The following is a 144,179-nucleotide window of genomic DNA, read 5'->3' as shown; positions in this document are numbered from 1 at the left end:
GCCCTTCAAATTTTTAAGGGTCTTGAGCTACCTCTAAAATAACCTTTTGCTCAAAAAAACTAGTGTTTTAGTATTATATAGAATAAAGTAGGGGGGTAGAGCAGAGTTTTAGACTAGTGTACAACCTGCTTTCAAAATTTATGCACTTGAATAAAATTTCCCATTAAGTTTCAAACGGTTTTTTTTATAAAACAAATATAACAAATAAAACATGATGGATTCAAGAAATTATTATAAGTATAAGTTATTTTATTTTACAAAAAAAAAAAAAACTCAAATCATAATTTTTCATAAGGCTCTGGTAAAACTATTTTCAAAAAACCTTTGTCCTCTCTCTTCCTTTAAAATCGCAAACAAACACTGCTGCTTCTGTAATTTGTTTAACTGCTCTTTTACAAGATACAAAGTATTTTTTAAAACTCTATGTAGGTATTAGCCATGTAAATAAAAAAAATTTCAATGTTGTTTAGAACATTTTTTTCTTGATTTAACAACTTTGTCTTCGAAACTGAGTGCTTTTCTTTTTATCTTTATCTTAAATGCATATTGTTTTTATTCTTCATCAGAGTATGACATGAGATTAGAGAGATTATGAATATATGACATGAGAGAGATTTATGAGTAAGTAAAATGTGTCATACAGAAATGCATACTAAGTTAAAAAATATTGGTACTTTTTGGTTTCAAAGTTAGGTCATATGAAGAAAAGGTCAAAAGAAAAAAAAACTTTTGAATAGTAACTAAATCATTAGTTTCACTCAGCAAGAAAAAAAAAAGTCACCCAGCAAGAACATGGAATATATCAAAAGTATCTCTACAAAATTCTGGTCTCAAAAGTGCAAGAATCTTATAGAGATTTTAAAATTCAAATTTTTTTATTTGAGTCATCAAGAGAACCTAAGATACAACTACATAATACAATGCTATCTTGGTTACCTTCTTCATTACTGCAAGATACAATGCTATCTTCATTTTGAGTTAAATTAGAGAAGAGCATCTTTATAATGAACAAAAATTTAAAAACACAAAAAGTTGCATGTTAAGGCATTTTTTATAGTAATTTTCAAATGCTTTTTTTTTTTTAAACATAAAACAAAAAAATAAACGTATACCTAGAAAAACTAACTGTTTTTTTAAGTCAAAGATTGCCTTCTCCGTTTTGTTGTAGGCCAAAAAGTCAGCAAAATATATGCCACAATCTGCAGACTTGATAATTTATTCAAGCGCGTTTTATTCCTAAGAGTTTCAGTACATGACGTCATTAATTTTTTTATTTGTGTAAAAGATCAATTATTTAAACAAACAAAAAAATCAATGACATCATGTACTAAAACTCTAAGAAATAAAATGCGCTTGAATAACAACAAAATGGAGAAGACAATCTTTGACTAAAATAAAAAAGTTAGTTTTTCTTGGTATGCATTTATTCTTTTGTTTTAATGAAAAAAATTTAACCTAAAAAATTTTTTTATCATTTAATATAAACACAACATGTAATATAAACACAACACTCAGAAGTTTGGGATCCCTTTAAGATATCTTATACATTATGACATTAAAAAAAAAAAAATAGTTTTATGAATAATTAAAAAAAAGCTAACTTTTTTAATGAAAATCTATTATAAAAATGATGTCATTTAAATCCATGTAGTCTTCCTGATAATAAACACAGATAATCAACCTGTACATTTTTTACATACTCTCTCTCTCTCTCTCTCTTTTAGTTACAGACACATTTTGAGGTTTTGCAATATTGTGTAATGAAGCAAAAAATTTAAACAAATGTTTAAGATACTGACTAATCTGTTGAAATAAATATCATCTATAATTGGTTAAAAAATAAGTTATTTGATAAATTGTAATAATTAGAATAATTAAGTTATTTGATATTACTTGAAAAAGAAAATCTTTCAAATTGGCTGAAAAAAAATTAGCAAAAAATGAAACTATCATAAAAGCAACAAAAATTAAAAACTCTATAATTGGTTGAACATTTTTTCTACTTATTGGTGTTTTTTTTTTTGTAGATCAAGTTAGTAGGTTCAAGTTTAAAAATGCTAAGAAAGTACAAACACCTATTTATTTTTTGACATTACAACTGTCAAAGCATAGATTTAACTTGTTTAACTAGAAAAGCTTAAGCAAAAGATCTTTATTGATTATCCAAAGCAACATAAAATTTTTCCTGTAACAATGTGCACATGTAACATTGTGCACATTCCTGTAATCACATGTAACATTGTGCACATTCCTGTGATTATCCAAAGCAACATAAAATTTTTCCTGTAACAATGTGCACATTCCTGTAACAAATGCACATGCCACAAAATCAACTTAGCTAAAATAATTGCAATTTGGTTGGGAGATAATTGCCCACTCACCATGATCACCAGAGCTACTTTCAAACCCACTCAGCTAGAATAATTAAAAAATGGCTAGGAGATAATAGCTCACCCACAATACTCACCAGAGTTACAAATCATGTAGGAGATAATAGTTCACCCACAATATTCACCAGTTACAAATCATATTAGTTAATATAATAATATTATTGAAATTTGGGAGATAATAGCTCACCTAAAATATTCACCAGAGTAAAACATAAACCAACTTAGCTAAAATAATTGAAATTCGGATAGAAGATAATAGCTCGCCCACCATACTCACCAGATTTATATTTTTATATTTTTTGTTAATAGAATATTAAAACCTCAAAATTATTTTTATACATAAAACTTACTTTCTTTTCTTTGAAGAATTTTCTTTGAAAAATACTCATATATTTCAAGATCAAAGTTTTCTTTTATAATATTAGTATCAATTTGATTACTAGCACTAATAAAACCAACTGCAGTGCCATTAACCTTAAATAATAAAAATAAAATTAAAAATCCAACAAATGTTAAGTTTAGTACAGTATGCAAAGTAAAAGAACGGTAAAAACTTTTTTTTCTAACATCTAAGGAAAAGGTGTATTAGGTGTAAGTTATGGTATCTAAACTTGTGATGTAAGTTATTGCGATGTACAAACTTGTGGTGTAAGTTATTGTGGTGTACAAATTTGTGGTGTAAGTCTTATTGTAAATTATTGTACTTTATGATACCAAAATTGGCAGTTTTAGAATTTCTAAAAATATATAAAATGTTTTTTGTCAAATATTTTACATGTGCTTTATTTTGATTGCAATAAATACTAAATGAAAATAGAATTTTTAAACAAACATTATTTGATAACTGACTCACAGAAAAATCAAGAGTTTATAATGTTATCAATTTAATAACCAAAGAATTTTCCCATAATTTTTTAAGTTTTATAATGTTGTTTTAAAAGTAGATAAAAATAAGAAATAGTGGTAGTATTAGTGAATTTGCTTATACTTCTTTTATTTTTAGTTTTTATCCATTTTTAAAACAACATTATAAAGCTTAAAAAATCTTCTCTCTTAAAAAAAATTATCATGAAGATGTTTAACCAAAAAAAAGAGGGTTTATCTTTTCTAAACAAATTTAGACACTTAAAAAACTTTTCTTGCTTTTAAAAAGTGAGTCATCATTTTTAAAATATTGGGAGGGTTCTTTTGTTTGCAAATACCATGGGATGCCATTTATGAAGTAGGGACCCTATAAAGTAATGGGATTAGGACTCCATAAGTAGCATCCCATTTTAACAAACACAACACTACTATTTTAATACACAATACAATTCAAGTTGTCTATTAATACAAAAAACTAAGTAAAATTTCTTTCTTCAATTTAAACACAGGTGACAAGACTCTATGTTGAAAAAGTATTAAAAGATTTATATATTATATGTGTTATTTACATTATATATATCAAAAGTATATATTATTTGTATCTAAAGGTGTTAACCTTAGTAACCTTAGTAATAAGGTGTCAACCTTAGTAACCTTAGTAACAAGGTGTCAACCTTAGTAACCTTAGTAATAAGGAGTAACCTTAGTAATAGCAACTTATCTTTATTGCGAAAAGTTTGCTTGTTAAAAATTAGTCTAATTATATAGATGTTTTTAATAAATAGCATATTCAAAAATCCAGATGAAATTTATGTGTTTCTTATATTTACAATATTTTGGTGAACATCAAGACAGATGATTCAAACATAGAAGTTTTGCATAAGAAGATGTGGTAATATCTATTTAGTCATCTAACTTCAGCTCTTCCTAATTTTTCAATTTATTTCTTAATTTTTTAATTCAATTTTTTTTTAATCTTTTAATTTAACTCTTCAGTTCTTTCTTTTTGATTTAGTTCTTTTTATGCATCATTTTTTTTCTTTTTCTAAAATGTTTTGATTTTATAATAAAGATCAATAATTACTAATTGTTGAAACTTTAATTTAACTTTTCTCTATTAAACTAAAACTCATGTAACCAAATATTAGCAAGGAGTCTAATAAAATATTTATTTGGTGTAGATAGTATGTTATGTTTTTTTGTTCTTTTCACAAAATTTCTTTTTGGATAAGTCGAGCTGTAGAGAGTCCAGGTCCAACAAAACCAGGTCCAAAAAACTCAGAAGCATTCAAGTTGGTTAACTGATAGTTATAGTTGCTGACTCATTTTGTGAATCAAAGATTATTAAAACAATAACTCCTTATTATATGCTTACTTTAATATCTCTTACTTAAATATATTTATTACAGTCAAGAACTTTATTTATTTTGGTATTGCAGTCAGAATGAATCTCAAAAAAAAGTAATTTTATTTCATTTAAATAAAATTTAAATATGGTAATTCAGGTATCAAAATATTTTTTAATCAAAAAATAGTCTATTGTAAATGTGGTTTTATTTTAAATAAGAATACACCCTTTTTAAAACAGATTTTTCAAAGGCAACGCCACTGCACTCTAAAGTAAAACATTTATTCTTCTAAAAAAATCTTCCATAAACATAGCCTCTTGACACCTCCATTCCATTTAAAAAAATAAAAAACAAAAAAAAACAAAAAAAACAAGACTTACATCAGCAACTAGGCATATGTTATCTTCATCCTGTGCTTCAATTAATTCCGACAAAAAAAAGTGACCTATTAAAAATATAAAATAATTTTATTGCAACCAAAACTTGACTGATAAATATACAGTTTAAAATTATAAAATGCTTAAAACAAATATAACATGAAGATAATAATCTCAATTAAACAGATTCTTGCCCACACTCCCCTAAAGTGGTTTATGGAAGCAATTTACGGCTCTTGCAAAAGTATAATTTTTCATAAATATAAACCGCATAGACAAACTATACAAACAAACTTCCAATTTCAGATTGTTTTTTTATTTTATTACAAAATGCGATTGTTTATTTTTAGTAAAGTATAATTGTATGGTAAATAAATAACTAGTGTGACTAGTATAACTAATGTGAGAACCTAAAGAAAGCACTAAAACACTAAAACACTTGTCTAAAACATTTGTCTAAGGAGATTTTTTGTGGTGCGATAAACAACACTGTTTATGTTTATATTCTGTTAACATTAAAATTACAAGCAAAGGCTTGAAACAAGAGTAAAATTAAATTTTACATTTAATAAGCAATTTATTTAATAAATCTCCTAAAAAGCTGTTTAGAGAGGCAGCTCGCATGATTCGCCATGTTTGTTTTATGAGAGCTTCACTCTTGCACTCATTTACTCCTGCCAAGGCCTGTTTAAATAATATTAAATCTTTATTAATTAGATGAATAAAACACTATTAAACATAATTTTTCATTATTTATCAATTAGTAATGCTTAAAAAACTTATTTATAAAAAAAAAATTAAATATAAGATAGTACTACTATTGGATTTAAACACCCTGAAAAAACAAAAAAAAAAAAAGAAAGATGAAAAACCTGTAGAAACTAAAACAGTGAGTTAAGTACTATTTAACAATCTTATCCTTACTTTATAGTATCAATAGAAATGCCCATGGAAAATTAAATTTATATAACATAGAGGTGTCCTTCTACTGTATATTGATATATTATAGAAGTGTCCTAACATATTATAGTGGTGTCCTCACAAACATTATAATAAAAAAAAGCCAAAATCCTTATAAAAAACATTTATAAATGACAAGACCCTTAGTTTCAATATAAGATTTACAATATAAGTGATTTATCTGCAATCTTCTACAGAAGATAGCTGATAAGTCACTTAAATTTTAAATCTTCTATTGTACCTGATATAAACTCAATACATATAACTTTTGTCATACAACAAGCATATCCATTTAGCATCTAATTTTTTTATACATTACCCGTAGTTTAGAGCCGTTTTTTTTTATTTTTTATTTTAACAAAAGACTAAAATTTTAAAAATTTATAAACTCATAATACTTATAAATATAGAAATACTTTATATATTAACAAATTCGGAGGAAAAATGTTTTTTTTAAATCTTATGTCCAACTCCATTTTAGAGTTCACTACATCAAAGACACCTGTACTTTTGTTAACTTACATCTAAAAAAAAAGGGTCATTTCTGATTTTGCTTTAAAACTATCAACAATTTTATAACAATATATTTTTTGATGACACTTCATAAAAAACATGTTCATACCATACTATTAATAAAAATCAATATAACATATCATAAATGTGTTATATTATCATATCATAAATGTTACATATAATATGTAATACCAACATACCATAAATGTTAACAAGATCATTATTATACTGGTCGTATATTATTTTTAAATCATCGTGATCTTCAATTCTATAAATATTACAGATAAAAAATTATTTAAACAAATTATATATACTACGTATATAGTACGTATAATAGTTAGTATAATAATTTTTAAAACTGTACTGTATGTAATCTTGTAATCATAATGAAATTGTAAATGTAAATTCTTTGTGTTGTAAATGAATTGTGTGGTAAATGCTTCGTGTTATAAATGTTTTTTGTTGTAAATGCTTTGTGGTATAAATGTTTTTTGCTTTAAATTCTTTGCGCTGTAAATGCTTTGTGTTGTAAATGCTTTGTGTTGTAAATGCTTTGTGTTGTAAATGTGTGAGAATAATACTTGAACCGCATCGTATCATGCACTACTAACACATATACCTACATGTCATAATAACTTGAAACAAACCCATATTTATATTTTTAAAGAAACTTTATTTAATCAAAACTTTTGCTTTTGTATGAGACTAATTTATTCTTTCTTATTTTTTCTGAAAATTTGAAATTGAAAGTATTATATTTTTTATATATATATTAGCATTTAATAAGTTAATTTACCTTAAACTTCATTAGGCTTTTTATTAATTTTATTAGGTAACCTTGAACAGGGAGAAAAAACATATATACAAAAGTAAATAAATAAATATATATATATATATATATCTTCTATAGTGTATTTAGATAAGCATTTGGTCACTAGTTATGCTTATCTTTATAGCATACGGCGTTTTCAGAAAAAGAAGAAAAAAACAAAGCATAATGAAAGAAAAAATTGCTGCCCCATCCCAAACCCTCAGTCAGTGTAGCAACAACCACTGCGAGTCAGACTATTTGTCAATTGATGTATGTACTGAAGCCCCCAGCAGCAGGCTATTTCAGGGAGACGCCAGAGTCCTCATCTAAACTAGCAATTTAAGTTATATATATATATATATATATATATATATATATATATATATATATATATATATACATATATATATATTTGTATGTATATATATATATGTTTGTGTGTATATATAGCAATTTAAATTATATATATATATATATATATATATATATATATTTGCATGTATATATATATATATATATTTGTATGTATATATATATATGTTTGTGTGTATATATATATATATATATATATATATATATATATATATATATATATATGTATATATATATATATATGTTTGTGTGTATATATATATATGTTTGTGTGTGTATATATATATATGTTTGTGTGTGTATATATATATATATATATATATATATATATATATATATATATATATATATATATATATATATATATATATATATATATATATATCTATATATATATATATATATATATATATCTATATATATGCACATATATCGAACATTTTTTAGCATCAACTTTTAGAGTTCTACAACTGTCCCAGTAAATTGTAGTGGTGCACAATGTCTCTTGTGTGTCATTAATGCAGTTTGTTCTGTTTTATTTTCTATTGTACTGTTTTTGTGTTGTTGCATGTGTGTTTTTATTTGCATTTTTGTTTTTGTTTTACTTGCAGTTTTGTTTGCATTCTATATACTTTTTGCTACAATGACATTTAATAAGGTAGATACCTTGGGTACCAATATTGTCTCCCAAATTATGTAAGGTGTTTAGGAAGGCAGGATATAAAACGGTCTTCAAATCAAACTTGAACCTAGACGTACTATTAACAGCAAGAAATAAATCCAAACTACAAATGAAACAAACCCATATTTATATTTTTAAAGAAACTTTATTTAATCAAAGCCACCCAGGAGTCAACAATTTAACAACAAATTAACTGAGACAGTTGTAGAACTCTAAAAGTTGATGCTAAAAAGTTTGATAGGAAAGTTCGTGAGGCACTTGAAATATAGTACCACCAATGTGCCCTTCAACAAAATGGTATAAATGTAGATTAGGGACAATATGTGTCAACAAAATTTTGGACACCATTTTTGGTGCACCTATGTCAGAAAAAGACGAAACCATCCCATTGACGTAAAATAGAATTGCCATTTTAAAAATAAAATTTAAACAAAAAACTTTTAAGCTGAAGACGTTGGTCACAACAACTCAAAAATTTCTTTTAAAAAATAAATTTAGTATCTTAGGAGAGAAATTCACGTTTATTGATGTTTTTAAAATATCATGTGTGTGTATATATATATATATATATATATATATATATATATATATATATATATATATATATATATATATATATATATATATATATATATATATATATATATATATAAATATATAAATATATACATATATGTATAAATATTTTATTTCAACATTTTCACTTTCAACAAGGCTGCAAGCAACCACTATTAAAGTTGAAAGTTACTGAAAGAGAAAAGATGAAGTTTATAGAGCAAGATAACGATTGACAGATTACTTAAAAGATTGCAAATTATATGAATCAGGAAAGCAAGATGAAGGAAAAAAAACTAGACAAATAAGAATTTTTGGAGCACTTGGGAACAGTCACAGTAAAAAGTTGAAACTTTATTGAATGACAAGTAACACAAGAATGATTTTAGTAGATGGCAAAAGAGACACTAGCTCTTCAGAGCCCATTAGTACTTGTAGAAAAGAGAAACAGAAGCAACATTACAACAATGTGATAATGGTTGGAAGTTGGCTGCAAGAGCAGGTCCAACTATGTTTACAATGGGTTTTTGCGCCTTGTCTAAAAGAGAAAGGGCTTCATTGGAAGATCTGCCCCAGATATGGCAACAGTTTTCCATACAAGAATGGATTTGAGAGTTATTGAGATAAAGAATAGAATTGGAAGTAAGAAAGTGGTGCGCACAATAAAGAGATGCAACCTTTGCAGATGCTAATCTTGCAATCGATCTAATATATGGGTTCCAAAAAGATCGGAAGTAAGAGTTAATCCTAGAAGATAAAGGGTAGATGACTCATCAAGTACATTACCGTTCATAATTATAGGAAGATCTAGATTATTGCGATAACAATAAGCAGAAAAAAATTGAGTTTTATCTGAGTTAAAGTTCACCAGGCACTAAGACCCACATGCTGTAGCAAAGTGAGATCCTTTTAAAGCTAACATTAACTTGAATTTTACTGTCAGGTCAAAATGATGCTATTTTACAACAGCATAATTGCAGGATAAAAGCATTAAGATTTGGAATTTTTGATGATTCATGTTAATAATATTATATTAATAGTAAACAGAACTTTGCAAAAGTTTAGAGCACCCTACGAAATATAAGACAAAAATCTGTTAGTGTTGTTTTTTAAATTCTGATTAACATGATCCTGCACTTCATTATAAGATATATACTTGTATATTTTACATTTAAGTTACGTTGTTTTTTTTTCGTTTTAGTTTAATTAGTTAAAATTGAATATAAAAATGACTACTGTTAAAACACAAAGTGAAACTGAACATGGTATGCTTGGACAACTTAGACCATTCCAAACAAATCAAATGCCAACTTCTGCTGATGTTTTCAAAGCATATGACTATTTATTAAAAAATAACAATTGTGCAAGTGTTACTGAAAGAGCAACAGTCATAGCTAATGAAATTAAAGCACTATACAATAAAGCAAGTATTCCTACCATTGCAGTCAGCAGCTTAATTATTCGCATAAAAAGACTAATTAACAAAGTACATGAGCTTGGTAAATACTCTGATGGGAAGAAGTCCTCTGTAACATTTAAATCAAGTTTACAGATGTTAGACCAACTATTCGATATTTGTCTGTGTAAGTGTTCTGATAATGGTGTTCAAGAAAGGTCAGCTTGTTCATGTCCACTGCCAAAAAAATTCCAACACTTGAATGGGAGTTCTGGATAGATCAAAAAATGGTAGGGATGATGGTAATAGAAAAAGTAGACAAATTTGAAACAATTAGGCTGCAGAAGAGAGAAAAAAGAGGAAGTAAAACATGCAATTTACCAATTACAGATAAGAAATTGAAGTTTGATAAAGAAATTGATCCAAATGAAACATATTGCAGTGATAAGGAATAGTCAAAGTCAGATGAAGAATTTTTCCCAATCGAGATGTCAGAGGATAAAGTAATGTCAAGTTATGAAGAGATCAAGGTTTACAACACTAAACAATATCCTGAGTTGTGTAAGGCCATGGATGGGTGTAAAATCAGTAACAGGAATGGTTGCCTAATAGCAAATGCCGTACTAAAAGATTTAGATCTTATAACACCAAAGAATGCTATTGATGCAGCAAAACTTCGTCGTCAGAGAAATATGTGGAGGAAAAAGGAAGTTAAAAAGCATGATGCTGAAGTCCAAAAAGTACTTTGCATTGGATTTGATGGGAAGCAGGATATTACTTCTGTTAAAACAAGTAGAGTCCAACAAAATTTAAAAGAAGAACATTATGTGATAGTGTCATTTCCGCAAACAAATATGTCAATCATGTCATGCCACAAAGTAGTAAAGCTGTTAATATTGCTTAAGAGATATTATTGAGCATCGACAACATCAAATCATCAGACACTTTAGCAGCAGTTGTTTGCAATGGTCCTGTGAATAACACAGGTCAACACAATGGAGTAATCAGAAAATTAGAAGAAGGTCTTGGGAGAACATTGCAATGGTTGGTCTGCTTGTTACATGTAAATGAACTACCTTTTAGAAAATATTTCTCCATTCTGGATGGTGGACATTCAACAGGTTCAGCTACTTCAACAGGTAAAATAGACATTGCACTAGATTTTTCTCCAAAAGATTTAGTTATTGTGAGCTTTAAACATATACCTGGTAAAGTTGAAGATGTAAGTGCTACAACACTTCCTTCTTCAATGGATTTGGAACCTATAAACTTTAATTTAATTTTTACTTTTAAAATTTCTAATATGTTTTCACCAAAGGATCCTCTTCTTGTAGAGTTCAAATCATTCGTTATCTATAAATTTGTATGCGAAGGATGTAATTCCTGTTATATAGGCGAAACTTCTTGCCACCTTAAAACACAAATGACTGAACACTACAGGAGCGACAAAAACTCACACATATACAAACATCTCCATGCTAACAATTATTGTTTTAATAATTATAACAATGACTGTTTCTTGTATGTATATATGTATGTATGTATGTATGTATGTATGTATGTATGTATGTATGTATGTATGTATGTATGTATGTATGTATGTATGTATGTATGTATGTATATATGTTACTATCTTAAAATAATTGTTTTTATACTAATTTGTTTTAAAATTGTAAATCAAATGCAAATATGTTTCTTTTTGAGGTTACATGTGCGCTTTGAATCATGTAAAGCAATTTTTCAAAAATGGAGTTTCTGCATTTTGTTATGATGTTTATTGATAAAACATTTTTTGTAAAAATGTATAACTTTGTATACCTTGCTGGTCTTATATGAAGTACAGGAAAATGATTATGACGATAACACATTGTAACTTTGTAGTTGGAAACGTAACCATCAATTGAATTGATCTGTGTAAATATCCTACTCAATGAATTACCTAAATTAATTTTAAGTAATTTAAAAAAACCAGACAATCTATTGAACAAAAGACATTTTAAAACTGAATTAAAGATGTACCTGTAAGACAATTTTTAGGCATTTAAAATAATTTTTATTTTATAGTATTTAATAAAGTTTTCACAAGTAATAGTTTTAGTTCCTAAAGAATTAAGTAAGATTTAAATTTAAATTAATAAAGAATTTTTATTTTTATTATCAAACTTTTTATTGTTATAGTAAACTTTTTTTTTTTTACTCTATCTTTAAAATATAAAAATTATATATGTATATATATATATATATATATATATATATATATATATATATATATATATATATATATATATATACTCATGTGATAAATGTTTCTTAGGACAACTTGCTTGCATCACTTTACATTTATCTATGTTAAAGTGCATGAGCCAAGTATTTGACCATGTAACCGCCTTATTAATGTCTGCCTGAAGCATTGTGATGTCCAAGGCTGACTTTATGATCCCAATAATTTTTCTGTTATCAGTGTATAGTAATATCTTGTGAACAATACTATCAAAAAGATTGTTTATAAACAAAATGGAAAGTAGTGGTCCTAAGACAGAGTCTTGAGGATCTCCAATAGTGACGTTCTTTCACTCAGAAACGTGTTCTCCTAGGACAACACATTGCTTACGATCTTTTAGCCACATTTTGATCCAAAGTAGCAGCTTGTTGTGAATGTTGTATGCTTTCAGTTTATGTAGGAGACATTTGTGCAGGACTTTATCAAATGCTTTAACAAAATCGGTGTAGATAATATCAGCACTGTAACCTTGGTGCATAGCCTCAGTAAGTATATCATAAGCTTCAAGGAGGTTATTGTTTTCCACGCAATGCACCATAATATGTTTGTGAATTATTCTTTCCATTACTTTGCAAGATATTGAGGTGAGGGAGACTTATCGACAATTGTGAGCCTTAAGCTTGCTCCCTTTCTTAAAGATGGGAGTAATGTTATATTGTTTCCAAAAGTCAGGTACAGAGCCAGAAAATAAAGATTGTCTAAAGATAGAGTTGAGTGGTATTGCAAATGCTGCTGCGCAGTTACGTAAAAAACATGGATGGATTCCATCTACACCAACTGATTTAGTTTCTTCAAGATTTCTTAGATGATTTTGAATGTCTGCAATTGTGAACCAATTTTCATTAATTTTACATGTTGCTTGAGTACGACCAAGAAATGTTGGCATACTGCCATCAGGTTCAGTTTCAAAGACAGATTGAAAATAGTTATTGAGGGTGGAGCAAATTATGTTTATATCTGTTGTAATAGTGCCATTGTCCGCTTCGATTGAACAAAGAGAATCTTTGACTTCTTGCTTACTTCTGACATAAACATGCACAATTTTTGGGTAAGATTTTGAATCTTTGATGAGCTTCTCCTCGTGATCAGTTACTGCCTTATTTATGTGTTTTGCGACCAACTGCAATATATTTACCCCAGAGCTCTTTTTTTCTGATAGTTTTAAGTACTTCAGACGTAATCCACAGTGTTGGATTTTTATAGAACGGTGTTGTTGTTGTTAGAATGAATTTACTGACTACTTTATTGTAGTTTTTAACTAGAATCTGGCAATTTTCATGCACAGAGCTTCCATTGAATGTTTTTATCCAATCTATAGATAATATCCAGGTTAATAAGGAACTGTAATCAGCTTTGCTCCAGATGAATCGTTTTTTTATCCGAGTAGTTGTTGTGTTGTGCCCCGTCAAAGCAAAGAGTCTGTGTATTATGCAATGTACTTCACCTCTTGGTGTATTGTCTAGATGATCTGCTCTAGTGATATCTATGGAGCGGTCTGGTTTGTCTGAGATTATTAGGTCTTCTAAAAGGGACGTCCCCATGCTGGCGATATGTTGGAAATGTAACCAGCTGCATAAGATGGCACTCATTGAGACATTCTTGAAATTTTAGATCGGTTGAGTGCTTGTGGGTTACATAGGCAATTGTTGCTACAGCACTTCCTTCTTCAATGGATTTGGAAAACACGTTTTTTTTTAAATTGAAATCTCCAGAAAGAAGAATTGACAAGCAGTCTAGTTTTTGAAGAACAGTTTTTGCTGCTATTATGGTAGCTAAAACACAAACAAAGTAGTCATCATTGAAGTTGTGAGGACATTAAATAGAACCGATGAGAATGACATCTTTCCCAATTTTGATCACACGCCATATTTGTTCAATTTCGGGCGAGTTAAGTTGGGCAACATTAGTTTTTTCAGCTACAGTACTATTCTTGATGTAGATGACAACATCGCCTCCTCTGCCGATTCTGTCCATATGTATAGTTGATAACCGGCGATTGATGTATCAGAATTGCTCGTTAACCAGGTTTCCGTAAACCATATGATATGTGGTACCAGTGATTGATCTCAGATGTCAGCTAACCTGGCAACAAGTTTATCATGTTTATCTTTATTTAGTGAGCATGGATTGTTAGCCCAGTAATAAAGCATATCAGAAAAATTGGTAGTTGGTGGATCTCTAAGCAAAGCTTTATTGTGACTGTATTGTGGTCGCAAAGTTTGTTCAAGTTTGGCTTGTTTAGGTTTTAAAATTTTGGTTTTTGATAATTATCTGTCTGACAAACTCAACTTCCCAGCACCATTTGCAGAAACATTTGAACAATGTAATAATGCTTATGTAGGTGTCAAGATAATGACATGTTGCTGACATGTTAGTTTGCATCAGAGATGATGCGCTTGACGTATTTTTTGCTAATATCATTTTTTCATCTGAATTTAGTTCTTTAGAGAATATTTTTTGTGAGTTTTAGTTGAACTGGTATTGAAGATGATATGATTTGGGACAAAGTAATATCACCTGGTAATTCTTCTGTGGAGCAACATGATAAATGTGTTGTTAAGTTGTTTTTTATTGTGTTAGCATCAATTGTAGGATTTATTCGCGTGTACAGAAACCGGGTGGGGATGAATTGCTATTGGACAATATAAATTTTTTTAACCTCAGTACCTCTGATACAAAAGTAGTGAGTACCAGTAAATTTGTTGTTCTCTCACAGTATTTCTTTATTTAGAATGTTTTTTTTGTGAGTAACTCTTAAACTGTGCTCTGCACTAGTTAAATTAGGTTGAATATATACATTGTTAAAGTCTTCGCTTTTAGCTAAGTTCTTGGCACGTTTTAAGATTTCATTTCATATTAAATTTTCGTTTACAATTTCGACAATTAAAAGTACAGGTTTTTGGGTACTGGCAGATGTGTCGCCCACACTTTTATCTTCTTCATCCATGTTTGTTAAGTTTTCCTTTTTTTGCGCATGATGCTGGTGTTGCTTTGCTCTTATTCGATAATTTCTTGATATGGATACATTATTATTTGGTGGTAGCTGTAGTTCACTTAAAAGATTGCAAACAAGATCGTAATCATCATGTTTTCTGTGTTCTTCTTCTGGTTTAATTGATTCTTTTAATCCGTATAAGACTATGTTATTTGCTTTTTGATCTTTTTCTGATTGAAATTTCGAAACCATTTAACAGTTATTATCTTGTGCATTAAGTTTCCTTGATTTAACTATGTTGCTGAAAAGCAGAATTACAACATCTGGCTTCTTTAATTCTATTACTCTAATTCTATTGCTTAGATCAATTATTTGTTTTTCTTGTTTATCAAAAACTGCCAGGTCAGAATACCCTGCTAATAGCAACATAATCTAATGCAAGCATTCATTTTGCATCCTTCTGATAATATATTGGTATTATGATAGATTAACCGGACTTATTTCATGAACTCATTTCTATTAATATTCTCATTATCAAAGTCTTTGGTTTAATATGAGCATTTTATATGAGTATCTGGTCCTTTATTTCTACCTTTTAATATGAACAAAAATAAATATAAATCTTGGTGAATAATTTTAAACAAAATTAATGAGAACAAACATTTTTCTACCTTTTTTTTAAAATAATTTTTATTTTGAAAGCATTTTCCTAAAAGTTTTTTATTATTATTATTGCATCAAAAAAATAAACAGATTTTAAAATGATTAATTTAAATAAAAACATTTTAAAAACATATTAAACTTAACTTTAAATGTTATAATAAAATTATACTTACTAAGATTAACTTTTATTGGTAGAACAAAATTATATTTACAAAGATTAACTTTTATTGGTAGAACAAAATTATACTCACTAAGATTAACTTTTATTGGTAGAATAGAATTAAATTTACTAAGATAAACTTTTATTGGTAGAATAAAATTAAATTTACTAAGATTAACTTTTATTGGTAGAACAAAATCATACTTACTAAGATTAACTTTTATTGGTAGAACAAAAATAACAAAGTGTAATAGCGGTATTGCTTGAAAAATTGTCCTAAAAGTAACATAATTATTGTCAAAATAAAAAAAATCAATAACCACCATAATTAAAAGAATGAAACACACTTTAATTGAATGTCTATGTAAAATACTTTGTGTGGTGGTAAAGATAGATAAATGAAAACTGATCTAATGAAATGCAAAATAATAAGTACTACAAAAAATGAAATGATGTAATGAGGTAAGTAATTGAGATGATCTAATGAGGTAAGTAATTGAGATGATCTAATGAGGTAATTAATTGAGATGATGTGATAAGGTAAATAATATAGAAAAATAAGATACACAGTTATATGTAAGTATTAAAAATCTATTATATTTTTATTATACCTAACAGTTATATTATATATTATTATATATTAGTATTAAAGATCTATATTTTTTAATATTAGTATTAAAGATCTATATTTTTTAATATTTAACAACTCTCTAATAAAAGCTGTAGATTAGATTGTAACAAAATTTAAGTCTTGCACACAAAATAGTGAGACAATTGCTAAAAACATTAATACTGATAATTTAGCAATACATATTTAGAAAATAGCAATATTTTGTTTTTTTACCTCACAATTTCTTTCTCCACTTGTTCAGTAATTGATTCCATTGAAACAATATAATGCAAGAACAGAGAATTCATTGGCTATAATTATTTTACAAATATATATAAATATATATATATATTTATATATACAGGGCTTAAAATAACGATATATATTTATATATACAGGGCTTAAAATAACGTGTGTATATATATATATATATATATATATATATATATATATATATATATATATATATATATATATATATATATATATATATATATATATATATATAAATATATATATATACAGGGCTTAAAATAACGAACTTTTTTGTTCCAAACAATTTGTCCGGTAAATGCTTAAGTTTGGCAGACATGTCCGATAAAACTTAAAGAAATGTGATTGAATGCCATTCCTGACCACGCTTAAAATATTTTGTTTTACAACTTGACCACGGCAGTTTATTTTAACAATTTAAGGCATTTCAAAAGTGCGCTGAAAACAAAAAGAAAATTTAAAAGATAACTTATCTTAAAAAATAAAATCTTAAAGAAAAAGAAAAAATGGAAGCTCAAAAAACTAAAATTTGAAAAGAAAAATAAATTTATATTACGTTTTTAAAAAATTACCATACTATGCAAAATGCTCTGTAAATTATTGTAAATTATAAATATATTAAATACATAAACTATTTAGTTTACTTATTACTTCATTAAATAAAGTAACAAATTATTTCTAATGATTGTTTACACTTAACCTATTTTATTTAAATTATCAAAGAATATTAGACGTAATTACATTCATATAAATGTTTTTTTTAATAAACATTTTTCAACTTTTTCTATGGTTGCTTTTCATAGCAAAACACTTTTCATAGCGAAAAAATTTAGTGCAAAAACAAACGTTATGTAACAAAACTCAAATTTAATATAATATATAATATAATAAAAAAGTACTGGTTACTATAAGTATTAAAAAAACTACTATGTTAAAATTTTTATAAAACAAATTTAATAGGGGTTTTAAAAGCTAAAACATTCATTTAAAATTTATAAAAACCATCGGACAAAAAATAAAATAAATACTGAGATATAAATTTAAATTAATAATTAGTTGCAACATTTTAATATAGATGATAAAAATCAAACTGTCAAAAAAATTTAAATTCATTTTGACTTAAGTCAAAAATGCTTAGGCGTCTTTTAAAAAATGAATAAGCTCAAAAAAATGACGTTTTGTATTAACATATTAACATAATAATCATTTTCTGTTGTTTATAAAAAATCAAAAGTTCAAAAAATGAAGTTAATATACAATACTGAATTTATTAATAATTTTGGAACTAAAGTGATTATAAAATAAATGCACACAAAATATGGGTCAGGCAAAATGACTGATAGACATTGTTTTTTACCAAACAAGTGCTGGACAATGTCTGATGTCCTGGAGAAATTTAGCAGAAATATTTCCGAATATCAGCGTTTTTTTACAAAAAAAAAATTTGCCGTAAAAAATATATATTAAAAAAATCCTCAATTTTTTATTTGGGTGGCGCCCAAATATGGCTGACGCTGTTGAAAATAGTCTAGAATAGCTTGTGTGTGCGTATATATATATATATATATATATATATATATATATATATATATATATATATAAAATATGTAAGCTGATTTCAATAAAAAAGCAGCGTATAACTATTTTTAAATATATTTTGATATAATAATATATTAATGATATTTCGCTGACCTATTGTGGTCAGCTTCATCTGATAATAATAAAACGTTACAAAATAACATAAAACAAACCATTTAAAAAAGATACATTAAAAAGCATCAAATATAAAAACCAATTAAATAATATAATAATAATGTCAGTTAAATTTTGTCAAAATGGGTCCCCAAGTTCTTGTTTTAACCTTATCCCTGTCGTCTCGATTTAGAACACCTTGCCCAATACCTATCTCATATCAAACTCTTGCAATATCGAAACAATGATCTATTTGAGAGGCGAGTTCGGTGAACAGTTTTTATCTCACGTTTGGGGTCCATCAATTGGCCGCCCAGATATTTACATGAAATAAGGGAGCAATTAACGGCTCTCACAAAAGTATAATTTCTTATCTCAAAAAGTATAACTATCACTGAAACTTAAATGAAAAACGCCAAGTCATTTTTATTAAAAATTAATTGCATAATAAACTGCAATGCTTTTTAAAAGACATGGTTGTTTCAAAAAAATATTAAAAAAGAGCGCCGATTTAAATGCAAATGTTTTTGATTAGATTGAACTAACTGAAAAATATAAAACTATTTCACTCTAAATTATATTGATAAAATATAAAATTATTAAACTGATAAAAAATAAAATTATTACACTCTAAATTATTGCATAATAATTTTTCATGTAAGTAATGTTGTTAATAAATGGATAGCTAATATGAAAACTCAAAAACAATGCTCGTATAAATATGGTGCAACAAATGATACTTGTTATGTATATATTCTTGTAACATAACGCTACAAACATTGCTTGTAACAAGTATAAAACCAAATTTTGTATTTAATAAGCAATTTTTTAAATGAATAAATAGATAGCTCTTGCACTAAACCATTAAAGTATTTTAAATACCATAACCACACATCATTTACATCTATGCCATCCTAAAAATATAAGTGTGGGTATCAAAAGTAGCATGCATCAAATTTGCTAGTTGGATCTTCATAAATTTAATTATTATTTGAACTGTCATTTTTATACATTTTTTTTTGCAGGTTTTTGTAGTTTTTATTAAAAAGAAGCAATAAAATGATCTAAAGTTATTTGACATTGCAATCTCGAATTACAATTACACAGTTTAATATTTTTTGTATTATTTTTACCAAATTGAAACTGTTACTTTAGTGCAAATCTGGGCTCCACACTTGAGTGATTTGGAAGATTTTCAATAATTTCTTATTTAGAAATGAATTGTTAAAAAGTTAAATTTTTTACAATTGGATAGCCATCTTGGATTTATACTGTTTAATAGATAAAGATCAAGTATTTTTATTCTAATATTAACACTTAGAGAATTACCATCCAAGGTTTTAATCCATCTAAGGTTTAAAAGCTTTTTCTATACTTATCCACAATTATATAGGAAGTTTATTATATTTAAAGAGGTTCACCTGCCCCATAAATTGATATATAAAAAAAGTGAATAAATAAATGATCATTATTATAAAAATTATAAGAAATTTGGAAAAGAATTCTTTGAGGAGAATCCCAACTAGCAAGTATATATTTATTTTGAGAATATATTATATTTATATTTAAGTTGACATACTGAACATTCTTTGGCATCTTCATAATTTGTATTTAACCAATAATACCAGTCAGGATTTTCAATGTTTGGATAATCATAAAAAGAAGCATGACCAACAATTGATTGTTTTTCATCTATAATTGTCAAACTAAAATTTGCTTTTTCACTAAAAAATATAAATTTTGAGTAATGCATTGTAAAAATAAATTTAGATATTTTGAAATTTTATTTATGATAAAGTAGTTCTTAACTGAATATATAACTCAAATATATAGCTTTACAATTTTAATTTTAACAAATATTTTTCATTGTAATATAATGCTTACACAATGTGTGCAAGATTGACTCTTCCAAACATTTGTCTTGATTTGTCGTTTACAAGTTTTAAAATTTCATCAAGATCGTGAGATTCGGTTCTTCTAGCAGAAATTAGAATGTCAGTCATTTTTATTTTCTAAAATTAACTCCTGTATACATAAATTGTAAGCATAGATGGACAAAATTCTGAAATTTATTTTATAATATTAAACATGCATTATAAACTAATAAAGCATGACTTTTTCTGTAGTAGTAATATAAAACTTAACTATTTAAAAAATGTCATTAGCTTCTTAAATTTGTTTTATATAAGAAAATGAATCTGGATTTTGAAAATTTGCTCATAAATTATTTTTAGGGATTACAAACATCAAAAAAATCTTGAAAAAGTATTTCAAAATTGGGTCTCAAAACAAAAAAAACATTTTTTACTATATTGCTTAAAAACATTTTTTAATTAGAAATTTAGGATTTTTTTTAATAAATATTTAATAAATAAAAATGAAAAGATTCATTTAACCAAGAATCTTCTAAACTAATTCCATCCAAAACCTTGTTCCCTGTTTTGAATATTAAAAACATTAGGAACATTTTAGAATATATATTTAGAGAATTTAACACATACATACATATTAGTATTTAATAATATTATGGATGTTAAAATTACATAAAACAAATAGAATTTAATTAGGATGAAAATGTCCTTGGATTTGTGATATCACATGAACTCATTAAATATAATTAGAGAATCAGAACTTATGTGAATTTTCGAGTAAATATTTTAGTTGTAAACTATAAGATTGCCTCTAAGTACTCTGAAATTATAATAAAACTATATTTATTCATTTGCTTTTCCAGACATACTATGGGTGGACAAACTAATAAATAAACAGTTTTATCATAGTTTTAGATATTTTTTCATAGCTTCATTCTATAAAAAAATGCTACACATCTTATTGGTAGTCTTACTATTCTAAAGCTAAGGAACTGATTAAAACGCAACTCAAATTCAGTAAAAAGATAAAGAAAGTAAAACTCTAGTCTATAGTTGCTTGAATAATGTAGAAACAGATCAGATTTAATAAAATTTTACAAGATACTAGATTGCTAAACTCATTTGATAATAATGAAGTAATAACAATTATATTGTTATAGTCACTTCACTGATGTCTTTCAAAACAATATATTAACATTTTCAACAAAAATCAACATATTTCATTTGTTTACAATTGGATTGCAAAAAGTACTGAATTGAACTCTTTTTACATCAAAGATATGTGTTTGTGATTATTTATTTTATTTGCATTTTTTGTTTTGCTTTGTTTTATTCATGGTTGCTCTCCTCGATTTAGCCTAGCTATATGAGAGTGAACCATCCAGAATGTAGACTGTACATATATTTTTTGTAACTTATAACATTCTATATTTTTGGTAAATATATTGATTTTTGTTGTTTGTTGTTGTTGTTGTTGTTGATCAAACTGGAACAAAACTAATAATTTTTATTTTTATTCTTTTTATTTTTTTTTTATTTTTGAAAAAAAAGTTTTTCTGGTTTTCTATTATTAAAACGATCAAAATTTCGTATTTTTTAAATAATTTTTTATATGGAAAATTTGAAATAAAATCATCTGGATTTTAATTTTGTACAATTTAGCAGCAACATACTATAATGAGAATTAATATAGAATGTTGACATACTTGACATGGCAACACAACCGAAAACCGTCGCAGCGGATCAAGGCAAAGTTGCCAAGGTTTTTTTCGGCAATTGGCCAAAATTAGAAATAAGAAAATCAGGAATAAACCAGACAAAAAAAATGATAAAGTAGAAGTTTTTTTAAACAAAAATTTATTTTCTCAACTATACTTCTTCATTTAAATATAAAGATAAGGGAATCAATATAAATTTTTAAGACAAATTTAATAAAGAACCTTCAAAGAGTAAAGCTCGTCTTTATTATTGTATGCATCTGCTTCATAGATTTCATTTCAGACCGTTGCACAGTGGGACAGAGTGTGCCAAAATACATAAAATTCAATGTCGGCATTGCACAGTAAAAATTTGTCATAATGGTGAAGACATGTTGATTAGAGGGAATATCTAGTTAAAAAAACATTAGTATTAATTTAAGCGTTATTTTATGCGGTTATTTACACGTTAATTTGACATGTGTTCCAAAAACGCTGTTTTGCATTTTTTGTTTATCAACTTTCTTACGCTACTATTGTTTTAAATTAACTTTATTGATTTTCATTTTAAGATATATTATTTTAATTAACAATGTTTTTCTCGCTCAGACTTTTAAAAACAATTTAACGTAAGTGTAATCATAAGTTTTTATGCATCGAAAACAGACAGTTTTTGCTACTAACCTTTGCTATTAGGTATCAGATAAACTATCCTCCAATATCCTCCAAATATTTGCTTATGTAAATCTCATGCTAAATGTATGTAAATAGCCTTGCATCATAAATATTTTGCAACTTTTTGCAATAAAAAAAGTTATAACAAAACATTGGTCTTCGGTTAATGGTCAGTTGATGAGAAATACTGAACATGTAAAAAAGATGTTTTGTACACAAAGAATACCTACAAAATCTTTCATTACTGTTATAATATATAAGTTCTGTAAATATAAATCTAAAAAAGTTATTTTATAACAAATGCAAGCATTGAAAAGTAATATTTTTAATGTTTACACTGATAAAAGTTGTCTTGTTCATTAAAAATATTTCGTATTTTTCACCAAAATTTAACTTTTTTAATATATTTTTTTTATATTATATAGTTACATGTTTATTACTTTATTTATGTATTTTATATATAAATAAAGCTATTTAAAAAAAAAAAAACTACGAAAATAATTTTGGCACAAAAAACTTGATTTTGTCTCACTGTGCGTTGCGGTCATTGACTCAGGAACGCCAATGTCTTTGCAACAAACTATTTGACTCATAAAATACAATTTGATCTGAATTACTTTTTCCAGCTCTTGTTTGGTATTCTGTTACTTTTGCTTGCTTTTTGCATAACTAAGTTGGCCAGGTCACTTATACATTATGAATTTCCCAGCTGGGAAAAGACTCTCTCTAGCAAGAAAGTAATCGAAATTGTCGCGAAAAGCAGTTTCTTGACTTTTCTTCTTTACTTCTAGACTTTTTTGTAAAATTTTCTATTAACCATTTGACTTACTTTATTGACAAATAAGATTTAGCAATCTCATTTAGAATTTATTTATTATTATTTATTTAGAAAACTATACGCAATATTTTTAAGAGTCAAGTTCTCAAAAAACCCAACCGTTTGATAACTACCAACACTGAGACCAAGATGAAATTCTGCTTATTTTTATTGATAAGATTTTTTCACGTGTTTATTGTTTGAGTTTATAAGCTCAAACTGTTTCTCATATTTGTTTCGTCGAGTAGTGCTTTATTTCGTCAAGTAGTGCTAAAAATTGTGGAACATCACTAAGAAAAAAACCGATTCGAATAGGTTTTTATAGTTAGTTGGAATAGCATTGAATGTACCGCATCATAATACAGTTTACTAGACTACTAATGTATAATATTTGAAGCACTATCTAAATTATCTAATCTAAACCTTCTAAATAACTATCTAATCTGTATCCAATTCAGTTTTTTAAAGACTATTCAAGGGGAGAAGTATTTAATTAAAGATATTGAAAAGATCTTCATCAGTTGTTGAGACCATTTAAATTATACCAAAAAAATCATCAGTTTCTTCTTTTCTGAAAAAGGTCTCATACAAATTGCAAAAAGCTAGGTTGCACTCACATCAATTAATTTATCAAAAAGGATGGATAAAAGCTTTGATTTAACATCTTCAAAGATTTTTTTAAACAATTAATGAAATAACCATCTAAATTACTTTAGAGTTCTTAGCGGTTTTAAAAGTTCTTAGGTGGACTTCAAGGAGTTCAATCAGATTGCTCAACTCATTTTTGGTAATAGTTTAACACAAATCGTTGAAATTTCTGTGCAACAACATATACACAAAGCAAGTTAATTAATTGCTTTTTTTTTGTATACATCTGTAATTTTTACATAAAGTTTTTTCCTCTTTTAATGAAGATATTGTTCTAAGCTAAGTACGTGTTCTAAACTACGTTCGTCTTTTGATGTTGTTCTAAGCAACGTTTGTGTGGCAAAAATTCAGTTAGGCGACAAAAAAAGCTTTTTCAGATTCATCAGAACGTCTTTTTGTAAGAAATATTTAATTATTAATTAACCGTAACCGAGTTTTTAATATGAGGAGACTGAATAAGTGCGAATTTCATAACTGCGAATCTGCATAAGTGCGAAGCAGTTGCAAAGACTGGCATAAGTGCGAACTGGCACAAGCGCGAACTGGCATAAGTGCGCCGAAAGAATTTGCAAACATTGGCATAAGTGCGAACTGGCATAAGTGCGAACTGGCATATGTGCGAATCAATTGCAAAAACTGGCATAAGTGCGAACTGGCACAAGCGCGAACTGGCATAAGTGCGCCAAAAGAATTTGCAAACATTGGCATAAGTGCGAACTGGCATAAGTGCGAACTGGCATATGTGCGAATCAATTGCAAAAACTGGCATAAGTGCGAACTGGCACAAGCGCGAACTGGCATAAGTGCGCCGAAAGAATTTGCAAACATTGGCATAAGTGCGAACTGGCATAAGTGCGAATAGGCATAAGTGCGAACTTGCCATATCGCCACTTATGCCAATTTGCACTTATGCCAATGTTTGCAAATTCTTTCGGCGCACTTATGCTAATTCGCGCCTGTGCCAGTTCGTACTTATGCCAGTTTTTGCAATTGTTTCGCACTTATGCCAGTTCGCACTTATGCCAGTTCGCACTTATGCCAATGTTTGCAAATTCTTTCGGCGCACTTATGCCAGTTCGCGCTTGTGCTAGTTCGCACTTATGCCAGTTTTTGCAAGTGATTCGCACTTATGCCAGTTCGCACTTATGCCAATGTTTGCAAATTCTTTTGGCGCACTTATGCCAGTTCGCGCTTGTGCTAGTTCGCACTTATGCCAGTTTTTGCAAGTGATTCGCACTTATGCCAGTTCGCGCTTGTGCCAGTTCGCACTTATGCCAGTTCGCACTTATGCCAGTCGCAATTATGCAGATTCGCAGTTATGAAATTCGCACTTATTCAGTCGCCCCTTTGATATCTGTTGAAGTATTTTATAAACTTTTTTTATTTGTTTGTTAAGTGTTTACTTAAACGTCTTTTAAAATGTAAGAATTTTCTAATATTTTCTGTAATTGAAGGTAAAATTTATGTTAAACATAATCAGGAAAAAACATTGTTGTATATTCTGATAAATAATTTTAAATCTAATTTTTTTGTTTTTTTTGTTTTGTTTGTATTTCGATAAACATTTTCCACTAATTGAAAAATTTTTTGTTTGTTTACAATTACAATTTTCTGTTGTTTTTTCATTTCAGGATTTCTTTTTTGCACAAAAAGCATTATTTTGACGTTTTATATTTCTTTCCATATTTTTCGTTCAACTGTAGCTAACTTTAATTAAATTTCAATTAAAAATTTTACGTAATTTAGTAGAGGGTGGTGTCCTCCGCCAGTTTTAAAAACACTTTTCCTATGTGTAAACATTTTTTATGTTTGAACTTGAAATTATATTTCTTGTACTATTTTGCTTTTTCGCATTATTTTTTTCATGATCAAATTTTGGTTCAACATTTTGAAATCCACTTTTTTAAGGGCATCTTTGTAAATACGTTTTAGGGAATTGAATACATTATTACCAGAAGTGTTTTGGCTAAGCCTGTTATTAATTCAAATCGGAATTTGTTAGAATTTAGGGTGGATGATTTGAGCTAATATTGATATACTATGATTCTTTATTTGGTTTTTTGAAAGGCTAAAAAATATGACAAGTTTTGTCCAATTTTATTTTGTTTACATCTCACTTTTTGAATAAACCAATAAAAACATTCTATAAGGAAGTTTCAAAACCTTGGGTTGGGTAAGTTGATTCATTCTTGTTTTCTAGGTTTATTTTTAAAGCGGTACTTAGCGCTTCTAAATTAGTTGCATTTTTCAAACGTTTAGGGGCTTTCTCATAAAAATTAGTAATACTGTCGCGTAAGAATTTTTCATAGTTTTCAGTTGTTAGAAACTCGTTATTTATACGCTAAACTTAACTGTTTTAATAAAGTGCAATACGTCATTTTCAAAGATTTCCAAATCAGTATAAAAGGTGGGGTATATTTTTGTTGTAAATTCATAATTATCAACACACAATAATAAAAAGTATAAATGTTATAAATACCAAAAATTTAATTAGAAACATAAAACAAAAGCAAAAAATCCTTTTGCACTTTTTCTAAAATCTAGTTAAATGCTTTTCCTCGGAAAAGCATTTAACTAGAAAGTTTACGCCTCTTTCCTTACCAATGTCGCTAATTTGGCTAGAGTAAGCGTTGAACCTCAGACCAATTGGTTCTGAGCCATTCTTAGCACTGCGCCACGGCTTTAGTCAGTGCCGTCTTTACCCACGGTCATCAAGGACAACTTTTAAAACTTATGACATTTTTTTAGAGGATTTTATGAGATCATAAAATTGGTCCTCTAAATTAAATATCATTTAATTGCAAAAAACAGTATGACTTGTTTAAAAATCATTTTTTCTTTGTTTTTTCATCTTTAATAGAAACTTATACCTTTATTCAATTATATTTTAATTTATGTCGTTATATTATATTCTACGTTATAATACTTTGAAAGTGAGTTAAAGAAAAATGCAGCAATTCTTGACCTAGAGGTTAGTGACAGGACGAAGAGATTTTGGCGCTTGAGACTATTTTAAAGCAGGGACCCTAAACTGACATATTATTATACAAAGAAAATAAGAAAAAAAGTTATACTTAAAAAAAGAAGGCCCCTTAAAACTGTAGTACCAAGGAATATAGATCTCCCACTCCCTAAATCAGTCAGCACTGCTAGAAGTCAATTTTTTAGAAACTCCAGGGGTTTAGCTAGAGACAGCTATAGACGCCTCTAGCTGCAGAAAATATCAAAATTGTAGCAATTATTGTTGTACCATATATATAATTTTATATCATAGTTTTGCATTTTTTTTTATTTCTAATTTGATTTAGGTGCTCCAAGAAGTCCTTACGGTTTTAGCATAGAGCACCGCAGATGAGCATTTAATCGGAAGTTCACGCTTCCTTCCAAACCGATGTCGCAAAACTCGTCTAGAGGTGGGGTTTGAACCACGGTCCTTTGTTTCCGAGGCAAGTGCGCTACCACTGCGCCACGGTTGCTTATAGTATGATTAGACAAATTATAGTATGGGAAAACAAAAGTATGTATATACAGCAAATTTTGATTAAATCTTTAACATGCAAATAAAAACAAGAGTGATGATAGAAGAGTTATATTTTAACGCAGAAAAAAACTTAAATATTACGATAAGCAAAAAGAAATAAACTAATACATAATAATCCGCTATCAAAAAGAAAAATTGTTGAGTTACAACGCTCAAGAATTTTGCAACTGAATTTTAAAAATGGAGGCCTTAGTAAACTAAATAGATTAGATGAAAATTTATTAGAACAGTGATATATCATCTAAAGGATACGCAGGTCCTTAAAATATGAAGGACTCTGACAACGTGCCCTTCAATCACAAAATACATATGCGAGATAATTTACAATATATATATATATATATATATATATATATATATATATATATATATATATATATATATATATATATATATATATATATATATTACAATTATATATAAGACCACTGTTATAAAACAAAAACTAATTAGCCGGAACAGCATTTTTCAAAGTCGATAGAATTAAATTTTAATTTTGAAGCCCTTGGCGTTCACGACGTCAGACGGCAAGTTATTCCAAACATTAACAACCCTGAGTGAGTATTAACGGAAATCGAGTTTACATTTTAGTTTGCGTAATTTGAAATTATGTCCACGAGTGTATATATAGTTGTTAATTAAAAAGAAACTTGATTTAATTAGGCAAACTAAATTGTTCAGAACTTTGTAACATGTAGTCATGCTTAAGGCAACGAATTTCTATAATTGTTGGCACCTGAAGTAGATCCTTTTTTAAAAATAACATCGCATATTTTAATATACTGTGACGTTTTCTAATTTTTTTTTCAATTTTATTTCCATCAAGTTGGCTATCCCAATAATAATTTTAATTTAATTGGAAAAATTTTAATAGAAACTAAAAAATAGAAAATTATCAATCGTAAAAAATAAAAGGACCTGTTGTAGTGGCGCTATTCCAATAATAGTTTTAATCAAATGTAAGAGATGCAGATATTCGTTAATACCTAAATTAAAAATATGATTGATATCATACTTTCGTAGCTTAAAACCGAAGCCATCTTTAAAATATTAATTTTGTTAAATGAGATTGCGTTTGCGTATAATAACTTGCCGCTTTTAAACGACTGTGCAACGATGTGATATAGTACATTTACGACATCACATTGATTTTATTAAGTAATATACTTTAAAATATTGAGAAAATCATGACATTTTGAAAGTTTAAAATTACACGAAATATTTTTTCATCATATATATCATATATACATATTCACATTAAATAGTAAGAATTACATTATTGATAATAAAAAAAATATCATTGTTTTTAAGTATTCCAGGATGATAACTCAAATCTCTCTTTATCTAATTGGAAAATTATTACAAAATCAATTGATTTCCTTTGGATCCTTCACCTGCATATATATTAACCGCGCCTCCATATTGCTCCGATTTACAATGTTATATACATTTCCTAAAAAAAGGGACAAAATTTATGCATTACTAAAAATAGCCCTGTTCATTTTTATGGGTAACAAAAATTATTTTTTTTATATTTTTTGTTCGAAAATTAAAAAATATTTGTTACCGAAATTAAAAAAGAAGCCATCATAAATAAAAGAAAAATTAAAATTACTTTTAAAATAAAAATATAAATTTGAAAAAGGTTGATATTGCTTTTTATTTTAACAATGGCTACAATTAAATATAACCTAAGAGTTACAAGACAGCAAAGGGAATTACAAGGGAATTAAAGAGCAAGAATATAGAATTCCAAGCATTTATATTTAAGGAAAAAACTTGATGAACAAATATTTTTTGAGCATAAGAGAACAGTTATAGTAAAGAGATGCAATCTTTATATATCTCACTCACTAGAAACCTCATTCTAGAAGAATAAGGTTTCTAACGAGATTGGTACTTTTGTACCAATCTCGTTAGAAACGAGAACGGTACTTTTGTAGGTGCAACGAGAGATAGTAGCTCACTTGAGCAACAACCATGGTAGAACTTGTAGAAAAACTTGCAATTTAACAAAAGGACAAATGCTAAAACTAGACAGTTAAAAAGTCAAACTACATTAAAAATGTGTATTTAGATGTTGTCATAATTATAAAGGGCATCATCAAGAAAAAACTTTAAAATTGAGTAATAAGATTAAAAATTTGTTGTTTTTAATGTTTGATATAAAATAATTTTTTTTATATGAAATATGTTTTATCAAAATCCTTTTTCTCCTGATTATTAAATATAAAAATCTCTACTTTTATCATTTTTTTTTAGCAAGTTAGAAATACATTAATTTGTTAAACTAGTTTGATAAAAGAAACAAAAAAACAAAACAAAAGAAGTGAACAAAATCAACCTCCAGCTTTCTAATCACGTTCAAGTAAAAAGATGAATTAGAAGCAAAGTTGTTTGCAAATACTTTTGGCTTGTATGAACCCAATGTATGAGAGAAGGAATGTTAGACTTGCCTTTATTAATGATATTCTTAAAGATTAATGACTTTGTTAATTTTTTTGTTGTTAATTGTTAATTGATTAATGAAAATTTTAGTGAGATCATGATTTTAGTGAGATTATGATTTTAGTGAGATCATAATTTTAGTAAGATCATGATTTTAGTGAGATCATGATAGCATGATCTGAAACTAAAGACAAGGAGAAACTAAGTACAAATTAGAAACATATTCAAATTCATATTCACATATTCAAGAGTGAAAGTAAGTGATTTAGGTTGTTTTGAAAACAAGTCACAATGTTAACATTGTGACTTGTTTTCAAAGATTAGAAATAACATCAAAAAGAGTGCAATCTTCGGAAAAGGAGAATGATAAAAAACAAAGAAAAAAAATGACAAAATAAGTAAATGAAGGCACATTAAAGAATAATCAAAGATTAAAAACTGATTTCCCAACAAATAGATTTATTGATATGTAATTTCATAAACAGGCTAAGTATGTGACTATTGATATATGACATTATGACCAGGCTAAGTATGCGACTATTGATATGTGATTTTATAACCAGGCTAAGTATGTGACTATTGAAACAATAAAAAAATCAGTAATATCGAATGAAATAGCAAAATTAATATAAAGTGAAAGATAATAATTTCGACAAGAAAGTAAGAGAGGTGTTGCAAATAGAGCATCAAAATGTAAAGATAAATATGGAGGTTGGAATCAGCATAACAAAGTAAGCTGACTTATAGTGATTAGGGTGGCCCTAAAAACAACTTTTTTGAAAAAAATCTGCTCCCACCCCTTAAATGTGTTCTATATAATACGAAAACACTAGGTTTAAATTTTTTTTGAAAAAAACATATTTATAGAGGTCCCCCAAGACCCTTTAATATTTAACGGGTCCCTAATATTTTCAAAAAAAAAGTTTCTCAAAAATAGGTCAACCTGGTACTCAAATGAAGCGCAATTATATAAAAAAAAAAGTTTAAACTTATTTATCACAATTATCATGAAAAATTCACTTATTTCATTTTTTGCTAAAAAACAAGATTTTTACGTAGTAAAACCTAAAATAACTATATTATTTCAAAATGAATGTTATTTTTGAAATTTTTATATAATTTCGCTTCATTTGAGTACCAGGTTGACCTATTTTCGAGAAACTTTTTTTTTTTAAATATTAGGGACCCGTTAAATATTAAAGGGTTTTGGGGGACCTCTAAAAATATTTTTTATTCAACAAAATTTTAAACCTAGTGTTTTTGTATTATATAGAACTTATTTAAAGGGTGGGAGCAGATTTTTTTCAAAAAAGTTGTTTTTAGAACCACCCTAATAGTGATAGTTTTGAAACCAATATTTTGATTTTATATCAACACAGATTTTTTTATTGCTTTTTTTAATGGTTTTTTATATACTACAATTGAATAACAGAAATATTAATAAAACCTTGACATTAAAAAGGGAATTTTTTTATGTTTGAGATTTCAGATATGGTGCAAACTCCAAACTCTTGTATTTTTGTACTGGTGTCAATTGAAAACATTTTACTAAATGTGCAGTTATCAGAGCTTAGGAATAAAAATGCTCCAAAATTTAGGCCCTTTTCCCTGATGCCAAATGAGAGGAATAATCCAAACCTCATAGCAAATACTTTTTGACATGTAAAACTAGTGAACCTCATATTAAGGACGTTGCTACTTTTACATGATCATTAATAAATTCTAATAGATTATTGATGAAATCTATCTAAATTCTATGAATTAGTTTTAATTTAATTTAAGGTTACAAAAAAAAATTAATTAATTAATTATATAACCCACACATAGGATAGGGTGCTATATTTTTGTATATTTTTGTTTCTACACTTCAGTTACTATAACTTTTTGAAAAACATCTGTAATTGACACCAGTATCTAAACCTAAAAGATAAGAGTTTGCACCATACACAATTGTACTATACTTGGAAAATCTCTAATATTTCATTTTGGTACTTTTCATTAACATACCTTGCGGAACAAGAAAATTAACTCCAGGACCCACAGAAAATGTAGTTTCGTGAATAGTGACTTCCAAATTTCCAAAAAGTACAAAAAACATCTAAAAATAATATAAATAAATTATTTAACTATTGGAGTCATGACTTAACTGCTCAGTCGTATATATTTTTTTCAGATATGCAAGTGACATATTTATCTCAAATTTGACACCAGTATTAATAAGATGCCAAATTTCAATTTCAAAAATCAAATTAATAGGCCAAAACTCTATCTTGTCATAGTTTAAAAAAAAAATTTACATTTATAATTTCAAAAACTATTTAGAAAATAAACGTTTTCTTTAACTTGTGCACAAGTTGACAACCAATCAATTATATGCAGATATTAACTGACAATAAAATCTGACAATCAACCATACCATTAACTAAAAATCAAACAAGTAACCTTTTATTTTTGTTGTAAAAGAAAAATTGCCCTCTCCACCTTTAAAGAAAATATTTTAATTAGGGACACATCAACACTGTCCTCCAATAAAACTACTGGATATGATACTGGATATCTTTACACTTCAGTGGTATCTCTACCATTTAAAAAATCTTTAAAAAAAGTAACTGAAAATAAGTTTTCATAATTTTGGTAATGAATTTACTTTTGAAAATTTCTAACTTATCTTTTTACATCTCAACTTTTTTATTCTGTTAATAAAAACTAAATATTTCTTAAGTTAAAAAATTCAATAATGTAACAATTTCTTAATTTTTTAAAATATTTAATTTACTGTAATATAATATCAATACTCCCATATAATATATTATATAAATTCGCGCTGGCTAACTTTAAAATGACCATCCTGCCAGCGCATAAAAAAGCGCTGGCAGGATGGTCATTTTAAAGATAGCCAGCGCGATTTAGAAAAATCATTTTTTTCCTGCTATTTAAATAAAAATAAAAATAGTGCTTTGAATAAATACAAGATTAAACAATTTAAAAAAAAATCTGGTAAAATAAGTCGTTTTTCATAAAAAATGAACAAATTATCAAAAAAGTTTTGTTGCAACTTAAAAACAAAATGCTTTTATCTTTTTGGCAAGCGGTTTTTTATGTGCTCGCCAAAGCTTTAGCAGGCGTGTGGGCCAGCACAAAAAGACTTGAGCGCAAAAGTGCTGGCTAAACGGAGAAGACTGAATATGGGATTCAATAAGGAATTAAATTTTCAGTATGAAAATTTATTGTGTTATTACTTTATTGTGTAAAAAAAAAATTATAAAAAACTTACTATTGCAGAACATTTAGATTTTTGAAGTCCCTTTTCACCAAATGCTTTAATTTTTAATTGCCCATAACAAAAGTGCAAAAAACTGAAGTGTTTAATTGTTTCAACATGTGTACTGTTATGTGATGGCTTATCCCATTTTTCAGATACTGGCAAGACTAACTCTATGATAACAAACCACATGTTACACATATATATTTTTCCATCAATAGAAAAATTTTTTTTACCTGGGTGCAATAAGTAACTATGAAAAACAAAACAAACACAACATTAAAATATTTAAGAATGCAAGAAGAAATCTTTTAAGATTTTTGGTTAAACTAAATATAAGCCATTTTTCAAAGATTATTAAATATGGTTTTCAATAATATTTTCAGGAATTCATAGCAAATTAAGTTAATTAATGAATAGATTCTAATACCATGTGACCAAAAATTGTTTGTAGATATCTTGGTAGAGGTGGTTTTCGTAAACATTTTAATGTTTGTAAAAACAATGTTTTCCTAAACATTTTAATGTTTGTAAAAACAATGTTTTCCTAAACATTTTAGTGTTTGTAAAAACAATGTTTTCATTTAAATGTTTTAGGAAAATTTTGTAATCTTTCTAAAGTTTTGTTCAAAAAAACAAAGTTACAAAGACAATGTTAAATCTTTTTCTTGCCAAAAAAACATTAATATAAGCATGCAAAGATTCCACATGGGGATTACAGGGAATCGCTAGCACCAGTAGTTTTCAAAAAAGAGATAAAAACAAAAAACACTTAAAGTACAATTTATTATGGGTGTACTTTATCAGTCATTGCAGTAAAACTTTCTGGAAAAAAAAAGAGCAAAAAAACATCTAGATTTTAAACCCTGTTACATTATTTTTCTTGATGCTTGTTCAAGAATTTTAGAAAGGTAGATTGGGAAGTAACATTAATGATTTTAGAAGAATAACTAATATCTAACTAAAAATTAATAAAAACGGCTGAAAAAAAAATTCAAAGAGAAAGCATTTTATACAATAAAAACTTTATATTAATAACTATTTAAATTATGCAGAAAATTAACTGTATAAAAAAATAAAATTTCAATAAAACAATTTAGTTGAACATATATGTTGTTATAAATCAGTTAATATAATTTATTGATACAATGGATAACAAAAGTAATAATGATCTTAAGAAAAACAACACTAAAAAAAACACAGATAAATCAATATTTCAATAAATATAGTTTGTTTTCAATAAATATAGTATATTTTTAGAAATGTTTTTAAAATAAAATAAATTATGATAAATATAACAAATACATAAATTCCAAAGGGTTGGAAAAAACTAAGCAAAAAACTAAGCAAATAAAAGTTTTTAGAGCATGCAGGGACAGATACAGTAAAAAATAAGACTTTGCTGAATGACGAGTTAGGCGAGTAAATGATAGCTCCTTTGAGCAGCAACCATGATGGTATTTTTAGAAAAGAGAAAAAAAAATGCAACTTTACGACGATGGGAAAAAGGCTCAAGCTTAGCAGACAGAGTGGGTCCAACTACGTTTACAATGCATTTTTGGACCTTGTCTGGAAGAGAAAGAGCATCATTAGAATAACAAGGCCAAATATGATACTAGCATTCCATACAGGTACAAATAAAAAATTTTTAGAAGTAGAAAAATGGAATCAGGAGAGAGAAAATGGTGAGCAAAAATTTAAAACTTAAGTGAATTTATAAATTAATAAAAAACTTAAAACATACATAATAATAAAGTTACTAATATGTTCTAGAATAGAATAGAAAAAAGCTGTACACACAGGTGCGTTGAGTCTTAACTACATAGAAATAAGACTACAACAGCCAATAAACATAATCAATGTAGAAATCAAAATGTTTATCAATACTTATGTTTTACTTAAATATTACAATATGTTATCTTTATCTATTATCCATCGAGGAAGAGAATTCCAATCATTTGTAACACTGTTTGTGAAGAAATAGTGACAAATTCTTAAATGGGTAAACTGTCTGCATATTCTATAATTGCTACTTCTACTAGATCGTTTCAGCTCAAAATGTAATGGAAAATGGTGAAAATTAACGATATCTTTTCCTTTTAAGATCTTATACATTTGAATCAGATCACCCCTTCTTCTATCATGCAAAGTTGGCAACTCAAATATTTAAATAAAATTCATCCAAATACTCAAGAGTTATTGATCATGCCTAATTTTCTGTTTGCTCTGCCTATAGCTGAATTAATATGATATTTCCAATTTAGATTATTTGAATTGAAAATCCCAAGATCTTTTTCTATTGTTGTTTTTGTTAAAATAGAGTTGTTCAATTTATATTCATATCCCGGATCTTTTTACCAATATACATGACTTTACACTTTAATTTATTAAATTTTATTAAACAATCTTCAGATCATTTTAATAACATGGTAATGTCCTCTAGTAATAATTTATTATCATCATAACAATGATTGATTGAAATAACTTTGGTATCGTCTGCATGTAATTTAGTGACTTTAACAATCCCTCTACACAATTCATTAATATGAATTACAAATAAAAGAGGTCCAAGTACTGAAATTTGTGGTACAAAATCTTAGTAACCATCTTCCAACTTGAAATATATTATCCTATCACCTCCCTCTGATTTCGGTATGAAAAAAAATCTTTACACCAATTTAACAAAGATGACACAAACCCCAGTCTAAATAATTTTTCCAGTAATTTTCTGTGAGAGACTGAACCAAATGCTTTTTTGAAATCCAAGAATAAAACATCAACTGAAATGTCCTTTTCATACACTTGCGTGATTAAATCAAATGTTTACCATGAGTTTGTTACACAACTTTTATTATTAACGAAACCATTTTTCTTTTTTAGAAATTAAATTGTTTCAATGAGATACACCATCATTCTAAAAAGCAGATAAAAGCAATAATGATAAAGACAAAAGTGAATTATCAAAAACAAACCTTAAAATTGGAACAATACAGAGAAAAATTAAATTTGTTTTAAAATAAACTTTGTTTCAGTGATAACAAAAAGAGAATAGAACCTTATAAGAATAAAATAAACAAATAAAGATTTTTCCATCCAAAGTATTTATGATAAATCTATTGTATAAGATGTTAGAAAAAAAGTATTACTATACTAAATTCAAATATATCTTGCCATTAAAATCAAAAAATATATAAAAACTCCATGATAACCATAAACAGATATTTCTCAATGATGTTGCTCTAAAAGCCACTTTAATTTAGGCAAATGGGCATAATAGCAGACAGATAAAATAGTGGAGCAATCATAGGGTTACAACCATATACAGATACATTCAAACATAGAGTTAAAACCATATACAGATACATCCATACATCAGCAATCATGAGGTTCATTAGACATAAATAACATTAATAAAGTAACTTTATAGTTCTATAAAACTTTTAGTTCTAGAGACTATGCCCCCGAAGTAGGAGTAGCAGAGACCATGTTTTTGAAATATGAGCAGTTGAGGCTATAAAAGTTTAAATAGAGGTTGTATTTGCATAAGAAGTAGAAGCTAAGAGTGCACTTTATTAAGCTCATTTAACTACATTATGTAAATTTAGATCATAATTTTATAAAAATAATTATAAGTAAAATAATAATTATTAATTTTATAAAAATACAACAAATAATTGACTTACTTAAATTAGCCATAATGTTCTGTCCATGCATTTTCACTCGCACTGTTTCCGGTAATTTGCTTGAACTCTGTTCATCCTATGCATATTTAAAAAAAAAACTGTTTTAATAATATTGAACATTGATAATTAAACTTAGACAAGAAAGTTCATTATAAATGCAACTAAAAGAACAAAACTTCAAACAAAGTATAAGATGAGTTTATTGAAATCAATGTCTATTTCAACTATTATTAAAACTAGTTAAAATTTATTATTTTTAAAACTAGTTGATTTTCATTATTTTAAACTTACTATTTTTAAAAATAGTTGAAATAGATATTGTCTAGTCAGATTTACAAAGTTCTCATGCAACCTTTGTCTTTGGAACACTAAAGATAGTGATTCAAATCACTACCACAAGCAGTAAGCGTCAGATACATCTAAGCCTGATAATGTGAGGAAAATTAAAATGGGACACCATGAAATATTATGGAGGCACTTTAAAAGTTATAACTACATTTAGATCTATGTAATGCTTAGCTTCTATATTATGAAGCAATTACTGCTAAAGCTTTTCTATAATAAAAATAACAAAAAAAATTTAACTTTGTAACGCAATTAAAATATATCTTTTATTTGGTCAATTCAAATTTCTAGGAACAAACAATGGTTCTTCATTCAGCATTTTTGGAAGTTCAATTGAGTTACGCAGTTTAAGTTTGCAGGTTTGTGAGCAAACTGAATATTTTCATGATGCAATATTTGATATAAAGAAACATTGAAATGAAATATGGTTTACAGCATTTAAAAATATAGAACTGAATTACAATAAATAAAGTCTAAAAAGTGTTTTAATCTTACTACAAAAATGAGTAACAAAAAAGTGAAGTCTAAATGTTTTAATCTTGTTATAAAATTTAATTCAGAAAGCTGCACAAAACTACTCGAGAGAAAGAAAAAAAAAAAAAGATTGTTTAGAGTTAATTTGTTAGTCTTGAGATTTGTTTACACAAAAATATTAAACATATTATAAGTTGTCCTTTTATTTTACTTTACAGCTTTTTTTATAGCTATGATAAACTCCTTTTACATTCATTTTAGGACTTTTAGTCTAAAAATGAATTTAAAAGTTTGAATTGCAAAATTCAGACTTTGAAAAATGATTTACAATCATTTTTAAGACTGTAAAAAAATGACTTACATTCATTTTAAAGACTATAAAAAATGATTTACTTTCATTTTAAAGAATGTAAAAAATCAATTTTTAAAGTCTCTAAAATGAATGTAAAAGGAACTTTAATTTTTTTATAAAAAGAATTAAATATTATAAAGTATTCAAAATGACATAATAAGTTGAACTTTTAAATAACTTATATCACTTGATAAAAAAGTAAGAACAATTATAAAATTGTTATCCAAATCATTGAAAAATGAAACAATAATCAGTTACAAACTAAAGAACAATTTGACAAAGAAATTCAGCTATTGATTAATGTTAAGTCATAATGGAACAGTTTTTTATAATAAAATGATTTAATAAAGTTGAGAATAGTATTTTAAAAGCCAGCCTAAAAAATTATGAAAATGATTTTAAAAGCCAGCCTAGAAAATTATGCAAATGACTTTAAAAGCCAGCCTAGAAAATTATGAAAATGATTTATAACACTTAATCAAAACAATAAAATTTTCAAACTTAAATGATTTCCAAAAAGAACTTTACACATTGAAAAAACAAAATCAAACACTAATACTTTAGTTATTTAACTGAAAAACAAGCAACATTTATATTTATATATTTACTAAATTACCCCAGATAACTATCAAAATATCCTTTGCAATAATATTTCTAAAAAACTTAGAAAATACAATTAAATTGAAAGATCAAAATATTTCCAAAATAATTAAGTTAGATGTTAGAATTTAGTTGCACAAGTGCAAGCGTTTCATTAAAAGATCATAAACAAAACTTTCAAAATAAACTCGGGCAAAATTACCAATATTTTTTGAAAAAAATTAAATTTGCATAAGTGGAAAATACTACTGATGTTATAAATTAGTTTTTCTAAAATAAGCAATAAAAAGGAATGCGCACTCATACAATTTGATATTAATGACTTTTACCCCGCAATTACATCAAATTTTAGATAAAGCAATAGAATTTGCAAAAAACCACACAGAAATTACAATGTTACAATGGTGCAGAAACTTGTAAGTTTGTAGGTTTATACATATTAAATTCCCTAAAATAATACATATTAATCAATTAGATCTATATCACAATGACAGTTTAATAGTAACACACAATAAATCAGGTCCCTTGACAAAATCAAAAAAAAATATTACAAAATATTTTTTAAAAATTAGCCTCAGAATTGAAATAAACAAAAACTTTAAAATTGTGAATTCTCTTGATGTCAATTTCAACCTCCTAAAATATTCTTATAAGCTCTACTAATGAACTCTACTAATAAAAAACTAATGACCAATTTTCATATATTAATGTAAATTTGAACTATCCCCCTCAAATTCTAAAAAAAAATTTATTTCAATTAACAAAAGGCTAAATCAGAATCTTCTATTCTATATCTTGTAATTAAAATATTTTTAACTCATCTATACGTGTTTATGAAGATGAAGATTAAAAAAAAACGGATTTTAAAATTTAGAGTTAAAATTAAAATAGGAAATTGCAAAAAAGGAAAATAGAAACATTATTTAGTTCAATCCCTTGTACAACAAAAATGTTTTAACAAATATAGGAAAAACTTTTTTTTAATTAGTAGACAAACATTTCCCTTCCTCTAATAAACTGCACAAAATTTTCAATAAAAATATTGTTAAAGTTATATATGTACAAAAAAAATAGAAAAAATTATTAAAACTTAAGTCAAAAGAACCTTTCGTGATAACAAGTTAAGAAAATTCAGAGATCATCCAGGTCATATTTTAAAAATCCAGTAAATATTTTGCAAAAAAAAAAAAAAAAATTAATTCCCTCATACTCATAACTGATGTTTTCTCAATTTTTTTTTTTTTTTTTGCTTATTTTTTTGGATTGGAGTTGACTGAAAAAGCTAAAAAAAACATACAAATCGCAAAAAAAAAAAAAAAAAAAAAAAAATTTTTATTTAAAGAAAACTTTTTATAAATCCAGAAAAAGTAAAAGTTTATAGAAATATCCAGAAAAAAATAATCCCTTTAAAATGAATTACTGCAAAAATAAAATTTTAATTTCATTTGTGAAATGAATTTGCTTAAACAAAAGCGCTTTTTTTACTTAAATAAAAAAAAAAGGTTTTGGTTACTATCACAAACTTTAATCTAAGTTTATAATAATTTTTACATAATGAATTAGTTTTTAAATAACAAGAATAAATTATTTCTTTAAGTCAAAAATTTCCATCAAAATTTAAATTTTTAATCTTAAAATCATATTAATTAAAAGTTTTTTAACAAAAAACTTTTAACTAATTACAATCAAAAGCTTAAACTTTCTTTATTAATTTAAAACTTTCTTTATAAATTTATTAAATAAAGACTTGGATGAGGATTACTTGGAGATCAATAAAATTAACAAATGTGATGATGAAATGGGAAATTAAAAGCAACGATGTTATTTAACAGGAAGACACAGATTGATCAATTCACCGTTGATCACTTGAATCATAACAAAAGCAGTGATTCACAAAATTTTAACTAAATTCAAAACTTTAAATAAATTGGACAAAACAGCAACATTAGACTTTTTTGCACTAAAAGTACTTCTAAAAGCATGCAAGCCAAGTATACTAATTTTTTTTTACTAAACATGCATACTTGGTTCACATTATTAAATAATATCAAAATTATTGTAGTTATTTTTTATAAATTTGATAAAAATATTTTAATAAAAAAAAATTCATTTTAATAACAACTTTAATTAAGTTAGTTTAGTAATGTACTTTTTATTATGTGTGTAACAGCAATTAATTAAATTTGTATAATGTTAGTTTTTGAGCAAATGTTTTCCCTTTAATGACACCGTTAAAATGTAATTATCAATTTACTAATTTATTTAGTAAATTGTAAAGTTTTTATTAAATTAGTAATTTAATTTAATAATTTAATAAAAGTAATTTGATGGAGTTGCTCTTCAGACAACTCAACCGCTTTAAAACTTTTAGACGCCATTCAAGAAAATTGGTCATCTTGTGCCATTGGGCAACCAGACAACCAATTTTCTTGAATTTTCTGTATATAATGCTGTATCAAAATGTACATGTCTGATTATGTATGTACAAAATTGTGAGTTGTAAATTGTGTAATTAGTAAAATGATGTATTAAATTTAAATGAACTCTGAAAATTAAATTAAATCTGAACTAATTCACCTTACCTCATTCTGGATAAAAGGTCCAAATAAATTTTGTGGTAAACCTAAAAAATTGTAGACATTAGTTGATTATGTAGCTAAAAATGCTTTAAATAAAATAATAATAGTAAAAATCTAATAAAAATCTAATTTTAAAACAATTTAAAAAACAACATCATCAGCATCATCATAAGCATCATCATCAGCATCTTCCTCCTCATTATCATTGTCATCAGCATCTTTATCATCATCATCATCATCATCATCATCATCATCATCATCATCATCATCATCATCATCATCATCATCATCATCATCTTCATCATTTTCATCATCATCATCATCATCATCATCATCATCATCATCATCATCATCATCATCATCATCATCATCATCATCATCATCATCATCATTATCATCATCATCATCATCATCATCATCATCATCATCATCATTATCATCATCACCATCACCTTCATCATTTTCATCATTATTATCATCAAAGTAGATGATAGTAATGATGATATTTTGTGACTGAATGTTACTTTTTTTGGGAAGAATATTCTTGCTCTTTTTTTTTTTTAACTTGGATGAACAGTTGGATGCACAGTTGACATTTTCACTTTCATCACTATCAGTCGCCATATTTTCTATGATTTGCTTGTCAATTGCATAATCTCTTTCAGTTCCTAAACAAAAAAAAAATAATCAAAAAATTTCTCCTGAAAATAAAAATAAAATAGGGAAGCAATAATAAGAGAATCTTTCTATATAAACTATGTTAAAACTGACAGCAAAAATGATTGCCACAACAACAATAAAAAGGATGTGGGTTTATTAAATCTGTTGGAGTTAAAAATCAATCTACAATATAATTTGTACAGTAAATACTGAATACACTTAGTTACTATAGTTTGTTACTGTTTATAATTCTGTATTTCTGTAAAATAAACTAAAGTGTGGGTAGTTTCCAATTTATTTATGAACTGAACCATATTTTTGACTTCAATCAAAATACGAATTGTGTTGTTTTAAACTCTGAAATGTTTACATTTTTGTTTTACATTTAATACATTTTTGTTTGAATTATAAGTTTAATTTTGTTTATATTTAATTATGTATTTATTTATATAAAACTTTATTTTATTAAAAGATGAATTTTTTTATTTAGACTTTTGATAACTAACTTTTTTCTTTTAGGTGTAGTACCCTCAGTAGCAGTACCCTCAGTAGCAGTACCCTCAGTACCCTCAGGAGCAGCAGTTAATTTTTCTTGTTCCACACCAAGTCCATTTTTTAATAATGTTGAAATAATAATTATTAATAATAACATTGAGGGCAATTTAGAGTTAAAATTCAGGGTAAACCAAGTTTCATTTGGGGTGAAATATAAGTTTTAGTTTGTTTGCTTGTGGCTATTTGCAACTCAAAGCAAAGGGTTTATTGTTCATGACTTCGCATTTTTGTTTTAAACCTTTAATTTAAGATTTTTTTCAACTATAATATATATCTTATTATATTATAATAGTATAATAAAATAAACATGATCTGCAAGATCTGTTATTTATTAAAATAATGTTGTTAACCAATAGTTTTTTAATTTCTAAATGTTCTTAATTTATAGTTTTTAATAAGCATGTGAATATGTGTTATATAAATTATTTATAGTTTATGTTACATTGTTTCCATGTTTTAAAAGTGGCTTGCCAACATGTAGAGCAATATTATTATCATTGCTTAAGTGTGGTGTTACTTGGCAGGGTTTAACTTAAACGACACTTTAGAACTAAAACTAAGTATAAATCTTACTATAATTAGTATCTACAAAAGTAACACACAAACAACTAATAGCTAATAACACTTAATAAATAATTTAACAAATAATTGGTTTAGATACATCTTTTTTTTTGCTTCTAAAGTTTCAAATTATGTTATGCTATTTTTTAGGTAGCATCATCAATCTAGGAAGATAATTGTTATTTATGTTTTAAGTGAAATGCAACTTTACATGTGAATACTTTTTATTATATTATAATCTTTTGCTCTCAAATTTTCAGATATTTTATGATATTCTATGACTGATGACTTTAAAATTATTTAAGAACTTTAAAAATTCCTTTGGAGTTTTTACGTCTAATATACTTAAAATTATTATCACAACTTATTTGTTAAAGAATAATAATGATGGCTTTGATATTAGTCACTACATTATTTTTTAGTTGCTTTTGTTGTTGCTTTATTAGTTTGAAACATTTAAATTTAGTAAATTTATATAATGTAAAATTTACTGTATTGATCAAGTCAATACAGTAAATTTTAGTTTTATTTTATTTTTTTGAATTTTATACTTATAGAATTTTAATTCTGTTTTTAAAGTTTTCTAAAACTTAAAAAAAAAATTCCTATATGGTAATGAGTTTATAGTCAATTCTCTACAAATTTTTTATTATGTTTCACATGGGTATATGCCTAATGTTAATTTTTTTTAAAATTTTAAATGTTATATTTATTGAGTTTCTCATTAGTAAATAGCAAATAATAAATAAAAATAATAAATAAAAATAATGAATGATAATAATAAATAGTAAATAACCCTGATGTTCTATAATTTATCTATAATTTTTCTTAATCTTTTTGTATGTGTCACATATTTAATAAACTTATTATTAGTTATTGCTCGTTGTTTTTTAAAGTTGGCAAAACATAACAAACGTGTGACAAAACAAAGGGGTGTCATAGCAAAGGTTTGCCATTTAATGAGTATTACACAAATAATGTTGGATTTACAAATTATCTTAATTTTTAGCTTTTTTTTATTGCTTTTGTGTCACGTAATGTGTTGATATAATGTATTTATATGTATTATGTTAAACTTTTGTGTGTTTTTAGTTTTTATATGTTTATACTATGTTGTTTGCATATTTTAAAACTAGTGTTACCTTGCTATTTTTTTTGCATGATTATTATCATTGCCAGTCAAGAAGTGCTTGTAAGTTAATTATACAAAATGATAAAATATTTTTTATTTCTTTAATTTTAAGCATTGGCATGCTGCAGGTAAAGTTTGTGCGGTTAGAGCTGGAATTTTTTTATTCCCCCAATTTAAGACCCCAGACTTTTTGTTGTTTTTGTTGTTAATTCACCTCCTCAAGGCCGATAAGGCCACTACAAATGAGGAGGCTACTTGTGGTTATAACCCTCTCTCAACTCTATAACACCAAAACACAAACCTTGACGAACAAGGCCACTTAAAATCCTCATTAAAAAGGTCATCTATTAACAAGCCTGTATTGTGAGAAAATATTATTGAACATTGCATTTAGTACTTAAGTAACAAACAATATAATATACAAGAACCTATAGGAAAGCATTTTTTCTAGGATTGTAAATCAATTAAGATACCAACAGCAAAACTACTGCGGTAGTAAACTCCAAGTTTGATCCTTACCACATCACCTGGTAGTACCGAAATCAACTTGTTTCTTTGTGCAGCAGCCTTGTTCGCCAAGGTTCATGTTTGGAGTTAAAAAGTTGAGAGAGCGTTCAAACCACAACTAAAGTAGCCTCCTCAACTGTAGTAGCTTTCTCTGCCTTGGGAAGGTAAATAAAACAAAATAACAAATTTACTTTAGACCATTAAAACATATTTTGAATATAACTTGCACTGGCATCTTTGAGAATCAAAATAGGTATAAAAAGAAAAATTTTTCTAATTAATCACCTGACTTTTCAATTAAAGTTGGGTAGCCCTAGGTACAAGCAGGCCTTAGGTACACAAACTGTACCAACTTGGCTTAACTTCTTGTGGTGCCTGCTATAAAAACTGATTTAAAAAAAAAAAATTTATAACTAAAGTTATGCAGTCTTTTTATGTCGTTATATAAAGCCAAGACAATAAATTAACAGTACTAAAAAGATTATATATAGATAAATTTGTATCTAATATATTGCAGATAATATATCAGAGGTCTTTGTCACCATGCATGGTAGTGACAAAGGTGGAACAAAATCATAAATTTTCATAAATGCTATGCAATGCTGTATACGATTATTTTAATCATTTTTTATATACTTTTTATATACGGGCATTTGTTTTTAAAAGTTACATTCTAAATGACTTCTAAACATCTTTTAAACGTTCTTTTTTTAAATATTTAAAATACATTTAAAATGTAATTTTTAAAAACAAATGCCCGCTGGGTACTATGCTTCTATTTAATTTACAGAAATATCAAAAAATTAATCAAAAAAATTATTATAATTAGCATAAAACAACTTACTGGTAAGGTTCTTAAGTTCCAATCCAGCTAATAAGAAAAATTTTTTTTTATCTTAATGAAGCAAAAAACCATAAAAAAGATAACTTATAAAAGATTACCTAAATAAACACCAATTCCATGTTACACATTAATTTTTTTTTAAATTTTAAAAACAAAAATTCATGGTAGTTACCTTATAAAAATGAAAAAAAATTAATTATAGTATTGCAATAACTTCAGTGTATTATTTATATAAATTTATTATTTTTATTTATATTTTCAAAAATCAAAATAAGCAGTGTTACAACATGTCATCGATTTGACACGATATGCTTCTTTTAGCAATAACTTAAAAAATATATATAAAAAAAAAATACATAAGTAAAAAATAATTTAAATTTTATACTAAAGAACACATACTTTATCAAAATATAATACATTTAAAATATATTAAGTACTTACTTGAAATAAACTAGGTGTTATGACAAATAAAATACTGGGAGTTTATTTCACTTACTTCACACATAAAATACGGGAGTTTATTTCACACCTACATTTATTTTAATACTTATTCAGCTATTTATCATTTCTTTTTTTTAATGTTTTTTGAACAAATGGTAAAAAAACAATTCATTTGAACATTTCTCTTTGAGTTTTTCTCAGGCTTATTAAAAAAATGAAAATAAATGCTATAGATTAAAATTAAGGAGATGTTGCCGCAATGCAATTTTCAAGTGATAGTATAACTGTAAAACTTGATATATGTTTTAACATTATGTAGTTTGAAGTTTACATAAGTTAGATATTTGCATACACTTACATTCACATTTTCTTATAAAAAAAGTAGTGTGACTCTTTCTTGCCATTACCTTGGTTGCAATGGCATCCAAGAGTTCTGTGTCAAACATGCTCAAACTACTACTACTACTAAGTTCAGCATTATTACATAAATTAAAGACTTACATAAATGGTTAGACTTTGTGTTTTCTGATTGAATATTACTTCTTTCTGACAGAATATGTATTTTTTTACTTTTTGTCTTCGATGCATTTTTGACAACTTCACTTTCATTATTCAATGCATAATCACTTTCAGTTTCTAATGAAGAAAAATCATCAAATAATTTCTTCTGAATAAAAAACTAAAATTTTCTGATAGGGGAGCAGGGTGCCTGGTAAATAAAATTAAAAAAAAAAGGCTGGGCGAATAAAAAAAGACATTGCTTTTTTTTAGCTTTAGGTGGATGAAAATTTTAGCAACCTCACTCAAATTTTTATTCACGTAAAGCTAAATAATTTACTCAAAAAACGCTGAGCAAATGTTCAGCTTTACATGAATAGAAGTTAAAGCAAAATTATTTAAATTTTTAAATTTTTATTCATGTAAAGCTGACCAATTACTGAGTAAAAGCAATTGCTTTTTTTTATTCCCCCAGCCATATGAGTGATACTTTTCTATTAAAACTGATAGCAGAGATGATTGAAAACAAGCTAACAATATAAAAATGCTTGTTGAAGTAAAAAATTATTATTTTAAAAAAAAAAATAACGCTAAAATAATGTGTTATTCAATGCATTTAAAAGCCATTTTGTTTTTAATGTTTTTCTTACTTATCCACAATCTCATTTTGTTACAAAAAATTGTTCGCTATATATAGCATTTAAAAATACAACTTGTGACTCTTGTCAACAATTAATGATCATTATACAAAACATTATGATAAAAAATGCAATTTGTGACTTTTGTCAATAATTAGCAAAGCTAATTAATGATGAACATTAAAATCACAACATCTCCCCTTGTTCAACAAGAGCTCATAAATAATTGTGATAGGTTAGGTAGTACTCTTTTTCCATACCGAGTGAATCGAACAGGCTGTAACTCTGCCTCACAATCTGTTGGATATTTTTGATTAGCGCTATACTGTTGTTAGGTTTGCCATCATCCAGAGAATTTACCAGGTGAACAGTAAAATTTGAGACTTTTTTTGAAACGCTCTAACTTTGCAGTGGGTCAATATTTTTTGATAAAATAAAAAACAGCTCCTAGATTTATAATCGAATAATTTATTTTTGAAGTTGCAATAGACTAGTTTCACCATTTTGTCTTACAAAATCAAGCTTTCAATACACCCCTCCACATATATTCTGTACAGCATTTACATCTACTTTCTTCAAATAATACTTAATCAGTTGTTTTAATTCATCAACTTAAGTAGCCTGTTAATTGTTTTTATAAACTATTCCCTTCAAAATTGACCAATAGTTTTTAACTGGACGATGTTCAGAAGGAACAAAATAGGGTGTTGAGATGCCTCGAGGTGAAATTGCTAACCATACAAGCATTTTCTTTTCAAACTTTGCCTTGGACTTGTATTTCACACCACAAGAAACCGCTTTTGCTTGACCAATATTCAACGTTTGAGTTCTTATCAGAGTGAGAATATGTGAAGTATGATTCATCATCAATTATGAAATCACACCCATAAAATTTTCTACACAATCTGCCACAACATGTTTGTAACATGGACACTTGCTCAGGAGTACGGGCTGGAATGGCCTGTTTTGTTCGGTAAACAATATTTGTGTGTTGCTGAATTGTATACACAACATGAGATTGGCTGCACTTGAGCTTTCGAACAATTTGTTGGGTGGATATTACTTTAGCTTTTCAACCAAAACCACACAAAGTTTTTGATGCTGCAGATAAGAAAAATGTTGTGGTAGCATATGTATGTTGACATCAACTTCAGATGTTAACCATTATGCAGTGCCACTATACTTGCTTTCAACCATCGTTGTGCACACAGCATCATATGCTTGGGTTTCAACCACACTTTATCCCCAACTTCCATCCTCAAAACCTAGTCAAAGACTTTTGTGTTGACTCGATTTTATCAACTTACAATCAATATTTTACCATCAAAATAAGCTTTGCTTGTTCCAATTTCAATCGTTGCAACAGGAGGTATCGACAACAACTTAATCAAAGAATTATAGAATTTTAATTTTCCAGTGCCATTATTTAGTCCATCACATGGCTTTATCAAATCCATACCCAAAATGTTGTATTTGTTTATTAATTCAACTGCACTTAAAACTAACGTATCCACCAAGCAATTGTTTGTCAGGTGGTATATTTTAGCACCAACTTCTTCATGTGGAATTATTCCGCCATTGTGGCAAAATCTACTACACGAATCACAAATCAAGTCGATAGTAGGTAGAATTATTTTAGGACATTTTCTTGTAAAAATACCTAATGCAAACTCATCCCATTTAAGTTTTTCTGGTTTCGTTGATATTTGTAGCAGTCTTTCACAGCATGTTTATGCGAGCATTTCTTGTATTAAGAGGTAGATTCATGAGCAAAGTTTATTAATGATTTGCAGTTGAAACAACATTTTTCTCTCTTCCTTTGTATATAACTTGTCATTTCAGTTCCAGTTGTCCAATAACTTGCATTTACTTCTTCATTTACAGATATACATGCCACATATATATCTGTAATCTAGTTTATGCGACTTTGGATGCAGTCTTCACACAATTGTCAAAGCTCAATGCATCTTCTCCCCAAAGAATGGCACGCATAATAGCACCATCATTAATTTCAATAATAAATTGGTCATGAAGTCGGTCGTCTCTCTCTGAAGGCAAGAACTTGCAATCTTGAGCTGCTTGAATCACTTGATGACTCATCGTTTGTATAAATTCAATTATAGATTCATCGTCTGTATAGATACCGAATTCATACCGTAACATTAAGAATGATTTTCTTATTTCCAGCATTTTTAATTTTGTCACCAATTCTTCATAGGAAACGTCCTCTGTAACTTCAGGTGCTGTTAATTCTTCCATGGTCTTGTAAGTCTTCAAAGGCAGAGCAGCAAGCAAGAATGCTATGTGTTGGTCTGAGGTGACATTGTTTATATGAAGAAAGAGGTCATCTGTCAAATAAATTGCTTTGGCTATCCATCTTTATATTGCGGATATAATAAACATGCCCAGTTAGCTTGTTGTTTAACGCATTTTCAAGCCATTTTATTTTTAATGATGTTTTTTTACTTATCAACAATCTCGTCTTGTTACAAAATTTTGTCACAAGTTGTATTTAAAAATACAACTTGTGACAAAACATTATAATAAAAAAATGCAACATGTGACTTTTAATATGCGTCAATAATTCTCAAAGCTAATTAATGACGCACATTAAAATCACAACATAATGTATTACCAATAAACAGTGGAAATATGTTAAAATTAACAAAAAACATTCTATTTTTTTAAATAAAGACATAAAATAAAAATTTGACCAATTTAACTGATTTTTGATCAATTTAAATTTAATTTCAATTGATCAAAAACCAGTTAAACTGATCAATTTAAATTTAATTTAAAAACTTGATCAATTTAGTTTAAACACTCTGAGCAGTTGGGCCATTTAGAAATTTTTGTCCTAGTACATTTCAGAGATTTTGTGACAGTGATTCATGATGGTGTGACTTGGAACAAATTCTAGGTTTTCATAAATGCTATACTTCGCCATATACTATTATTTTTGATTTTTTTTGTATATGCTATAATATGCTTCTATATAACTTACAAAAATATCAAAAAAGTTAATGAAAATTCAAAAAAAATATTATAAAAAAACATAAAACAACTTACTAGTTTGATTTTTATTAGTTTCCAATTCATCTTATGAAAAAAAAAAAACATAATTTAATTTTACTGAAGAAAATAACCATAAAAAATACCACAAAAAAAAGTAAAACAGAAAAATCTTTATAAATTTATTTCAATTAATTTATGAAATAAACTTATAATAGATCTATAAGTTTACAACTTTAAATATTTATATACTTTATAAGCTTATGCAATTAACAGCAATTCCATGCTACACATTGATGCCTTTTAAACTGTAAAAAAAAAAAAAATTACAATGTATTTTCATTTTAAAAATAAAATAAACTTTATTATAATATTGCAACAAAAATTCATTTCAAAAAAGTAAACTTCATTATAATATTGCAATAACTTTTTATTATTTTTATATTAAAAGATATAGCTCATGTATTAAAAATGTGCGTCACAGCATGACATTTATTTATTATGACATCAATGACTTGTAAAATATTAGGTACATAATTAAATTTTATTCCTAAGAATATATCTGTTTGCAAAAGGAAAAGGGAGATGAGTCATGTAATGTCACTTAACAGCAAAAGCAATATAAACTAGTGCAGTTGCAACTTTTTTGAAAAATACAATTTCAAGTCTTGTATAATGAATCGAGTGTTCATTTTTTGAGAAGATAATTAAAATTTAAACTTTTTTCCTTGATACTTAATATAATTATTATTTGAATGCCATGTGTAAATCATTTTTGACTCATCTCCCTTTTCCTTTTCCACACAGATATATTTCTTAAACAAAAAACTATTATTTAACATTATACAGATAAATACTATAAAACTCCATTTCCTCAATAAAAGCAAAACACTGAGGTTTATGGAATTGCTCAAAATCCTATTTTGTAATATTTTGCAATAATTTTGTAATATTTCATAATAATTTTGTAATATTTTGTAATAATAGTACCTATTAATTGTAATAGTACCCATCAATTGTAAAAGTGCATAATACAATTGTAATATGCCAAGTGGTTTAGGGGTAGAGCACTCACCTCATGAGAAAGAAGCTCCAAGTATGACCCCCACCATGCTCCTGGAAGTACCGCACTCAACTTGTTTCTCTAATCAGTTAATAATTTTAACTGGTGTAAATTTATTTTAAACAGTAAATATAACAGTTAATGAGTTTTAACAGTATTTGCTGTATAAAAAAAAAAGTTAGTCAACAAGAACACTTTACTTTAAAGTGTTTAGGTTGCTAGGTTGTATGACTTTTAAAAAAGTGTTTAGGTTGCTAGGTTGTATAACTTTTAAAAAAGCCTACATTAAGATATTCTGATTTAAATTCAATAAAATTCACATGCACAATTACTTTGAATATTTCATGAAATATTTTATATTTTCATTAAATTTTTTATATTTAATAAAAATATAAACTTACATTTATATTTTTGAAACTTATTTTTTTTGAGAAATGTTTTATTACTAGGGGCAGTTTTCTAGAAGTTTAATTTTTTTTAAAGTCAAAAAATTCCCTGTTTAAATTTTCAAATCATTAAAAAACTGAAGTTCTTTTTTAAAGAAATTTTTTTTATACTTAACAAACGCTTTAATCAGATTTCTTTTGAAAGAAAAAACCAACAAACTGTACCTTTACTTTGCAAAAAAAAACATGGCATTAAAAATAAAAAGTTATTTGCTAATATCGCAATAAAATATAGCAATACCACAATAATTTGTTTTAGTAAGTTTTATTAACTCTAAACTTATTTTCTTTGTTTTTTTTTCCTCTTATTTCTTCTGTTTATTAAAGATATGATTAATAGAAGTTAATAATTCAAATTAAAAAATATTTTTGTTAAATAAAAATAATGATAATACTCTTCTAGCAGAGAGCTCCAATTATTTGCAACTCAATTATTAAAAAAGTTATATCAAACCAGGCAGTTACTATTAATTTCTCAACAATAGTGCTTACAATGACCATAGATAGAAGGAGTGAATAATGGTTCAATATACCACTTGATTGAACCATATTTGTTTTCAAATTTTTAGATAAGAATAGCATGTCATGGCCAAGTTTGTCTGATAGTCAAAGTGTTTAGAATCTAAGGTTTCACGCAACTTTGCAGGTGTCCTGAAAGCACACCAAACACTTTTCACAATCAGCAATATGCTTTGTTTACCCTCTTCATTATCGTATCAGTGAACAAATTGCTGCATCATTCTAATAACACTTTCTGAATGGTCATTTACTACAAATAAAGACTTGGCATACTTCTAAAAGCTTCTATTTTTTTTTTAAACCTCTTCACTTCCAACAAGGTTGCAAGCAAAAAATATTAGAGATGGAAGTTACTGGAAGAGAAAAAATGAAGTTTATAAAGCAAGTAAGATTAACAGATGACTTAAAACAGATTACTTAAGATTGCAAATTATATGAATCAGGAAAACAAGATAAAGGGAGCAAATTCCAAAGAACTGATGTTTGAGGAAAAAAACTAGGCAAATTAGAATTGTTGGAGCACATTGGAACAGTCACAGTAAAAGGATGAGATTTAATTGAATGACGAGTAACACAACAATGAATTTTAGTAGATGACACATAAGATGCTAGCTCTTTAGAGCAGCACTTGTTATAGTATTTATAGCTGCATGAGCAGGTTCAACTGCTCTTGCAGGCAACTTGTTTTTAAAAACAAGTCAATTTATTTTTAAGTTATTTTAATAAAAACTTGATTTGTTTTTAAAAACAAGTTAAGTAAACCAATACTCAGGTCTGAAAGCTTTTAAAAACAGCTTGAGTATACCAATACTCTGGGGATTTAATTTATCTTTTACATAGATCTACTCTTGCAATAACTGTTTCTTTCCATAATTGGCAAATCAACATCTAATAGAGCAAGAGGAATCATAGTCAAAATAAAAAACTAAGTATGTTTGTATAGAAAGTTCAAAACTACATCAACAAAAACTGCTTTGGGATAAAAGTTTTTGGTAATGATGCATCTGGTGTATACTTTTATATCAAGAGGCTTAAATAATTTCATTAGTCACTTAAAACAAGCAAGTTCCCATCTATCTGAAAATGTTTTTTTTTCCTTTTGTATTGCAATCTTAACAAAAGTTCAAAGACAGTATAACTAGTATAACTACTACAGTGGAGTTTTGTATAACTAATGCATATCTTTTGCTGCATATATTATGATTGGCATTATTCATTTTTCAAGCTATTGACTTGCTACATTTAGAATCAGATCATCATTTAAAATATTAATAAAGTAATGACAACTTCATTTTTTATTATAGATTTAGGTTATTGCAATATTATAATAAAATTTATTTATTAATTTTGAAATGTAAATATAGTAAATCTTTTGTTTTCTTGATTTAAAACTTATGTAGCATGGAATCTCTCTCTTTTTCTTTCTCTATTTATATACATACATACATACATATATTTATATATATAGAAAATATTTATATATACATATTGAAAATATTTATATATATGTAGAGAGAGAGTAAATATTGATATATATATATATATATTACTTGTATTCTTTGTTTTATTTAATTTAGAAGTTTGGCAAGCTTTTTCACTTCGTCCTAAAACGTGAATAACAAAGCAGTATAATTATTAGATATTTACATATTATAATGATACTTATATATGCTAATATAAACAATATTAGATAAAATTAATATTGACTGGAATTTTGCTTTCAATTTTCAAGATTATCTTTAAGTATCAGTCAAAACTTTGCAACTCTTTAGATAAAAAAAAAACCTTAAATCTTTTATTTAGTAAACATAAATTATTAAAATTGTATAAATAACTCGTAATCGATTTATATTATATATATATATATATATATATATATATATATATATATATATATATATATATATATATATATATATATATATATATATATATATATATAGCCCTCGAAATTATGAAAACCAGGTTTTTTTGACACTAAGTTCTTACCATAAAACATAAAATTAAGGTTTGCGATTATTTGCTGACCTCAATTACTTTAGCTTGGGATTTACGTCGGCATTGCCAAATGTCAACATTAATTCAGAGGGGTGTATATTTACAAGCCTCGACAGGAAGTGAGAGCTTTAGCTCTCGTCCTTGCCCACACTCTTCTAAAGTGATTTAGGGGAGCCATTTACAGCTCTTGCAAAAGTATTTTTTTTTCATAAGCATAAACTTTTTTTTTTTCTCTATTAATAAAATTAAAAATTCTTGTGCAAACTACACTGTAGACTGCTTTTTTTTATTTTGCTCAAACTCATATATGTAAAATGAAATTATTATGCACTAAGTTTTTGTGTAATAATTTTTATATTATGTAAAGAATTATATATTTTATAATTTTTATATTATATAATTTTTAGATAAATTTTATAAATTTATATCTATTTCTCTCAATTAGAGGAAAATAGAAAGCATAATGCATAACTAAATGCTCTGATAAAAAAAATTGTAATTATATAAACACATTTAATGTGGAATCTTTTTTCTTGTAATAATTCTTTAACTTTCTATCACAGTAAGAAATTTAAAATATATTTTATAAACAGTAAAAACTTATTTAGCTTTTTGTTTATTAGTTTTTCAATTGAATGAATAAAGTTGTTAATGACTAAATGGATAGCTAGAGTGAAAATCCAAAGAAAACACTTGTCTAAAAAAATTTTATATAAAAATATTCCTTTATGGTGTTATTTTTATTTAAATAACACCATAAACGAGGCTTGTTATATATATACTCTTGTAGCATTAACATTATAAACATATGCTTGTAATGATTAAAAAAAAGCAGTTTATTAAATAAATAAACAGATAGCTCTTTACAGATGTATATATATATATATATATATATATACACATATATATATATACATCTGTTTATTAAATAAATAAACAGATGTATATATATATATATATATATATATGTGTATATATGTATATATATATATATATATATATATATATGTATATATATATATATATATATATATATATATATATATATATATATATACATACACACACACACACATACATATATATATACATATATATATATATATATATATATATATATATATATATATATATATATATATATATATATATATATATATATATATATATATATATATATATATATATATTTAAACAATTTTAAAATGTATTCTACAAAATAGAGTGCTCAATGTTCTTAAAAGAGCAGAGCAATTATAAATTAGTAGAAAATCACTTAACAACAATCTCAATTAACACTGTTTTAAAAAGTATATGGGAATTAAAAGATATTGAATTATTGACGATTTTATACTGAATTGGTCCATCCTTAAAATAGCGCCTGCATATAACAATATTTCCAAAAAATGTATACTATGCCTGCAAGAAAAATTTGAAATAATTACACATGCAAACCAAGAATGTTTATTAAATAAAAAATTGGAACTAACTTCTAAATGCAGGCATGAAAATAAGTTTCTCCTAAAAAACTATAAAAATAAATGAGCTCAAATATTAGTTACATTAGGTCCCCCTTTTAAAAAATATTTTTCTAAAAAAGCAATCATTTGCAAAGAATTCTTTTTATAATTGTGTCAGCAAATTCCACAAATGTGCGAAGATTTACAGTAGTTTTAAAAACATTTGCGACTTCCTGTAATTTAATTCTCGGTATAAATTAAAGTTTTATTAATTTGATCATTCATTTCTGAAGAGTCTTTATTGATGAAACACAATGTTAAATGAGAAAAAAATTTTTTAAGTGATTTTCTACTAATTTATATATATATACACACACACATATAAAATAAATTAAAAATCTTACTTCTATTAGGCATACATAGTTTCCTTTTTCTCCTGTAGGCTAAAAAAAAATCTTGTAATACTAAAAGTGGTTCAGCAATTTATTTTTTTATAATAATTAAGGTGACACAAAATTTGAAAAAACAAAAAAACCCGCAGTTCATTTTCCGGTTATACCAAATATAGGGAGTCACCAAAAAAAAAAAACTCCAGATCCCCAGGTGTTCAGGAAGTAAATACATGTAAATTTATAAACTTTCTCTACATTTTTTATTTCTTCCTGTAAAGCAAGTTTTAAAAATAAATCTAAAAAACTTAATATGTTTCTTAAATATCTGTAGTCATTCATAATAAGTTTTTAAACAGTTTAGCACCAATATTGTGGTTTGCATTTAAATTACATTGCAATCTTTGATTTATCATTTGTGCTTGTTTAAACTAGCAAACAATTTTTATTATTTACATATACACATGTATGTCAAAAATTATGGAGAAGAAAAAGAAAAAAAGTCAGTTCATTGCATGAGAATTATAGGGTCTTTCTTTATGTTAAAAGTATTTAACAAATAAAGTTTTAATTATTAATTAATGATAAAAGCAAACAACTTAAAAAATGATATGGATAATAATATATGTTAAATAATAAAACATAAATAACATAAACAACTTATAATTTATAGTTATGAAGAATAACAGCATTAAAAATTTTTAATAATTAGTTATCAAAAGTTAATTTCTCACAACATAAAAAAGGTCTAAAGAACCCTATAACTCTTATGTGGCGAGTTATAATCTCATAAGTCTGTACACCTGCTTAACTGGCCTTTAAGCTACCTGCAAAACAACCAATATCTAATCATGTTCTTTTTGAATATTTTAAAGTTTTAACTTTTTTAATTGTAAATTCTTTACAATTTCAAAACACACTGAAAGTTTTAAATTATAAAATTTTTGATTAAATATTTGACTTTTTACTTCACATTTTAGGATTAAATTGTTGGGCTTAAAATTTTAGCAAATTTTACAACTTACGTTTTGATGTTCTTTTGTTGTCACCAGACTTTGATATACTTGAGTTTAACTTTGATTTATTGTTCTTTGCAGATTTTTTAGGAGTTAAAACTTCCTTTTCATTAGCTTTTAGAACTAAAGGAAATGTTACAAAACAAATAAAACAAAAATTATTATCTAAACAATTACTTTTCATAATATAAGACACTATCACAATTACTTACAATTTTTATTAAAATTAAATCTATCAATTAAAAAATTAATAAAAATTTGATTTTAATAAACTTTTACTTGAGTTCATTATTGATTTATTGTTCTTTGCATATTCCATATGAGTTGAAACTTCCTTTTGATTTGCTTTTGGATTTGATAGAAAACAAATAAAATTTAAAAAATTATTTTCAATAATATAACACACTACTCCAATAGAATGTGATATAACACTATATACCATACAATCTAAGTGATAAAGTGATAAAACGATAAAAAAGACTGATTGTGGCTACAAATAGGGTTTAATGTATGTATATAAAGGTAAAATTAAAAATAAATGTGATTGTACTAGTGATGTACAAATGAAAAAGGCTGATTGTGACTAATAATAAGGCTCAATGTATGTATATAAAGGTATATATATCAATATTAGGTATGTAATTTGCATATATAAGTTGCATCTATGCACTAGTAATGGTTTGGCCTATAAGCTAATTTTGATGCTTTGACTAATGCCAATTAATCAACTTAACTATCAGCCTATTATTCTGTCAATTACCGTTTGATAGTTAAGCTGATTAATTGGCATTGGCCAAAGCATCGACATTATCTAATAGGCTAAACCACTACTGTTGCATAGATGCAACTTATATATGCAAATTACCTAATATTAATATATTACCTTTATATACGTACATTAAAACTTATTATTAGCCACAATTGGCCTTTTTCATCAGTACATTACTAATACAATCACTTTTTTTCTTTTTCTTACTACCTTAAAACGCATTTGACATTATTTTTGTAAAACATAAATGACAAATTTAAGGTAAAATTAACAACTTAGTATCTAATTTGCGTACTAAGTAAAAATTTGAATAATTTGATAGATATCTTTAGTAACTCTTGGGGTATTTAGGAACAAAATTTTTTTTTATTACTAATATACTTGTTTTACAAAGTTTTAGAAATACATTAGACAAAAAAATATTTTTTGACTAATAATTTTCTAAAAATATTATAAGAATAAAAAAAAAACTAAAAATACAAAGTATTTTTTGTCTAACCAATTTCTAAAAATATTTTAAAAATATTAGTTAAACAAAATATTTCGTAGATAAAAAAATACAAAGTATTTTTTGTCTAACGAATATTTTTATATAAAAATATTTATTTAAAGCAAACCTTTTAATTGCAAACTCTCATCAGATTTTATTGTGATTTAATCAAATTTAGACCTATTGGTCTAAATTTACAGTAATAATACAGTTGTTTTACAAAGTTTTAGAAATTCATTAGACAAAAAAAAAAAAAAAAAAAAAAAGTGCTTTTTGGCTAATAAATTTCTAAAAATATTCTGAAAATAAAAAAAATATTTGTTATGCAAAAAATACAAAATCTCTGAATGGCAAATATAAAAGTGTGTGCAACAGTAAGAACTTTCTGATCAAAAAATAAATTTATGAAATATATTTATAAATTTATTTATGCCAAAAAAAACAACTTTAACAATATGATAGAGCAATTGTTTGACATCAGTGGTTTGGCATTCTTACATAATCAAAAGTATTATTTGCTTAATATATATCTTTAAAGATTGAAATAATGTGTTCTTAAAAAAACTTTTGTTTTTTATTCATATTTATGTTACACTGAATGTTTTGAACAACTTTTTATCCAGAACTAACAGAAATATGATCATATCTGCAAATATAAAGCTTAAAGCAGAGTTTCGGAAAATATTAATAGATGCAAGAGAAAAGAATATTTGGTAATCATGAAACACAGAAAGCTAATAAGAAAAATCGCTACCTGAACTGGTAAAAATGAAACCTAGAGTGGGATAATTAATGTAAGATAATTAATGTAAGATAATTAAGATAAGAGTTAAATGTAATCAATTTGATTAACTGTGTTTTTTTTTTCCTAAAATTAAACAAGATTTTATTTATCAACATATGTTTATATTTAAAATCTTGAGTCTTATTCTACTTATATACATTATTTATAATTTATTTATGTCTAGTTATTTGAACAACTATACTTATACATATATCCAAATATTTGAATAACTATACTTACGTATACTTTTACATATCCCTTTTGAATTTTTTGAAACTTATTCTGTGTTAATTAGATCCCTAATTTATCAATTTTAATAAGATCCTTTTTTTAGATTTTTTTTTTAAAAATAGATTTAGATATTTTTTATTTATATTTATACTTTTTTATTATTATTATTATTAGATTTTATTAGATTTAGAATATATATTATATTATTATTATTTATACTATTTTTTTAAATTAGATCCCTAATTCACTGATTTTAATTAGATCCTTTTTAATTAGATCCTAAATTTTAATTAGATCCCTAATTCGTCAATTAAATCCCTAACTCACATTAACATTTTTGATGAAACAGGGATTTTTTTGTTAGATTAAACATCTAACAAAAAATACATTAAAAAAAAAAGATGTCAAAAGATTGACAAAAAGAAGACAACTGTCTGATTATACCATATATCAGAAAAACAAACTATGAAAAATAATAATACTTTAAACTTACTGAACTTCAATGTAACAATTTTTATGACTGAACAAGCAGCATTTGTAAAAACCATTTTAATAGTATGGTAAAACTTTAAAATATTTATAAATACGTCCCTGGTAGTACCGCACTTAACTTGTTTCTCCGCGCAGCGGTCTTGTTTGTTAAGGTTGGTGTTTTGGAGTTATAGAGTTGAGAGAGGGTTATAACCACAAGCAGCCTCCTCATCTGTAGTGGCCTTCTTGGCCTTGGGGAGGTTAATTTTATAAAAATTAAAAAAATTAAAAAAAATTTTAAGATATTAGATTAAAAAATTCTTTAATTGTTCATAAATATAAAAAAGGTGATAAATAAAATGTACAATTACTTTCAGGTTTATTGATTAAAATCATTTTTGAAATAAGAATGCAATGTATGCTGTGCATATTTAAAATGTTATTCAGTGACGCTGATTATTGTAAACTCTTTACAATTTATATATTTATCTTTTCAATTTCAAAACCCACTGAAAGTTTTTAATTATAGAATTTCTGACTAAATATTTGACTTTTTACTTCACATTTTAAGATTAAATAGCAGACCTTTATAAAAATTTTAGCAAATTTTGCAACTTACAATTTGATGTTCTTTTGGTGTCATCAGACTTTGAGTTCAATTTTGATTTATTGTTCTTTGCAGATTCTTTAGGAGCTAAAACTTCCTCTTGATTTGATAAACTTTTATTTGAGTTCAATTTTGATTTATTGTTATTTGCAGATTCTTTAGGAGCTAAAACTTCCTCTTGATTTGATAAACTTTTATTTGAGTTCAATTTTGATTTATTGTTCTTTGCAGATTCTTTAGGAGCTAAAACTTCCTCTTGATTTGATAAACTTTTATTTGAGTTCAATTTTGATTTATTGTTCTTTGCAGATTCTTTAGGAGCTAAAACTTCCTCTTGATTTGATAAACTTTTATTTGAGTTCAATTTTGATTTATTATTCTTTGCAGATTCTTTAGGAGCTAAAACTTCCTCTTGATTTGATAAACTTTTATCTGAGTTCAATTTTGATTTATTGTTCTTTGCAGATTCTTTAGGAGCTAAAACTTCTTGATTTGATAAACTTTTATTTGAGTTCAATTTTGATTTATTGTTCTTTGCAGATTCTTTAGGAGTTGAAACTTCTTCTTGATTTGATAAACTTTTATTTGAGTTCAATTTTGATTTATTGTTCTTTGCAGATTCTTTAGGAGCTAAAACTTCCTCTTGATTTGATAAACTTTTATTTGAGTTCAATTTTGATTTATTATTCTTTGCAGATTCTTTAGGAGTTGAAACTTCTTCTTGATTTGATAAACTCTTACTTGAGTTCAATTTTGATTTATTGTTCCTTGCAGATTCTTTAGGAGTTGAAACTTCATTTCGATTTGCTTTTAGATTTAAAATAAATATTATAAAACAAATAATTATTTAAACTAAAAAAAATAAAAAAATAATTATTTAAACAATTATTTTTCATAATATAACACACTATCACAATTACTTAAAGTTTTTATAGGAATTATTTTTATTAATTAAACTAAAAAATTAATTAAAATTTGATTCGATAAACTTTTACTTAAGTTCATTATTGGCTTATTGTTCTTTGCAAATTCTTTATGAGTTGAAACTTCCTTTTAATTTGCTTTTGGATTTGATAGAAAACAAATAAAGTTAAAAAACTTATTTTCAATAATATAACACGCTACTCCAATAGAATGTGATGTAATACCACATGCCATACAATCACATTTTTTTTCCTCCTTACTACCTTGAAATGCATTTGACATTATTTTTGTAAAACATAAATGACTAAAAATCTCAATTTACAATTATTTTCCTCAATAAAAACTCATCTCCATAAATATAACTAATGTAATAATTTCCACAAATATTTTATTGAACAAAAAAAAAAAAAAAAAAAAAAAAAAAAAAGTTCGTTTAAAGGTAGCTATATAGTCTATTGGAGGTAAAATTATCAATTTAGTATCTAATTTGAGTACTAAGTAAAAACTTGAATAACTTGATAGATATCTTTAGTAACTCTTAAGGTGTTTAGAAATTTCTTTTTCACTAATTTCACTTGTTTTACAAAGTTTTAGAAACTCGTTGGACAAAAAAATAAAAAGTATTTTTTGACTAATGAACTTAAAAAAATATTTTAAAAATAAAATAAAAACACAAAGTATTTTTTGTCTAACCAATCTCTAAAAATATTCTAAAAATATTAGTTAAACAAAATATTTCTTAGACAAAAAAATACTAACTATTTTTTGTCTAAAAATATTTTTATATAAAAATATTTATTTAAAGCAAACCTTTTAATTGCAAACTTTCATCAGATTTTTTTGCGGTTTTATCAAATTTAGACCTATTGGTGCAGAGATCAACCATAGTACTTAGATTCATATTAATAAACTGCGAAGATTTCCTTTGAGAGCGTCTTAACTGAATAACTGAATTTCCAGCTGTAGAAAGCAGCAATAGAAAGAAAATACAAAACAGTATAAAGAAACAAATAGAAAGTAAATACAAATAATATGAGGAAAAAAACTTCATACACTCAGACTATATATGTTGGTACCACCTGGTTTTGATGTTTTCTTAATTCCAGTGCACTAAGCATTTTTCAAATATACTTCTCAACATATATAGCATTATTCACAATAATCAAAATATTCCTATATTCACAAGTATAAAGTGTTAACCACAATAATCCAAGTATGGCCAAAGGAAATTATTTTCATTCAGTTTTGTTGCAAGCTCATTTACGGTTTCTTCATACAAAGAACTCACAAATTGAAGTTGCTTTTTTTTATTATATAGAAATAGTTATTTGAATATATAGAAATAGTTATTCGTACAATACAGTTTTTGTTGCATCAATATTGATGAAATATCATCTAATTAAATGATTTTATCTTTTTTAAATTTTTTAATGATTTCACTCCCAAAATAGCTGCAAACAACCACAATTTAGGTTGAGAGATAATTTTCTAAAGAGTGACAAAAGACATCAGCTCAACAACAATTATAAAGGTATTAGCAACTAAAACAATGCTAAAATTATACCAAAAAACAAAAAGCATGCGATAGTGTAGTGGTATAGCGCTCGCCTCATAAGCAAGAAGTTCTGAGTTCAATCCCCACCAAGCCCTTGGTAGTACAGCACTTAACTTGTTTTTCTGCGCAGCAGACCTTGGTCATTTGAGAGGGATGTAAATACAACTAAAGTAACCATCTCAACTGAAGTGGCCTAAATGGCCTTGGGGAGGTGAATTGAAATAAAACAAAAAATAATAATAAAAGGTATTAACAGGTAATATAAGGTATTACTAGGGATTTGAAAAAAAAAAGAGGTAAATTTTAATTGACAGAAAGTAAATTGATGAAAATCCAGAACAAAACCTCAAAAAAAGGTATAACAATTTAAACACAATTCAGCCTACTTAAAAAGATTTATTTGAATGTAGCAAAACAACTACAAAAAAATGTTTACCATTGCATGGCCGATCTTGAATATACTAAGATTTTATGATCTTATTTTAAAGTACAATACAATTTATATTATATACTATTATAACACATATTATAAATAATATTATAATTTGACTTGACATTTGATTTTAACTTCTAGAAACTTACTTATCATAGAACTGGCCACCAAAACACACAACACCAAAACCCTGAAATTTTATATACTTTTATCCTAAATTAACTTTACTTTCCAGAATGCAAAGAACTTATGAAAAAATTATAATCATAATTAATTACTGGAGCTTGGGCACAAAATTGGGCGCTCCAACCTGTATATGTCACTGTGTGTATATATATCAGGCCTTGTTATGAGATTTAGCTGCGTAACAAAAACGCGTAATGCAATTCAAAGTAACTCAACTGTATTGTTAGAAGTTATATTGCGTCACTAGCGTATTTTCAAGTACACATTGTAATTAAAGTTATTTTATTAACGCCTTAAAAATCATACAGACAGTTTTTTTTTTTCTCACTATAACAAAAGTTACAAATAAAATCTTAGTTCTTATTTGTAAAATCATTTTTATCATTTTTTCAAATATGAACTAAATTTTATTTTGAAAAAAATATTTTTTTCATAAAACGTAACGTGTTTATTTTCTTATAATTTTACAGTTGGTTTTTGGTTATTTTATTAACTGTTATTAAATTTTTTCTTACTTTTTATGTGAACTCTTTTTAATAGTGTTTTTAAACAATAAAGGGTTTTACCAGTTACCGATAACATATTCGTGATCATAGTTTATTTTCATAAATTAAACGAACATCATTAAAACTTTACATCATTGAATTGACAATAAACTTATAATAAAATATCTTATTAATAAAATATTTTAATCAAAATAAATCGTGCATTTTTTAAACTATTATGACAAAAAATAATTTGTACATTTAAAAAGAATTTATATATTTAATTCCTTAAGATAAAACTTAAAACACTTGATTTTCTTTAACTAATTTTTAACAACAACAAAAAAATTGTTAAACAAACTGTTTCTTTAACAAAAAATCTATTAGCTTACAATTGTGGTTAAATGCTTTTACTTACGACTTTATTCTTCTGAATAAACATCACATAAACGATATCAAAAAATAATTTAAATATTCTTAAGGATAAAAGTTTTTGTGTATCACAAAACTGCTGAACGCGTAGGCAAATCACCTTTTCACAAGCAAAATGTGAGCTGCGTAACGCTTCTTAACAAGGCCTGATATATATATATATATATAAAATAAATTTTTTATTTTGTTTATTCACCATGTGAACTTTACATACAAAATGGCAATTTCACCTACTTGTTAAGTCATTTATGTTATGTTAATCTTTTAATTAGATTATTTAAACAGTCTTTTAAAATAGCTTATGCGGAAAACATTAGGCAGTAATTAATTGCTGTAAAAAACACTTTCACTACAAATGTGAAATTATTATTTTTTGACATAAAAAAAAACAGGTTAGTTAAACAAATTTTTTGTTACTTTCCTTTTTTAAAAAATGTTTAATTTAAACTTGTTTTAAATTTATTTTAAAATACTAATAATTTAAATTTATTTTATTAGATTTAACTAAAAAATTTTTTTTTCAATTTAAAATGCTTTGTTTTACAATTTTTTTTTTATCTTTTAAAATTTCCTAACATGTTAAAGAAAAATCTTTTTATAAAATTTAATTTTAGTTACTTTTTTATGGTCATTTTACATTCAACTTTTTGTTTATTTATAGATTTTTTATTAATTAGTTGTTTTTTTTAATATATATATATATATATATATATATATATATATATATATATATATATATATATATATATATATATATATATATATGTATATGTATATGTATATGTATATATATATATGTATACGTATATATATGTATATATATGTATATATATGTATATATATATTTATATATACGTATATATATATATATATATATATATATATATATATACGTATATATATATATATATACATATATATATATATGTATATATATATATATATATATATATATATATATATATATATATATATATATATATATATATATATATATGTATATATATTTATGTATGTATGTATGTATGTATGTATGTATGTATGTATGTATGTATGTATGTATGTATGTATGTATGTATGTATGTATGTATGTATGTATTTATGTATGTATGTATGTATGTATGTATGTATTTATGTATGTATGTATGTATGTATGTATGTATGTATGTATGTATGTATGTATGTATGGGTGATTCTAAAAACAACTTTTTTTGAAATTGTCTGCTGTCACCCCCTAAACGTGTTCTTTGTAATAATTTAATACTAAATTTAAAAAATTTTTGAATAAAAAAAAATTTTAGGGGTCGCTCAAGACCCTTAAACATCAGATGGGTCCCTAATATTTAAAAAAAAAGTTCTTCAAAAGCATATCATGTTGGGTCTCAAAAGAAGTGAAATTTTTTAAAAATTTCAAAAATAGTAAAAAAATTTATGGAAACACAAATTAAAAAAGTTTGTTTAAAAAACTATAAAAATATGTACTTCCTTATTTTTAGTTAAAAAATGGTAGTTTTAAGCCACAAAATTTAAAATAGTAATCTTTATATAAAATGATTATTATTTTTAGAATTTTTATAAAATTTCACTTCCTTTGAGACCTAACATGATATGAAGAACTTTTTTTTTAAAAATATTAGGAACCTGTCTAATGTTTAAGGGTCTTGAGCGACCCCTAAAGTTTTTTTTAATTTAAAAGTTTTTTAAATTTAGTATTGATTTATTACATAGAACACATTTAGGGGGTGGCAGCAGACAATTTCAAAAAAAGTTGTTTTTAGAATCACCCTAATGTATGTATTTATGTATGTATGTATGTATCTATGTATGCATGTATGTATGTATGTATGTATGTATGTATGTATGTATGTATGTATGTATGTATGTATGTATGTATGTATGTATGTATGTATGTATATATATATGTATATATGTATGTATATACATAAATATATATATATATATATATATATATATATATATATATATATATATATATATATATATATATATATATATATATATATATATATATATATATATATATATAAAACCCTATATTGTAGTTGAAAGAGTTGTTGAAGTTGCTTGAATGTTGTTGATGGAGACTTTTATGGTAAATAGTCTCCATCAACAAGATTTAAGCGACTTCAACAATTAAGTGTAATTAAAATTTTAATGTCATCTAAAAATTAAAACAATTAAAATAAGAATTTTTTCATGCTGCAATAAATGACACTTGTTATGTATATATATTCTTGTAATACTAACATAACAAACATATGCTTGCAGGGCACAAAAAATTGAAAAACGTACAAACATTTGTTAAAAAGAACAACGAGCGTCTTATTTCTTTTTTTTTGCATATGCAACATTGGCGTTTGCTTACAATTTTTAAAAAAGAACACATTACTTCAGCAATTTTTCCTTCAATAGTGTTACTTCTACGTAAAATAACTAAGTACGCTATAAAAGAAAGTAAATTATGTTTTAGCATGGTTTTTGCATGCATTAACAAAAGCATACAAAATTTTACTTAAAATGCATTTGCAATTGCTTTAAAAGAAACCATGCTTAAACATTCTGATTGCTTTTTTCTATAGCTTGCCTATTTTTTTAATTTTTCTTATTTTTTTTTAAAAGTGAAGTAATGTTTATTTGCATATTAAAAACACTTTTAAAAGTTTTGAAAAGAACTTTTAAGTTTTGCTGAAATATAATCTAATAGAATGTATAGAAATACTATGTTTATTATAGTTTTTTTTTTTTTGTGTTTAACAATGCCAATATGATATTTTTATTAACTTATTATTAAATACTTAATATGATATTATTTTTAAAAGTTTTAAAAAAGAAATTGTATTTTTCATTTAATAATAAAAATAAAAATAATTTTTATTTTTATTCATTTTTTTATTTGTAAATAAATTGAAAAAAATGAGAAAAAATTATTATTTAGTATCAATGGATAACAATTTACAATCTTTATGTCATACTAATTATCATTATAATTTTTTACGTATTTGCAAAGTGAGCTTTGCAAATAGGAAAAAATTATTTTAAAAAAATAATAATTGATTAAATTCAATAAGAATCTTTGATATATCTAATAACTTATTAACTAGAATATAAATTATTTGAAAATAAAACTTTCTTATATGACATATATCTCTTAGACATTCGTCATTAAATAAAGATAGGAACGCCAACGCTCATTAAAAATAAAAAACGATTTGTTGTGCCTTGGCTTGTAACAAGTATAAAACCAAATTTTGCATTTACTAAGCTATTTTTTTAATGAATAAACAAATAGTTCGTGCAAAAACCAAAAGCTCTTGTAAGAAGTTGCTAAGCAGAGCAGCTTGCATGGCTCGCCATATTCATTTTAGTATAAGCCTTTCTCCGCTCTTCTTTTTTTTTTTTTTTTTTTACATATGTGGAGTGTTGCTACATCAACTATCTTATAGCCTGCTGCTACAAGGGAGTGCTGTTATATCAACTATCTTATAGCCTACTGCTATAAGATAGTTGATATAACAAGGAAAAGTCGCTACATCGACTGAGGGTTTGGTATAATACAATTTTTTTATAAAAAAAAATTTGTCTTTAATACAATTATTTTATAAAAAAAAAACCTCAAACTGACCAGACATATATCATACCATTTTTTTAATAATTGAGTTGCTAAACATTGGAATGCACTCAGTGATGCAATAGTAAACTGTTTGAAAATAGATAAATTTAGGCGATTGGTTAACAGTTCAATAGATAGTTGTATATAGTCAATTTATGACTTTAATAGGACCTGTATCCTATTTGCAACTCAAATACTATTACTATTGCAAATCGAATCAGCAACATGACGAAACCCAAATTTTAGCATCTTTTTTCAAAAAAAAACTCTAATTAAAATTTTTTTTTTGCCTAAATTAATTTTTTAGCAGTTGTTTGGAGGCAGTATTACAATTACTTTCAATTACAATTACTCTACTCTAGATGAGATAAATAAAAACATCTTGATAGCATATTAGCATTGGATATCTGAAAAAACAACAACACTAACAAAAGAAATAGTGATTCGAAAACTTGAATCATTTTTTTCAAATCAAATCTCGAATCGAAGCAACACTTGATTCGCGAATCAAATCGATTTGCAGGGCCCTAATATATATATATGTATATATATATATATATATATATATATATATATATATATATATATATATATATATATATATATATTATTACTAGTACAGATAGCTCAAAACCATTCTAAAAACATTGTTTTTACAAACTTACCAACTCTTTTGAAATCAATATCTGTATCATTGTTATGATGATCAAATGTTGATGAGGTTGGTGATGAAGGTTTTTTTTTAGGTTGATTAGGTGTTGAACTGTCGAATGGACGTAAATAATTTCTCATAGTATTATCAAATCTAAAGCTACTTTCTAAATCAACAGCTTCATTTTCCACACGCAATCTAAAGACATGAAAACATAAAATATAAAAACATAAAATCAAAAATGAAAAAAAATTAGGATTATAAAACAAACAAAAAAAGCATGTCAAAAAAAAAGCATGTCAAAATTATAGTGTCAAAAAATGTAGTAACAAAGAAAAAATCACAACTTTCAATGTCAACAATAGGAAAAAATTAACATTTAAATTTGAATACATTTTTAATGTTTTAGAAAAGTAAAAATTTATTAGAACTAACTTTTCTAAACATTATTTCACCTGTATAAATACTTTTATCAAACTACTGGTAATTTGTAAAATATTAACCTTATCTACACACATACATGTTTATTGCATAGATACAAAAGTATAAGTAAAAATAATTGTATTAGATATTTAGAATAAAATCAATAATTAAATCACAAATAATTAAATAACCCAATAACTTTTAAATATTTTAATTGAGTTACTTGTTATTTATAAAACTGCAGCTACTTTCAAACTGCAGCTACTAGTAACTTTCACTTTTGCAAGAGTATATACATTCATCTGATTTGTTTGTTATTCTTTTCTATTTTTAATTTTTCTATTATCATTTCTTATACTGATTATAATTATGATTAACATTTAAAAAATTAACATTAATGTTTATTAAAAAAAGTTTTTGTTTAATGTTTAATAAAAAATTTCCTTTCATAAAAGTTGCCACAGGTAGTCATTATGCTAAACCTTAAGATTTTGACAAAACGTTTTTGGAAGGAGTTTAAATTAACTTTATAACTATTATCAAAGTTGGAGCTAGTCTTTGCATTTTTGAAGATTGTTTTCATATCTTAGCAAACATTGGTCAGGTGTCCACATCTCACCATTTATCTTTTTTTCCTTATAACTTTAAAATGTAACTTAATTAATGAAGCTAATGTAAAAATAAATTTTTTCTCCAGTGCTGAAGTATGAGTATGCTCTTAACACCGCAACTAGTGTAACTAATTGCGCAACTAGTGTAACTAATTGCGCAACTAGTGTAACTAATTGCGCAACTAGTGTAACTAATTGCGGTGAAGTATTGTATCTTATTTGATGCATTATTATTAAAAATAGTAATTTTTTTACAATTGCACATAGACAGTTATCATGAGTAAAAAAAAGTAATTTATATTTTATTTTCTTAATTCTTAATTCTTGAATTGTTATTTCTTAGACTAGAATCTAAAATTTATTTGATAACTACATAATACTGCATGTTATTAATAATGTGAAGAAAATTCGAAGTACACACTAAAATGTTTTTTAATATATTAAAGTACGTTAGGAACTGACCAAAAGTCAAATCGAAAAGAATGTATAAAAGCTAAACTGAAACAGGGAGACGTTATAAGCAGAAGTAGAGGGGGTGTAGTGGTTGCTAAATGGAAAGACAAAAGAGACCTGCTAATGATTAGCAACTTGCATTCGTTGCAAATGATTGAAGTGACAAACAGGAGAGAAGAAAATTAAACCCAACATTATTAGATTTATTGGGTGAATGTTTAAATGAAATTGTGCCTTGAATCGCCGATAACAGCTTCCGCTACTTGTCTTGAATACCACAGAATGAAAAAAAAAACTCATGTTCAGTCTGCTCTAAAATAAAATGTAAAGATACAAGATATGAATGTGCTGTTTGTGAAAATTGACCTCCGTTATGTATTGGAGAATGTTTCAGAATGTATCACTCAAAAGAATAGGTTTACACTTTAATTTTCATGAAATAAAATTAAAACAATATCAATACTACTTTTATCTGTTTTTTTATTTCTGTCTTTATCCGAATTTAAATTAAGTTCCCGGGGTTTTTAAAGTAAGCACTTAAATGTAATCTTTTCTGAAAATCAACTGTGAAGCTAAGAAAAAAAATAATAATATGATTAGACAAAGCCAATCATCTACAAATATCATTTAAAATAAGTTAGTATAACTATGAGTTTACTTATAGTTGGCAAACTCATAACACTTACTATGAGTATTCTCGTAAACATAATGCAATGACATCACAAATGGTGGACGCTTTTTTCTAACGGTTAAAAACAACTTTTTTAAAAAGGAAAAAGGAAACATTTATAAAATAACAAAAACAAAAAATCTACTAAAAAGAAGAATAAATAAATGTTTTCAAAGAAGAAAAGAAAAAAGAAATATCTGAATAAAAATAAGTAAAAAAGTATGAAAAACAGAAGTTAAAAAAAGAGAGTTAATGAATGAAATTAATAAAAAGAATGGAAAAGGAAGAAAAAAAAACTATTTAAACATCGGAAAAAGATTGGCAAACCAAGATTTTTTTATTTTTTCATACATTTCTTTAGTTTTTTTTTATATATTTCTTAGGACTATTTATTTCCGATTTTTTTTTAGTTATGGTCTTGTAGTTATAATTTTTTTCTTTAGTTTTTTAATGTATAAAGTTTTATTATTTTTTGTTAGTCATTGTTTTATTTTTTAGTTATTAATTATTTTTAAATAGCAATATAAACTTTTTATACAGCTATATATTATTTGTTTTTATTTTCATTTTAGCCATTTATTATATATGTTTTATTCTACCGTGTATTATTTTTTTCTTTTCTTTATTTATTATTGTTTTTTATTTTTAATTTTGTTGTTGTTTATTTTTGCTTTTTTTTTTTACTTTGCTACTTAATGTAATTTTTTGTTTTATTTGTAATGTTTGTTGTAACTTTAGTTTTATTTTGATGTTCTCAGTGTTTTTCTGTTTATATTTTATTTATTTATTTAGTCATAATATTTGCAATATATTCTGGTTATTATAGTACAAGAACTATGATTAATATATTTACTAAATCATTTTTTAGCAATAACCGTTTTTATATCATTGTTAGTTGTTATATTTTGTCAGTTTATAACTGTTTGTAACTGTAACTTTGTATGTATAAATGACTGTTGTATAAAAAGTTTTATTATAATTACTATGCTATTATTATTACTATTGTTAAGATAACATGCTATTATTATTATTTATTATTATTATTTATTATTATTATTTATTACCATTATTTATTATTATTATTGTTAAAATAAATATTATTTTTATTATAATTACCATTACTATTTTAATCAATGTCACTAGGTGTTTACTTAATGTTAGTGGTTTATACTAATTGTAAACAACCTTGTATTACCAAATATTTCAAAAATATATTGATTGTTGACAAATATCAAACTCCAGCTAACTACGAGTGTACTCGTAGTAGGCAAATAAATGACACCAACTTACTATGAGTATATTCGTAGTTGGCAACAAACAGGTTAAGATATAAACACAACTTTTCTAGGCAAAATTAAGTAAATTTCAACATCTTTAGGATTAACTATCTGCTTGCAACAAATGATTAAGTAACAACAATAATAAAAAGTATTTAAGTACTAAATAACATATTATACTTAATAACAATTATATTTCAACACAATATACAACAATATATTATTCTTAATTAATAATATAAGTTTGAAACAAAAATAGTAACAACAAAATATAACCTTTTTGGAGGAGTCCCCTTTAATGGAGAATAAATAAGTCTAAAATTAATAGTAACAAAATTTAAAATACAACTAAGAAAATAAAAAGGGAAAAAATTTTCCTAAATTCTCCTAGTTAAAGTGTTACATATAATTATTATTTAAAATAAAAAAAAATAAAGAATATGAAAATTATTGAACTTTACACAAAAAATAAAGAACAAAATCTTTCTTAGAGGTATTGTGAAATGAAACACATTTTACTTTTGAAACGATGTATGATACTTTTGAAATGATGCAGAAAATTTTAAAAATGACGCAAAACACTTTTGAAATAATGCAGAGCACTTTTGAAATGATACATGACACTTTTGAAATAAAGCAGAACATTTTTGAAATGATGCAGAAAATCATTTTTATCAAGAAAAATAAAAGATCTACAAGAATACATAAAAATTATCTTTTCTTTTTTAATTTTTAAATAAAAAAAAATAATGATATTGTTTAGATTGTTATATATTATTTTTGATTATTATAAAATAGTAAATAAAAATAATACATAAAAATCTATTCATCATTCTCATAGGCTGAAATTTTCATTCCAACATTACAGGCAATTTTTGTATTTCTTGGTTTAAACTGTTAGTTACTATCAACAACAATAATAAAATCAAATTGACCAATTAAGTAGATGAGTTTAGATTAATTACAAGAGAGATTAATTATCAAATGACCTTATTAAATGGTATGTGTGAATTTATTGCTATTGTTGATTTGATATATGATTTGAGCCAGAACTCTAACCACTGCTTCACAGCTGCTGTTGCTAACTTAAGTAGCCTAGTTGAAAACATGCAACAATAATTTACTTCTTTTATTAAAAACGCATCAAATAATTTTTTTTGTGATTTTTTACTTTATAACTGATAATAGACATAAAAGTTTAGACAAAAATGTTTAGACAAAAAAGTTTAGACAAAAATGTTTAGACATAAAAGTTTAGACAAAAATGTTTAGACATAAAAGTTTAGACAAAAATGTAAACTTTTTTTAAAGATTTTTACACTACATAATTCATTAAATATCATCATAAAGTTTCTGTATAAATAAATTTTTTTGGTTTCAATAAAAATTTTTGTAGTTTTTTATAAAAGATACTTGTTTATAAGAATAACCACCAAATACCAAGAGCCAAATACCTTAATTTCTAGTTTCAATAGCATTTTAAAAGAGGTAAATGTTAATTAAGTTTGTCCATAATCCAATAATTTAAATTAATGATTAATCCGAGTTGATAACTAGGATTAATGAATAATTTAACTTTCAATAATTTAGTAATTAAATTATGGACAAATAACTTATTGCTTGAACTTATATAGTAAGACTTTCATTGTTGTAATATTTTAAAATTAGTTGTTTCTGTAAAAAGTTATTTATGCTAGTAAATCTATACTTTGTATATCTGTATTTATATTAGGGGTGCACCGATGCATTGACCATTTAGCCGATGCATCGGCATTGCTCTTGGTAACCATCAGGTTTTTTTGCTTTTATATAGTTTAATTTTTATGTTTTTTAAGTTTTAGGTAATTACTTCACCAATAGTTATAGGATTGTCACTTGAAAAAAAAATTCCACCCCTTGACTAAAGGGGTAAACAGATTCTATCTGTTGACCAGCATCGCACCCCTTCTTCATCTATTAGGTTGGCACAGATACATTTTTAATACATTGTTTCCAGATTAGGATGTTGAATGCTGGATCTTCTTGACTCAATGCATGGGTTTTGCTTGTGTCTGTGTTTTTATGACTAGGCAACTCATTCTATTATCTCCTAATGAGGGTACAGCTCTAAAACTCAATTTTATGGTTCTGAGGCTGGCTGGTAGTTAGGTTTCCCACACTCTGTGGTAGCTCTCAGAGAGGCTGATTCATCAACAGCGGTTAAATATCGGAGTACTAACAGTGCCATGTTGCGCATGGATGGTGTCCCTGTTTGTACTTTTGGTGTGCATTGTCGACGCCACATTTGGAGCCCTTTGTTACAGCTTAGGCTTTAATAGTAATGAGGCAATTGTTTGAGCTAATAAATAGTGTACTGAGTGCTATCTATCCTTTGAGTCAAGTTCTTTAACAATTTTAAAAATGACTAAAGTACCAAATTATAAAACACAAAAAATCATTGTCATCACAAAGTCCTCTAAACCATTCACTAATCACTTTCACATCATTCACTAATATTCGTGGTCTTTAACTTTTCTTCTGTTGAGTCTTATCTCTTGCAAAGTTCACCAGACCTACTTGCTCTTTGTGAGACTAATTTGAGTTTGGCTGTCTCATCTTGTGATCGAAGTGTTAATGGTTATCTTCCTTTAATTCGTCAAGACTCCAATAGTTACATGCTTGGCCTGTCTTTTATTGTTTAACACCACTTAACTCTATTGCTTTTCTCTTTGTTCTATATTGCACTCTTTTTGATGTTATTTCTGATCAAATTGACCAGGCCCTTTCTCTCTATCCATCAGCCAATATTGTTGTTGTTGGTGACTTTAATGCTCATCACACTGAATGGCTTGACTCTAGTGTCAATGACCCTGCTGACGTTAAGGCCCACAACTTTTGCCTTTCTTAATCTCTAACTCAAATAGTCAACTTTCCATCTTGCTTTCCAGGCAACCCAAATCATTTACCTTCTCTACTCAACTTATGTCTTGTTTCTGTTCTAGTCAGTGCTCAGTTTCGCCACATTCACCCTTAGGTACTTCTGATCACGGTTTGATCTCTCTAAAACTATGATCTCATTTTTCTCTTTCTCTTTTCTACAAATACTATAATGGGCACTGCTCTAAAGAGCTAGCATCTCTTGCACCATCTACTAAAATTCATTCTCCTTTTACTCGTCATTCAATTAAGTCGTATCTGTGACTGTTCCTAAATGATCCAAAAACTCATTCATCTAGTTTTTTTCCTTAAACATCAGTTCTTTGGAATTCGCTTCCTTTATCTTGCTTTTCTGATTCATACAAATTGCAATCTTTTAAGTTGTCTGTCAATCGTTATTTTGCTCTATAAACTTCATCTTTTCTCTTCCAGAACTTCCACTTCTAATAGTGGTTGTTTGCAGCCTTGTTGGAAGCAAAGATGTAGAAGAAAAAAAAAAATTAAAAAAAACTGTAGACAAAGAGATGATGTAATTGGCAGTTACTCAAACTGGGTTTCAGTTAAAAATGGAGTTCCCTAAGGCTCTGTTCTTTCTGTGTTATTTTTCATTATTTATGTCAATAATATTTCTGAAATAATCAAGTCAAAAGCAGCACTTTTTGCAAATGATACTAAAATCATTTATTTTCTTGAAAATACTATGGTCTCAAAAATGGGGAATGAAATTTAACACTGATAAATACACTATACTTAAGACACAACAACAAATCCCATACATACATACGTATGATTATGATCAAAACAAAAGAGTCAGCATTAAGCCCAAATGTGAACGGGATTTAGGTGTTCAAATAGACTCAAGTTTATTGCTTTCAGAATACTTAACTATTCAATTGAACAAAGTAACACAAATATTCTTAGCTCTAATCAGCCCCCATTTAGGATATTATGGATCAACCTGTTTCCCCTAGCTTATCAATGACAAACCTCAAGTAAAAATGTTTTAAAAAGATCTTCTAAATCAATTAGAGGTTTAAACAATCTCCTGTATGATCTAAGACTATCGGTGCTAAATATGACATGAGTAAAATACAGACTAATTTGTGGAGATCTAATTAATGTCTTCAAATGGTGCAATAATAACCATGATAAAAATTTATTTGAAATTGATAACCAATTCATTACCTGTAGTTATATATTTAAACTAAATAAACATTACTCCCACTTAAATACGCATACTAACTTTTTTCTATAAGAATAATTAATAAATGGAACCTAATGACGTTGTAAAAGAACCTTCACTAAAAAAAATTTAAGAGGCTTCTCAACAAACATCTCAAAAACGAATGGCTTCTCGTAACTGATATGCATTTCTTTTTATATTAGTTTATATAAAAACTGACATTGTTAATTTATATATATATAACCAGGTTGACAGGCTTTATATGTCAATTTTGTAAACCTTTGAATTTAAAAAAATATATAAATTTTTTTTTTAATTTATATTTGTATATGGTCTTTTTGTGTATGAAGTTTTTTATATAGTTATTAATTTGTTTTGTAACATTATTAATTTGTTTTACAATTAGTTTGTAAATAAAGATTGTGTTTTACTATTTCAGCTTTTAAAACCCCCTTCCTGCCGCCGTCTACTTATAGTAGAGGGAGAGGTGGTGATGGTGGTGGTAGTGGTGGTAGGGGGGATGGATAATGTAAAAAATTTCTTTATTGGGCCCTTTTTACACACTTAATATGTATTTGTTATTCAAAAAAAATTTCTTTCTTTACACACTAAATGCTATGCATTTATATATAAAAATACCACCCAATATCATTCCTAAATAATGATTTAGGAATGATATTGGGTGGGAGGGCACAACTACTTCCACTTAAAGCCTAGTTGGCTTCTACCCACCTAATCCTAGGTATCCAAATCTTATCTAATGGTGGGATGGTAAAATATATTAAAAAATATAATAAAAAAAACTCAAATTTTCTATAGAAAATTTGAGTTTTTATAGAAAATTAACATTTTTTTAGATTTTGAATATACTAAAGAGTGTTTTAGATGCCCTTATTAACACCCCACAGACGTAATGTATCCTGATTCTTCTTTTTAAGACTTTTCTTTTGATACCAAGTTTTATGACTTTTGATAAAAATTGACAAAGTTATGACATTTGAAGTTAGGAAAAACTCTAAACTTGGTCACCTATTTTTCAACAAATCTATATACCGAAAATTCAACACTCAAAATACCATAACTTTTCGTAGAATTGTTCAATTTTGATAATTTTTTCAGCTTTAAAATACTTTAATGAAGCACTTTCCAATAATTTATAACAATCTAGTATTTGATCAATTTCAAAACTTCGTGTCACATACCTAGCAACATCTATTGCACATTTACAGCGTAGAAATGGAATAAATGAGAAATGTAATAATAACCTTTGCAACTTTAAGAGTGAATAAACACATGGCAACATTTATTGGTTAAAAATATTTTATATTCCAATATTTAAACAACGACAAAGTTTCAAAAGCAAGAAACCATTTTAGGTATAAAAGTTTTTGAAAAATTGGAATAATTGACCGATGACACTTTTCTCCTTTTAACTAAAATAACTAATCCAATAACTAATAAAAATATTAATTAAATTTCAACTAAAAATAAGATTTTATTTTTAATTAAAAAAATTATTAGTTTTTTAGATTTTAAAACTTTTTTTTGATTTTAAATTTGTGCTTATGCATTTCTAACTAAAGTATGTATGCATTTTTAAATTCAATTCAAGACTCACAGATTCTACAAATTCAAGAACTTAAAGCCATTAGTAAATTCTAAATTTTTTTAATTTCTTTTATTTTAATATTTAATTATATTAATTTATAATAATATGATATTAATATTATATAATGTTATAATATTATAATAATTTATAATAATATTATATTAATATTATATAATATTATATATTATAATATTATATTCATACAATAATTGTAATCTTAATATAATTGCTTCAGAAAATGTTTATCCTTTAATGTTGTTTCATTAGTTACTAGGCTTTGAAAGAGCGCCTTCTCAAAATGCATGCGGTCATTGGAGAAATATTTCTTATACGAGTTAAAACTTTTTTTCTTTTGGAATTTAATTATTATTTATTAGTTTAGAAATATTACATAAAGAATCATATTAAAATAAATAATCATCGTTAAGATCATATTATATTTGGAGTAAGTATAGAACATAGTTATATATAACATTTTTATTAGATATAAAGTAGAAAGGATCAATCCTATTAATTTTTTAAATCATTTACATTTTGTTTGTTTTAGTTTTTCTTTTAGCTTTATTTTTTTTAAGCAGTTTTTATTATTTTATTTTTTAGAAGGAAAATAGGGGTATGGATGAAGCCTAATTATTTTTTATGCAACAAAAAAGTTATACTAATGCTATTTCCATAAAATTGGTTATTACTGCTTTGAAATTTCTGTGATGCTATTAACTATTTTTGTTCTTTTTTAGAAAATTTAGAAAAATATTTTAAAATTTTGTGCCAACACTGACATGGCATGTCACATGTTATTGTATATAAAGGTTAAATTTTGTTATGAGGATTACAGTTCTTATGGGAAAAAAAAAATGAAGGTAAAGAGTATTGTTTGTATATATTTATTTTGTTTACTTTGAATCTTTTTAAATTTTCTCGCGTAATTTAAAATTTTTTTGTTTGCACATGCTTATTGTTTGCATATATGCTTTTTTGATAAGTATGTGTATGTGGTAATATGTGCTTTATAGTTGTTTTATCAATGTTTTTTTATAATAATGTAAAGTGTTTTTTTATTGTTTGTGTATGTGTTAATATGTGTTATATAATTGTTTTATAAATGTGTTTAAATATGTATATAAGGTATATATTTAACCTTATATACATATTTAAACACATTTATTGTGTTTATAGCTGGTACATATGCTTATATTATGTTGTTTCTATGTTTTTAAAGTGCTATGACTTGGTAAACGTCAGAGCAAGATTTGTTAACCTTGTCAGCTAAGTGATGTACTTATAACAGAGGGTTACATGACAGTGTTTAGTGTCAAACTGTTACTGCGCTAAGTCTAAGTGTTTTTAACCCTTTATTATTAATTATTCTAAAAATACATAATAATTTATTTTAATAACATTTTGCGTAATCTTGTTACTTGAGTTCTGTTATATATGAATGTTATATTACTTAAGTTATGTTATATGCATATTATATTAACTTATGGTGTGTGCTATTGTTGTGTGTTGTTGCTGTGATGTTGTTTTTTTGTTATCTTTTGAGTTGATAGACATTTGGCTTACCTTCACGTTGGTGTCTATTGTTAAAAATGATAAATAGGTAATTTTATTATTAAAAATCACTGCTTTTAATCATTCACTAAAAGACAAATTATTTTACCATATATACAACTTTTTTTATCTCAATTTGATTTTTTGTCATTAGCGCTGTTTACTACATGATTTTGTTATAAATATTTTGGAATCATGATGTTCCAGCATAAATTATTTTGTAAAAGCTAACATGAAATAATAATATTTTAGAACTACTACTCTGGTAAATCACAACAGCTTTTCTCTATAAGGTACATTGATTTTCATTGATTACATTTTTTATTTTAGATTTATCAGATGATTTATCTATGTGGTATAGAAGAACAAAACATTGTAAAGTTTTGTGAACTTTTGAAAAGGTTTACTAATAATTTTTTTGAAGAAATAATATTTAAGTTTGCAAAAAATGGTTTACAATGTTTGTTTTTTTAATTTTTCTGTGTTAGCAGTATGTTTATTGTTAGAATTAAATGTCTTTTTTTAATTTTTCAAGTTAATTTTTTTTTCAAACATTTCCTAGCTGATATATATACATTTTTTAAATCATAAGATTATTGCATAATTTATTTTAAATGACAGTTTGTTATATATAAAAATTATTTGTGTGTGGTATTTAAAGTAGAAAAAAATTATATAGGAAAGATCACAATCTTTAGGATTTGTTTAAGATTTTTTGTTACGACTTTCAATTAAAAGTGAAGTTTAAATAGATGATATTAGGCTAGAAGCAGATATTAGTTTAGAAAATGGAAATGTTAATAGGCAAGTTAATCGCCGCAGAAATGAAAGAGATAGGCTTAGGAGAGATAAAATTAAAAATCAACAAAATGCTAGAATTCCTTCCGGCAAGCAGCAAATAAATCGAACCCAAATAAGGAGAGCTTGGTTAGGCGAGTTGAAAATAATGGTCACGGAAATAAAAGAGATAGGCTTAGGCGAGATGAAATTAATAATCTACAAAATGCTAGAAATGCTGCTAGATACGAAAGAATGCACTGCATAGCAAGAAGTAATACTATTCCAGATTATAATTATTTAAGAGAAATGAATTATATTTGCAGCATTGTGGTGCTAAGAAATTTCCTGATGAAACACATTTTTTATGTTGCCATAATGGAAAGGTAGTTTTGTTGCAACCTTCACCATTTCCACAAGATTTATTTAAAGGAAACTATGCAGATGAAAATGCCATTCTGAATTTTTTTAAATATATCAGAAATTATAATGCCTGGCTTTCTTTTGCTTTATTTAAAGCTATTGTAGTTCAGAGAAGTATTTTAGTTTAATACAGAGAAGTATTGTAGTTAGTGAAGAGAATCCATTTGCTCTTGCATTTAAAAACATGGCTGAAGTGGAAGATGAAGAAATTCATCGCGCAGCTATAGAAGGTTGCTCAGTATCAGTTGTAAAAATGTCTTTACTTGAAGGACAAGATAGACGTCACTATAATCTCCCTTCACATAATGAAGTTGTATTTGTTGGTGAAGATGGTGCACCACCTGCTTCGAGGGAAGTTTTTATTTACCCAAGTGGTCATCCTCTTAAAACTATGTCAAGTATGTCTGTTAACTTAGATCCTATGGTTTATCCTCTATTTTTTCTAATGGGTGATGCTGGTTGGCATAATCAATTGGTTCACAACCCTGAATTTGCTACATTGGTTTAGAAATCATGTTACACCTCAGTATTACAATTATAAACTTTCAGTTAGACAATTTTTTTCTTCACTCTTTTATGGCAAAAGCTGTTTCAGCAATATGTTGTTGATGGGTATATTAAAATTGAAGGCCAGCGTCTTGCTTTCATAAGAAATAACCAAAACAAACTGAGAAGTGAGCAGTATGATGCCTTACACGAACATGTAAACAACCTTGGAAATTATCATAATGCTATACTAGGGCGTGTTGTAATTTTGCCATCAACTTATGCAGGAAGTCCTAGAGCTTTAAAAGAAAATGTTGAAGATGCTATGGGTTTAATTAAAAAGTATGGTAAACCAGATCTTTTTATTACTTCCACTTGCAACCCAAATTGGTGCTAGATAACTGACAATTTATATCCAGGTCAGACAGCAAATGATAGACCTGACTTGGTTACTCAAGTATTTACTGAAATTAAATAATCTACTCAATGACATTTTTAAACACAGTGTATTAGGGAAAGTTGTAACACATGTTCAGGTTATGGAATTTCAAAAGCATGGTTTGCCACATGTTTATATTTTATTTCACTTTGCAAATGATGATAAGCTTGAAACAGCACATGATATAAATAATTTAATATCTGCAGAAATTCCAGATCCGATTGTCAATTGTGATCATTATGACATTGTTAAAACTTGCATGATTCACGGTCCATGTGGCATACTAAATCCAAATTCTCCCTGCATGAAAGATGGGGTGTGCAGCAAAAACTATCCTAAAGAATTTAATGCCAACACAGTAGCTGTTCATAATGGTTATCCACGCTATAGACGTCGTGGTAATGGTTTGGTTATCAATATTAAAGGTAACAATGCAGATAACCACTGGGTGGTATCTTACAATCCATGGTTATCAAAGAAATATCAAGCTCACATTAATGTTGAAGCTTGCATGTCTGTTAAGGCTGTTAAATATTTGTACAAATACATATACAAGGGTCACTACTGTGCCAATATTTTAATAAATGAACAAATTAATCATGATGAAGTAAACACTATTTTAGATTTGTCGTGATGTTAGTGCACCTGAAGCAAAATAACTATTTAGTGTAAATATGACACTTTTAAGCTGTTCGCATTTTACTCATATTTTTTATTTTTAGCATCCTCTTCATCCTGTAAAAATGGCGAAGTTATGCTTTATATTTTGATTAGATAAAATTGCAAATATTTCTAATTTTTATTATATTCTTCTATTTGTAATTTTAGAGTCATTCACATTTGAGAGCTTTTGTGATTTTAGATTCGTTAACATTTGAGCAGTACAGAATGTATCATTTCCAACACCCAGGGCCTCTTTCGGAGAGGTCCTTCAATAAGTGGTGTAGTAATGACAGTATAGATGAGCCCTCCTTCAAATGGAGGGCTCATCCATACCGGGGGTTGGGAGACACCGAAGAAAAAACTGCAACTAAAAGGTTGTAAATGTTTTCTATCAGTGAAGATATTTATAACTTTTTTGTTGCTGCTTTTTCTTCAGTGACTTATTATTATTATTTTTTTTAATTTGTAGTTTTTTTTAATAACATATTATGTTGTACATTTGATTTGTTTTGGTCTTTTTCAATTAGAATTTTATTCACCAATTAAACTTTAATATAGTTAAATTGATTCATTACCCAATTATCATAATATAATGATGTTACATTCTATTGTTAAAAATAATTAATTGGTAGTTTAATTTATTGAAAACACTGCTTTATAAATTTACTATAAGCCAAGACAATATATTTAGCTATATAAATGCAATTTATTTATATCTCAATTTGATTTTTTATCTTTAATGTTTATAGTTTGGCTCCTTGAAGCATTTTTTATTTTGCTTTTTAATTTAATTTTTAATTTTTAATTTTAAATCTATTGTGATGTCATTTAAATTAAACTGAAGTTTACTAAAAGCCAACATGAAATAACATCATAAAACAACAACGACAAGCTGCATCATGACAGCAACTTAAGTATGATAACAGGCTACCGAAAAGCAGGTAAATTGTTTTCCGGATGTTTTTTCTTCTTTTATGTCTACTTATCTGTTACAATTTTTATTTTAGGTTTGTCATATGCCACATTAATGCAATATAAAAGATCAAAGTTTACATATTTTTTTCAATTTGTTATACACATGTTTGATTGTAAATAAATTTTTTTTTGTTTCAAACATATTTGTACTCAATTGCAGTTATTTTTAATAAATTTATTTAGTTGTGTTTATTTATTTAGTTGTAGTTATTTAGTTGCATTTAACATTTAATAGACAATTTTCTTTTTTAAAGAAAAATGTCTATTAAATCACAGGGATACCAAAAAATTCCTGTATAATTTACATTCACTTATTTTTATTTAATTATTATTCAATCTTATTAATTAATTAAAGTTCATGTTATAAAAAATATAACAAGAATTAAGCTTTAGTTTTTCATCACTTTAAAGCAATATGAAGTGTTATGTTTTTGTGTCAGTAACTAAAAACGTATTGTGTTGAACTTAGTAATGTCGAGGAGACTGGCTCTGTCTTACACACTGATATGACCAATGTCAGTTGTAAATTACTCAAATAATGTTAAATAATTGGTAAATTATTTTACCTCCTCATACTTTTTATGTTAATTTGACAGATGGTTTAATTTTTTCAATTTAAAGGCATTTTTCTAAAAGGGTATTAGTTAATGTTTCCCAACTTTGAATTGTGGAAAACAGCCACTATAAACCGATTATGTAACAGACTGACCATAACCCGTATTACGAGTTGCTTTTTGCTAGTATTCAATAATTATATATCAGTACTGTGGTAAGTGGGTCAGAGCCCCCATCCCACCCAAAAAAAACTGTCATTTAGGGGCCCAAATTCTTTAAAACTTTTTCCACCAGATATTACTTAAAAAAAATCCTTAAACTGCCAAAAGGGCCCCCAAATTTGATAATGGCCTCCCCCTCCCCCATTTGGGGTGTGTGGGGTAGCCTAGCCACAGCTCTGATATTAATACTTGATTAATATTTAAGTAATAACTTAAGCAATAAGTGTTTTTTAAGAGTATTTTAAAATTTGAGATTTTTTTGCATGTTTTTTAACCTAATATTTATACATTAATAGAACTTAAATTGTTTGTGATGAAAGGTGTAAAAATAAAATTTACTTTACTATTCTTAAGAAGAACTATTTAAAAATTTCTAATAAATACTTGAATAGGTTTGATATCCATAAAAAATAAATTAAAAAAAACTATTCAAATATTATTTAATTCGAAATAGTTTTTTGCTTTGTTTGACTTTTGTTGTTGTCATCAACAAAATATTACAGCCTAAGTTACTATTATTTAAAAATTGGATTTAGATTTAAGATGTTTTACAACAACTTTATAATTAAGATGATTGGATGATGGAAACTTTTATAAGCAATGTAATAACGGGTGATGCGGAAGTTATCGGACAAAATAAAAACGTCAATAACTTATCTATAAATAAAAAAACAAACTACTATTATATTTTTTTTAAATAAAGCATTTATCTTTTAATAAAAATATATTATTTTTTATATGAAAAAACACTACCATCTGCAATTGATCTCAATTTTGCTCTGACGCCTTTCATATGCGACTGTAAAAAGTTTAAATCAATTTCTTGTAGTTTTAGTTTAATGCGATCAATCAAAACTTGCTCTGTTGAAGCTTGCCAATCTCCCTAGTAAACCTTCTGTGCCAAATGTCCCCAAAAATTTTCAATTGGTCGTGCTTGGGGCACATTTGGGGGATTGGATTCTTTATCAACGTAATAGGCATATTGGTCCATCCAATTTAGAGAATCTTTAGAATAATGAGAACTTGCTAAATCTGGCCAAAATAAATAGTTTAAGTCTCCATGATACTTGTGAATAAATGGAAGAAGTCGTTTTTCTAAACATTCATTAATATAGATTGATGAATTGATCGCTACAGCCTTGGAAGTGCGAAACAATGGCTCGGACATACCACGGTCAGATATGGCTATCCACATTAATAATTTTTTGGAAATTTCTCTTTTCCTATAAAACAAACACTTTCTGGGCATGTCTTTTTGTTTTTTGTGTAGTATCCAGAATTTCCAGGCATGTTGTCCCCTGCAAAACAAAAGTATTTTTCGTCATCGATGACTAGAAGCGATTTTGTGTTATAGAGTTGGTTAACTAGTTTCCTGCTTCTTTTCTTTGCCTTTATTTGTTGTTCTATAGTGTATTTTGGAGTCTTTTCACGTTTTCTATATTTAACATTCATTTTTTTTAACTGACGACCAATTGTCGATTGATTTACACCGAATTTAATACCTATTTTTCTCTGACTGACCTCTTTTCGATTGTTGACAAGTCTCATTATTCTAAGTCTAATTATTAGTTATAAGTAAAAAATATGTTTAATCATAAACAAATACTGTTTTTGAAAAAATTAAAATATTTTAACTTTAAAATGAGCTTAAAAAAATATTTTAATTCAATGTGTTGCTTTATTGTTATTGTTTATTGTTTAGAACTTGTTTTAACTTGTACTGGTAATTTACTTTGAAATCATTTATTAATTTATTGAAAGATGACAAACAATAAATTTACCTTTTCCGGGTTTCTTTCAAATCATCTTTTGACTGTAAATGTTTTTCTTTGTTTGTAAATGTTAAATTAGAAACTGGTTCACAAGGACTTATTAATGAGTTTGGTAAAATATCTTTAACTGTTTCACTAAGATTAGAATTACTAGAGGTCAAGAGGGAAGGAGAATGGTCAAGCATTTTAAGGTTTATAGAAAAAAATGATCCAGGACTGGGCCATTTATCTTCTGACTCTATCCTAAAAAAAAAATTTTAATTAAAATATTTCAAATCATATTAAGGTTATTTGAAACAAAATTATGATACAACCTTTGGCTAGAGACAAATAAAAATATTGCTTGCATGGCCATATAAGTCTTAAAAAATTAAAAAACGGATAGCAACTATGCGACTAAATGCATAGTTTGTCATTAGTTAGAATTAAAAAAAGTCATTAGTTTGAATTAAAAAATTTTAATTACTATATATTTATCATATTTATTATTATATATAATTTTTATTATTATATGCAATTTTTTTATAATACATTTTTATAATTATATATAATTTTCATTAGTTTGAATTAAATTTTTTTTACATATGAACCTTTTGACACTGATTTTTACAATTTTTAAAGTAGTAAAAAATATTGCTCATAAAATTAAAAAGTTAAAGCATGGAACATTCATAAAACTATTATTTAATTTCTAAATTTAAGATGCGTTATTACATTAAATTTTAGGCGCGTGGTTTCTTGAGCTTTTGATTATTTTCTTGGCTTGTAATGTCATTCTCGGACGGAAATGAAGGTTTAGTGTATATATATAATTATCTTTTTTAAAACACTATTAGGGATTGTCCATATGTTAGACAACACTAAATTTATTTTTAAAAAAGAATTAGGAGATCTTAAGCTCTATTACAAGGCGATTTTTACTTAATGTGTTATTTTGATTTTTTTAATTTATCTTAAGGCTCTGCGAGGAAAAACTTTTGATTTTTTTTTAGTTTTGTTTATAGCGAAATTTAGCATTGCATAATTTACGGTCGATCCCTTATTATAAACAAATATTATCAAAAATATATATATTAATATTTTTGAATATTTTTATTATTGTTATTAATAAAATGAAGTCATGTTTTTTGAATATTTGAAATTTTAATTCCTCCCAAAAAATTATCAAAACTTGAAAGTCATTTTGAATAAGAAAAAGAAAGAAAAAAGTCTCATAAAAAAAAGAAAGCTTTCGCGCTACTAAATGTTTAGTATAAACATGTCTCTGTGATTTATTTTTAGAAACCAGCTCTTTTTATTACATAAATTATAAATTCTATTTATTTTGAGAATTAAAGTGAAACTAAAGAAGCCAAAGAAATATATATTATGCATGCCTAATAAATATTAAATTCAGGGGCACTAATTATTAGCAACTATTTCCATATATATATAAAAAAAATACTTAGTATTAAGACTATAATCATTCAAAATCATACAAACATAATTTATTATATGTTTGTAATTAGATAAATAATTATTTAATTTTTGAAATGAAATATTTGATTTTTTAAAATTAAGTCCAGACTGATATTAAAATGTTTCACCGGATGATGACATCTAAGTGGTTAATTAATTGATTAATTAATTAAAAAGCGCCTAAAAATAATTTATTTTCATTATTGAGTTACATAATGTTTATAAAACCTAACATATTCTATTACAATTAAATTTAAAAAAAAAAAAAAAGAAAGGAGTGGGGCATGAAGATGGGGAAAAGGGGTCATAAAAATTTGCAATCGGTCAAATTTAAGTTAATTCAACCCTTGCTGCTCCTTTTCACAAATTTGGAAATTTAAATAATTATTTATAATCTTAGTTTTATCTGTAAAATAACAACTATTTATAAGTAACACAAGTACAGTGTATTATTTATTCTTAAAACATTTTGTGCACTGTTGAAATGCAGTAGTATTACAATATTGGTAGAATGCTCAGCTCACGATCAAGAAGTTTATTGGTCAAACCCAATCTATTCCTTCGGAAGTAGTGCGATTAACTTGTTTTAACATATTTATTATAGCATTTTAGTTGTTTTGAATAAACATTACTTTCAAAAAAAAAAAAAATTCTTTTTTCAAATCATTTTTTTTTTCGAACAAAATGTTTACCTTACTAAGAAAAAAACTGAAAATATTTTAAACATAATTTGCTTAACTTAAACTTGGGTTTCTTTAAATAAGCTTCAAAATAATTATATTTTCCATCTTCCAGGTTTTGAAAGAGCTTTGTCCGAGAGACAAACTAATAAATGAGTTGGAGTAGTTTTGATTTATGTAAAGAAAAATAATGTGAAAAGTAACAAGTTGGTTTCTGAATCAGAAATTAAAATAACTGAATGTTTGTTTTCATTCAATGTTTTCAGAAGTGTGATAAAGAAAACTATTAAATGTGATAAAGTAACTATTGAAATTTTTAACAACAAGAGCTTCAAGATATTCAAACGACAGTTACCATCATTTGATAATGCTACCCAGACAGTTACTAACGAGTGCCCGGGTGCCCATCGACAGCCTTAAACACAGGCTGCTGAAATTTAAAGTTATTTCTAAAACAAAAATTTTTAGAAAACATTAAAATTTAGTTGCATTAATTTTAAAGTGATTAAAAAACTCAGCACTCAAGGTAAAAAAAGTGAGTACTAAAAAATTAACTTTAATTTAAAATATATATACATTTAATTTACATATAACTTATATTATAATTTATGACATCTTATTGCATTATATTAAGTATATAATTATTAGGTAAATTCTATTTCCAAACTTATAAATTTTTATATTTACTTTTAAGCTGATGGTTTTTTCTATTTTTTTTATGAAACTTCTCAAATTTTTTGTATGGGCAATGACCAAAAAGGATGAAAAGAATTTTATACATAAATTTAAGCAAAAATCTTTATTTAAACTTGTATTTTAAGTAAGTTTAATAAAGTTTAAGTAAGTTTAAGTAAGTTTATTAAACTTGTATTTTTAGTAAGTATTTTAAGTTTTTAACTAAGTTAAAACTTAAATTTGTTGTCAGATCAGGTTATCCTGCTACTGGTAACATGTAACCCAGTACAATCTGCTTCATGTCCTGCTGTCTTGTAGGATACGCCTACTTAGGCAAAGACTAGGAGATGCCAACTCCGATTTAAAACACCCCCTGCCTTGGGGCTCTTGGTTGAGTAAAGGCTAGAGATGGTGTCTTGATAAAAATACTCATCTTGGGCAGATGTTAAATGCACCCAGCTACTGTCTTGTAGAAGGCCTCCTAGGCAAAGACTTAAGGGGTAAACAGATTCTATCTGTTGACCAGCTTCGCACCCCTTCTTCATCTATTAGGCTGGTGAAGATATACTTTTAATATATTGTTTCCAGTTTAGGATGTTGAATGCTGGATCTTCTTGACTCAATGCATGGGTTTTGCTTGTGTCTCTGTTTTTATGACTAGGCAACTCATTCTATTATCTCCTAATGAGGGTACAGCTCTAAAACTCAGTTTTATGGTTCTGAGGCCGGCTGGTAGTCAGGTTTCCCGAACTCTGTGGTAGCTCTCAGAGAGGCTGATTCCATCAACAGCTGAAAAATATCAAAGTATTAACAGTGCCATGTTGCGCATGGATGGTGTCCCTGTTTGTACTTTTGGTGTGCATTGCAGAGGCCACATTTGGAGCCCTTTGTTATGGCTTAGGGTTTATTAGTAGTAATGAGACAATTGCTTGGGCTATTAAACAGTGTTCTGAGTACTATCTATGCTTTGAGTCAAGTTCTTCAATCTAATTTAAAAATGAATAAAGTACCAAAAACTATAAAGCACAAAAAACCATCATCATCACCAAGTTCTCTAAACCTATCATTCACTAATATTTGTAACTTTTCTTCTGTTGAGTCTTATCTCTTGCAAAGTTCACCAGACCTACTTGCTCTTTGTGAGACTAATTTGAGTTCAGCTGTCTCATCTTGTGATCTTAGTGTTGATGGTTATCTTCATCTAGTTCGTAAAGACTCCAATAGTCACATGCTTGGCCTGGGCATTTACATTCGTAAGAATTCACCCATTTGTCGTGAAACTAGGTTTGAATCCACAGACTATTCTTTTATGTGCTTTCGTTTAGCACCACTTCACTCTATTGCCTTTCTCTTTGTTCTATATCGCTCTCCTTCATCTCAAGACTGCACACTTTTTGACATTATTTCTGATCATATTGACCAAGCCCTCTCTCTTTATCCAACAGCTAATATAGTTGTTGTTGGTGACTTTAATGCTCACCACTCTGAATGGCTTGGCTCTAGTGTCAGTGATTCGGCAGGCATTAAAGCCTTTAAAGACTTTCCAACTCGCTTTCCAGACAACCCGAACCATTTACCTTCTCTACTCGACTTATGTCTTGTTTCTGATCCTAGTCAGTGCTTAGTTTCTCCACATTCACCCTTAGGTGCTTCTGATCACAGTTTGATTTCTCTAAAACTAATATCTCATTCTTTTTCATCACCTGAATCCCCCTATTATCGAACCTCTTACAACTACAGTAAAGCTGACTGGGACTCTTTCCGTGATTTTCTTCATGATGGCCCTTGGGTAAAAATCTTTTGTCTTCCTGTCGACAAATGTGCTTCTTACATAACTTCGTGGATTCAGGCTGGCATGGAATCTTTTATTCCCTCTCGACGATTCCAGGTCAAGCCTCACTCTCCTCCATGGTTTTCTTCACACTGTGCTGCTGCAATTGCCAATCGAAACTGTTACTTCCATATTTATCAGCAAAACAATTCTCCAGGAAACAGGCGTCTGTTTATTACTGCTAGAAACAATCGTAAATAGGTTTTGTCTAACGCCAAAACCCGCTATTCTCAGGTCATGAAATCTCGTATCTCATCTCAAAAATTAGGCTCTCATGACATCTGGAGAATATTTAATAATATCAATAATAAGGGCAAATCTATAATTCCACCTCTCTTGTATGGTTCAGACTTTGTCACCTCACCTGAAGACAAAGCCGAATTGTTTGCTAAAAACTTTTCATCAATATCATCTCTTGATTCCACTAGTTGCTTTCTACCTGATATTGCCAACAAACAGGTTGATCCATTGCTTGACATTCATATCACTCCAGCATCTGTATCTAAAGTGATTTCCTTCCTAGACTCTTCTACAGCTTGTGGCCCGGACAACATACCTGTTATTGTCTTGCAGAAGTGTTCTCCGGAGCTGTCGTCTATAGTCTCAAAACTATTCAACAAGTGCTTATCAGAGTCTTGCTTTCCAGCCTGCTGGAAAGCGGCATCTGTTATCCCTATCTTCAAAAATTCTGGAGAGCGACCTGATTCGTCTAACTACCGTCCCATAAGTCTTCTTCCTATCATAAGCAAGGTTTTTGAATCTTTAATTAACAAACACTTAATTTCTCATCTTGAATCTAATCACTTTCTTTCGAATCTAATCACTTACTTTCTAACCATCAATATGGATTTCGATCTTGTCATTCTACAGCTGATTTGTTAACAGTAATAACTGACAGGTTTTATCATGCATTAGATAAAGGTGGAGAGGTTAAGGCCATCGCTCTCAACATTTCAAAAGCTTTTGATAAAGTTTGGCATGCTGGTCTTCTCCATAAGCTTTCTTCTTATGGTGTATCCGGCAACATCTTTAAGATCATCGAACCCTTCCTTTCTAATCGTAGCATGAAAGTTGTCCTCGATGGACAACACTCTTCTTCTTATTCTGTAACTTCAGGGGTTCCTCAAGGTTCTATCCTTGGCCCTATACTCTTTTTAATCTACATTAATGATCTTCCAGATATTCTCTCATCTAAGGTTGCATTGTTTGCTGATGACACTACCATTTATTCTTGTCGTGATAAAAAAACCAACACCCTCTGATTGCTTGGAGGGGGCATTTGAGCTTGAAAAGGATCTTACTTCTGCTACAGCATGGGGCTCACAGTAACTGGTGAACTTTAACCAATCGTTATCGCAATAATTTAGATCTTCCTACATTTATGAACGGTGATGTACTCGATGAGTCACCTACTTTTCATCTTCTAGGATTAACTCTTACTTCCAATCCTCATAGAAACCATATATCAAATCAGTTGCAAAATTAGCATCTGCTAAGGCTGCATCTCTTTATCGAGCTCGTCACTTTCTTACTTCGGATTCTATTCTCTATCTCTATAAATCTCAAATCCGGCCTTGTATGGAATATTGTTGCCATATATGGGGCGGATCCTCTAATGATGCCCTTTCTCTTTTAGACAAGGTGCAAAAACGCGTTGAAAACATAGTTGGACCTGCTCTTGCAGCCAACCTCCAACCATTATCACATCATGGTAATGTTGCTTCTCTTTCTTTTTTCTACAAATAATATAATGGGCACTGCTCTAAAGAGCTAGCGTCTCTTGTGCCATCTACTAAAATTCATTCTCCTGTTACTCGTCATTCAATTAAGTGTCATCCTTTATCTGTGATTGTTCCTAAGTGCTCAAAAAACGCTTATTCGTCTAATTTTTTTTCTCGAACATCAGTTCTTTGGAATTCGCTTCCTTCATCTTGCTTTCCTGACTCATATAATTTTAATCTTTTAAGTCATCTGTCAACCGTTATCTTGCTCTACAAGCTTCATCTTTTCTCTTTCAGTAACTTCCAACTTCAATTAGTGGCTGCTTGCAGCCTTGTTGGAAACGAAGATGTTTAAAAAAAAAAAAAAAAAAAAAAATTTGTAAAAAATATTTTTGGAAATCTGCAAAATTGTTGAAAGAAAAGAAAAAAAGAAAAAAAAAAGAGAAAGAAATACTCGGAATTCCAGATAAATAGGGCCAAATGGCCAATTTTGGCATTAAACCTCAAATTCAGGACCAAAAAATGACAATATATATGTCCAGTAAACTTGAGAAACTCAGGGTTTAATTAGCATAAATTAAAATCTGATGGGTAAATATATGCGATTCTTCATAGTTTTTACACATTCTTGTTAAATAGAACAATTTTTGTGGTAATTTATTCAAACTGTTTTATTCCTATGTGAGACTCAAACATATCAACTAGAATTAAAAAATTTTGTAAATCATTTTTAGCACTGTCAGTTTCCATTGAAATGTTACAAAAAGCATCACAACTTTTAAAACAGTATAAGGCCAAATGGTATACAAAGGGCTTTCACTAAAAAAATGGAGCAATTATCTTTTTAATTGGTGGGGCTTCAGAGCGAGGCAGGTAGAGGAACCTTTTTTACAGTTTTCTAAGAAACTTTTCCTAATTCTTTCGGTCTTTGATAATTTTTCTTCCTAACAATTGTACTTTTTGCTTAATAAAGTCATAAAGATACAAAAAAAAAAAAAAAACTCAGATTGTCTACTGCTTCATTCCATTTTATGTAGCAGGTTATACCTTATAGATAATAAAAATTTGAGTCATCACTTTAAGAAGTTTCCACCATCATCAATCCCAATTTTGTTGATATTACTTGATTTGGAAATTCCTCTTTCTTTAGACACCATAGCAAAACTCAGACAAACTGATGTAATGCCTGATCTTGGTTGTGGAGTTGTCTTTTTTGAAGCATCATAAACAGTTGATGTGGTAAAGGAGAACTTAAACCTCTTTTCAACATGGGCAAAATTATCCCTTAAGTTTGATTCCATTAATCTTGCTCCAAATGACTTGTTGAGAGTTAATGCAAGTTCTCTGATTTTGTTGCTGGAAAGACCAGTGTTGATTTGAACCTTGACCATGTTGGTTGTTGAGAGAAAAGAAACCCATTCTGAGCTTTGGCAAGAAGGTCCAGGAGTGAGGGGCATTGTTCTTTCACCATATACTCTGATCAGTCTTTTAATTCCTTTAGGCAAAGCAACTTTTTGCAAAATGACAGATGCAACCTGCTTTTTCCCACTTTAGAGTCAGTCTAAACCATACTATTTTAAATTTTAAATGCTTTGTGCACTGCTAAGGAAACCCATATGAGCGCTGTCAGGCACTTTTTTATCTAAATATAGGCCTTTTGGCAAATTTTAATTTTTTCTACATTTTAAAGAAATTCTACAATTATTTACAATATTTATGTTTGCACAAATTAAATTTTATTATTCCCTAGATTTTAAGTCTTCAACTTTGAGCGCAATTGTATTAGTATTTTGCATAATAATAATATTGCTCTGAAAACAAAGTAGATATTTTAAGACATATATGATATTTTTTTCATAAGAAAAATTATGAACCCACTAACGGTTTTTAACAATCCCAATGTTGACAAAATAAATTTAAAAAAGTCGGCAGACCCATATTATTATTGTTGGACTAAATTAATTTAATTTAACCCCAAAATATTTTTTTAAATGAATTAATACGCAATACAATTACTATATAGTAATTGTATTGCATTTTAATTCATATATAAATAAGTATCAAACTCATGTTTTGTATTTTTGTAGTGTTTTGAAACAGATATAAACTTGTTTTATATAAACAAAGTTTTTTATTTTTATACAGTTTATATTATGTAAATAAACAAATCACTCCGTAATATCCTGTCCTCAGACAGATTAAAAAAAGGATGATGGCTGTGCAAAAGTACATTTAAAGAAGATATGTTTTATGCAAACTTTGAATTATGAACTATATAAATACACAAATAAAACCTTTTTAAATTAACGTAAAACCATATTATTTAACGAATTTACTTTAATTGAGGTGTGGGAATACCACAAATATTTTCAAATACAATTTCATTTTTTTTCACAATTACACCTTAACAATTTACTTATTTATGACACAATTTTATTACTATTAATTATAGGTAAGTTTAGAATAAATTATAAAGATTCCATAGCTTTAAACTTTTTTATTTTCATTATTTTAATTTTGTTTTATTTTTGAAATGAAAATACAATAAAATAGCATTTTCGGAAAAAATATGATATACTTTCAATTAAGTAACTGCTAAATGAAACTACGTTATAAAAACTTTTATGTTTAAATTATGTCAATAACGGCATTATACACCGAATTAAACAAAAGCATAAACTATCTATAAAAAGAATTTCTAATTTATAAAGATTTTCAATATTTATTTTAGAAAAAAAACTACATATAATTTTAAATAGTTTATATTATTATACAATAAAATATATATCATTATATAGTAATAGGAAAATTGAAATCTTTGATTTTTGATTTTGTGTTAGACTATGTTCTTCAAACAATAAAATACTAATCGTATTTGCTTGCGGTAAATTGTGTTAGAAAATCAGAACAAAAATGGTCACTGCATTGTATTATTACCATTTTTTATTTTGAAGTATTACAAACAATATTAATAATTACAAATCACAAATACAATAATTAATAATTACAATATTAATAATTACAAATTACAATATTAATATTTACAAATATTACTAACTACAAATGTATTACAAACAATATTAATAATTACAAGTGTTATCTCAACTTGCTAGTTTGTATTTATGATTTATTAGAATTATGTCAGTTATTATATATATATATATATATATATATATATATATATATATATATATATATATATATATATATATATACATCTTTTTCGTATGGGCCTTTACATCAAGCATATATAGTAAAATACCGCATATATAGGCCTTTTAATAAAAATCCCGCATGGGCTTTTCAGAGCCACCACGCCCCTGGCTGCTTGGTGCACATGATGCAACAGGAGGAACCTAATTATGTTTTAATCTGCTAATTTGAAAAATGAAGAATGAACAGCCAGTGGGTTTTTTTGTGATCTTGATGCTTTGAAAATTGTACAGTCTGGGGAGCTCAAACACTAATTTGATCATTGTCTAGTTTTTGCAAACTTGTTCTGCAAGAGTTGTAAATTCCTGATGGAACCTTGGGATCAGTGAAGTCAACCTCTTGTTTGAGGTAGGGCCTTGATTCTCTCTTTCTTGAAATCTGTAAGTAGTCTGTAACATTTTTCATGCACTGAAAGCAGACAGTTTTTCTGCAGTCTACATGAGCCTATGAAATGTTGTGTAATTTCCCTGTAATGGAGCACAAAAACTATTTAATATATTGCATTTGCCCTGAATAATAAGAGTATGTAACCTATGTTGCAAAAAATGTTTGTAACCTTCTACAAATACTTAAACATATTTTAATTACTTAAATTAGATTAAATCCTAACAACCTACTAACAAAAATAAAATTAAAACTTCTTGTTTAAAATGATTAAGTATGTAAAAGCTTACAAATTTTTCCCAAAAAGCTAACTAAACGTTTTTTTTTTTTTAAAAAGCTAACTAAATGTTTTTATCAATTCACTAATTGGACAATTGATATTGTAGTAAAACTTTAATGTATTAGGCTTTTTAAACTTTTTTTTGAGCAAAAGTTACGCAAAAAAAAGTCATTTAAAGGAATTTTGAGTAATGGTGAGTTTTAAATGGCTTACCATTTTGCCAAACTTCGTCATTAGGAACACCAAGTAAGGAATGTTTGAAATTCTGCTTTGTTTGTTGTGGAAATCTTGTTTCCCCAAAGCAGGGAACTATTTAAATTTTAAGAACTTTTTTATTTTGAGGAAACTTAAAATTATTTCAGGTATATACTAAATATATACATAAAATACCTCTTAAAAAATCTTAATATAGTAAAAATTTGTTGTAATCAAAATTGAAAAACTTGGTTGCACTTATGTTTTTGTATCCTTATGACTTAATCAAACAAAAAATACAAAGGCACAAAAATTATTAAAGGCTAAAAGAATAAGGAAAAATTTCTTCAAAAACAGTAGAAACGGTTCCTCTACCTGCCTCGCTTTGAAGCCCCGATAGATAAAAAGATAAATGCTTCATTCCTTTTTCTACTAAAAGCCCTTTGAATGCTCCATTGCCTTATACTGTTTTAAAAGTCGTGATGCTCTATGTAACATTTTAATGAAAACTGACTGGAAAAAATGGTTTATAAAACTTTGTTTTTTAGTTGGTATGCTTGAGCCTCAAATAGGAATAAAACATTTTAAACATAAGTCCCCAAAAATGGTGCTATTTTAACAAGATTATGTAAAATCTATGAAAAATTACACTTATATTATTAAATGCAACAAAGGTAGATTTATTATTGATTTTTTTTTTTTTTAAATCCATTTATTCAACCAAAAATTGAAAATTACAAGTTTTTTTATAATTTAACAAAATTAGGTTAGGTGTCACTAATATAGTTAAAAACTAGTCATTGGAGTGACACCTAAATAAAAAAAACAAACAAACAAAAGAACTAACAGCAACAATAATAAATAAAAGCATGTGTAAATTAATTTTAAAAAAAATAATAATGATAAAGCTATAGGTTAAATAATAAGACAAAAAATATGAAAACACTTGATAACAACAGCAAACAAAAATAAAAATAATTAGCAAAACAGCACAAATAATAACAACCTTTATGCAAATAAAAAGGTAAAACACAAAAACTACATATGAAAGCAAAAACAAAAATGTAAACACAAAAACTTCTTCAAAATAAAATAAAATAAAAATAACCTTTTGTTATTTTTGGCAAAAAAAAAAGGTGTAGAAAAATTGGTAGCAATTTATTTTTACGTTTAAATTAGTTCTTTCTATTATTTCAAACTTTTTTCAAACTTTTTTCTTTTAAATTGGTACTTTGCATTTAATTGATTTTTTTTGTTTTGTTTTTGTTTTATTAAACCTGTTTGTTCTTTTATTCTTTTATTCATTTTCGTGTTTTATTTTTATTCAATCTTTTAATTCGTTAATACCTTATATTTTTCCTTAATTAAATATTAATACCTTAATAATTTTCTTATTTTACTTTATTTTTAATTAATCTTTTTTCTTCTTTAAAATAATTTCCTTTGCCTTTCCTTTTCTCTTCTTTTCCTTTTCACCGTTAAATAAACATTTCTGACGATGTCATTGCATTGAATGAATTTTATTAACAGATATATTTTTACATTGAGAATGTTGCAGAGACCATCCAAATACAAACTCAATTTTCCCTAGAACAGAGAGAAAGCAGACCTGATTTTAATTTTTATGCCAAATGAACCCTGAGTGCCTCTAGTTTACTGGACATATATATTGTCATTTTTTCTGTTCTCAATTTGAGGGTTTGGGCTAAAATTGCTAAACTGTGTATCCAACTTTTATAATTATAAAACTGCAACTATGAAAATCAGAAACAAAATTTCTAATTTTATTAATAATATAATACTTATTATAAAAATAGTAATATAAATAATAATATTATACTTAATATAAAAATATTAAGATGTTGTAAATTATACTTACTGGATGGTATGTTAATTATACCTACTGGATGGCATGTTAATTATCTTTAATGTATGGTATGTAATATATAAATTATACTTGTTGTATGGTATGTTGATTATACTTACTGCATGGTATGTAAATTATACTTACTGTATGGTAAGGATAATATACACCAAACTTATTATAACTTGTGTTGTTGTTTTTATTTTAGTACTTACATAATCTCTTTAAATTAATGAAACAAAATTTTTGTTTTCTTTATTTTAAAACTAACTTTGATTTTGTTAACTATGATGTAAAATTTATTAAAACAGTTTTTTGTTTTTTTTTTTAATCTAAAAAAAACAAAATTTTAATCTAAATTTAATTTTATTACGAACAAATAAATTAAAAACAAAGAGTATAAAATACCTTTTTGCAGTTATATTACGGTTTTTATTAATCTAAAAATTAAAAGAAACAATTAAATTAAAAAAGTTACAGCTAGTAATAAAACCTCAAAGAAACAATTATATATATATATATATATATATATATATATATATATATATATATATATATATATATATATATATATATATATATATATATATATATATATTAGTAAAAAACACTTATCTAACTTTTATCTTCTACACTAAGTTTCACCATTGCTGGATCATCAGGAACAACTCTTCCTGATGATCCAGCAATGGTGAAACTTAAAGTATATATATAGAAACATTCAAATTAATTTACTTTTTCTTTTTGCCATTCTAGCTTCTTTCCAAGTAGTAAAGGTGACTTGCTGGGAACTTTTACCATCATGTACAAACCACAGCAACATCAGTTATTTATAATACTAGATACTCTTAATAAAATAAAAACTATACACATGAAAGTATAATCACAATGGTGGATGCAGCATTTTTTGATCTTTGAGATAGCTAACTTACAGACATGGAGCTAACTCCAAACATTTATATGTTTATACTTATATCAAACAATGAGGGATTGCAAAACATTGCGATGGTTGGAGGCTGAGAACAAAAAAGCCCCAAAATTTCTGCAACACCTGCCCCAAACGTGAGAGCAATAAGTTAGTGAAAAATTTTATGTACTATTCTCAACTAGACTTATATTCATCGATAATTTTTAAGTTTCAAAGTATTATCTCTCAGCGTTCAAAAATTATGACCATATAAAAATTACAACCCCCTCAAATTGAAGGGGGTTTAAACTTTATTTGACATAAGTATAAACATATAAATGTTTGGAGTTAGCTCCATATCTGGAAGTTAGCTATCTCAAAGTTATCTATCAAAAAATACTGGATCCGCCACTGAATCTTATCATTAAAATCTTATATATAAGCTTACAGTAGATGATGTGCATGTGGTGTGCGTGTATGTGCATGTGTGCATTTAATAATATAAAATATACATAATATAAAATGTTCTACAATTACAATAATTTCTTTGATTAATAGCAACCTTTCTTATAATGTTAATCTGCCAAAGTATTTTTAAAAAATATAAAAATATAATCAAAAAATCTTGTATCAAAAGATAAGATTTTGTTTAAATAAAAAAGATATTATTCTAAATATTATTCTCTTTTTGATTCTCAAATGGTCAAAATATCACTAGTGCCCTATAAGATCAAATAAATCCAAATAGCGATTTGATGACTAATTCAAGTGCTAAAAAATTGAGATTTTTTAATCTAACTAAACCATTATCAAACCAGACATAAATGACAAAAGAGCCTCTAAATTAAAATATATATATATTTCTGGTGGGGGGAGGAGAGATGCATACCCCATCCCCCTAGATCCGTCACTGATGCAATCATACACAATCTAACATTAGTATAGGTATAATTATTAAACATTTGATTATTGCTAGTAGCTGAAGCTTAAAATGCAACAGTTATTTTAGTCTTTTTCATAAAAAATTTATTTTTTTGGGATTTACTCATAGCATAATTTGCAATGACTATTATGTAGCACAGAATTTTTGTAAATCCATGCACAATGAAAATAGATGGAAAATTAGTTAGCTGGTTGAATATAAATGGAAAATTGATTAGACTGGTAATCTTTAGCAGTGAAAACATGAATTGTGTTGAAAATGTGTAACAACATATATAATTATTCAGAGAGAGTTAAGACATTTCTGGTAGTTCTAATTCAATTGCTTTATCAAAATGGAAGATTCTAATTAATCAAATAGATTGGCGCGCTTTAGAGTATTATGATGTTAGACAATATCTTTATTGTAGATCCATGCCAAAGATTTGCATTTCTTCTCCAGGCTAGATACTTTAATTTCATTTTCAATTGGTCTACTATTAGATTCACAGAACTATAAATGATCCTTTTCTCTTCTGTCAATCAAATGTGCTTTATTAAGTTAAATCAAAAAGATCACATTCTTGTAAGCTTTATTTGTGATTATTTCTGATCTTGTAAGCTTTATTATCTCATTACTGAGATATTTTTTGATTTATATAAGACACTGACAAAGTTTATTGCTTGAGGAGATTTGAACCAGAGTGTTTCTGATGAACTCAAATTACTATATCTATTTCACCAGAGATTTCAATTCATTTAATTAATCACAGCTAGATCAATATTACAAAGCTTCTGTAATGATAAAAAAAATTCACTGGGTTGTTTAACCAATGGCTTTGCAACCTGGATGCATGTACCCAACCAAGTTTATGAGGTTTAATGAAAAGACAAACCTGTCGTCTTGATCAGGATTTTCTATTGAATAGGTCTTTCTCTAAAAATAAGGTAAAGCGACTGAGCCCAGCTGAAAAAGTTCTTCACTTCCAAAGTAGATCCAACGGAATGAACACCAAGACAGATATTATAAGCATAATGTGTAGTTAAGCTTGTGGTTTTTCTGAAGTACGAGTGCTTGTATTATTTTTTTTACATATATGGATAATGCTGTGTTTTTTTTTTGACATTTTTAACTTCTGACATCTAGGTGAGCAGTGAGTTAGTCAGGTAACCAGGTAATAAATAACATTTTTAAATAAGTAGCTTAACAAACAAAATTATTTTGTTCATTAAATTTATTTAATAAAACTTAATTTAAATACAAAAAATGTTTTTTGGTCATTCTGCCCTACTCAAATTGCGCCCAAGTATAAAATATCCTACCCTCACAACAGCACAGAGCATAAGGTATCCACAAATGACTTATTCTTCAAAGTTCAAGGTATCAGTAATCAAAAACTTCTATCAATTCTATAAATTGATAGCACAAGAAATTTAAAATAAATATGTGAAATTTTATTATTATTATTTGTTTTTAACATGGAGATTTTATTAAAATTGTTCGTAATCCCAGTAATCTAAACATTTCTTCTTTGACTTATTTACGTATATTCTTGCTATTATTTGCTATACAAAAATTTTCGTTTTTGAAGATATCATTGCAATTATATCTTCAAAAATGAAAATTTTTGCATAGCAAATAATACCACCAATATATTTAATACAATATGTAGCTGTTCCTTTACTTAGCAATTATTGGCTAGGTAAAGGAACAGCTACAAATCGTCTTACCAGACTAATACAAATAAACTTGGTTATTGACCAACAATTTTGCACACCAAATTACTTCTTATAGACCGAGTTGACAAAGACTGGGTTTAAACCTGTATTGCACAACTTTTTTAGATCTTAATACTTTCATTATACACACTAAATACAATAAATGCCATGCCACAATAAAAAAAGCTAAAACGTTATGATATCTTATTTTAAAATAACGTTTTCAATAATTTTAACATTACCACTAATATAGAATATACTATTATCATAAGTAATATACCAAAATAATTTCAAATTATAAAAAAAGCATAATCAAATCAAAGACATTCGTTTTATAACATTTTCTTTTTTGAAGCTATCGATTTAGCGCCGTACGAGAAACAACTAGTTATCGTTACCATAATGTTTTGAAATCGATAAGCAAATCGAAAAGAAACGAAAGTGAAAAAGTTGATTTTTTACGCAGTACAGGCCAATCGCTAATAGCGAGAGTCTTTACCAGGAATTTTTAATTTTAATTTCTTTAAAGAGACAGCAAATAAATTTAAAATGAATAAACAATCTAAGAGTCGAAGGAGTATCCGGGCAGCCCTTTTTTTTTATTACTCTTATTATATTATATGACAGCAATTCCATGACACGCGTTAATGCGTTTTTAATCGAGAAAACAAAAGTTTGCGATATTTAAATTTTTAAAATAAAAAATAAACTTTATTATAATATTGAAATAGCCTAACTGTATTATAAAAACTAAACTTTTCATAATTCTTTTTTATATTTTTACTGATATAGCTGAAAATACGCGCGTCACAACGTGACATCGATTAGTCACGCCATGGCGCTCTTAATTGTGCAATAACTTGTAAAATAGAAAGTAAAAAATAAATAAAAATTATCCTAAAGAACATATATTATTTTACCAAAATAATTTAAATTTAAAATATTTTTTATACACATAGATATTATAAAATTGTATTTCCTCGATAAAAGCAAAACATCGAGACATGTGGAATTGCTGATGAGCAACCTCTATTGCAGGACCAAAGCATTTTACATTTGTTGCCACAATACATTTTGTTAGGTAAGTAATAAGCTCCGTTTGGCTTAAGAGTATGTAATGATAAGTTTATAATGACCCAATTTTAAAAACTTTGAGAACTAACAAAAATGAATATAGTCTTTTGACTGAAATGAATATAAGTTGTATCGGCAACTCATATGGTAAACCTGACGAATTTAATATAGAAAAAAAAACAATAAAGATTTGAGTATCTTAAGTGTAAACATAAAAGCAATGTATAAAAACTTTGAAGCTTATAAACCTTTTTATTACTCTATAAACTATCTCTCTATAAAACTGCCTTTGTCAGAAAATTCCTTATACAATTTATCGTATAAAATAATAATTTAACCACAAGTTAGAAAGGGAGACTGCGTTACAACAAGTAACGACAAGTTTGTATTTAAAGCAATAAAGACTTTTTGTAAAGCCATAGTCATAAAATGGCCAGTTGACATAGTCATAAAATGGCATGTTGACTTGGCATGACAGTTAAAGAGCGCTTTTGTTTATCTAACTGTTAGCGTTTTTTTAGAACCTAGTCTACTAACTAGTGCACACTGTTTGTAAACAAAGACTCGTTTAAGAATAATATTTACAAAAAGGTTGTTGATTTATCCTTAGTATTTGCAAATGCCTGGTGCTAATTGTTCCATTTTCGGTTGTGGTTCTTCTCGAAGAAATAAAGGTGTTTCACAATTAAGATACCATCCACCGATGATGATTTCAACAAATAATGGAGAAAAAACTTATGCACATTATAACTAAAGATAGAGTAATTGACGAAAGCCTAAAGACCCAAATAAAAAAAAATATTTTTTATTTGCGAAAAGCATTACGAGGCTAACATGTTAATTTTCAATCCAATTAAAACTGCTCTCAAGCCTCCATTAAATTTTCCGGTTAAAAACTTTTCATAGCAATGCTCTTCTTCATGTTTGCTTTTTCCCAAAGCACGAGGATTAGCTTCTTCTATATCCCTAAAAAAATCAGTTTTTCCTTCTATATCAGATGAAGCAGTTAATAGTAAGTCATATAAGCCTTTTAAGAAATTGGTTAAACGTATTAGCTTTCAAAAACTTGACTGGGATATAAATGCTAGTGAAACTTTTTTTAAATTGAGTAAGATGGATGATGTTCACACTGTTCCGAAGTACAAAATTTATGATGATAGCATCTCATTTACTATTCGAAAATTTTTATGGCTTCTTTCAGATAATCATGTAATATACTTACATTTAAAAACACAACTTATTCAAATTGTGTTTAACACAATTATTTCTAACCTTATTTCAATTTTGTTATCATATACGGTATGCCCTGGTATTACAAATAAATCAGTTAGTTCTTATAGATATCTTATTCATGGTATACCTAAAAAGTTTGAATTATTTAATAGTTATTCTTTACCTTTAAATCAAGCAGAACATATCCGATCTCTTTCATGCGAAGTTATTATTACTAAGGATGAAATTTGTAAGGCATGCCAATGTCTTCAGTCTCAAGAAAAAATATCTTTTCAAAAAAATAGTGATAAATTACTTATTCCAGCTAAACTTAGAGCTCCAATTTCTAACACTGCACCAGAACGTGTAAGATTAACCCTACAAAATCATCGTTTAGAAAATAAATTGCTAAAAGAGAACATAAAAGAAATGCAAAAGGAATTAAGTAAATCCTCCCATCTTGTCAGTGATGACCTCTACACAAAGACTTGGTTTCAATCATATCAAAAACTTATAGGACAGTCACTCCATTTATGAAGCTATTTTAGGATGAGCAGCAAAAATACTTAAATACTTTAAAACATGGATTTCGTTATCTGGGTGATAACGATGATTATTCGCTATTGTTTAGGTCTTGTTGCTAAGTCTCCTGCAGCTTATGAGAAAATTCGTCAGATTCAGGATTTGTAATTTTACCAAGTCATAGGCATTCAAGAAACTATAAAAACTATATCCGACCACAAAGAGGATTTAACCATGAAATTGTCAATGAATTAAGTTTAAAGGTAAATGTTTTTTTTGAGCAAGAACGGTTTATCACTCTTTTATTTGATGAAATGAAAATTCAGGAAAATTTGGTTAGGGATAAGTATTCTGGTGATTTTATTGGATTTGTTGATCTTCTTGACACAAATATTAACTATGTAACTCTTAACAAAGTTAATGAAATTGCAACACATATCCTTGTTTTTCTTGTGAGAGGTATTGTAAACCCTTTTAAATATAGTTCTGCAAACTTTGCTACTACAAACATCCAAGCTATTCAATTATTCCCCTTCTTTTGGAAGGATGTCAGTATTTTAGAGCTCTCATGTAATCTTAAAGTAATTGCTACAACAAGTGATGGTGCCTCGTGCAATCACAAATTTTTTAGCATGCATTTTCATATGATAGAAGAGCAAGATATTAATACAAACGTTAAATTTATCTATCGCATCAAAAATAAATTTGCTGATGATGATCATTATATATATTTTATAGCTGATCCTCCACATTTGATAAAGACTGCTCGAAATTGCTTTTTTCATTCTGCATCAGGTAAAGGAAGATATATGTGGAATACTGATAATCACATTTTGTGGAACCACATATCTGAATTATTTTATGAAGATCTAAACTGTGGCCTTCACACTTGCCCAAATCTCTCCTTAGAACACATTAGGTTAAACCCATTTTCCAAAATGAATGTAAGATTAGCAGCTCAAGTACTTAGTTCATCTGTTAGCACTGCTTTAGAGGCATTTGGTCCTACTGAAACCTCTATAACTGCTGAATATTGTCAGATGTTAAATAATTTTTTTGGTTGTGTAAATGTGAAAAGTATTACAGATTGCATTAGAAATCAAAATCAATTTTCCAAGCCATTTTATTTGATGAATGATGAAAGGCTAATATGGTTGACGAAGATGAAGCCTTTTAAAAATATTTTGAAGATTGGAAATTATCTATAGATCAAAGATCTGGAAATTTTACTAAGGCTGATCGAGGGAATATGTTTTTTTGTCTTGGCAAACATTTGAAGGGATCAATATTACTTTTCACTCAGTTATTGATTTAATTAAATACCTTTTAAATATTATAAAATAATCCAATATGTTTTAACTGAACGGCTATGTCAAGATTCATTAGAAAATTATTTTGGCTAACAACGAGCCATTGGAAGAAGAAAGGATAACCCATCTTTACATGATATTGGGTATAGCAACAATACGATAAGAAACCAATGTACTTTCAAACCAATTATAGGAACTAATAGTCTTGATAATAATCCTGAACCAAAGACCTTTACCAAAGAGAAATTACCACGCCGAAATTGGAACAAAAAATAAACTCATCAAAAGAAGGAAATTGAAACGGCTATTTTCATAGCCACAAATCTTATAAAAGCATTATTGTGTGTGTCTTTATATATATATATATATCTATATATATATATCTATATATATATATATATATATATATATATATATATATATATATATATATATATATATATATATATATATATATATATATATATATATATACACACACACACACACACACATTTGACCTTAGTATTTGCAAGAAGGGTTCTCAAGTCTTGAATACTATTTTTTAGTATTCAAGACTTGAGAACCCTCCTTGAAAATAGTAAGATGAAAAGATTAATGTACATTGTTAACCTTTAAAATTCTCTAGGAGGCTGAAAAGTGACTCTTAAGTTGAAGTTGTGTTACAAAGAAAGAAGAGGCTAAAATAAAATTCTTAACATTATTTATTTTAATAAAATAATTTTAATAAAATAATTTTATTAAAATAATTTTAATAAAATAGTAAAAATAAATAACTATTAAACTAGTTTTAATTATATAACATTTGATACTTAAAATAAAAACTTACTAAATTTCATTTGGTTTTCACTTTATTAATCATTGCATCTCTCCATCATGCTGCAATATAGTTTCAATGCAAGAATATGTTTTTAATGACATTTGTTGCTATAAAAATAATGTTTTTAAAAGAATATATTTTAAAAGAATATGTTTTTAATGACATATGTGGCTATGAAAAAAACCTTTTCTAATGTCTATTTTTTACCTAAACTATTCAGTGGAGTTCAAAGTTCCTTTCTTGATTTCTTTTCTTAATGAATTTGTTCTTTTGTTCTTAGACTTGATTTTATGCAAGTTTACAAGGTCCTTTGGATAGGAAAATGAGCGAACACGAATATAAAGAGTTAAAAGATGGTCTAGAAGATTGAGAGACATTTCTTTAGATACTTTGGTAGAAGAAACATTGCAAATTTTTGAGAAGCGAGATAAAACCCCAACATCTTGAAGTAACTCTGCAGTCATCTTGCTGCAGTCAACATTTTCACTTAAAATTTTTGTTGATTTTCTGAATGCTATTTCTGCTATTTTAAATAGTGACCTAGCATCAAAAGATATAGACCAAACACCACCTTGATTTTTTAAACTAGTAACTTTTTTATTAGTATCATGATTATACTCATCAATATAATCAGAATCATTTTCTACAATTTTTCCAGCCATCAGAATTGAGAGTGTTTCTTGACAAAATCTGGTTTGCCAACTTTTTGAATAACGTATCCTTCGATAAAAAGTGCTAAATACATACCCACCCAAATATTCAATTAAATTTTTTTCTTTATCTGTAAACTTAATTTCATCATCAATAACTAAAACTGAGGTGGCATTTTTAGACTTAGTCAAGTGAGTCAAAATGTGATTTGCAAGGTCATATCCTACAAGAGTTGAGGTTTTATCTGCGAGATTTTTCATAAAACCTTACTGACCAGCAACTTTGTAAAATTGTGGATAAAAAACTTCCGCATCACCATTAAAATTTTCAGTAACTTCCTTTATTAGATCAAATGAATGCTTTGCATCATCTTCAGAGAAACTGTACCTTGAAAGCTCATCTCTGATATATGGAGGGTAACAAAGATCATTTTACACAAATTTAATGCTTTTTTAATGAAAGTTATGAACTCGTCTGCAGTACGCGCACGCTTAATATCAGTTGTTGCATTTGTTTGCAGTGTTGAAGAGTCAATCTTAGAGTGATGTGTTGTTATGTGGCGTTTGAGTCCTTTCTCTGATTTGCATTTTTTCACACACTGCACAGTGGGACCATATCGAGTTTTTTGTGCCAAAATTATTTTCGTAGTTTTCTTGATTAGAATAGCTATATTTATATATAAAATGCATAAATAAAGTAGTAAACATGTAGTTATATAATATAAAAAAAAATAATAAAAAAATTAATTATTTTGGTGAAAAATACGAAATATTTTTAATGGACAAGACAACTTTTATCAGTGTAAACATTAAAAATATTCCTTTTCAATGCATGTATTTGTCATAAAATAACTTTTTTAGATTTATATTTACAAAACTTATATATTATAACAGTAATGAAAGATTTTGTAGGTACTCTTTGTGTACAAAACATTTTTTTTACATGTTCAGTATTTCTCATCAACTGACCATTAACCGAAGACCAATATTTTGTTATAACTTTTTTTATTGCAAAAAGTTGCAAAATATTTATGTTGCATGGCTATTTACATACATTTATCATGAGATTTACATAGTTAAATGTTTGGAGGATATTGGAGGATGGTTTATCTGATACCTAATAGTAAAGGTTAGTAGCAAAAAAAATATCGAAAACTGTCTGTTTTCGATTCATAAAAACTAATTATTACATTTATGTTAAATTGTTTTTAAAAGCCTGAGCGAAAAAAACATTCTTAATTAAAATAATATAGTTCAAAATGAAAGTCAGAAAAGTTAATTTAAAGCAATAGTAGCGTAAAAAAGTTGATAATAAAAAAAAAAATGCAAATTAGCGTTTTGGAACACATGTCAAATTAACGTGTAAATATCCGCATAAAATTACGCTTAAATTAATATTTAATGTTTTTTTAACCAGATACTTTCTCTAATAAACATGTCTTCACCATTATGACAAATTTTCACCGTGAAATGCTCATCTAGCACACTCTGTCCCACTGTACACTGCTGTTAAGTTAAAGTGCGTGAAACGCTTCCATTCTCAATTTCTGTAAGAAAAGCATCGACATCATTAAGAAACTTACTTTTTTCAAAAAAAACGTCTGATTCTAGATCTAATATAAGAGAATCAATGGACTGTTCCTCTCCAAAGTTTGCTATTTTTTAGATTTTTGTGCACTTATTGGTAGTCTGGGCACAATAAATAAACTATTTTCTGTTAAAAAACAAAAGAATATTGCGAAAACGGCCCAACTGGCCGGACTATGCGTTATTATGACCATGGTAAACTTAGATATGTTAGACTTAGATTTCCTGCTTTCTTTTCTATAAATATAGATAATAAATTACTTCCTAATGAAAAACGAGTTTTCAAAAAGCAAATTTTTACAAAGAAAAACCTTGAATCTTTTAAAGAACAATTATCTTTAATTGATTGGAGCTTTAATAACGCCTCTGATAATACAAACTTAGTTTAAAACTCCTTTTTTAAAACTTTCTATGATATTTACGACACTAATTTCCCTGAAGTTAATTTAAATCTCAAAGCTAAAAGTATTAAATCGCTTGGATTACAAAGGGTTTGCGTAAGTCTTCAAAAATTAAACAAAAATTTTACATTAATTACTTAAAATGTAAAACAAATGAAAATAAAATTATATATAAAAATTACGCTAAACTTTTTGAAAGCCTCAAAAAAAAAAAAAAAATTTATTTAAATTTACTAGATAAATATAAATTAAATTTTAAACGCACTTGGTTTATAATAAGAGAAATTGCTGGCAGCAAAAAAGTACATCTCACCCTTTGCCAAACATTGTTAAACATAATAATGAATTTGTTGGACCAAATCTTGCAAAAAACATTCCTATAGCAAACAGTTTAATAAATGATCTATGTTTCCCTCTAAACTCTTACTTGAACTCTTTTGAAGAGTTTGAAATTGCATTTAAAATGTTGAAATCTAAGAAAGCAGTAGGCCCTGATGGTATTAACGGCAACATTATTGTAAGTTCATTTGATGTTTTAAAAGATATACTCTTTAAGATTTTTTCAATATCAGTTAAACAGGGAATTTTTCCACAAGCTCTAAAATTAGCAAACGTCATACCAATATTAAAAGGTGGTGATATTGAGAATATAAGTAACTATCGTCCAATTTCACTACTTTCTGTATTCTCTAAAGTTTTATAAAGAATTTTGTACTATAAAATTTATAATCATCTTACTATAAACAATTTATTATACAGCAATCAATATGGATTCCAAAAAAACAATTCCACTGAACATGCCATTTTACAATTTACAAGAAATATATCTGACTCATTTGAAAATTCTCAATTTACTTTAGTTGTTTTCATTGACTTGGCAAAAGGTTTTGATACTACTGATCACAAAATTCTTGTGAAAAAGGTGGAGTGGTACAAAATTACTGGAAATATATTATTTTGGCTTAAAAGTTACCTAAATAATCGGAAACAATTTATTTATGCGGATAATAACGTATCATCTAATTTGTTAAATATTTCATGTAGAGTTCCTCAAGGATCCATATTAGGACCCCTCCTATTTCTAATATATATGGTAGCATGCCTTATAAATTTCAAGGACCGTTTTGCTCACGCCAAGCCTCTTTTATATGATATGAAAGCACTCAGTATATATGAGTTAAATGTTTTCAATAATCACCCGTTTCTTTTCGCAACTTGTATTTACAAAGAGATAGAAATAAATATATTTTAAGGAACGATAATTTAATTCGACAACCATTTTCTCAAACTAATTTTGGAAAACTTTTTATTTCATTTCGCGGACCATTTTCATGGAATAGTTTAGTTCTAAATACTTCTAAAGATTTTTCTCAAGAGTGTAATTTTGATTCTTTTAAACAAAATCTTGTGAAAATCGCTTATCTATATTAGTATATGTAGGGGAAAGTGGGGTAATATGGGATACTTAATTTTAACGATCTATAAAAATGAAATTTTAAAAATTAATGTTGTTGCTAATAGTCAGTTAGTTTCAATAGCTATCAAATATCATTTCTGTAAAAGATAAGTCTAAAAGCTTCAATATACTTTGAGAAAATTTAATAAACAGAAAATGTTTGGGTATCCCATATTACCCTCAAGGGTGGGGTAATAAAAAAAAAAAAAAAAAATGATTATTAATTAAATGATTATGAAAAAAATATGGGATGGTATCCCAATTACCCCCATTTAGGTATCTCATATTACCCCACTATATAGCACACTTCTAATTTTGTTTTTTTTTATGTACCACATGGAATGGAAAACCCTTAAAAGGTCTTTTATGTTTAATAATTGGTCAGTTACTAATTAAATTCTGAATATAGTAAGATAGTTTACCTTTTTAGACTATTTTGGCCTCCTGTAACAAAGTCGATGTTATGTAAGGTTTACTGGTGAAAACTTGCAAGAATTTTTTAGACGCAAATAATTCGAAAGAGAACAACTTATACTTGCGGAAGTAACCTCCTGCCATTAGCCTCGTTTCCAATTCAACAAATACTTTATAGCACTGACCTATAAGTAGATAATAGTATCCCATAATACCCACTATCCCATATTACCCAACTTTCCCCTATATATTTAATGCATATTCTTTTTTATTTATTTTTTTGTTTGTTTTTTTATCCAAAAGCAATTAGCGGTTTCTCTGTGACAAGACCTGAGTCTTGTCTCAGAGAAACGGATACTCAAAGTCTTCTATGAGTATCCGCGTTCTTTATATTTATTTTTATTATTTATTTTTTAACGATATCTTGACTCGTTAACTTTTATTATTTTAATCAAGTTTTGTTTATTTAAATGGTAATAAATATTGTAGTAAAGAACAACAACAACAACAACAAAAAAGATATAATCCTGTATATAATACACATGCACTTTTTTTTACACATACACTTTCATGAAAATTAAAGTGTAAACCTATCATCTCTTGTTTGTCACTTTAATCATTTGCAACGAATGCAAGTTGCTAATCATTAGCACGTCTCTTTTGTCTTTCCATTTAGCAACCACTACATCCTCTCTGCTTCTGCTTATAACGTCTCCCTGTTTCAGTTTTGATTTTGTACATTCTTTTGGATTTAACTTTCGGTCAGTTCTTAAAGTATCACAAATGTATGTTTTTTGATTTATCATGTGCTTTGTTAACTCAAAGGAATTGTTAAAGTTGTTGGTGTACAGGTGATAACCTTTTCCAAGAAATTTTTCCATCAAGTCTAAAAAAATAGCTCCCGTTAGACCCAACAAATGTTTACCGAGAGTATTCTCGCCAGAGAAGATTTTTACTTTTAGTACAATACCATCTGATTCGCAAAGCTCATAGAACTTGATACCATACTTATGTCTTTTATTTTTCACATACTGCCTAAATACAAGACGTTCCTTCCAAAGCCTCATTGACTCATCGATTGATATATTTTTATTAGGACAGTAGATGTTATCCATTGTACTTATTTAAGTGATCGAGAAGTCCAATAATTTTACACAAGCGTCCACCACCTGAATCTTCATTGTTGATAAAATGCCAAAACCGTAACATTAGTTGGAATTTGTTTCGTGGCATTATTCTAGAAAATAAGGGAACTCTATAGAGACTGTTCTTAGACCAATAGTGTTCTAAAGATGACATTTTGACCCACCCTATATTAAGAAGAACTCCAAGAAACTGCCGCATATCTTCTGAATTTATTGATTTCCAATCATTAAAACGTAAGATTCTTCTGAGGGGAAGCTGCTTATTTATTTCTTGCGTTGCGTAGGGATTAGTTTCAACTACCATAGTATTTATGAGCTCTTCTTTAACAAAAAGTCTAAAGAAATCTAATTGTTTCTTGCTCTCCATGTTTATATTCAAACCAGGATTGTCAGTAAATTGAATTTGTTTTACAATATTCGGCTCATCTTTCTATTGGTTTGAATTTATAGATGGATTTGTTTCAGAAGTTGTTTTGCCAGGCAAAATATAACTTATAAGATCTACCTGTTGAGCTTTGTTTTGATTTTGTCTATAAGCAAGACCACCCGTTGTTCTAGCTCTTTTCGGCGGCATTAAAAAATCTTCTGCAGTGGCTGCTAGATGAACGTCTGTAAACTGATTGCCATTACTTTCTTCAGTGTTATTATCTTGATTAACCTGATTCTGATACAGTTAAGCTTGAAGACGTAGTAGTATAAGCGAAAAATAAATCCGAATCTTCAATATCATCATCTTCACTATCCTCACCATCCTCCATAATCATATGTGCTGATCCAATTGTGGAATATCTGTGTTGAGCTAATATGAGATAAATTTATAAATTATCTATTTATAAAAAAGAAATTACTTATCGATAAAACACATTAATTAGTATACTGTGTAAAAAAATTCGAAGTGCACACTAAAATGTTTTTTAATATATTAAAAAACATTTTGTAAACGTTGTGTAAATCAAATTTTTTTTACATTTTTAATAACATGGAGTATAATGTAGTTATCAAATATATTTTAGCTTCTAGTCTAAAAAACACAACAATTTAGAATTAAGAAAACAAAATATAAATTACCTTTTTTACTCATGATAACTCCCAATGTGCATGTGCATCTGCAAAAAAATTGAAACACTCTAATAATATTGCATCAAATAAGCTACATTACTATACATTTTCAAGATGTAATTGAGAACTTGAAAGTTGTAATTAAGAAAAGTAAGATGCAATTGAGAATTACAACATTTAGAAGTTACAATATGTAATTAAGAAACACAAAATGTAATTAAGAAATTTTAAAATGTAATTGAGAAACCCAACATGTAAATAAGATCGCAATATGTAATTGGAAAAACAAAAGTTTTTGTAAAAAGAAATCGTAATATGAAAATGAGAATACATTATTTATAATGGCAAATTCACAATGTAAGGTTAAAGGTCATTATAAAAAATCTTCTTGTACATGCATTTTAATAAGTTAATAATATCAAATTTAGCATTTGTATGCACCAGCAATACAGTAATACAGTAACGGCATTGAAAGGTCATTGTGTTATTTATCAATACACTATAAACAGAAAGTCAATTTATAGTGTATTGACACCCGTGCATTTGTTTCACTAACTTTGTTTACATCCACTTTTGGAACAACCAGAACCACCTTGTCCAATTTGTAGACATGAAATACATACAACCGAATAAGTTGAAAGAAAACATTATGTTTTATCTTCATCGAATGAGTTTTTGAATGAACTGAGAGAAATGACGACCCAATTGTCATTTTGCGACTCTGGCGCAAATTTTAGGTGTCAAATGTAAGACAGCATAAATTGGGTCCTTAGCGGAAATTTAAACTTCCTTGGAAGATATGGAGTTACCGCCAACCACAAATCCCTTTTTCATCACTTTTTTATTTTATTGATAATATATTATTTTTATGTATTGAAAACCAACCCATGTGGCCACCTTGGCCAATTTAGGATCAAACCTAATATTACAAGGTAAACTAATGCAACAAAATTAAAAATACAAATAACTTCTTTCTGATAATCTATATTTTAAATATTTCTCAATTACAACTTTTATCTTCTCAATTACATCTAACAATTTCTTATTTACAACTTTCATGTTCTAAATTACATCTCACGTTTCTCAATTACAACTTTCATCTTCTAAATTACATCTAACGTTTCTTAATTACATCTTCCATGTTCTAAATTACATCTAACGTTTCTTAATTACAACTTTCAAGTTCTCAATTACATCTTGATGAGGTGTAGTCACCGCAATGAGTTATACTCATTACGGTGTTACGAGTAAACTCGTACTTCGGCACTGGAGAAAAAAATTTCTCCATTGCCAAAGTACGAGTATACTCGTAGTGCTTATTTTTTTCCAGTTATATTCAGAATAAAAAATACTATAGAATTATTTTAGATTAAGAATATTTTATTTATTGAAATGCTGATATTTAGCCTAGGCAATGAGAATGAAATTGCGAAAAACAGCCTCGGCAAAAATATCATTGCAGACATGATGGCTCGGCAAAGAAACAAAACATAGTTTAAAATAGCTCGGTAGCAAACGTGTTAACTTTTTTATATTTATAATTATGAAAATACAAAAATATACATAAAAAATAATACTTAATAGCAAATTTAAGATTTTATTGCGATAAAACATTTCTCAAAAAGTATAACTTTTTGAACAGTTCCCAGGCTCCTATTTGGTCATACTCTTAGTCAGGTTTTTTCTAGATTTTTAAACTACAAAAAGTACATTTTGAAGGTGATATTTATCTCTAGTAGCTGAAATAAAATCTTTAATGATTTTAATGTTTCTTTCTGCACCATCATTTACGACAGATATGGTTTTGATCCATAGGGGAGAGTGGGGAGAAATGGTCCACCGTTTTTACTTTTTTACTAAAAGTTACATAAAAACATAATTAACAACAACTCAGTGATGTTTGTTATATTTCTCAATAGAGTAACCATTTATTTCAAAATATAGTCTATAAAAAAATAAAAATTATCATACATAAGAAAAAATAAAAAATAAAAAAACAACACCCCAATATGGGCAGGATTAGACCACTTGTGGGGAAAAATAGACCGACTTCGAAAAATGTGTTGACATTAAATTTATTGAACGCTGTAGCCCGTGCCAGTGATGTGGCTTCTGGCTGTCTGAGTGAAAGTTCTGGATGGCGTCTCATAAAACCAAAAAGCCACTCTCTTCCGGCCATTGAATTGGTGATCCATGACGCAGGGCATTTTATGTTATTCACTGTAGTCATTTCAAGGGCAAGAGCAAGAGCACGAGCATTTTTTTTGTTATGCTATAAACATATTTGAGCACCTGGCCAGGAATGTTGCTAAACAATTCTATTGCTTTACAGTAAATATCAGACTGTGCTGATAGTTTAGACACAGGCTAGTTTGTTTACTTTTTGCTTTTATAATGTTGTTAATCAGTGTTGATCAGGCAACGTTAAATTCTTTTGCCGCTTGTCGAACTGTCATGTCCTTCTCAACAGTAGTTACAGCATTTATCATAACTGACTCTGGCACTTTGCCTTTGTCAATTTTCCTTATGTAAACTTGAGGCATTATTACCTGAAAAAAGAAGAAAAAAAATTTGTCATTAACTATGTTTTGACTTTTAAAAATCTAGATTAGACTTAAAATAGAACCAGCATTAATAATTAACAGATTTATTACAGTAAAGATAAGACATACATCTACATAGATTCAAAATGCTAATTATAAGCATATCATCCCTATAGAAATCTACTGCCAATTATGAATCAAATGAATGGGGAGAAACAGACCTCTTGTGCACCATTTCTCCCCACTGGTACCTGAATTGGTTAAAACACTATAAAATTTTTATTTATTGAACTTGTAGGACAAAAATTATAAATTATTATAAAGAAATGTTGGTTTTACAATAATACAAACTTACCTTGAATTCTGATGTAGATCCAATAAAATATAGACGTGCAAACTGGTTAAGAAAATACTTGTTTTGTGACTAAAATATTTCCGTATGCAAATAAAAAACGTGCACAAGAATTAAGGAAAAGAAAATGGTTTTTTAAAAACATCTCATGTTACGGAAGTTCTTTTATTTTGGTCCAAAACAATATGGTCCACTAGTTTTGAAAATAGCAAGGGGTGTCCATTTCTCCCCACTGTCCATTTCTCCCCACTCTCCCCTACAATAAAATTTAGCAACTGAGGATGGTTATAAACATAATAGTATTTAGACTATTATTGAGCCATTCTTTTATACTTGCTCTTGATATTTTAAAATGTTTGAAGAGAAGGTAGCTTTGTGGTCAGGTAGGTAGCTCTGTGGTCAGGTAAATCAGCTTAGGTAGCTCTGTAGTCTCTCCAATTTGTACATTTGATGGTTTACAACGCTGAAATTCATTTGACTCTTCAAACTCAATCAGAGCAAACAGCATTTTTATCTTTGTTTTAGAAGGAACTTCTTTATACTTAAAGAACAAAACACAGAGTTGCGGAGTTAAGTACTATCTATAGCGTCCCATGCTGATAAGCAAAGCATTTCCAATCTTCTTATTAACTTTTCTCAATGCATAGGCTATCTGGATAGCTTTCAAATCATTTTAGGAAGCCAGAAATCCGAAAAAACTTTTCAAAAATCATGGAACATAACAAATTGCACTAAACAAACTTGCATCCTTTAACTGCAGCACTTCTTTTTCTGTCAAGATGTTACTGATATCTTTGATCATGTAAAAAGTCAGGATGTAGATCACATCTGCTAAAAACCTTGCCTCATGGCAGACGCAGGTTGATGGAACTTAAAATCTTGTACTTCCGCTCCAAGTAAGAAGTATGCAAGCTTAAAAGCTATACCATAATCATTCCTTGAAAACATCATATCAGTAGTTGCATTAGTCAAAAATGTCTTAGCTTTCTCTACAAGAGTGCGAAGAACAGAGCCAATCTTCAGATCATCTCTTTACCAGTCTAATTTACATAAATTTTTCACTTCATTAACTTTCTCGCAGATTTCAGGTCACTTGTTCTTTAGCTTGACATAAAGAGCTCTTCTCGGACCTTTAGTTTTATCACCAGTAAGAGCAGCCATATAGTAAGATACTTGTACTTCATTTATGTCTCTCCTACACATTATCCACAACATTGGTAATTTCAAAATATCTGTAAGAATTTGGAATGCTCCATTAACTCTGCTTGTATTGCTTGCTATTGTATCACAGCATATACCAATGATCTGCTCTTTACATCCATAATATTTTAAAAGATTGTGCACTTGTTCTGCTTGGTCAACTCTCTTTGAAGAGGGACATTGAACAATACCTAAAAGATGGTCTTCCATGGTATCGTCATTCGGGAAGCTCACTGAGACTGCAAGTTGCTGAACTTTTTGAATAATGTTAAGCCCAGTGGTAATTTGTTTCAACAGTTTGATATCAAAATGAAGAATAAGCCGTCGACCTTTAAGATGATTTGTTATTGAAATCCAATCCAAGTCTTCTTCAAGTTCTACATATTTGAACTTTTTTCTATGAAGTGTGCTTTGTGAAAGCGGTATATTATTAATTTCTATACCTCCAATTTTAAATACTTCACTTAAAATTGCCAGATGAGGTCGTACACCAACATTGAACCTTGTTGCTTGAATAGCATTACATTTAATGAGCTTTTCAACACTCACTGCTAGATTTATCCTGTCTCCAGAATTGCACCTAGGTATCATTTTATAATATTTTTCTAATTATTTTTAATTATATAATTTTCAATAAAGCAGCTTTAGTTTGTGAAAATTATAACTATGTTATTAAAATAATACGATACTTGCGTTTATTACCGTTACCCAGGAAATCTTCTTCCTCGCTGATTTCAGAGTCCTCGTTTGACTTTTCTTGCTCACTGCGGAATTGAATCCCTTGTGTCATGGAGTCATGTGACAACAAAATACCATTGATATCTTTTAAGTTTTTCTGTCTCTCTAACTCTTTATCTCTTAAATTATCTAGATTGTTCTTTCTTCTCCTATTTGCATCCAGTACTCTCCTACTGTAGTCTCCATCGACTTTTGTTCCCATATATCTTTTCCTATCCAACTTCTGGTCTTCATAAAAACTAAAAAATATTAAAATCTGTTAAGACATTTAGAAATAAATTAATAATTGTTCTAGTTTTTCTTGGAAGATGACCAAACCATGGAGGCAATAATATCCTATTACTTAAGTTACTTTAAGTCAGAAAGAAAATCTCACTACTCAAAAAAGTATTACTTAATAAACTTACTTTATATCTTCCAGCTTGGCATCATCTGTTCTCAATCTATCAGCAAGAATATCTTTTTCAAAATTCTAATTCGTGATGTCAAAAAGCTGATAGGATTATGTGAGAAAATTTTTCTCTAACTTTGATTGCTTATCAAGACTGCTGTACCAGTTTAGAGAAGACAATTTAATCAATTTCTTTTATTTTAAATTAAGTTGAATGATTTTGGTCTTTATATTGTACCCAGAAATCACAAATTTCTTGCCAAACACAGCATTATCCCAAATTTTTTTATCCTAGTTACCAAGCAAGAATTATAAGGATCTGTACAAACACCATTTTCACAAACAAGATCCTTGGATTTCAATTTCAATTTGCAACCAATATTAGTAGAAGTAGGTTAGTATTTAACCTGTGACTTGCGAAGGATAAATTGATAGTATCTTAGAATATCACCATTAGATGGAAGCTGTCTCTGGGGTGAATCCCTCAGTGGGTACTTCAATATATAAATATACCTCAACCTTTCTGTATTTCGTCCGTTTTTTCTTATTCTGTCCATTATCATCTTTTTTTTAGCTGTTCTACCCATTTTTTTTATATGAATTTCCAAATAATCAGTTTTTTAACTAGATTTTTATTTCCAACTTTTATTGCAAGTGGAAGAAAGGTTGAAATTACTTTTTGCTTTCCTGTAATTTCTTTCATTAATTCTCAGACGCGTTTTAAGTTATGTGTGTGCTGAGTAAGCAATTTATAATAATAATTTTTTTAGCCTTAAGATTTATTTCACATATTGGATTAGTGTCACAGATTTAGAAAAAATTAGTGTCATAGATTTAGAAAAAAGTTCTTTAAGAATTTAAATTATAAATTATAGATAATGTTTATGTTAACATAAACATTATCCATAACACATTTTTTACACTATTTTAATAAATCTTTTAAAAAAGGAATTATAAAAACTGATGTTTCTGACCATTTTCCCATATTTTCTTCTATTAAACCAGATTATCAAATAAAAAACGAGGGCAGAATGATAATAAAATAGCGAATTGCTAACAATTGTAACTTAAAATCATTCAAAGATCAAATTTTTCATTTCAAATTTTTCATTTTTTCATAAACTTTAATGGTAACATGTTATTATTAAAGTTTTTGTGATTCAAGTCCTGCTGTAAAATTTGATCTTTGAATGATTTTAAGTTACAATTGTTAACAATTCACTATTTTATTGTCATTCTGCCCTCGTTTTTTATTTGATAATCTGATTTAATAGAAAAAAATATGGGAAAAAGATCAGAAACATCAGTTTTCATAATTTCTTTTTTTAGAGATTTATTAAAATAGTTTGCGGTTAATATCAATTAAAGTCGACGAATGGTTTGTAATTCTAGTCGGTCTATCTATTATTGGTATCGTACCCATTTCAAATAAATCTTTATAAAATAAATTTATATTTTGGTTTTCGCTATACTTAAAAACAATTCATATACAGACACTAAAAATATAACTTTCTTTTTCTCTTGACTTGTTTTTTCTATTAGATTGTATTTCAAAAATTTACCAAGATTTTCTGTTCTTCCAAGCCTATAGCAACAGCTGAATAAAATGTTTTTAGAATTTTTGTTTATTAGTTCAATTGTTAAGATCTCTTTATCCGTATCAGAAACACTCATATCGCTTCTAACTTTATAGAAAATATTTTCTTTCAAATAAAAAAAGTACTCCTCTTCCGCGCCTATTATTCTTTCGTTCTAAAAAAATTTCTTTAAAACCTGGGAGAAGGAGATTAGAATTTGATTCAAAATCTATTTTAGAACACCAAGTTTTGGTTACACAAGTCACGTTAAAATAATTGTTGGTGTCGTAAATTAAATAAAATTGTCGTATTATTGTCGTATAAATGTCGTAAATTAAATTTTCAAAGTTCTTTTTTAAACTTCTAATATTCATGAGAATGACATTAAAATTAGGGATGCGCCGAACCCAGTTTTTGTCATAACACCGAATCCGAACGTTCGGCCATGGTATTTTGCCGAATACCGAACGGTTCGGCAACCGAACTATTACTATTTTAAAATAAAAACATTAGTTTCGAAAAATTGTTTTATTAAACATTTAACGTGTTTGTTAAAGCATTAGTAAGAGTTTATAAACTTTGTTTGAAAAATTATAAAGCAACTTTGAAAAGTTGATTTATTATTGCATGGTTGTTTGTGGTGTAAATAAAATAAATGTTAACATTTTTACTTGTAGTGTAAATAAAAATGTTAACGATTTTTTTTCGAAAAAAATAATGGCTGTGGATCGAGTGCCGAAAGTAGGCACTCTAACGAAATTTGCTTATGGTGCCGGAAGCCCGTTTATTGGTTGAAAAAGTCACGTGTCAAAGCAAATTCCGATTTCATATATTTTAAATTCCAATCATTGGGAAAATATTTAAACTATATATTTGAAAAATTTCATTTCATTCATTCTTAAAAGATGTCAACTAGTTTTGCATGCAAAGATACTTTTTTATCATTTGAAGATTTAAAATCAGTTATTAAGAAATATAAAGATTCTCATTTTGTGCAGTTGTGGATTCGTGACTCCAAAACAATTGAAGCTGCTAGAAAAACCATTCCAAGAAAATCTACTATAATAGCTCCATAGATAAAGTATTACTATATAAAGTATTATTGTATACATGGTGGAAAGAAATTTAAAAATAAAGGCAATGAAAAACGTCAAACTTTGTAAGTACTTTTTTTATTTTATAACTTTGTTATTATTAATGAAGAATTTATTATAAATAAAGGTTTAAAAATTAATTGATAACTTATTTATGCATAAACTAGTTGATATGCAAAACTATTTGACATGCAAACATGCAAAACTAGTTGACACCTTTTAAGTATGAATGAAATGAAATTTTTCAAATATGTAGTTCAAATATTTTCACAATGATTGGAATTAAAAATATATGAAGTCGGAATTTGTTTTGAAACGTGACTTTTTCAACCAATAAACGGGTTTCCGGCACTTTAAGCAAATTTCGTTAGAGTTCTGACTTTCGGTGGATAAAATATGGCCAAAAAAAATACAATTATTAAAGTAAGGTAATATAAATAAATGTATATCATATAACATATAGGATAAAATAACACAATATGTAACATGTTGGTTATATTTTAAGATATATTTACACAGTTTAAATTTAAAATGCTTTATTTTTGGTTGAACTTCTTTTTTATAATTTAATAATCATTTTTAATCTTGTAAAAGTATAAAACAATGTCTTCTGAAAAAATGTCTTTTAAAAGTACTGTGTGGAAATACTTTGAAGTTTCTGAGAAAGACATTCATTTTTGTATCTGCCTACTATGCAAAGCAATACTCTCCAGAGGTGGGAATTGTCCAAAAACATTTACCACTAGTGCAATTAGGCGCCATTAAAAAAAAAAAGCACATTGTAGAGTATATATTGGCTGAAAAAGAGTCTGATAAAAAAAAATTATTGAAACATTAATCGTTTCTACATTAAGTGATTCAGAAACAAAAAAACAATTATCATTAGTAGAGAGTATTAATAAAAAAAGGTTGTGGGATATTAATAACCATAGAGCAATCAAGATTTACAATCGTATTGGAGAAATGATGGCGTTGGATATTTAACCATACATAATTGTAGTAGATTTTGGTTTTAGAAAATTAATTGAAGAGACATGCCCTAATTACCAAATACCCAGCAGAAGTTACTTTAGTGACAATATTGTTCCACAAATATATGATAATCTGTTTAATTCAATCTAGAGTAATATATCTGCTGCCAGTTATATCTCCCTTACAACTGATATTTGGAGAGCAAATAGTTCAAATGTTGCCTTCATAAGCATGACAGCACACTGGCTCAATAATGAATTTTCCCAGCAGAGATCAGTACTCAGAGGTATGCATTTTCCAGAAAGTCATACAAGAAAAAATATCAGTGAGTATTTACATAAAGGTTCGCTAAGTTTTGAAATTCCACACACAAAAATGCACATTGTTTTACAAGATAATGCTGCCAATATGGTAGTTGGTGTTAAAGACAGTTGTTTTAAGTCAATGCCATGTTTTATACATACAATACAGTTATGTATACATGACTCAATTTTGTCGCAACAATCTGTGAAAGAAATTTTAGTTTGTTGCAGGCATCTGGCAACACATTTTCACCATTCACCAACAGCAGCAGCAAAATTAGAAGCAGTTCAAGAACAACTTGGTACAAATAAGTATAGGCTAATACAAGATGTTACTACATGATGGAATAGTTCCTACAATATGATTGAAAGGATGCTTGATCAAAGAGTTCCTTTGGCAACTTATACAGTTGATCATGTTACTCAATCAACATTAAATTCATTCCAATGGGGCTTATAAGATAAAGTTTTACATATTTTAGAACCGTTCAAAACTTTAACCGTTAATCTCAGCAAACGTGAAGCATTTTTATCAGATGTTATTCCTTCAAGTATGGCTCTTAAAGTATTTTTTAATCCAGCATTAGTTTGTGAGGCTTTTTTAAGTATAAATACTTTAGTTGAACAAATGTAAGAGTCAGTAGACAAAAGACTGAGTACATTTTTACATGATAAGTATTTATGTCTTTTCACTTTTTGTGACCATAAATATAAATAGTGTATCAAAAAGAAGATGAAAATGTAACAAAAAGTTGGTTAAATGAGCAGATACAAGAAATGCAGCAACATAATTTAGAACTTGAATATTCTGGTTCTGATTGTGAAGAACCCACAGTAAGTGACACAAATGAGGTGTTTTTGAAACCAGCGTATCCAAAATCTAATGAATGTTTTCGGCTAGTATCCAAACTGACAACTATAAATAAATGTGATTCTAATTTTTCAATTACTAAAGATAGCAAAAGGTTTAAAAGATCACACTCTAATGTGCAAATGATCAACATGGAGATTGAAGAGTAATTAAAACTCAATCTTGTAATGGAAAAAGAAATTCCTCTTCTATGGTGGAAAAATTTAAACAAAGTAGCCCAAAGGTTTCTTTCAGTACCACCTTCTTCTGTTGAAAGTGAAAGACTTTTTAGTACAGGTGGCAACATTTATGAACCAAGTAGAAGCAGACTATCACCAAAAAGTGATAAAGAAAACAGACTATCACCAGAAATGCAGTAGTGGTGTAGTGGTAGAGCGCTTGCTTTATAAGCGAGAGGTTCCGAGTTTGATTCCCACCACGTCCCTGGTAGTACCGCGCTCAACTTAATTCTCCGCGCAACAGTCTTGTTCGTCAAGGTTCGTGTTTCGGAGTTATAGAGTTGGGAGAGGGTTATAACCACAAGTAGCCTCCTCATCTGTAGTGACCTTCTTGGCCTTGGGGAGGTGAACTAAAAAAAAAAGAAAAAAAAGTGGTGAAAAATTAATGTTTATGCATTATAACTTGAGGGCATTAAGTGGTAACTGATTTTCATGTTTTTGACATTTTATTTTTCTAAATTTATTGATTTGTGATTATTATTACTATTACATAATACAACTATACAATAATAACAAAATACTTACTTAGAGCGTTATTTTGGAACTCCATAATAAAGTTTTTCCCTAAGTTTGTTTCTTTCAAATAATTTTTATCAGTTAAACCAGTTGAGTAGCAAGCGTGTAAGAAACTTTCTCTGTAGAGAAATTTATTTATTTCATCACAGCAACACGTTTAATAGACTCAAGTTCAATAAAAAAAATTTTTCGTTTAAATTCTTATTTGTTATTTTAAGATTAACAAAAGGTGATTTTATAATATTAGATTTTTGTGATGAACTAAAATAATACTCAATTGATGCAGAGGGGGTATTTAATTTACAATTATTTTAGTCAAGTAATAGTTTTGGTAAATCTGTTATTCCATTTGGTCCGACTAAATTTATTCTGTATTGAAAATAAATAATAAAATTTAAACTAAAACTGTATTAAAATACATTTATAAAATCCTATGTCCTTTTATGTTCAATTGGTACGCATTTTAATAATAAAAACTTTATCCATTTAAACTGTAGCTATGGTACAAATGAGTTAAATTTTATTTATATTTAGGTAAATGTATAATGATTTTTAAATTTGCATAATTGGCCGAGCATTTACTAAGGTTTGGCTGAACCAAACGTTCGGCAAAACAGCCGAACGTTAGGTTTTGCCTAACGTTCGGCGCATCCCTAATTAAAATAATCAATTTTATTATACACTTCTATAAAGTTACTATTTTCATTTGGTTGAAAATAAGAGCATACTAATTCAGGCAAATTAATTTCGTTAAAGTAATTTATGTCTGGATCGGATTCTTCATCCGATTTAAAATCATTAAATTTGAAAAAATTTAAAAGTATTTTCAAAATTATTATTATTTTTCGAATTGATTTTTTATTATTTACTTTTTTTATTTTGTTATAAATAACCGTGAATATACTTTGATTTAAGATGGCTTAGTGATTATTTTATTCTACATAACTTTAGCGAATTTACCTGATGCTCGTAGATCTTTTGCTTGTCAGAAAAGTTGTTTACGAATATTAGTTGTCCTCTCGCTGAAATCTTTGTTTATATACATGTTTTCCTTTCACAATTTCTTTTTTTTTTTTTTGGTATTTTTTAAGAATGTTTTCATGATCTTTAAAATTGAGAAACTTGAAAACAATAGCTCGCTTTCTACGCTCACCTTCTTCGTGTTCTTTTCTTCCAGCACGATGCGCTCTTTCAATTTGTATATCTTCTTTAATATTCAGTTTTTCTCTCAGTAGATTCTTAATCAACTCTTCGCCTTTCTCTTATGTTTCACCTTCGGTTTTCTCAATACCCTCAAATCGCAAGTTATTTCTCCTACTTCAGTCTACTAACTCAGCAATTTTATTCTTTAATGTTTCATTTTCTTCGTTTAAATATTTTTGATTTAGTTAACTCTTTGCATTTTTTTTAGTATTATTTAATGTTTCTTTTATTGTTTCGTATTGTTCACTAACAAACTCGATAGCTTTATTTGTCTCATTAAGTTCACGTTTTAATTCTTTGTTTTCATCTTTTATTAGTTTGCTTTCTAATTTTCGGATTAATTGACTCCTAATTATTTTAAAGTCCTGGTAACAGTGCCGTGGCGTGGTACATTTGGGCCCCCCCCAAATCATTTTTTTGAGCCCTAATTTTGTGGCATCACATTACAGGATATATATGCGTCACATTTTTTCTAAAGGCTAAAAACATCAAAAATAAGACATATAAGTATAGACAAACGTATATGTACGGATAATTATCAGAATAATGTTTGTTATATTATATTGGTAATACTTCAAAACCTGTAATAAATCACATATTCACAATTGTCACAGAAATGACTTGTGGCGAACTTTCATACTTGCAAATTTGTTGATTATCTCCTCATAATTTAATTTTCTTGCCACATCGTTCTCAATTGACAGCATCGCCAGAGAAGACAAGCGGTCATCAACCATTGTTGACCTATAAAAAGTGAAAAGAAATGCATAGAGCTACATCTATTATGTATAAAGTAGCAAGATTAAATATACTGACCTATGAAAAGTCTTAATCAATTTTAGCTTGCTGAAGCTACGTTCAGCACTTGCGACAGTTACTGGTGAGGTAAGGATTATGCGTAACACAATGGCAAGATTTGGATAAGTTTCTTGCAGCTCTTCTTTATAAATGTAATTAAGAAAATCATGTGCAGATTTCATGTGAGTACTTTCTTTCTCCTGTACCACTATGACAAATCGTTTTAATTCCATTTCCAGATCATCCGAATCTATTTCGCCAAGCTTTGCTTGCAAATTTTTGCAATATAAAGACAAAGAATTTTCTTTACAGATTTGAATAAGATTCTCAGAACGGTATAGGAAGTCATAGAGCTCTGTGATACTACTGACTTGTTCAAAACGCTCCTTTACTGATCCCATTGACATATCAAGGAGTGGTAAAAAGAAATCAACTTTAAACTTCTGTTCTAATTGGATGGTGTGAGCTTCATCGGCACACTCGTATGAATGAATCATCTTTTTTTGTCGGGAACGCACTTCTGGAAAAATTTTTGCAATGTCCAACACTTCTGCGATTTCTGATGCTTTCATGTGTGCGTCTGAAAATCCAGTTTCACGATATTGCTGAAGAAATGTATATGTGGCCTTTATTTCACTATCCAAGACATCAAGGGAAGTTGTAGAGGACTGCAGAAGCTTACTTGATTTGTTAATTTGGTATAAAACGTCATACCAAATAACGATTGACAATATGAATGGCCATGTCATCATATATTCCATCAGCGAACATACTTCTGTAGCTGTTGCGCCATCTCTCTTCTCTAGAGCATACACTTCCAATTTTTCTAATGCCTCTAATATCTCTTTCAGGTGATAGCGAAGAGGTTTCACACAGTTTATTCTACTTTCCCATCTGGTATCGGATTGAGGCTTGACAGAAATGGGTATACATGACTTTAAAATATGCCATCGAGCAGGAGATGATGAAAAGAGTGTATACAATCTTGAAAGAACTCCGAAAAAAGTAATTGCACTGTTGGATGACTTTGCACCGTCAACAATGACTAGATTAAGTGAATGGTTTGCACACGGAACATATAGAGCTTTGGGATTCATTTGAAGAAGCCTAGCTTGAACACCCTTTGCCTTTCCTTTCATGTTAGCACCGTTATCATAGGATTGGCCTCGACAGTCAAGAATATTTAATTCCCACTTTTTTGTCTGATCTAGAAAGGCATCCAAAAGCCCTTTTCCAGTGGTATCATCTACCTTGAGATATCCAAAGAAATTTTCAGAAATGTTGATACCTGTCCCAGGAATGCAAACTACTGATCGTAGGATTATGCTCATTTGTTCTTTATGTGAAACGTCTGGCGTACAATCCAAAATAATGGAAAAATATTTCGCTTTCTTTACTTTGGAAAGGTTTTCGGCTTCAATCTCCTTGGCTAACAATTCAATCAACTCATTCTGGGTATCATTGCTCAAATAATGTTCATTAGTTTCTTTCTTCTGAATCCGACGTAAAAGTTCATCGAGCACACTATCATACTTCGCCATCAATTCAAACAACCCAAGAAAGTTTCCATTGTTCTTGGAACCAATGACCTCTTGTGAACCACGGAATCCAAGATTCCTCGCAGAAAGAAATAGAGTGATGTCTAGTAATCGTTCCAATACTGCTCTCCAAAATTTTCGCTCTTTTTGAAGCAACTTGTATTGATGCTCATCAATGGTTGTTTGATTCATTATGCCTGCAATGTTGAATTTGGTAAAATATATAAATATTTATTATATTTAATGACAAAATTTTTTTTAAAACAGTTTACCTTTTCGTAATGTCATCCACTGTTCAAAGCACCTGAGATGTGTACTTCCTGTTTCATGATCATTCAGTTTTTTGGATAAACCTTCCCATGTGTTCATCCCTTGTCGGAATGGTGAATCTGATATACCAAAAAGTTTGCAACAGAAGCAAAAAACTTTATTACTTTTCATAGAATACACAAGCCATGACCGTACAATAGTTTCTCCATTCTTCATCTGTCGTTTATAATAAGTCACTGAAAATCGTCGTCTTTCTTGATTGTGTGGAAAATCTATCTCAATTTGCTTTACACCACGTTCAACAATGTCACACCTCTGTGCATCAGAAACATTTTCTGGCCAATCAGAAGGATCATCACTGAGAAAAAGAAGTGGCAGTGTTGTGGCAGTTGGTATACACTCACAGATTGCCATATTAGAGTCTCCTTCAGCAGACAAACCAAAACAAGAAACAGAATCATTTTCTGCATTGGCTGTAACATCATTATTGGTTTCTGTTATTGCTACTGATTCACCATCAGCTTGAACTGCTGGTTTCAAAAATTGTGTAAGTTTGGGGTACTTAGTTATTACTTCCCTGGCTGCAGCTGCTTCTCTTCTCTTAGCTGCACCACTTTTCACTTTCTTCATTCCAATAATTAATACCTAAAAATAGAACAGATAGTTTTTAAAATTTACTTTTAGGTCCTACTATAGTACTATACCTATTTAATTTATACAAATAAATTAAATGAAAAATAATAATGTCTCCTAAAAATAATAAACTTACCGGCTCAGCTGATTCAGCCACGCTCACTACGAATTTTGAATAATGACGATTGCGTTTCGGTTTAACCAACTACACACACATCATACAGTCAAATGAAGCAACTGACACGCAGAAATCAATATTTCAAATCGTATTTCAACTCACAATTTTTTATTACTATTCTAGAAAGTTATTAAAAAAATTAAAGAAAATACTTTTTAAAATATTATAAAATTTTAAAATGTTGTATTGCTGACGGCCCACCGGGAAATATCCCGGTGTGAAAACTCCATGTGAAATAGGAAAACTCATCTTTAAATAAACTGTTCATTATAATATAAATTTGTCAATCTAGTTTGTTTTATTTACATAATTTTTTGCATGCTATTTATGATATCATAATTTGTATTATAATTTTTATTGGTTTGTAACAATTCTATTTGTCGGTTAATATTTCTCTGTAATGTCTTCAAATTTTGATTTTATATTTATATCCAGAGTTTTAAATTGTTATTTAATCTTTTGAAAATGTAGTATGTTAACTACGAAACATGTCAAGATTAAAAAATTCCGTGTTTTTCATAAAAGTATGAGTAAAAATTTTAGAGTTAAGCTACTATATAGATACAGAAACTAAACAAGGATGTCCATTCTCATCAGTTGTTTTTTTTCACATTAAAATTGTCTTAGTAGCATTTATTTTATTTTATAGTTTGAATATAATTGATAATTATCTGTTAAAATAATAAAATGCCATAAAAATTTTTATCATTTTTTAAAAAACGGGCCCCTTATATCTCGTGGGCCCCCCCCAAATGGGGGGTTTGGGGGGCCTTTGCCACGGCACTGCCTGGTAAAAAATATTATTCGCCTTATTAATTACGATTTAATCCAAATGATTGCATCCAAGACTTAGTTTGGTAGTTTCTTAGTCTGATTTTTATGCAAATGACCTGCGAGAAAACTTCTAAATGGTCTCACGAAACAATTTAGAACTCGGTATTTTTAGAAACTTAAAAGTCTTCAGACTCACTCCATTTAATGATGCTGACAATTTCTGTAATGATTTCTTTACTTTTTGCATCCAGAAGATGAGGAAACGGTAGGTTTGAAAAGGCCTTTTCAACTTGGGAAACAACATTCATTACAGGCAGATTTTTCTCAAAAATTGTCATTTTGAATGTAAGAATTTTTGAAGGATAAAAACAATATTTTAATGAAATTAAAAGTTTTTAATGTTTTAGATTTTAATGTAAGCATTTCTTTCATTTATTTTAAATTTGGTTGTTGTATAAAATGAAAAAATGAAATCTTTCTTTCCCTCAAATTAACTTTTTTTATGAAATAAAAACTTGATTAAATCGATTTATTAATAAATAATCTAGAACTAAACCAGATTAAAAAAACAGAAAAAACAGAAAAAAAAAGACCAAAGACTTTAGAATAAACCAGATTTAAACCAGTTTTTTCTAAATTAAACCAAAACAAAAATTCCAAACCAAACTATAAAAAAACAAACCAGATTTGAGAAACTTGGCTTTAAAAATTACAAGATGGCAACCCTGCTTTTAACTTTTTTGAATAATTACGGCCTGTTTTTTTTCAAATATAAAAATGATTTATGACTTAAAGCAGCGCATAACCAAAACGAGGTTATATATTCACATGAATTTTTAACAAATGAAAAAGATATTTAACTAGTTATTGACCTAAAAATAAGTCAAAGTGTAGTTGCTATGGGGTTTCTAAGGATAAATTTTTTAGTTATCTAAATATAACAGCTTATATCTTTTTGTATTGCCTTTGCTTTTAATCCAAATTTTTAGAGTCTAATCAGTGCTCGAAGTGGAAAAAAAAGTAATGGGATTGTATTTGTTAAAATAAAAATACAATCCCGTCTAATCATTGTTATATATAGAGATTTATAAAAATGTGGGATGGTTTTTTATTTTATAAAAAAGTGACGGGATGGCATCCCGCCGCACTCCGCCCCACTTTGAGCTCTGAGTCTATTCACAAGTGATAAAGGATTAAAATAAGCTTAAAAATTTTTAGTAAAAATTTTTAGTTTTAGAGGAGTACCATCTTAATTTAATTAATTGTGTTGCATCGCTTCCGTAATTGTATTTCACGTAGCGTCACGGTGGGAGGGGGAGGGGGAGAAGGGTGCTATTACAACTTTTTCCAAATTAAAGAAAAAGCGCCGGCCTTAGGAATAGCAACTTTAATTAAATCTCGCGTAAAATTGTAGTTCTCCTCTGGTAGTGTCTTCGTTCTGTGTTCAACATTCAACAACTAAAGTAAACTAATCATCATTCATTATGTCTCCTATAACATCATTAACTAAACCTCTAAAAAGCAATCTTATTTGTATTTATTAACAATAAATTCAAAAGGTCACAATTTAATTTTTTAATTCTTCTAACTTTGACTATGCGTCCATTCGATACCATGCAATTCTTTTTATTTTTAATATCGTGTGGTACCAAACCGATACTGATGGTATCGACATTAGTATATACGTGATACCAGACGATACGAGACCATCCTTCTTGGTATTGACTTACACGATACCGATTATCTAATGCCTATTCAGAATAAGCACATTTTTTTGCCGGTGATTTAAACTTGGATGCTACGTGTTACAAAAAGTTTGTAAATTAAAAAAAACTTTTTAGTTTGTTAATTGAATTTCAACTTATACCTCCCGTTTTTAAGCCTACGCGTACCGTTTTTAAGCATACGCGTACCGTTTTTAAGCCTACGCGTACCATTTTTAAGCCTACGCGAATTAAAAAAACTACTTCGATCGCAATTGATAATATTTTAACTAATAATTTTTTAGATCTGAATCAGAAATATTTGTTACAGATTTCTCTTATCATTTTCCATTCCATTATACTACTCAAGGAGTTTCTATCTAATAACGACAAAGAAGAAAAAATATGTGTTACTAAAATAAATCTGTGTTTTAAAAGACGATATAAACTTAAAAAGAAGCTGTACGAAAAGAGATGGGAAAACTGCTACTCCTCTGCAGACCCAAAGAGCGAGTTTAAAATATTTTCGAATACTTTTCAAAATATTTATGACAATGACTGGCCAAAATTCACTGGAATAAGAAACATACTACCTAAAAAACCCATGGATGACAAATAATTTGATAAAATCATCAAAAAGAAAACAAAAGCTTTATATAAAATTTCTAAAATCTAAATTTAAAATGACGAAAATGCGAACAAAACATATAAATTCGTACAAAACTTATAAATGCGTACAAAACATATGCTAAGCTTTTTCAAAATAATTTGAAACAAACTAAAAGTACTATTCTAACCAGCTAGGTTAAAATAAGTTTGATATCAAGAAAACATGGTATATTATAAATGAAACAACTGCAGTTACTTCATTTATTCTTATATCTTCCATTATATCTTATATCTTTCATTTATTCTTATATCTTCCAAGGAAGAGTGAAAAAGAAGCAAAAGGGATTAATTATTAATTAACAAAATTAACAAATTTGTAAAAAAATATATGTCAAGAATTTAATAAATATTTTGTTAATGTAGGCGCCTCTCTTGCATCTAACATTGTTCAGTCAACTAAAGTTTTTGATGAATACTTGGGAGAGAAACCTGCGACGAACACAATTGGTTGGGGAAGGGGGGTTGATGTTGAAAATTTCATGTATTTTGTACCACATTTGCGTCTCCTAAAAAAAAAGGTCCTTAATTTCTAAGATATTTTAGGACTTTCAGATTCTGATGTGGGGAAAGGGGGAGGGGATACATAGCCCCATTCCCCTTCCCTTTCTCCCTGGATCCGTCACCATTATAGCATTAAAGGCCTAATATATAAGTGGGTTAAAAGTTTTTTAATAGAAAATATTATGTTGCCCTGGAGGAGTCAGGAGCTCCTAATACTTTATGCAGAGTTTCACATGAAACTATCTTGAGACCTTTATTATTTTTAACATATATTAATAATATGAATAAAATATCGTCAATTATGTAATAATTATGTACAATACAAATTTATTCTAGAACCACTCCAATGCAAAAATATTGTTTGAAATAATAAACGCTGAACTAGAAAGCTTTAACCAATTGTTAATAGCTAATAAATTATCATTAAATTTTGAAAAATAAGTTTTACTTTTTTCCATAAAAAAAGTTAATCTACCATTAAAGTTTCCGAAACTGTCAATCAGTAAAAATGATATAAATTGAGTCAATCATACAAAGTTTTTGGGAAAAATATTTGATGAAAACCTATCATGGAAAAACCATATTAGTCTAATCGAAACAAAAATATCTTTTGTTATAAGTATATTATATAAATCAAGGGACTTTCTTGATTATAAATTGCGCAAAATGCTTTAATTCAGTCTTTTTTGTTGACATCTCTCCTACCCAGCGAGGATGCGTCGTCCGGGGGGCACATGTCTGATGTCTTTTAGACGTCTGGACATCCGTAGACGTCAACAGACGTCCCCCAGATGACGCGTGCACACTGGATAATGTAAGATTATTTGGGCTAACACACAAAACTAAACTAATAAGATTACAGAGCTTACAAAACCACGCATGTAAAGCAATAAACTATTTAAAGAGATTAGAATTCCCTTCTCCTGTAATAAAATACATGACTGTCCTAGATGTCTCAAAGCTTCGCTTCAAATATTAATATTTACTAGCTAATCATAACCGTAAAAATTTGAGTCTTTGTAAGTCTGTTTCACACCGACTTTTTCTATACTTTTTCTTTATATATACATTTTAGCTTTCCGGACCCGTAAAATACGGGTTTTTACCAAACCTACCATTTCTATACTTACATATTCCACATCGAAATTTCTTTACCTATTCCTTATTTACTTAAATACTTTTTAGAAAAATAATTCACGCTTTAGGAGGTAAAATATAAACATGCGCATTTTTTCCGCATACGTAGAGCTTATAAGAGATTTATAATTAGGTTTTCTTTTCTCCAAAACGCATATCATTGACACCTCAGTTGTTTAGTGCGTTGTCATCAATGTCGTTTCGGCGCGTTTAAACCCTTTCCTTTTGCAATAAATTAGCAAAAAAGATTTTAATTTTTAAAATAAAAGTTTTCTCATTTTATAAATATATAATACACGACTGTTCCATTTACTGCCTGAAAATTAACATATGCTAAAGACATTTACATTTACAGATGTTTGTACGTAACGCTATACAAATTTCAAAATTAGGAAGATCTTAGACCATTAAAAAATATAGACGTGGTCCAAGCTATAAAACACTAATCTAAAAGTTAAGCCAAGAAAAACTTTTATATGTCAATTTTGCTTTTCCGTATATCTGATATTTTTTTAAAATGCAATAAAATTTAAATCTTTTTGCAATAAAAATGCATTTTAAACCCGTTTGAAAAGTGTTGATTAGTTGCAATCGGCATAAGAGTTTATAAAATGATTTGTTTTTTAATTAAATGCATAAATAGGAAAGATCAGTGGTTTAATGCACTGTCATCGGTGCCGTTTTGCGAGGATTCAAATCTGCCCCATAGCACAATATATTTTCAATTTTTTTTATAACTTTTATTTTGCTGATTAAACAATATTACAATTTTCGTATAATCATGTAAAAAAATAAATAACATTGTAAACATAAAAACCCTGATAAATACGTTTTTATTTTTTTTATTATTAAGTGTATATATATATATATATATATATATATATATATATATATATATATATATATATATATATATATATATATATAGTTATAATCAGTCAGGGACTCAAAGGATGATGCGTTTATCATCACAACCTTTTCATAGAGCCCCTCTAGTCTCTTATTAAAATAAAACATCATTTTCAAAATAAGATAAAATTCAAAAGTGCTTTATTTTGTATTAAAAAAATAAATAAATTCTACGGCTTTTATTGTTTAGAAGCTCGGCGATCTGACCACACGGCCACACTGGCATATATAGAAAGAAAATTTCAAAACTATCAAATAAATAAGATTTTGAAAAACAGAAATAAATGTTGTAGATCAATATTAAGGAGATTTTGACCAAATCCGATTTTCAAGTGAAAGCAAAACTAACTGTAAAACTTGATATGTTTTAACATTACATAATTTAAAGTTTAGGTGAGTTAGATATTTGTATAAACTTTCGTTTAAGTTTTCTTTTAAAAAAAAACAAAACTTGAACGAAAATAATTAAAAATAAGCTTTGTTATGTAGTAAATAAAAAAAAATTAACAAATTCATATTTCTTTCGTTATTGTCATGTTATTTAATCCTGTTTTGAATGATTTACACTCGTAAAATGATTACACTTTTAAAATAAAACCTTTTAAAATAAAACCATCCATGGAAAGTCACGTTAAGACCCAAACAATTATAGACGAAGGCTTTGGACAAAATAAAAACGTACTAAGAACGTTTAAGAAGACAGATTTAATACTCAGAGGATGAATGACTGTTAATCGAAACTAATGCATAAAAACCTACCCTCTAGACCCATTCCTAAAAACTAATTTGCATAAAAACTCCACACATCGATTAATCTTTTTTTTTTCTCGTTTAGAAAATCAAAATTTACAAGTACTTTAATATATTTGTCATAACAACTTCTACTTTTAAGCATTGACAGAGGACGTGTATTAAACGCAATATTGATTGATTAACAGTAAATTACAAAACTAACTAGTAAAATTGAAATTTTAGTATATACGTTCATCAATTGATAACTTCCGGTAATTCGTCAGCTTCCGTTAAAAATGTTTTCGTGCCGGAGTTGAGTGCTATTTTATTTTCTGTTGTATTTCTAACCAGAGGAATTGAAGGAAGAGATTCTCTAGTTTTCACAAAAGCCTCTTCGTTACTGATAAAAATAATTATGACATTAAAATTATTAAATTAAATTCGTATTTATAAAAATTAATGTTATAAAAAATGAATATTGTATTTCGCGCAATTTCACTCTAAAGGTTTTTAAACGATAACGTAAGATTTAATTTTGCATTTTGCACATCGACAACATTTCGCTCAGCATGTTGTTATAAAATTATAAAAACTTAAATTTAAAATAAAAGATTTTATATAAAAATCGAAGTTTTTTATTTCAATGACTAAAGTCAGTGCTTTAAATTAAATTTAAAAGTCTAAATTGATTTTTTTTATTTCAATTAGTTGGCCTGGCCTACCCGAGTCAGTTTGTTAGCTGGCTTACCTACTTAAGACAAATTGTCTCTGCGAACAATCAGGAATAAAAAAATATTTAAAAAAAATACAAAAAACGAACCTAAAAGATAAACCATTTATTTTAGCAAACAATAGCCTCAATACTTTCTCCCTTTGCTCCCAAGTGAGACAAGATATATCAACTTTGTCACTAATACCATCCCAACTTTCAGCATCCTTTAAATAACAAAATATATTGTTCGTGCTAAATTTGTAATGTTTAAAATTACATATTTTTGGAAAATCGGCAAGGTTTGCGTGAGCTGAACGCATCTGTTTATTATAAACCATTTCAGCATCTCGCTTAAACCGTGACCTGAAATTAAAAATAACAATTGACAATACAAAAATTGATTAACTAAACAAATTAACAACATATTATAAATATTTTACCTGTTCTTGACAATTTCATTTTTGACATATTCCAATGATTCAATTAAAAATTTTTCTATTTCTGATCGCTAAATGTTTTGAAATAAAATACTAATATAAGAATTTATACCAACATATAGATAAAATCAAAAAATAGAGCATTTATCTTATGTTTTATGCAAATGATTAAAATAAAAACTTTAAAATTGAAATTTCCTTGGATTCAAAATCCTAACTTCCAGCATTTAAAATTTTGTGACTCTAAATTAAATAATAAATGTAATAAAAACTAGAAAAATAAGAAATACAATATCTCAAATTACAAAACGAAAATTAGTTTGTGAGATTTGCAGTAGTTTCAAAACTGAAGGAGTTAATTTTGATTTTAAATCTTTTGATATTTTTGGCACACAAGATCAACTAGCAAGTTATGCTAATTGTTAACAACTCTGAGATAAATAACAATTGCAAAGATTGACATTTTAATTTGCCTAAACTAAATGACCTCGAGTATAAATATAGATGAAATAGTAATCAAGATGAAAAAAGTTAGAGTTATATAAAACAAAGACATAAAAACACTTCAAAAAGTACAAAACCGAACCTGTTTTAAAAATTATTATGTAATTTATTTAATTATTAAGTTTTTATATTATTATGTAAAAAAAAAGGTGAACAAATAAAATATGGAGCAGAAAACATGAAATAAAAGTAAAAAGTGGAGAAAAATTGCATAATTAAAAACCTGTTTATTTTGATCAGATTTTTTCAAATTTATATACTCTTTAAAATTTTAATAGGGTGTCTTGTATGAAGAATAGAAAAAGACTCTTTAGGAGGCTAAATTGAAGCTATCAACCATTGATATGTGCTTATATATACAAAATGCTTTTTGAGATTTTAAACACTTTTTCTGCGTAGAGTTGAATCAATATGACCAGCGGTTAAAAACTGTACAAAAAGCATTTTTGTATAAAAGTAACTAAATTTTTCCATTTAAAAATTCTTTAAAAGAATTTATGAAAACAAATTTTGCTGTCCAAAAAGGGTTAAGATTTAAAATTTTTTCCATTTATTGTTATTTTATTATTATTAACATATTTTTTTATATACTTTTTTAACACAGTTTTTTATATATAAAAATTAAATATTTGAAAGTAAGTTTAAATTTTAAAAATCACCTTAAACACTTTAACAAAACAAATAGTAAATAACAAAAACAAAATTTAGCTATAATTTAATCTGGCAATCTTAGGAGAGAATAGTGTAAATAAAGTAAACTTTTTCAACTATTTGTAAAAAACACATGATCACAAAAAATACAAAAGGTGAAATTTTAATTCAAAAAGTTTTTTATTTGAATCCTTCACATACGGTCAAAGACAATAAAAATACTCACTGGTTCTTAACTTGAACTTTTTTAATAATAAGATATGTTATGAACAAAATTAAAAAATCACCTCATCAACTATTTTTTTAGACAGTATTTTCATGCTTTTAAGTTCTTTGTTCTTTGTCTGAATAATACCATGCAGACGCATAACTTCTAATCTTTAAATTGTAAAGTAACAAAAATATTTATAATATTAATATTTTGGAAGCTTCTTTTAGCAAGCATGTTCTTTTAGCAAATGCTATAGAGCTTCCTTATGATGACACACGTGCAAATAATTTTTTCCACTTATTTCAAACTAATTTAAGAATTTGCAAATGTATGTAACTATATGTTTAAGTGTTAAAGTTAAATGCTGTAACTAAATGTTTAAGTGATACTTTAAATTGTGTCAAAATATTATTAACAGAATTGCTTTTAGTTTTAACTTCAACCAAACTTCTTGATATAAGTCTAAGAGTGTTATATAGTCTATAAGCACAAAGCCCTATTTGCTCAATATAGATTGTCTCACTGGAAAATTTTTTTTGCATTTTATTCAAACTACAGTCAAGGAGGCCTACTCTTTTTTTTTTTTTTTTTTTTTTGCAATTCTGTCTCAATCTTAATCTTTTATTCTCCATAACATAACTTTTATTCTCCATAACATAACTTTTATTCTCTATAACATATTTTTTATTCTCCACAACATAACTTTTGATTAATTAGCGCATATTAGCAATTATTTAGCAACAAACTATAAGAAAACATAAATCATTTTTAATACCACAATTATAAAACGAAAATTAGGTAGCCGGAACAGTATTTAAAGTTGATTTTAATTTTAAAGCTCTCTTGATGATTTTGGCATTAATGACATAAGACAGCAAGTTAGGAATCATCCATAATTTAATTTAAATGTTAAAGCCTCTTGATGATTTTGGCATTAATGATGTAAGACAGCAAGTTAGGAATCGTCCATAAAGTACGTACGCTCAGATGCGGGAGCAGGATTCTGCAAATGGCATATATGAGATGTGGGGGAGGGATCAATTATGAAAGTAAGGAAACAAAAAAAATTATTTTGTGAAAAAAAAATTCAGTGAAAGAGATTTCCCAAGATTTGATTCCAACTTTTTAATATAGAATCAGTGCCGGGTACCCGGACTCAGACCAGGTTTTTTCTTCCAGGTGCCCGGAATCGGGGACTTGGCATAAACTGGTTCCGACACATATTTAATATATATATATATAAATATATCTATATATATATATATATATATATATATATATATATATATATATATATATATATATACACAATAACAATATTTAGAAATACTTTTAAGTAAATTTGACAATTAAGTTAAACCTAAGCATTAACTTTAATTTTAACTAACTTAAATATATTTTTAAAATCAAAATTGAATTATATATTTTTTAAATCTAAATTAAATTATATATATTTTTTATCAGAATAAAATCATATATATTTTTATTAAATTAGTTTTAAAGTTAAACATATTTTTATCAGAATTAAATTATATTATTATGATTTTGCTTTAAGCTTAAAGTATTAGCATTTTTCAAGCAAAAAAATCAATCATTACAATAAAATAAAAACAAAATAAGAATAAATTTTTAACTTTATTTCATTAGTAAATAGTAAATTTTTTCATTAATAAATATCTAATTATTATTCAAACTTTTGTAACAAATGTTTTCACAAAAACGTCATTCAAAAGTTAATGTGCTTTTTTTAAAAATTAATTACTTCTTTTATCTTACCGCTTATAGAATAATTTAAAAGTTAAAAAATGATGAAAAGTTGCTTAACCAAAATTGCTTACTGCTTATGTAAAATCGCTTATGGCGTACATAAACTACTCTACACATAACACTTTAAAACAAGGCCTGACATATATATATATATATATATATATATATATATATATATATATATATATATATATATATATATATATATATATATATATATATATATATATATGTATATAGATATATTAAATATTTTAAATGAGAAAATACAACTTTATAATGGAACTTGAAGTTTCATGCCATTTAGCAATAATCAGCCATATTATTCCATATTATTTATTATTATATTTATTATTATTATATATTATTCCATAATATTTATTTATTCCATATTATTTATATGGCTGATGATTGCCGAATGGCATGAAACTTCAAGTTCCATTATAAAGTTGTATTTTCTCATTTAAAATATTTTAATATTATTTGATCTATTTTTTTCAAAAAGATATTGATCACTCTTAAACAGACAAGAGTTGTATTTCCAGCAATATACAACATTTATCAATATATATATATATATATATATATATATATATATATATATATATATATATATATATATAAAGAAAAAAAAAAAATATAACTTTATAGTATAATATAATTATAACTTTATTAAAGTTTCATGTCTTTCGACAATCATCATCCATATTATTTTAAAATACAAAATAAAAACAAAAAATACAAGTTTAGCGTTGCAACAGCACTTGACGTCTAATATATGTGATCCAATATTTGCTAATCGCCAGTCTTAGAAAAGGATATATATATTATAAAAATAGCAGTCTTAAAAAAATTTTTTGTTTGAAGAATTAAAGGAATATAATCTATGTTCAATTGAGGTTGGTAGTTGTTTTAAAATGGTTGGTGGATGGTTGAAACTAGCATGGATATAATTTAATGTGCTATCAGGTTTATGGTAAGATTGAAAACTGCAGTTGTTAAGATTTAATGAAACATCAAGGTAATTAACAGTTTTCAAACTAGATTGAATGGAAATACTGAGGTTGTTTTGTTTAAATATTTGAGTAAAATGCTTCTTAATTTTTTCCATTTTCAGACCACTTGTGTTTTTAAACATGGCTAAGCCATCATCTCTATAAAATTGAATTGCTATAAAATTGAAAAATCTGGAAAAGAAGAAAAATACCAACTAACTCACACTTCCGCTCCATCTAATGCACTCCATCAAATAAACTGCTTAATTTTTTATCCAAACTTGGTCATTGGTAAATCATAAAGTATTACATGCGCGGAGAATTAAAGATTTATGATCTGCAATGATATTTGTTCTTCGAAGTTAATGGAATCAAAGATAAGTTGGTTTGATTAATAGAAGGGTAAAAGTCAACGGTGTTGAAAATAAGGAATTTATAAAAATGTTTGCCATAGATGTTTTTGAACCAATTTATTACATTTCGTGTACTATTCCACTGATTTAACTGCAAATTATTTCTTAGGTTGGTGTTAATACCTGATGAAATTTGTTTACTTATTCTAACAACTTCATTCTTAGCTGTGTTTATCAGACGAACAGTAGGGTTATTTAAAAAACAACCCTACTGTTGCAACGCTAAAGTTGTATTTTTTATAATAGTTTTTATTTTATACTTTTGAATAATATGGCTGATGGGTGCTAAAAGGCATAAAACCTCAAGTTTGATTATAAAGTTGTATTTTTTCATTTAAATTATTTTAGTATAATTTAATCTATTTTTTAAAAAAAAGATATTGATTACTCTTAAACAGACGAGAGTTGTATTTCCAATAGTATACAACATTTATCAATATATATATATATATATATATATATATATATATATGTAAATTATGTTAGTGTATTTTACAAATAGAGTGCTCAATGGTCTTAAAGAACAGAGCAATAATTAATTAGTAAAAAACACTTATCTAACTTTTATCTTCGACTTGAAGTTTCACCATTGCTGGATCATCAGGAAGAGTTCTCTTCCTGATGATCCAGCAATGGTGAAACTTCAAGTCGAAGATAAAAGTTAGATAAGTGTTTTTTACTAATTAATATATATATATATATATATATATATATATATATATATATATATATATATATATATATATATATACACACACACACATATATATGTATATATATATATATTTATATATATATATATATATATATATATATATATATATACACACACACACACACACACACACACACACACACACACACACACACACACACACACACACACACACACACACACACATATATGTATGTATATATATATATACATAGATTTATATATATATATATATATATATATATATATATATATATATATATATATATATATATATGTATGTATGTATGTATGTATGTATGTATGTATGTATGTATGTATGTATGTATGTATGTATGTATGTATGTATGTATGTATGAATGTATGTATGTATGTATATATATCAGGCCTTGTTACGAGATTTCGCTGCATAACGAAAATGCGTAGCGCATTTCTTAGAAACTCAACTCAGCAAATATATTTTGTATTGTTAGAAGTTATATTGTACAAAATCATACAAACAGTTTTTTTTTTCTCACTATAACAAGTTACAAATAAAATTTAAGTTCGTATTAAAAAAAATATTTTTATTATTTTTTTCAAATATGAACTAAATTTTATTTTGAAAAAAATATTTTTTTTATAAAACGTAAAATAATATTTGTTTATTTTCTTATAATTTTACAGTTGGTTTTTGGTTATTTTATTAAGTGTTAATAAATTTTTTCTTATTTATTTTGTGAACTCTTTTTAATAATGTTTTTAAACAATAAAGAGTTTTTTTTTATCATTTATCAGTTACTGATAACGCATTCGTGATCATAATTTATTTTCATAAATTAAACGAACATCATTAAAACTTTGTTATTGAATTAACAATAAACAAAATATCTTATTAATAAAATATTTACATCAAAATAAATCGTGCATTTTTTAAACCATTATAACAAAAAATAATTTTTATATTTAAAAAGGAATTTATATATCTAATTTTCTTAAGATAAAACTTAAAACACTTTAATTTTTTTAACTAATTTTTAACAACAACAAAAAAAATTATTAAACAAACTGTTCTTTAACAAAAAATCTATTAGTTTACAATTGCGGTTAAATGTTTTTTACTTATGACTTTATTTTTTCTGAATAAACGTCATGTTAAAGACATCAAAAGATACTTTAAATATTCTAAAAGATAAAAGTTTTTGCGTAGCGCAAAACTGCTGAACGCGTAGGCAAATTGCCTTTTCCCAGACAAAATGCGAGCTGCATAACACTTCTTAACAAGGCCTGATATATATATATATATATATATATATATATATATATATATATATATATATATATATTATATATATATGCACACACGCACTTGCTTGGTCATTCTTAATTTTTACCATAAAGCGTAAATTTCATGCTTTTTTTTAAAAATAAATAAAGACCAGAAAAAGTTTAAAGAGTTTAAAAAGCTTTTTATTTAAAACTGATAGATTGCCTGTCCAAACTAAAACATTCAGTCGATGTAGCAGCACTCCTCACATGTTCTACCTATTTTTCAGTCAATTTAGCAGCACTTATTGCATGTTTACTTATTTATCAGTCGATGTGGTAGTGCCCCTCATATGTTTAACCTATTTATTAGTTTTATTTTATACAGATATTAGTATTATGTAGTATGTACGGTACCATATCCTGTGCTTGTTATGATAACATAGTACTATTATATTAAATATTAACATAAGTTGAATAGTAACATAAGTTAAAATTTACTTATCAGACTCTTGTTCTTCATTATGCTTTTTCGTCATGAAAGAATTTTTCAGCTTATTATTAGAAAGAACTTGCGAAAGCTCTTTCTCAAGTCTGTAAAATTTGACTTCGAGCTAAATACAAAATTAATTTTTTTAAACAAGAGAAAAATATTTCCTCAAAGACTTAAAAAGCTAAATGATAAAAAATCTAAAAAATTATTGATTTCATAAATCAACAAATTCTGGTTATTTTTCGTTGCTACTTGGTTAAACTTGTTAAAATTTGTCAGTTAATCAACAATTTTTCGATAAACGAAAAATATTTTGAATTAAATTTTTAAATAAGAATTAAAAAATCTAATTAAAAATAAAATAAAACCCTAAACAATTTTGTATAACATAAAATGTTTATAATAACTTAATTTCTTTAATTTTTTTGAATCAGTTTTTTCGAGTGAGGTG

The 144,179-nt window shown here is 27.1% G+C and overlaps 5 protein-coding genes across 8 annotated transcripts in view; all 5 read right to left on the bottom strand.

Moving 5' to 3' along the window:
* Positions 1-22,877, bottom strand: part of LOC105849755 (cilia- and flagella-associated protein 61) — a 73,956-nt gene extending 51,079 nt beyond the window's left edge. Inside the window, exons 1-9 of one of the 2 annotated variants that reach the window (XM_065800473.1) lie at positions 22,695-22,877; positions 20,768-20,895; positions 20,463-20,607; positions 17,153-17,229; positions 16,517-16,584; positions 12,088-12,208; positions 6,654-6,721; positions 4,984-5,048; positions 2,741-2,864 (exon numbers count right to left, since the gene is read on the bottom strand). In XM_065800473.1, coding sequence (XP_065656545.1) covers positions 2,741-2,864; positions 4,984-5,048; positions 6,654-6,721; positions 12,088-12,208; positions 16,517-16,584; positions 17,153-17,229; positions 20,463-20,607; positions 20,768-20,886 — 787 coding nt within the window. In that variant the 5' untranslated portion in view covers positions 20,887-20,895; positions 22,695-22,877. The remainder of the gene's footprint in view (positions 1-2,740; positions 2,865-4,983; positions 5,049-6,653; positions 6,722-12,087; positions 12,209-16,516; positions 16,585-17,152; positions 17,230-20,462; positions 20,608-20,767; positions 20,896-22,694) is intronic. The other variant, XM_065800474.1, reaches the window with a different exon arrangement.
* A 6,448-nt stretch (positions 22,878-29,325) lies between these two features.
* LOC100212557 (centromere protein C) lies at positions 29,326-99,441 on the bottom strand. 3 transcript variants are annotated; one of them, XM_065800475.1, is made up of 20 exons: positions 99,305-99,441; positions 98,978-99,009; positions 86,278-86,511; positions 72,975-73,013; positions 69,278-69,462; positions 62,701-62,850; positions 60,979-61,773; positions 57,894-57,959; positions 57,624-57,737; positions 56,614-56,652; positions 54,302-54,355; positions 50,781-50,810; positions 47,077-47,211; positions 46,135-46,161; positions 42,400-42,543; positions 41,879-41,919; positions 37,526-37,601; positions 33,855-34,015; positions 32,588-32,678; positions 29,326-29,585 (listed from the first exon to the last, which is right to left on the bottom strand). In XM_065800475.1, exons 1-20 carry the CDS (start codon positions 99,371-99,373, stop codon positions 29,500-29,502), a joined length of 2,568 nt encoding a protein of 855 aa, XP_065656547.1. In that variant the 5' UTR covers positions 99,374-99,441; the 3' UTR covers positions 29,326-29,499. The 3 variants fall into 3 exon arrangements, with proteins under 3 accessions (XP_065656547.1, XP_065656549.1, XP_065656548.1); XM_065800477.1 differs by lacking the exon at positions 33,855-34,015; XM_065800476.1 differs by lacking the exon at positions 62,701-62,850.
* Positions 99,442-112,669: 13,228 nt separating this feature from the next.
* On the bottom strand, positions 112,670-113,074 carry LOC136081501 (piggyBac transposable element-derived protein 4-like). The gene has a single exon (XM_065798822.1). The coding sequence runs from the start codon at positions 113,072-113,074 to the stop codon at positions 112,670-112,672; it is 405 nt and encodes a 134-aa protein (XP_065654894.1).
* Positions 113,075-125,628: 12,554 nt separating this feature from the next.
* LOC136081981 (zinc finger MYM-type protein 1-like) lies at positions 125,629-129,478 on the bottom strand. The gene is made up of 5 exons (XM_065800472.1): positions 129,119-129,478; positions 128,352-128,994; positions 126,560-128,276; positions 126,325-126,487; positions 125,629-126,222 (listed from the first exon to the last, which is right to left on the bottom strand). The coding sequence occupies exons 2-4, from the start codon at positions 128,977-128,979 to the stop codon at positions 126,352-126,354; spliced, it is 2,481 nt and encodes an 826-aa protein (XP_065656544.1). The 5' UTR covers positions 128,980-128,994; positions 129,119-129,478; the 3' UTR covers positions 125,629-126,222; positions 126,325-126,351.
* Positions 129,479-135,659: 6,181 nt separating this feature from the next.
* Positions 135,660-144,179, bottom strand: part of LOC100200138 (basal body-orientation factor 1) — a 19,494-nt gene continuing 10,974 nt past the window's right edge. The window contains exons 11-15 of the mRNA XM_065800470.1: positions 143,737-143,849; positions 138,177-138,267; positions 136,738-136,805; positions 136,406-136,660; positions 135,660-135,985 (exon numbers count right to left, since the gene is read on the bottom strand). Of these exons, the coding sequence (XP_065656542.1) occupies positions 135,841-135,985; positions 136,406-136,660; positions 136,738-136,805; positions 138,177-138,267; positions 143,737-143,849 (672 nt within the window). The 3' untranslated portion in view covers positions 135,660-135,840. The remainder of the gene's footprint in view (positions 135,986-136,405; positions 136,661-136,737; positions 136,806-138,176; positions 138,268-143,736; positions 143,850-144,179) is intronic.

This window comes from Hydra vulgaris, chromosome 06 (genome assembly GCF_038396675.1).
Source record: "Hydra vulgaris chromosome 06, alternate assembly HydraT2T_AEP".
NCBI lineage: Eukaryota > Metazoa > Cnidaria > Hydrozoa > Anthoathecata > Hydridae > Hydra > Hydra vulgaris.
Note: the sequence above shows the minus strand (reverse complement) of the source record. Positions and strands in the feature narration are given on the sequence as shown.

What these genes read in the sequence shown, in the direction of transcription:
- LOC100212557 (XM_065800475.1), bottom strand. Translation starts at nt 99,373, where the DNA reads ATGATGGTAAAAGTTCCCAGCAAGTCACCTTTACTACTTGGAAAGAAG. An exon ending in AAGGGGACTCCTCCAAAAAG is followed by an intron (nt 69,463 to 72,974) that starts GTTATATTTTGT and finishes TCATGTCTTTAG; the next exon opens with ATTGCGTGTGGAAAATGAAG. An exon ending in CAACAAAAGAACATCAAAAC is followed by an intron (nt 56,653 to 57,623) that starts GTAAGTTGTAAA and finishes ATTTTTTTTTAG; the next exon opens with CCTACAGGAGAAAAAGGAAA.
- LOC136081501 (XM_065798822.1), bottom strand. Translation starts at nt 113,074, where the DNA reads ATGGAGAGCAAGAAACAATTAGATTTCTTTAGACTTTTTGTTAAAGAA.
- LOC136081981 (XM_065800472.1), bottom strand. Translation starts at nt 128,979, where the DNA reads ATGAAGAAAGTGAAAAGTGGTGCAGCTAAGAGAAGAGAAGCAGCTGCA. An exon ending in GTGGATGACATTACGAAAAG is followed by an intron (nt 128,277 to 128,351) that starts GTAAACTGTTTT and finishes TCAACATTGCAG; the next exon opens with GCATAATGAATCAAACAACC. An exon ending in TTGATTAAGACTTTTCATAG is followed by an intron (nt 126,488 to 126,559) that starts GTCAGTATATTT and finishes CACTTTTTATAG; the next exon opens with GTCAACAATGGTTGATGACC.